Consider the following 144,179-nt stretch of genomic DNA (forward strand, 5'->3'; position numbering starts at 1 on the left):
CATATGTGCTTGTTTCAGGAACCATTCATCTGATTCGATTACTGCTTCACGTTTTCCGTCCATTTGATTAAACTTTTCGTAAACTTGCGGCGATACGTAAAACTTTACTTATATTAAGTAAAAACAATAAATAGCTTTCAATCAGAAAGTAAAAAAAACTAATAATTATTATAATAACAAACTGAATAAATATTCTATGAACACGTCAAGAAAATACGGTCCGGTGAATTCTAATATGCCAATGACAATATTTTAATAGTCGAACTATTGATATTTATTTTAAATAGCAACGGTTACTAATGTAATCAATATTTATTCTGTTTAATTAAGCCGTATAACTATTTAAGTGAATAAACTTTTATGAAATAATAAAAAAGCACCATTTATTTGGAAACATAGAATTAAATTTTATTCTCATTCCAGAATAATATATGGTACAATCAAATTTTAGCAAGTCCGTTGATTTTATTATTCAGTTTTCTTTAAAATAAAAAAAAAATATTTTATTTTATGTTCAACTGACTTAGAAACGATGAAATATAGATCATTATTACGCATAATTATGATGTTGAATTAATGAAAAATAGAGCTTAATTTATCAATCAAATGATTTAATTCAGCGGTTCCCAAACTGTAAACCGCGGTGCCCTAGGAGCACCGCGAGCACTTTCTAAGGGCACCGTGGTCTACGTAAAATTGGTTACAATGAGTATTTTTTTTTGTTCTGTCTTTGGTGTTATTCACAGCAGGGCACCGTGGCTAAATTGGGTCCAAAAAAGGCACCACGGAAAAAAAAGTTTGGGAACTACTGACCTAGAAAAATACCTCTGGTATCATTTTTAATTCTCTATAACTTTTTTAACACAAAATTCAAATATATTAGCTGTGTATACATTTTATATTTATATATTAAATAAATAAATATAAAATTATTATACTATTAATTTGTTACAATAAATACACGTTAAATTATGAAGAAAATATAAAATAACTGTTTTTTTAACAAACATAATAATTATTAAAATACATAAAAAAATATTGTTACAATAGTATAAAAACATTCAAATAATAATGAAGAAAATATGAAAAAACTGCATTTTTAACAAACATAATAATTAATAAAATATATAAACAATTATTGTCACAATAATATAAAAAAAATTCAAATAATAATGAAAAAAATACGAAAATACTGCATTTTCAGCAAAAATAATAATAAATAAAATATATAAGCAATTATTGTAACAATAATATAAACACATTAAAATAATAATGAAGAAAATACGAAAAAACTGAATTTTTAACAAAAATAATAATAAATAAAATATTTAAACAATTGTTACAATATAAACACGTTAAAATAATAACGAAAAAAAAAATGAAAAAACTGGATTTTTAACAAGAATAATAATTAATAAAATATATAAACAATTATTGTCACAATAATATAAAAACATTCAAATAATAATGAAAAAAAATATGAAAAAACTGCATTTTTAACAAAAATAATAAAAAAAAACAATATATGAACAATTGTTACAATATAAACACAAAATATAATAATATGAAAATGAAGAAAATATGAAAAAACTGGATTTTTAACAAGAATAATAATTAATAAAATTTATAAGCAATTGTTCCAAAATAATAAACACGTTAAAATAATAACGAAGGAAAAACGAAGAAAAAACGAAGAAACGGTATTTTTAGCGAACAAGCACAATAATTAAAAAATATATAAACAATGTTTTCAATTGGAGTAACGACAACTGTCAGTTACTCCAATTAAAGTTTCCGTAAAACGCCGTGATTGAGTTTAATTTACCATTAATGATATTTTGTTGAATTTCAACTTTCCCGAAATCTTGTGCCAAACGTAAACACTGAAATATTATAATATAAAGTTTAATGTATATACCTAAGACCATAATCATCATGCGTGTTTTACTTCTGATATGTCGGTGTTTTTTGGAATGTGGAATGCGATATTTGGTGCAACAGTTTTGGCAAGTTTAAAAATATCGAAACCTCCTCCAAAATGACTTTCACACATCGACTTTAAACTATAAATTTTATTGACTGCATATCCGGGGCCTCCCCACGGCGGAGACATAAACAGTACATCTGCTTTGATCGTCCGATAAATCGAAAAAAAGTCGCCGACCATAAACTGGATTTTGTCCTCAACACCGCATATCTTAGCATTATGCCGCGCCAACTTGATCTTCTCCGGGTCGATGTCAATCGCTATAACTAAACACAAGTTATTAAAACATTTATGTTACATAATAATAATAATAATAGTAATACCTCTTTTACACATTTTGGCTAATTGAATGACATTTCCACCTGCACCACAAAAGGGATCTACTACTACATTATTTGTGCAACGTTTTGCAATGTGGTAGCTTAAGATCTCGGGGCAAACCGAATAAAAGCTCTCTGAAAAATAAAATATGATTTAAAAAAAAATTTAACACATTTCCTATTCACTAATTAGTGGCTTGTGAGTGCTAAAATATTAGCGACGAATAAATAGTCAAGGAATATTTCTAAATAATATAAATGTATATGCCCTACCCACTTGTTTCTATATAATTTCAATACAAATATATTATTTAAAAAAAAAATTACATGAAAATATCATATTATGTGCAGTCAACGTGTTACATATACATATAATATAATTTAATTACCTTCATCCAATATAATTCCTTGATCGAAGTTAGAAAACAGCATGTATCTCATTTCCCAATATTTTTGAGGGATTGGCTTTTGATGATAATAATTCGGTTTTTTCGTATAAATTAATGGTTGTGAGTTAGTGTTGTTCTGAGTAATTGTTGACTTTTGATAATGAATCTAAGAGAAAAAAATTAAAAATAAATTATAAAATTATTATTATTAAATTTAAAATATATTTTATACATAATTGTTGTTGTAATAATGTTTTTCCGGGAATTTTTGATAGGGTATTGAATTTTGATTATATGGGTCGGGATTACCTGTTAAATTCTAAAATATAAAAAAAAAACGTTAAAAATTATAATTAAAAATCAAAATCAAAAAAAAAATAATTAACAATTTATTTACAAAAATGTTTTTTCCATAACTAATTTTAATAATATTTTATTATGTTATATTTTTTAAGTCGGTAAAGAATTATATTCAAAATATAAACAACAAAGCAAAATATTCTTAATTTCTTATTTATCTTGTTACTTAACTCAAAAAGTTCTAAGTATTATAAACCTTAAAAAAATTATTGTATAATATGCATTAAATTTCGGATATCATAATATTATTTAGAAAGTTGAAATTATTCTTAAATTTATCCGCAAAATAGTTGTCAATTAATTGAATTATTAAATTTTACCCGAGAGTGCAACCGAGAAAAAGAAATGTTTAAAACTATTATTAAATTAAAAATATATTTTTTATACATAATAGTTGTAAGTTTCTGGAAATTTTTCATAGATTATCGGCTTTTGATATTTTCCGTTTTGATTATATCCATTATAAAATAAAATAAAAAATAACGTTAACAATTATTGTTAAAAAACGGTTTAAATTTAAAAATAAATTATACAGAGATAATAATATTGGTAAGATATATTATTGTATAGTAGTTTAAGATATAAATAAATATTGAACATCAAGTCTCATAAACTACTATAATTTTATAATTTTTAATTTAATACAGCGAATAATATTATAAATAAATATAATATGTATTATAATATCCCTTGTAATGGGCCCCCCTGAGCAAGCTTTATACTGCACTTATAAATGTAGCATAACATATACAATAACTGCATAACTATAAATATTAAATTTGTTCTAAACTGTTAATTTTCCATTCAAATAAAAATTGCTAAAATGTAAAAAGTTATTGAAATGTAACACCTAATCTTAAGACTAACAATATAACTATGTAAAAAGACCAGGGGCGTATTTAGAAATGTCTTAATGGGAGGGGGGCACAAACAAAAAGTTCAAATTTGCGTACATGGGACATAGAATTGTAAAATTTCTCATATAATAAAAATTAGTATAAAATACGGTGAATGGGGGAGGCACGGGCCCCATGTGCCCCTCCCTTAAATACGCCCCTGAAAAAGACTAAATGATTATAGTTATGTGCCTAACACTCACCACTCATAATTTTTCTATCACTAATCTAAGTATTTTATTCACAATTAACTCTAGACTTGTGATTTAATCTAAAATTAGTCGCTTAAATATTTTATTTAACAAGCAAGTATATATATTTACTTCTGGTTTTTTCGAAGTATAAAAATTTGAACCATATCCGGTGTTAAACTGTTTATTGACATTAAAACATTTTATTTTTAATGGATGAAGTGTTCGAGTATACGCATCATTAAAAGTAGACAAAAAACCTAGATCCTCAAGAACCGATTTAATATTTCCTAAGTTATCGTCCAATCCCCTGTAACGAAAAAAAAAATTAATATATATTGATTTATTTAAAAAATGTATTGCTCAAAATTTCAAATTTTTATTTTTTTTTTATTCTGTAATAGTACAATATAAATAATTATATAGTATTCAGCAAATTTATTCAAATTTGATTTGTAGCATACTTATTTATAACAATAATATAGTAAACAATATTCATATTATATATATGTATACTAATGTGACAATTTTTTCAACATAAATAAATTATGTTGAACAGTAAATATTATATAATTTTAAAAAAATCTTTTTTTTTTATTATAGTTTGATCATTTTGGCATATTTTCAATTTTGATATTGCTGGATTAAAAAATCGAATACAATGAATTTTTAACAATATATAATCATTAAATTAGTCCAATGAAATAGTTTAGTTTACCTATATTTAAACAAAAGAAATTAATATTACTTACGTAATATAATTAATTTTTCCATCATCTCCAATAGCTGTAGCACATAATTTGTGTTTGTCCGAATAGAAATTATCACTAGATGAGGTTTTACTTTCAACTGCTGGTTTGTTCCTAATTGGACGTCTATTATGCCTATAAAAACGTATGTAAAATTTAAAAATCAATTTTATATTTCTAGGGAAAAAGGGTAAATGAGGGACTCTCCTCCTAAGTCCAAAGCTATTAACTTTAAATAAATCCCCATTAAAATAATTTCTATCTAGCTAAAAATAATTAGTAAGAATTTAATATTTATACCACCAGAAAAACAAAAATATCCAATATAAACATTTATTTTATATTCAGAACTTGTATCTGAGTTGGAAAAAATTTTCTAATTTGACAGAAAAAGGTATTGGTGGAAAACGGAAAGTTCATTGTCGGCAGAATCAAACGACATTCGTGTTGGATAAAAACCTAAAAATTGTTTTTTTAATTTTTGTTAATAATATTTACTTTTTATTGGCCACAAAGTAGGTGCACGCTAAAGTAGTTGTTTTATCAAAAAATCTGCATTTGTTGCGGCCGTATATAACTTCTACCAATCTTCCAGACCGAGTAGTATAATTAGGTTTTTTCAATAAATTATTGGTTTTGATGGACGTCCCTTTCGGGGTGTCGTTCATCGCTTTCGGATAATTCCGATTCATTGTTAGTATGGATCCGCTTTACAAATAATCTGTGTGTATAGAAGACAAAGATGTGTTCTTTACTGCACAGACTCGTTTGCGATCTCAGTACTAACGAAATGAAAATAAATAAGAAATGAAAATAAACATGAAATGAAAATAAATATGAATTGAAAATAAATATGAAATGACAATGAGAAACAAAAATATAAATTGCGTTAATAATGTTGTTTGTTGTCGTCGTCATGGGCGATATTATAATAATTAGAACCTGACAACCGTTCATTCAGCCAAATATAATTTTAACTATTTATACTATTTATAGTGTTTAGCCAGTATATTATAATATTTATATATGTTTGTTATTAATTATTATGGTAAGAGATTCATGAATAAATTTACTGTTCAAAGTTATTTTTCATTAAAAAAAAAAATTTTTCAATTTCTGTAAGGATAACTTACGAGGAATCTTGTATTCAAATAGTCAAGTATCATTTATTATTTATTTTAATCCTGTAATAATATAATTATTTTACTTATAATCTAGTGGTCTTCTATACTGTCTATACTTAATAGTACCTTATACTGGCTATCGTGCGGTATTTGCGGTATAAAAAATTATCAGCCAATTAGTAGACAAGTTTTGGCGTCGCTTTGTGGCATATCTGTAAGAATGCAGCAAACGCGTACATTACTACTGCGCAAACTATTATATAGCTTTTATTTGTATAAGAAGTATCTAACCTTAAAACATTTTAAACTAAATCGGTTTAGTAAATTTGTTTATTCTATATTCTTTTAGGATTGAAACAAAATATGGAAAGCAGATATTTAAATCTTATGTTCTATTTTTAAAAAAGAGTACCTAGACTCTACTATAGTACTCTATAATTCCCCCCCCAATTTTTTTATCAAACTAAAGTATTTATACGATGCTATAATTTATTTATTGAAATTATATAGAACATGTATAAGCATTAATATTTAACTCTTTGAATAAATTTGGAATATTAAAATAGTGCATATTCTATATTCTGTATTTTTCTATGCTAAGGGTAATATATAATACACGAAAAAAACATGAAAATATAAACAGATACTGTTGATAAACAGTTGATAAGAAGACATAGTCATGTTTAACTTATATCTACAATAATACTATATTAAGAATAAGTCAATACCTGTAAACAATATCTGCAGGTAGATCTACCTCCAGACACACAATAATCATAACATTATTATGTATTATATTGTTTTATTATATTGTGTACTCGCTTATTTATTCTAAGCTTTTAAATTTAAATCGTCCTTGATCAATCGCATCGAATATGAATTTTGTCTCCACCGTCATTACGTATTTTCAATAGTGAGTATGAGTATTGAGTACCTAACTCAATAAATAATAGTGACAGCTTATTAAATAAATAAAACTTTACCTTATTAGTTATTTATAGTGAGTATAATAATTAATAATATATTTACTTAATTATATTTTTATCACAAGTCCACCATTATTGATTACGAAATAATATGATGCACCAAAAACATTGGTTTAAAATCGATCGTAAATAGGTAATTTATTATTGCACATAATATTATGTTTACACAAAATAATACGCCTAAAGATGAGATTATATAACCATAAAAGTGAATCTATAGATATTTATTTATAACTAGCTATGCGTTGTCTGCTTTAACTTAATGACCACTTAATTATTATAATGATTGTGTATTATATGTGTAATTATTTTAAAACTTGAACAAATGTGTAATTAAGTAATATTATAGGCGCATATAAGCGATACAGTTAAGTGTAATTGTTGACTAATTATAAAAATTGTGACAATTACAAAAACAATGTAAAAAAAACCATTTGGGAAACCGTTTTCCCGTGTATGTTTATGCTAGGGATTTTAAATATGTCCACTATAAGACAAAATCATTTTTTATTACAAAGGGGAGTACCTGGGAGTACAATTCAGTCCTTAACTTTGATAGTAGTTGTATATCTCGAGAAGGGATTGAATATAAATCACAATCATATTGATAAAAAACTATGTTAGAATGACAATAATCTTGTTAATATAGAGCCAACAAGATTTTTATATCAATTTAACAATACTATTGTTGCACCTTCTGGAAATGTTGAATCAATTAGGTAATAAACATTGTTTATTGCTAATCTACTAACTACTAACATTTAAAATTTCTCCAAGATTTATAGGAATGGTTGAATAAAATTTTCCATAAGGGAGTTTTTTGTCCAAAGTTGGAAGCGGTGACGTTGTATGAAACAATTTTTTTAATTTTTCCACTTTTTTAAGTTACTAAAAAATAATATTCTAATGCCAAGTGGGTAATTTTTAGCAAATTTAAAGCAAAAGTTCGGATATTGGAAATTAAAAAAAAATTTTTTAGTTAATTATATTATAATATGTACATACATATTTATTATTATTAATATTTTATTAGAATTACATACATTACATTATTTGAAATACATTACATATACATATAGGAACGTATAATGTTTGTTATATTTTTTTGACAAAATTATCGATTTTTATATTTTGACGATGAGCTGCTAAGCGCTTTTCTGCAGTCAAGTCGTGGATACGAGTTTTAATGTTCGGATAACAGAACGTTCGGATACGCTAATTGCAGTTCGTATAACGGAGGTTCGGGTAATCGAGGTTCTACTATAGTTCATCTGAAATAAGTTATGTTAATGTAAACAAACTTGTTTAATAACTGTGATTACAATTACAATATAAATGAATTATAATATTACCAAGTAATGTTTGATATGTACATTCCAAATTCCACTCTTTTAGCAAATTGTGCAAAGGTTTTAAGTCTTCAACTGGATATACATAACCTTGAAAAAATGGCATAACTAATGTTGAAAGCTATAAATTTTAAATTTTAATAAGGGATTAGTTAAAAGCTAGATAACAATTTATTTTAAAATTGCTATTTTCTTAAGACTAAAGTTTGTTAAATTATTTTGTAAGCGTGGATAAATAATACTTGCAACATTTTTTTAAGTAACTTCTAACTTAACGAAAAAACCCAGAATAATTTAAACATATTAACTATTATAAGCAATAAATTCGTTATATCGTCAACAATTATTATTTGATCATAATAATTTGTTAGTATTGTTTCCTGTGACCTTTAATGTAATTAATTTTACACGAAAAAAGAAATCCAATTATTTTTTAACTAACGTAAGTTATTTTTTTTCAAATTAACTTTTACCGAGTTAAATAAATTAATAAAGTAACTTTTAACTTTAAACTTAACTTACATTTTTCTGTATTAACTTAACGAGTTAAAATAATTAGTTAACTTGCCCAGCCTTGGTCTTTAATCTATTTATCGTCATAAACGCACATATATATTTATATGTCTATTTAGTATACGTCTTATACTCTTGTACATGGTATCTGGTATCTAGTATATTTATATTTCACAGGCGTACAGGAAACATTATAAAATCTTATTTATTAATCTTTATTTTTTATATTACCTATTGTCTATTGACTATTAACTGTAGTTGTGAAGTTTTTTTTAAATAGTTTTATTTAAATGTTTTTATTTAACATAATCATTGTCAACATCTAGTCAGTCAGCTTACTGTTTTATACATACAGATAATATAATTTTCATTAAATTCAGTAATTTCATGTAAAAATAATTCTTATTTAAATAAAAATAAAATAATTTAAAAGCTTTTAAGTATTATGATTATATAGATTTAAAAAAATAAAAATGTATCTACCTAATAATTATTAATGATTGTGTAATTTAACAATGAATTTATCAGTTAAAATTTAAAAATAAACATTACATTTTAAAATTCTCTTACGAAAACATTTTAAAAACGTTTATTATAATCAATTATTATGCTAGATAGTAACTTTCTAATATAATACCTACACCACAAATCCACAAATAACACTAAACTGACTAAACTATTTTTACCTATAGATTATAATATCATTGATTATATAAGTTATAAAGCTATTAAATTAAACACATTATAATTATAAATCTCATCAACTAAATCTATTGGTTCATGTTGTCAAAAAAAAATTCAATAATTTTTTTTAATAGAACTTTAATAAGTTTTTTTCACTATATAACAAAATGTTTAAAATTATTTTTCTAAATCTTATCTAATAAGGTAGACAATTTTTTATTATGAAGCCAGAAATAAAATACTATCAACAATTGTTAAAGGATATAAAAACTGAAAAAAGAGGATAATAGGTAACCCCATTGCTTACAGTATGTGTTGAGTGTACTTCCATCATTGAATAAATCAATGTAATGTATTTGTTAAATTTGAATTCAATGCTAAATAATTGCATACAAAATTGATTCTGCAGAGCGAATATTTTTTGTCAAAAAACTTGCTTTTATTATATTATATTAATATTTATACCTACGTGATAAAAATAAAATCAATCTAAATATTTTTAAATATTAAATTCGTCTTGTGTATAAATTATAATAATATACGTAAAATTCACAAATTGTATTTTTGAATTATTACAATAAAATAATTAAAATCTTCCTTTCTTCGTTTAAATATCTATAATTTCGTACAATTTTGAACTTCAAATGTCTACAAAAAAAATAATCACTAATCCGAAAAATAAAATAAATGTCCAGTATGTAGTTGTTAAAAGATTATAAACTTTTCACTTTTCAGCCATGACAAGCCTCAATAATTAGGGATTTATCAGGCTTGTGGCAATATGATTAGTGAGTTAACAACTCGAACCGGATTTTAAATCAATTCAATCAATTTAATTTTCTTCAACCTAATAATCTTAAAAATATATAAGTAGTGAAGATATAGATTTAAACATTTTAACATAAAAAGTCGTATGACAAAATATTAAGATTTTTCAAATTGATTAAAAATAGATGTTAGAAGTTTTATTGACATTTACGACGATAGTAGTGCATATATTATAATATGATTGATTCACACATCACCATGCTCGAAGGATATAAAAATAGACTCATTTTTGCATTCAGTTTTAGTAAAAAAGAAAAGAACGATCGTTTGTATTTTGTTCATACCGATTAGTACCTCAACATTCATTGTTATACAAAAAACTTTAAGAAATTACAATAATGTGTTAAGTTGGAGTGCTGGAGACATTGGACCATGGACATATCTTTGGTATTGCAAGGAATTTAAAAATTAGATATATTATATTTGTACGCATTCGTCATGTTCGTAGTGATATGTATATCATATGTATTCGCCAACGAATAATGTTACTATAAAGACCGATAGGTAATAAGTGTGTGTGATGTAATAAACATATTACTATTCAAAACAGAAAATCGATTGTGATCACATCATTACACTAAATTACTACATTTGTTTCGATCCGCTCGGAATGTGTATTATTAAATTGCCTACCCGAAACGCCGTTTTAAATATTTGTCTTTTCGGCTTGTACTGTTTTTACAATGTATATTATAAGTTTTTATTCATAATCATTATACTTAAATTATTAAGGTAAATAATTTATGATTGACACGACTATGGCTGTTAATTTTTGTTAGTGTTATTAGTTTTTACATATATTAAAAATCAAAAAAATCAATGAAAATCAGAGACAAATCATTAATCAATACTAAAAACAAAATTTTAAAATAAAGATATTATAATTGTATATAAGATTCAAAACTATATTGTGCTGAATTTAATATCGTGTATAAATCACGCATATATTCCTGCGAATAACAATACCAAGCAATTAAAATATACACATATAAGTAATACCACATAATCAGGATAAAAATCACTCCCTGTGTAAGTTAAACTATTGACTTGCTTGTAGATAGACGTACTAAATATCACACTATTCGCCAACTACAATGATTGTTTAATATTAAAACAATACTATTTCATTCGACAACTATAACATAATTCGTGTAGATAGCAAACATTACCAAAATATAAAATGTGAACACACATTTACACTTTTAAATATTTATTCAGGTACAAGCTTAAAGCTATTACATTACTACAAAGAAATAATATTAGGTTAACAAAATGTAAGCTCTACTTAAATATAGTTACTGAATTATTAAATATAATATAATAAAGCATTTCTATTCAAGGTCAGTTACGAATATTATGATTCAAGATTATGAACACGTTAATCAATAGTAACTATACATTTTATATTACAATAATATTTAACTAACAAAATGATTCACAATTACAATATTACGAATTATGACTAATAAAATATAAGTTCAAACTCATGAAAATATAAAGTAAATTCAATAAAATAACTACTCTAAAGTTATATGATGTATTTTTAAATTATTATTATCTTACGTGAAATGTCAGTATGGACGTATGATGATTTAGGACTTATAGTTCGATTCGATGCAAACTATAACTGTTCTAATTATTAACATAAATATATAGGCAACAAATATTACATTTACGTAAATGTATTTCTACGTACATAGTGTGAAATTATAACAACTATGACTAGAGAAACGTTTTCATACAAATTGTTAATGGTACATAAAATAAAATTTCAATTATGCTTTGAACATTTATGAGTTATATATAATATAAAAGTATCAATCACGTACTTATCGTAATTAAAAAAAAAAAATTCATACTTATATTTTAAATGACTCAAGTGTAATTGAAAAATCTAAATTAATTATAATATATTATTATGATTATGAAAAATCAATTCACGTCTAAAATTATTTCCACTGCTGTAACATTTCAACAATTTAAACATCAACTACCAACGCATCAAATAAAATATATGTTTATAATACATATTACCTATGTATTATTAATATTTCAATATTAAACTTGATTGCATAATATAATATAGTCACACTGTCCCCGCGTATCACATTCATAATAATGTTCTCAGCTGTTTGAACACACACTTCTCAATAAACACAGTTCTTATAAATCAGTATCTGGAACATTTGAAAAAATTCATAAAGATTTAAATAAATATGTATTTATTAAAATGTGTGTAATGTGTATGCTATAATTCTTATTTGTACAAAATAAATATCAGATGTTTTTTTTTGCTTAAAACATATCAAATTTATAATACATATTATTATAAAATAAAACCAAATGAAATATTTTATTACAAATTTACTTAAAAAATTAAAAATATTTTGATTTATTTAGTATTATAATTGTATACAATATTATTTTATAATTATTTTTAAAATATACAAAAATAAATGGGATAAAATAAGAACAAATGTGTACTGATAATATGAATTATATTAGCACGTTCAATAGATTATCTGATGTGTAAAAACATTCATTACTATTTACTAAAATATTTGAATTGAAAAACGCAAATTTAGTAAAATAAATTTTTATAATATATTACTCACCACCATCATCAGTCTCAGAAGTCGGTACCGGATCATTCCACCACTGTATGGATGCCGAGGCCAATACCAAATATATCGAGTTTGCTACGATTACTACACCACCACTAATCCAGAACACATTACGCCATTCCAATAGGGTATTCTATAAATAACATTTGTTAGCAACAGTACAAAATAATTAACAAAAAAACAATTCTCATTGTATATTACATTTGGTATTAAATATCCGATGAGAGGGGGAGAAACGATTCCAGCAACAGCTCCAACTCCGTTTACCATGGCCATTGCAGGACCAGCATAATTTGGACTCAAATCCATCACGTTAACTTTCATGCTCGAATAAAAGAAGCCCATGGTGGCCATACCGACGGTAAATAGAACGACTACTTTTATCTTATCGCAACCGGCATATGACGCTGCTAATGTGCCCAACATAGGTCCAATACAAGCTAAGAAATTCCAAATTGTTTGAGGTTGATTATAAATTGATTAGAAGATATTGGAAACTATTTAGATGGATTTTATCAAAGGAATAATGAATAAATTTGAAAATTACAAATAAAGTAAGTAAAAAACTAATGATTTAATATCTTTAACACAAGTTCAACTTAAACGAAGTGTGTAAAAATTATTGACTTGTATTATGTTACGTGTCAAGTCTTGTTTTATGTAAAATTAATAAATAAAAAATTAACTGAAGTATTAAAATACAATACCTACATTTTCCTAAAACAATTTAATAGTTTCAACTATATCCAGTTTGTAAAGTTCAGATTGAAATTTTTATTTTTTAAATATCCATTTATAAAAGACGATTTTCTTGTATTAAATATAATTTTAAATATGTTATAACTACTACATTTATTCAATATGTAACGTTCTATAAATCTAAGCACAATTAAAAACGCATCTGTAATAAATAAAAATATTATATTAGTATAATACCTATGGTCGAGAATAATCTTCTTTGTTGTAATATTCCCAATTTTCCGTTAGATATCAAATAGTCACTTAACCATCCTGTTAATATGGCGAACACCCACATTAAGACATGCGGCATAGAACTCCATACACCGGTCTAAACAAATTAAATATATTACATTTTTTGGTCGCTGTTTTCGTAAAATATAATAAAAAAAAATTATTATGAAATATTATTTTTAAAAATGTATTATAAAATATATATAATAATATCTGGTCTATTCATAAGAAAAGTATCTATATAGAACTAACTATAGAATTTACAGTAATTTAAAAATAATCTTTGCAGCTGTACAAAATAAAAATACAATAAATTTAAAATTATTATCAAAGTGTAATAGAATTATTGTATATTTATTTGAAATGCTCACTTCTGCAATAGAAAATTTCATGACACTCTTCATGTACTTCGGCAAATCAGCATTTATCATGAATAGAGCCCAGTCGTGAGCGATTTGACCTATCATTAAACCCCACATGGGACCTGACGACAACATTGACAGCCATGGTGTAGATTTTAGTTTATTCTGAAAAGAAGTAAATGTAAGTTTAGGACCCGTACGTTCGAATACAGTTGTAATAATGTGTACGAAAAATGAACGTTTACCTTATTTTTATTTACTCCTTTTAGATGACGTTCTAAATATGTAAGTTCGTAGTCGGTTATTGAGGGGTGTTCGCTCGGTGAACTGTATACCAAGAAATTCCAAAAAACATACCAAATCAGAGCTACAACGCCACAAACATAAAACACCAGTGGCCAATTGTCATCGGTTATCTTAAGTAAATACCCAGCGGAACTTTGAGCTACAATCGTTCCAATCATATTTCCTGATAACAACAGTTAAACTTTTAATTTCTAATCGGTCAATAATACTTAGTATATTATATTCAGTTAATATTTACCTGCGAATACAAATGATCCTATGCGTGATCGTTCGTTGATAGGCACCCACTGAGCCAACAAAGCATTCATTGCTGGAATAGTAGGGCCCTGTTAAAAACACATTCATGTATCATATTATATTCATATCTACAAAGTCTCATAAAGAATTATCACGTTTTATTGTTCGTGATGTTAATATAAAATCAATAAATTTATTGAATATTAATCCAAATAGTAATTCCAAACGTGAAATAATTACATAAAATCGAGGAAGTTGAGTTATTTATTTTTCAACGTACATGCATTACGCTAGAAAGAACTGTCCTTTTAAAGGGAACTATGAAAAATGCAATGAGTTCCAATACCAAAGTATATGCCTATAGATACAAAAAACGACTGGTCGCGGAAAATTGAAGTTCAGATAGCAAAGTTGGAGAGAATATCCTTCGCATTATCAATATCGAAAAGATAAAAACCAGACTGTACACGACAACAGTAAAGAGATACATTGACTTATGGATGCAAAGCATAATGGCTACGAGCACAATAAAACGAAGACGTAGCATGTTTGAAAATAAAATTTGGTGGATGATCCGTGGGCCAAAGCTATAGATGTAAATACTGGTAAGTAAAGTAAAAATGTCAACAAGATACTGTTGGAAAAACTGGTATACTCCCAGCTAAGTATTAAGAACTACATTAGGAGTCAAAGGATTTAATGGGTCGGGCATATTATACTGCGTGAAAATGTTAATAACATAATAAATACGTCTTTTATCCGGCAGGAAAGAGGCCAACCTAACTTTAGATGGATAAATACGTAAATCTAATTTTTCATAAAAAAAAAAAAAAAACACTTATCGTATGAAATTATAGTATATTATTGTTATTAACTTATAAATCAAAACCCATATCAAAAAACACCGAAAATAAAATGTTCCTAGAAAAAATAACTTAAAATTAGTACAAGTATTTTGAAAATTTTATTGTGTATAAAAATGTATAATTGAAATAAATAGTTAATACTTAATCATGGAATGTTTTAAGTTTTTAAATTAATTATTTTTTGAACTATGGCGAAATTCCTTTGAAAAGAAATCATTATTATACGTTTAACTATCCGTCCACCTAATGTGATCAATAAATTGTAATTATGTAATCTCGATATATTTTATTTATGGTAAGAAAAATGTATGAGATATTCATAATATATTAATTAATATTTTTTTTAAGCTTAATGACTTGGACAAAAATTATATTAACATAAATCGAAAACTGCAATGTTCTATACTATTTTAATTTTATATAAACAAATAAAATTGAATTTAAACAGTGATACGGTGTCCGGTGTTTAATTCTTGTACCATAAATTAATTTATATAATGTATGATATACGACAATATTCGAATGATAATAAATAATACCATATGTATGATGTAATTGATTAATAAAAAATTATACTCTAGATAACAAAATAGTTATTTTTTGAAAATCACATATTATAGCAAAAAATAATTCATGTATTACAAACACAATAATATATAGATGCCATTTACTGCACAGGTTTATAATTATTTATTTAAAGTTTAAGTATCTTGTCGAATTGCTACATACAATAATATACTTAATTTTCAATACCAAGCTACCTAGTTAATATACTTATACGCATTTTGACCTGGTTATTGTTAGAAGTTTAAAACATTGTTTTAAATTTTTGAAATAAAAAAAACACTTTAATTTTAGGAAACAATTTATTCAAGGTTTCCCGAGTGAGTAATAGAAAAAACTGATTACTAAAACAGTTTAGAAAACAACAAATTCAACAATTTACTGAAATATTCATGATTTAAAAATCATATTTCGAAAATTAAATAAATTGTTATATTTAAATAAAACAATTTAAAAACGCATGTTTGGTTTTTTATACATAATATGGAAAGGAATTAACATTTAAACGAATAAATGAATGTGCTGTAACCTAAATTTGTTCTTATAAAATATTAACTATAAGAAGCCATTACGTATAAAAATCACATAGGTAAAAACATATTTTATAATTCGCGATGTAATTAACCAAGCCAAAATAATAAACTCATTAAAACAATAATTTTTTTCAACTTATCGCGTAGGTATAAGAAACCATGACCTCTTAACTATAAAAACAATTATTTAATGAATCGCACCTATTAAGTAATTTATCTCATACTACATATTATTGAATAATCAATTGCTTATTATTGTTTCGTAAACTCAATTCACTGTTTCCGGATAAAATATATAATAATAATTATTATTGTTATTGTTTTGAATCTTTATAAGAAATAAGGATATGTACAAGTACTTGTTAGTTGTTTTTAGATTAAAAACAAATGAAATCCAAATTCGTGATGAAATTTTATATTTTAGTAAGAAGAAGACTATCATTCTGTCCATAAATAATTTTAAATGTTTTATTTTACTATATTTAGGTTGAATTTCGAATTTATCCATAATTTAGTCAAAAATACTCCTACAGTTCTGTACTCAAATTAATTTTAAGCTTGGATTAATTTTATACTCAAATTCGGTGATTTATATTTTTGAATCATTCAACGTCAAAATACTGACATTTTAATTTTAAACACCTCAACTGTTTAATAATATTTTCTCGGTAAAAATAATTTCCAAGTAATTTCTTCAAAAATTATTATAGATACTAGTTAAATGATTATTAAATAATATTCTGGGACTTTGGACAAATATTGTCTATTTTTTTAACCAAAATTTAAATTTAAAAAAAATTGCATGGTGACTTTCCGTCTGTGTAAAATATTTTAAATATTTACAATTATTTTTATATTAGATCATAATGAGTAATAATAAATTTAATCGAATGACTTTTCGAAATATATTCGATTGCATGATGATTTGCCGCCTGTCAACGCAATATTCACACGTATCATATAAAAAATTATACTATTTTGTATTTATCATCACGGTGAACACCAAAGAAACGTGTTTAATAAGTTATACCTATAAGAAGTGGATTTTAGATTAGTAGGTGAATTTCCATTTATATATTTTTAGAGTGTGATGCAGTTCAATAGGAATAAGTAATGTCGATGATTTGTTTAGCAGAGAATGCTTACAAATTTAAACTTATACGATAAATTAGTAAAATATTAACCAAAGTATTTACAGTGTATAACTTATTATTAAATTATAAAGTGAGCTTGATCATTTTTATTTATAATAGTTATAATATAGATTAATTAGGTTCAAAAATGTTTACATAACACACACACAGACATTATTACAGGTGCTATAATTATCAGTACTTATCGATTAATATTTTAAAACTAAACAAAAACTAAATCTTAAATATAATTAAAATACTTAATATTAGCTTATAAATCATAATTATCATTATAAACATCATTATTCATTGCATTGTTTTAATATTAATATCAAGCAAATTAATTTTAGAGTTTATTCTATTTATTAGTGCAATGTTGCTATTATGACATTTCAAATCGAAGAGGTTATCATCTTTTCTGTATTTACTTAATAATAATGATGATTATATTATACTAATAATAACCCATAGTTTTATTTTTATTTATTAAATAGATTACATTTCCCATGTGCATTTGTATACGATTATTTTATATATAATCACTGCTCGGGACTTTATTGAAAAAAAAATTATAACAAACTAATTCGTTTCAAATATATTAATTTAAAAGATTGAAATTTAAGTATATTGTTTAGGAAATAATCTCATTTTACCATAAATTATACAATAATTTATATATATATATATACATTTATAAAATAATAAAGTATATTTATTTACTGGAAATCATAGTAAATTTCACGCAAAGGAACAGTTTTGTTGTCACATTCGACTGCAGTCTGTCAACTCCGTAACAGATGTCAAGTTACAACGTACTCTCAATTATACTTTCGAATACGAAATCGTAATTAAAACAATTTGTCTTAAATTCTTAACGACACTTACTTCGCCAATACCCTCAAGTACTCTAACACCAATCATGTACGCAGGACCAATCCTGGCGGCAAGTGGTGTCAATAGTGTAAGTACTGCGGTCAGGAAAATACCGACGCCAAACACGTGTTTTCCACCATATTTTTGTGCCAATATACCACCTGGTATCTGTGCAAATACATATCCATAGTAGAAAGCACCAAGTATATGCCCTTGAAGTGTTTCAGACCAATCAAATTCAGCGTTCTATAAAGGAACATGCAAAAATAATATTAGAACAAAATACTTTTAAATTATTTAAACAAATAAAAAGATAACCAATTTAATCGTATTAGACGGCTTGTATGTAAAATTATATTATATCAATTTACATTTTTTTATTACATGAAGTTTATATTATGTTCTCTATTCACATTTGTCTCAAAGTACATTTAACTGCATGAACTTAACTAACGTACATTTCGTTTTACACGTGAATGTTAATTAGTGTTTGAACCCTTTTTACTGGGTTTTTCATAGATTCTATTCTCGGCTGACTAACACTAGTTCATTTGCACGAACATTAATGGTAGCTACCAATGTTTTTCACAGATAACACATTTTATAACTTAATATACGTTAATGTTGTTGAATTAATGACTTTGAATATAGTGTATTCTTTTGATATTAACATTAGACATTTTAATATACTGAATTATTCATACTCATTAGGTGGCTGATCGTTATTATATTATGTTCATTATGTTTTAATTTTGGTATACATTTTTTGATGAGTTTAATAATATTGGAAGTCGGTAAAATATATACATTATTCACAATCAGTTGCTTAATACGAAAATGTTCAAATGATTTAAATGTACACATGACACAACATTGACTTTCGCCGAAGTGAGAAAATCGAAGCCCAATATCATATTATAGATTTGTATCGAGATCAGTTTTTTTACATTTAGTTAGCGACTATTGTTTTATTATAATACGATTATATAACAAATTAACATACTGGGTTCGTCGTATTTGTACTTTTTATCGGTCCTGGACACCCATTAGGGTCTATAGCTGTTTTATGGATGTCTTCTACCATTTCGGTAATAGCTACACTCAATACCGATCGCATAGCATATGCATTAGCAATGCCTATGAATCCCATGATGGCTATTATATATCGCTTTGAACAAGCACCTATTAAATAAAATAGTACGGTTTAATAAAGAATAGTTGTTATTATTATTTTTAATATAATATTTCAATCGAAAACCAATTATATAATATAGTATGTAATTGGTACATTTGTATAAATAATATTTATATAACTAACTGTCTATAATCGATCTCGATTCTGAAGGCCTTCTATTTTTTGAATCCATGGTGGTGATTTTTGTTTCTGAAAAATGTATGTACATTTAATATAAATCTAAAAAAAAGTACAAAAATCGGTCTTACCCACAAGCTTGCTAAAAAATATACGGGATCATACAATTGTGCTTTGTCCAGACAAAACAATAAGTAGATATAACCAATCTAAAAAAAAATATAAAGTAAAATAAAATTATTGCTATCGATAGAAATGTCGTAAGCCTCAAAGCAAGTAAAAGTATGGTTGAACGACGACTAATGAATTAATATGCAGTGTGTATATATTATGCAGATAATGATGTACCTACAGCATCAACATGGTAATAGCAAACATAGTTAAACAGTATAAAAACCCGTCCCCGGTAACTAGAAATCTATTTGTCGACCTTATCGTTTTAAACAATGACAATCGTAGGTCATACATGACAAAATTTGCATTAAGTATTTGTGACAGTAAAATATAAAAAAAAGTGTTTATAATAATGAACATTACTATTACTATCTGAACATAAGGCTAAATCTAAATTTATTCTAAAATTCACATCATGCATAAGTATGATGGTCTTTTCTTTCTCTTTATTTCACATAACACATTTGCATTTTATAATATATTGTAAAAAATATGAAACTAAAAAAAATTTTCGTCAATTTAAATGCCTGTCAAAAATAATATCGTAATACGGCTAGACCACACGTTTTAGGCGAGTATAGTCTAATGATAACTAATTATATTATATTATATATTATAAAATTATAAATGATTAAATTTTATATAAAATATATCTAGATATAACTAGATCGCGAAGAGTGAACATTTTATTCCTTTTAAAATGTTTATTTCATCGAAATTAACATTTTTAATTTCCTATAAATCAAAACTTTCTTTTAGTTATAACTACAATAAAAATACTACTCTAAATGGTAAATTCGTGATTATTAACAGCTATTCGTTTCTGTAATCGGGCAATACTTTATAACTGAATAATTATTTTAGTGTATATTTTAATATGAACAATAAATATATGAGTACGTTCGCAGTTTAACGAATATTTCACAATTTTCTTAAAAAAGCTAACTTATACTTACTGATTTTGCAAATAATTCAGGAAGTGACTTTATTAGACAAAAATATATTCATAGTAGGTAAGTATGTTTATACTAAAATTGTATATACATTGTTTTATAATTTTACTTTTCTTAGTTCTTATAAAAAAACAAAAAAAGTACTGTTTTCACTATAGGTACAACATGAAATAAAAATCTTTATAGATGAGTTGCAGATTTTATATCTAAAAAAATAATACGATAATAAATTTCTATTCACTCCATGGATAAGATAAAGCACAATATTATATAACTGAAATTATAAAATTGAATTCTGCAACCTATGGCTCGGTTAAAACAAATAGATTAACACATTTTTTATGTATATTTTTGATAAAAATATGAAGTGTTAGATTTTAATATTTAATGTCAAACATTTTTACTCAAGATTAATTATATTGTATTTTAATTATTTGTTTTAATATCGAAACTGATAGCTCACAAATTGTTGTAGGTGTAAACGTTAAAAAAAAACTTATATTTGTCATAAACTATGCTATATTTTTATATTTTTCAAAATAATTAATCATTATTTTTACTTTTTAAGTTAGGAATAATACAACATCAAAGAGATTTGCGCTAGCATGAATGTACAAGAACGAACGAGACAAATGTTCAACAATATTTCTCATAAATACAACCATATAGAAATAATATAACCATGAAATGTATATAAATATCTTTTAGCTGATAACACCTCATAAAAATACTTAAGCAAACATTATTGGAGTATACAGAAATGAATACACATAATTATATTTGTACCTATTAAAATGTCAGAATTTTTATAAATAAAAATAATACAAGACATTTTAAAAGCTTAAAATGCTTTCACTGTCGTAAGTCGTAACCACTTAGACAGTAATAACATTTTCGAAAATCATAAAATTCTACGACGTGTATATAAAAATAAAACTAAATAAGTAAACCATCGATATTTAAAATCTCAATTCAGATAAATTTACCTAGATATTTATATAGGTACATTAAGTATTATATACTCGGATTTTGCACTATAGCTTACCTACAACAATGAAATGAATTCAAATTAGAACCTCCCCAAGTATGACTTATTATCGAGTGCTTAAATAATACTTCTGTTATAATTTATTAAAATTATACTTGAATGATAATGTGTTTAAAGTTTATTATTTACTTGGTATTGCAGTGTTTATTTACATAATAATAACCCTTTTGATTTATTTTGTAAAATGACAGTCATTTCAGGGTGAATTGACAAAATTTTTTTTCGCGAATAAGTCAATATTAGTCACAGTGTCACACCTCACATGGTTCGTTCTTCAATTCACAATTTTAAGATTTTTTACGCACGTGATTACACACAACATAGTATTACGGTATCGTGAGAGGTTTAACGATTTACATTGTTTAGAGCTATAAAAGCAAAATTAACTAAAAGATTACATGCTATACTATAATACTAAAATTAACAAGTGTAGTATAACAATCTATGTTAAGTCATAATTTACTCATAATGTTATTATTTGATTATAACAATTGCCTATAATTTTGTTTTTTAATCCTCGTAGTAGTAAATTGTTTTCATTTCATTAAAACAGTCATCACTTTTAAAATGTACAACATCACCATTTTTTAATTAAAGCTATTTCATGTATTATGTTTTGATTAAGAAATCAATGATCCTATTCACCTAAATAACATAGAATATTTACAATTTTTTCGATTCACTTTTTAATTTTTATACAATTTGTCTATTTATTTCTCTGATATGTAATTCAAACTTGTACGTATTGGCATTATGAATATAATATTTATCCGTCCGCATTCAAAGTAACTTGTAGTTTAAACATTTTATGATTTTATGATCCAATTTAAAAAATAATTTCAAACTTAATCATACATTATTCAATAATTTAATGAATACTATTATTATAATAATAAAATATCTGAATATGTTGACCAAATGCTTTTTTTTTTTAAATTAATCCATGACTAAGTTTATAAACGTGTTTGTAATTTTTATTAACTAAATTGTCAATGTAATTTTTAACTTACTTCGTATTATTTATGATCTAGAAGTTGAAAATTGTATATACTTATTCGTACTGCTATGGCCTATAGCTATAAATAGTGGATTAGCATTCTGTTCGTCTTTCATTCATGATAATTTATTTCTATAATTTTGGGGTAGTGCTACCGGCTAAATATCGCCTTGACACGGTTTACCATTACATGTATACTGATGTGGCTGCTTGTATTAGTCAATAACGACTATATTATAGTAGATTAAATGCAATAACTGCTCAATTATCCATTCATAAAGCGACACAAGTAGGTATAATAGCAGTATGGTATAATATAATATGTTACATTTAAAAGGCGTGAGAAGGCGAAGATCAAAATTAATTTAATATCACTCGTTATAAAAAGAGAAAAGAAAAAAATAACAGTGAACCTTATTCATGGCATGATCTCTTATACGATTATGGTATGACCACAGTTGCCATAATTCGTATGTATAATATCTATTGACATTTCTCTTGATCGGTAAATTCAACGATACCTATAAAGGATTTCATATTTTTTTTATGGTAAAAGTATCGTATGTTAAAACTACGAATCACATCAATTGTTATGTAAGTGAAGTGAATTATATATATATATATATATATATATATATATATATATATATATATATATATATATATGAAATATAATAGTTGTCATTAAAATATACCTAGTGGCTATTATTATTAAAAATGCAAATTGTACATTCTGTTTTAAATAATATAAGGTTTATATACGAGTACAGTGCACGCATTATAATACTAATAAATAATAGTATTATATAAAGTAGTTGCAGCCAGTTCTGCATACATCAAAGTATTACTTTATAATAGTTCTTATTAAACAACATCCAACGGGTATTAAAAAATAAATTATGTTTTTCAGGGCGTCATTTGTCCAAGTCAATGATAATAAACATATTTTTGTATCATAATACCTAGATAGGTAGTTTAATATAATATTTCATTTAATCGTTATTCTAATTTTTAATTTTCTTTTTTTTTTACATTAAACTTGAATATATATAAATAATAATTATATATATAATATACCATATAATATAGGTAATTTAATAGTTTGCTTTTGACATATAGAATGAGTTTCTAAGACTATTTTTTATCGTCTTGATTAAATTCTTCAAATTAGATTTGCAATAAATATGCACATTGATGAAAAAACAATAAGAAATTCTAACAGAAATTAATGTTGTTATTTAAAAACTAAATATAGGTACATCTATCTATAAATTTATTAGAAAATTAATATTTAAATCATAATTGAATACCAACATAATAATTATTATTATTACTACCTAAGCACAACGCTGTATTTATAAGTTTCGTCTGTTACGGTATTAATTAAAATATATAATATATTAATATTTAACATTATATAATAGATTCTTCCTAGTTCTAATAATGTCACTTGTTTATGTTATTTTTTATATAACACGAATAGTCATCGATAACAGCCGGAGATGAGAGATCACGACGATAATCAAGAAAATATTACAATGACAAATTGCTAATTTTAAGTCTTTCGTTATCGTGGCTCGAATATTTTTTTGACTCAAGGACATTAGAGTGATCCTGTCCTCCTTAATAAAAATTCACTTACCGCATCTATTCATAAAAACTTAAGATTATATTTTATTAGTTATTACATTGATAGATGTCCAACAAAATAATTATGATTAACCTCAACCCAATTTGAATATTAAAATATTTAATAATGTTTATAAATATGTAGGTAAAAGATATTATATACATATATTTACGTTTCAGATTTTGTTATATTTAGTATAACCAGTAGCTGTAAATAATAAGTTATTTAATTAAAAATACTTTTATACTATAAGATCTATAACACTATATAGGTAAGTACTCATTTATTATTGTGTATTTGTGTATAATATGAATATAATAAAAGGTACATTAAAACCTGGTTTTTTAATACTATCTTTTATAAATTATGCCGAATTTACTGCAAGTTAGTTCAATACGTCTGAGACGTTTCCTACAATTTTATATTTTGTATTCAAATTTATTAATATTCTTATGTATATATAAGTGTATATTTATATGAATTTAAATTTGAATTTCATCAATACATGTCTGTATTCGTGATACGCGGTTATAGCAAATATCAGAAAGAAAAAACTACAAGTTTAAAATATTTTTTAAATGCCTACAAACCTAGTATTTACTTACGAAGTTACAAAATTTCAATCAACATATTATTAAGAAAATTAAATTGCAAATTACAGAGAATCGCATTTAATATAACTAAATAAAATAATACAAAAGTATATTTTTTGAGTAACAAAGATGAATTAATATTTTTAAAATACGTTTTCAAGTTATATATCTTTAGCCCCTTCAGCACACAAAAAATAGCTGATAACCGTCTAAATAAAAAGTTTAAAAATTAAAATACGTTAGGTTGACGAACTTGCCAAAAAATACTACGGTAAATTTCATTCTAAACTAGATAAGACAGAATCTAAATCCTCTTAACTTTCTTTTAACTTCGTGCACTCTTCCCAATAACCTTCCCATCTTCTCAAACTGAACTAGAGTCAAAATTCCTTAAATTAGAATTTTTATTACAAATTCTCTCCTAAAGAATTGTATCTATAACGAATGGTTTTCATCGTCATGTATATTTCATGTTTATTTATTATTGTTGTATAATATATAATGTTATAATTCAAATAATCTGTAGTCATATTTACTTATTGTATTAAAAAATACAGATATTAAATTTTTCTAACTAAACAAATACCTATGTATTTATAAATAATTCATGTTTTTTAAATATGGTGCTTAATTAAAACATCTTGGTCTTGGGGTACATAAATTAAAAGTAAAATTTAAATTTCTTGATCATTGGCGATTTAAAAAAGTTATTAAAAACCGCTACTATAAAAATTAGAATAATATTAACTATTTTTAAAGAACCTACACCTAAAATAATCTTTTTTGGATAAAATAAAAATATATAAATAAACAAAAACAATATATTATTCTTTATTATATTTTAATAGAATAACGAGTTTGTGTAAACTTATATTTAATTTCAATAAACTGATATAAAAATATAACTTTTTTTATCAATACCATTTAATTGAATCTAATTTTTAAACTAATTCATATAACTATCAGCTATTAAATATTATCAAAATAAATACAATTATACTATTGGTTAGTATAATTATAGAAAAATGATCAAATATTAATATGATCACATGAATACATGATAATTATCTAACAAACGTTTAAATATTAAATTTTTAATTTAGTCATAAAAAAGTCACTAATGCAAACAATTTATTACGAACAATTGTATGTTGTTAACTTTAACTATAAATATACCCTTTCATTCTATATTTTATAAGATACAATATTTTTGAATCCAAAAAAATAACATTTTGACATTTAAATTAATTAGGTAATTTTAAATAAAGTTTTATGTCGTGTTAGCATAAAGCATGTTATATTACATGATTATTAAATAAACATTCTATTCATATTAAAAGTGAATTAAATAGGTATTAATTAATAAAATAAAATAATTATAATCTTGGAAAAAATAGTAATTAATTACCCGTTATCATTTTTGTATACATTTCTAATTTTTAAATGATTGATAATAATAAACTTACCCAGCATTCAAGCAAAGCGTTCAGTCTGAGCAATGGGCACGTGACGACTGTAACAAAACCACTAAATAGAACTCTGAACTTGGTTTGCTAGTTACTACACAGACATGATGGCATCGGAATATGTAAAGAAATCGTTTCCACCACTTTTTCGTTGATTACTTTTCGATTAAAAACATATTAATTAAACAACAATAATGATAACAGTTGAATTTTACTGAATAAAGTTGCACGTTATGATTATGTACGTATAATAATATTATATTATTTTATACGTTTAACATATTTCATATAATAATTATATTTATGTACTATTACAGTAAAAGTACAAATAATATATCAATAAAATATACGATAACGCACCTATTTAAATTAGGTACATATATTTAACACTGGTGCATTCGGATGCATTATAGGAAATTATTCTGTGGGGACCTCTACTATAGTATTTTTAATCTTTTGGGATATTTTCAAGAATTTAAATGATTGGTTAATATTGTTGTTATCGTTTTTTTTTTTTTTAGACTCAATATATTATGATTTATAAATAGGTAATTTTATACTATCAGATGCATATTTTATGAACGAAATTAAAAGGTTTCAGAATAATTATAAATATAAAATATATTAATACCGTATTCGAATTGCACATAAATAAATTATATTACGATATAAATAATAATATTGGGACTTTAACTATACCATAAACCATTATCAATGGCATACAGTAGGTATGATGATACAGATACTCGTAGATGGTGCCATAGGGTCATGACCCACCACACTGTGTCCTGTTTAATAATAAACATTTTTAATATAATAAGACTAATCAATTATTTAACTAATTATTTTTTACTTTTATTAATATTTATAATTTGATTATTTGTTTTAAATAATTATATTTTAAGGTTCTGTTTATTATAGTTTGTTTATTTGATTTAAATAATTTTTTTAATGTATTTGTTTTTTTTTTTTTTTTGTAGCTTGTGTATAACCGTTTAAGTCGTATCATTAATTATTAAAATAATTATTTATAGTTAATGATAATATTAATGATATTAAGCAATTTAAATTGCGGTATACAATATATCACATTTTGTAGTTTTGCGCAATATATAATATAAATGACACAGCTACATAAATGATTGTTATATAGGATGGACATTTTTCTTAACAAAAAAATAAAAAATAAAAAATTTCAGTAACAGCAATTGATTTTGTAAATCTAGTACAAAACACCAATATCGCTATGATAAAAATTAATATTTCTTATATCAAGAGAAATAATTTAATTTATGAAATATTTATTGAAATAACAGTTGATATGTAGCAGAGGTCGAAACTTATCCAAGTATTTCATTGTTAAATACAAAATGTTATATTTATAAATACTGAGATAGGTATTAGAAATATAGGCAGGTACGCTATGTAGTATATTATATAGATATAATAGAGGAATGCCAGTGTAAAGAAGGAAATCAACAGTGGACCGTAAATTCATTATCTATAACAATTAATAGAGAAGTTTTATGAACATGACAAGGACTTGTTCGTAATCTTATTCGTAGACTTTAAGCAATCTTATGATAGTATTAACTAAGATCTTTAATTATGAACCACATTGAGGAAATTTTAAATCCCAGAAAACTGATCATAATTATTGAAATATGTAACGTAAACTGTTCAAGTTGAACACCGCCTAATGTAAAGTCTGGTTCTGATGGTATAATAATTAATAGATTCCACCCACCATAAATTGTCTTATATTATATTTTAACTCTATTAGATTTTTAATCAGATCGTTTTTAATTCAAATTCTTGATTTGAAGTTTAAACGAGGTAACAAATAATACAGATAAACTAATAGTCTGGCCTCAGAATAAGTCTCGTTATCAACAAACATAAAACCAAGTTCCTACCTATTAATGACTAGGCATGTTATGAACACATTAAAACTTAGTGTAGGCAACTAACAACTATTATGATCTTTCGAATAAGTGGATAATTTAAATACCTAGGTGTCAACATTAACATTAAAAAGTAGGTAACTGTACTGCTGTACAGTAGGTGTCGAGTGTACCTCATCATTGAGTATAGGTCACTATAAATAATGGACTTGTTAAATTTTAATTCAATGATAAATCATTGCATACAGAAAGCGACTATGGGTGGAGACGGTCTGTCAGCCAACATTACTAAGTATATTTTATCATGTATTTTTATTGATATTATAATGATTTATATTTTACTAATAGTAAATAGTAATACTGTGTAAATTGTATTTTAATTTTTCCAAAATGATTGCATTTATTGTAATGTTAATTATTATAAATTTATAATATAACAGTAGATACATTATATATATATGTACTTATATCATAATAATACGAGTATATTATTGTTATTTACTCTTGAGTAACTCAAAATTGAGTCAATATTGACTTACCATAGAATAAGTGTGAATAAGTTCGTGATATAAATATATATATTTTTATAGGTATTAGTTTGAAATCATTCAAAGTATTTTTTTTAATTCAGTGTATAGATAAAGCAAAATGTATAATAATATACGCTAAAATTATCCTCAAATAATATTTTTAAATTACAACGAAATAACTAAAATTGTTATTCTTCGTTTGAATATTTAGTATCATCAACATTATAAGTTCAGATTTTTATCTAAACAACTATGATAATATTTTTTCTTATGATTTTAAATTGTATTACTTATACGCTATACCTATTGGGAAACTTGTAAGTTTTATAGCATTTAAAAGCATCAACTAAAAAAAAATAAAATGACTCTTTAAATCTTCAAATGAAAACTTAACATGAAGATATTGAAATATTTCTACTTCTTATTATAACATAATAATTATATTAAAATATATTTAATCTTTATATTAATTAAACTAAATATTATATTAGATTATTTAAAAAACATAAAAATTAAATTGATCAAATTTATTAATTTAATCAAGAACAACATTATAAAATAAGAATTGCATGTGATGACAAAATAATGACCCATTTGATAATGATAAATTCATAGTAATGCAAAACCATTGATTGTATAATGATTATAAAATCTATGGCAAAACTATCAGAATTTGTGATTGTTGAATCGGTTTATGCACTAATTAAACCAGTTCAAAAATTGTAGTCTCCATTCATGCAGCTAAAAGATCAAACAATTTAGATGCTAAGTTTTAGAGGACCTTGCACTTGCTAAAGAGTTAATAACAAATGATAATAATAATGATTAATGAATAACTAAAGAATAATGAATAATTAGTAAGTTCATTAATTTCGGATAATAAAATCATAATATATAATATATATATATATATATGTGTGTTTATGTGTTATAACACAAATACTTTTTTTAGAAAACCTACACACTATTGAAAGTGGAAAAATTGTCATTAAATACAGCATTAATAGGAGCAATCGATATTTACTTTATATCTAATGTTTTAAAATATTTTAGTTATTGAGGAAAGAACTAAAAAAAATAATTATTGATTTAAGTCTTTGCGTCTACACTATTATTTACTGTGAATGTTGAATGAAATATATTCAAATAAGTATGTATTTTTAATAAGATTTTCTAAATTTTTTTTGTCCGTAAGGTTTTATTTTTAATTTATATATACAGCTTTAATGGCATGTGTTTCAAAAAACATTTAAAATAAATAAAATCCCATTAACTTATCTTTGTTTTATTATCCGGTTTCATTTTAAACTCAAATGATGAAAATACTTTTTACAAAGTAGCAATAATTATATTTGTCATTTCTTACTAAAACAAATGAATTATAATTTTGTGGTTTTGTTTTGTAAGAAGCGTTTTTGTAATTACATTTATTTTATTTATATTACTATTGTGTCAATCAAAATTTTACTGAAGTACCTGAGTATAGAAAGAAAGACCTATACAATTATTTATTTATTTTTAATTCTTATTTTTATTGCTTTACGAGAAGCAATTTTTAAATTTCTTTAAATGAGTACCTACCAATAATATTGTATAACATTATATTTAATATTTATATATTATTCTAATAGTTGAATGAAAATCATCATTTTTAGTATAATCAATTTTTTATTTTTTATTTTGCTACTAATTGAATAATATTAATTTTGTATTATATAGTAATATTAAAGTAAGGAAAAAAAACTTTTACGTGCATAACGTTTTTTTTTTTAAATTATTTTTATCAATGTACTATTTCACATGGTATAACCATCATAATAGCAGTTACAAATTTAACTGAAACGCCGGTTCACCGGTTGTGAACCTAACTGTGGCACTATTATAGTACTGCAGAGTATGAAATATAACCTTGGCACGGTTTCTGAACTAACCACTGCATAGATAAAACACGGTAAATAAGAGCAACTATGCATGGTATATTATACGACCTGCAGAGAATTTGTACTGCACGGTGTCATCCATGTTAAAATTCGGTATACGCTCAAAATGTATATCTACTGCATTTTGTCTGAACTTGAATTTTTACTTGGTGCATTACTTAAGAATGTACTTTGGTTTAAAACTTGTGTATACAAATTTCGCACTGAATATTGCCGGATTACGTGTGATTCAACTTTCTTAGCATTTTTATGAACATGCGAAATACTCCTTTTACAAACACAAGGGAAAATGCAATCACCTTTGAACTCGTAACAAATTCTGTTTATGTATTCTAAAATTTAGAATCTAAATCAAGTTTCTTCAAAACTTAAAGTACCTACATTATATACTCCTCGTTAAAATTATGATAAACACATCGGGTCATTCTTTTTACTTGTGTAGAATATAATTATTTATACAAAAAATTAAAATAAATTACTTTATTAGCTAGGTATATTAAAAAAACATATCATGAATTGATGAATTAATGTATTTAATGATATAGAACAGTGGTCGGCAACCTTTTTGGACTCCCGGGCCGCATTCATAAATTAATAAGAGTTCGCGGGCCAAACAAAAATATAAATGTTATATTCCAAATTTATTTATCAAAAAAAAAAAAAAATTTAAAGCGGGCCGCCGGTTGCCGACCACTGATATAAAACATAGATTATAGATTAACAGACCGTCTCCGCTCAGAATCGTTTTACTTATATAATTATGATGTATATGGTATATATGGTATATATATATATGGTATTGAATTCAAATTTAACACACCTATAACAGTGATTCACTTGACATATAATATGTACAACAGAGATGGTACCCACTTGTCAAACTATTTTTGTCTTAAGTTTAATAAGTAAATTTAAAAGTACTAGGATAGTAGGATGATTTTTACCTCTCTAAAGTATACAAATTATAGATCCAATTGTGTCCAATCTCAAAGTTAAATATAAAATTATTTTTTTAACTTCTAATCACGTACACACACAAAAAAAATCTAAAATTAAAAATATTAAATTTCTTTAAAGTATAAATACATTAAAATGTGTATAAAATATAAATACTTAAAAATTGCATAAAATATAAAGGAAATTCAAATAACTGTGGAATGTTTCAAGTTTTTACAGAAATTATTTTTTTGAATGATAACTAAATAACAAAAATGTAATAAGAAATAATGCACATATTACTAATTATATTAACAAAATGCTTAGAGTAGTAAGTAACTGTCCAAAACCACAAAAGAGAAACTTTACACTTGCTATTTGTCGTCACTGGTGACTAGTAGGAATGTATGACTGTGTGACATAGTTACTACAGGAGTAAAGGAATTGAGGAAAAATTATTAACCTTCAAAAGAAAAATTTTTCAGAAAATAAATAGACCTGCGCAAGTTGAAAACGGAGAATATGAGGCTAAATGCATAAAAGACGATAAAATTCTGAAGTTTCTAGTTCAGCATTTTACTCAACCTTACTAGGCTGTACCTACCTACAACAAATAAAATATTAGAATGTTCCTATTTTCTGTAGTCAAAATTATTGGTTGGAAACTACCAATTGGAAGCCAACAAATGAACAGACAAAAGGAAAAATTCACAAGAGAGTTGAATAAAGTAATGAAAATTAAATTATCTCGTGTCTCAATAGGAATGGAAACTACAACAAACACTTAGTGTCAAAAGCATGTATAATACATATACTATAATATAATTTAATATAATATAATATATTATAATATAATTGGCCTGTCAAGCGAAAATTATCAAAAATCAATTTTACTGTAGATAGTGTATTATACTGTTTAGTTAGGTATTTAATTTCTTTATACAATTCAAATATATTCTTTGTATATTTGTTTATTTTCATTCAATAATTATCTATTTTGTAATATAATTACCTATATTTAATGTAGAAATAAAAACTTTTAAAAATATCCATGCTAAAAGTATATTTTTTAAATTAGGTTGGAAGAACTCAGGAATTGATTTACTCTATTGTTCACTTCAAATAATTAAAAACAAAAAAAGAACCTTGAAATAATTTAAATCTGACTCAGTTGATTTTGGACACGCTTAGGTGATCTGCAATAAATACATCAAATGAATGCCGATAACCGAATGGTTTGAATAAATAATGGATTTACTGGATCATTATAATTATTTTTTCTACAATATAAAATAATAAATATTATATTGACATAGTTATATTGAATTATATAAAAACAAGGAAATGTAACTATGAACGAGATTAACGTGCGGTGCACTCCTTTCTGTAAAATAAAATATACCTACCTACCTAATCACCAAATGTAACGGCTAGTTAATGGTTTGATGTACCAGAAGGCCAGAACTATAAAAATAAAAGCTAAAAATCAAATCTCCGACTACATATAGGTACTCGAAAAGTCGAAACCCGTTAACCAGAACTATATTAATAAGGAATATGTTTCATTACTCCAGGAATTAGGATTTTAATAATTTAATTTATAAGTTTAGGTACCTAATAAATGTAATTCCCAATGTCCATGCTACCAAATATTCTTTTTTCTTAAAAAAAATAATAAACCTGCATGTATTGTTAGATCTTAAAACTGTTGGGATACTCAAGTAATGTTAAGCTGAGACAAAATTCGGTATATTTCGTCTATTTTATACTTATGTTAGTACCTATATTTAATATCCACAGCCGTAGCTAGGGCTAGCAAGTGGCAAGATTCATGCAGGCAAAGGAGCAGCAAATATGGCTTTTGAAAAAGCAAAATCCAAAATAAAATATGCTTATATTACTGTAATTGTTTATTATTTATATTTTATTAGAATACGCGCAAGTTAGTTATACTACTTATACTATATAGCAAGGATGGCAAATCCATGACACGCGTGCCCGAGATGACACGCGAAAAATTTTTTCATGGCACGCCCTATAAAAAAAAAGGTAATTTTGGGCACGCATTGTTCTGTCGTTTTCAAAAGGTTTTCCATCCCTGCTATATAGTATATAGTATATATTAATATAAATCATAAATATATGCCAAATTTAGGCTATTTAAATTAAATTACCATTCAATAATACACAAAATATATAGGTATATATTTAATAAACAATTATGTACCTATTACAAAATGCTTACAATTAAAAATATAGTATATTATTATAATATTTTACCGACTATTTATAACAATCTTAAAAATGTATTTGCAGTATTATTATTATTAAATATATGATATATTATGTTAAAGCGAAAAATATAATTCAAAATTCAATTCCCGTCAACATATAAATATGAATTTATTGGTAGCCAGTAGGTCTATATACCTATTCATATTCTCATATTTCAATATTTAATCATTTATATTATTATAAGTTCACGAAAGGAAGTTTTAGAAGAAATTTGACTGTGAGTTGTTTATTATTGTCAGTATACAAAATATAATGAATTTACTTATATTAATGTAAGTTGTAATCTAGATTTTAATAAAATTATTATATGTAAGAATGAAAATATTTTATAGGTATTGGTATTTAAAAAGCCGCTATTATACCATTTGTTGGTTTTTATTTGTTATCGATTAAATTTGAATTCAAATAATTTAAAAACATTAGTTTGTTGATATGTTTGAAAAAACAATAGGTATTAAAAAAAAAATTTGAATTAACATAAATAAACATATATAATATCTCGTTTGTAAAAAAGTTATGTGTGGGGGGATGTACAATGGCAGAAATATATTAAATTGCCAGGAGCACTGATAGACCTCGCTACGACTCGACCAATACTTAATATGTATAATCTATACTGACTGACTACACTTATCCAAGTACTTACTTAATAGTCTTGTAGTTTTTGTACCATATGTAGGTTAGTAAGTTTTTTTTATCAATACAGTCGCGCTGGAGTAATATCATCAATCAACTTTTATATAATCCAGTATTAAATAATTTAGTGCTACTGCTACATGAGACATGGGTATTAAAACTTGTTTGTAGAAGTAATTTTAAATTAACTATTGCGCCACTGACTTATCGTGGACAGGTATTATATTCGTTGGTTGTTGGCACGGATAAAATTGATAAGGTCTTGTTGATAACACAGAACATAACAATATTGTTGATAAGCGTTAATAAGGACATCTGGACATTTAAATTTTTTAAATTGTAAAACATTTCTAATCGGCGACTGTTACTTATTCAACGATTTTATCAATCAAAATGAATAATTAAAATGTTTTTTTATGATGTTATTATTAATTTTAAAAATGTTTTGAATTCAAGTATATTGTAGTCGTTATGAATTCAGATTTACCGCCATATTGTCAACCTGGACCATCCACATCAAAAGATGAAAACCATTCACGAACAAGCACTGATGAAGAACTCCAGTTCCCTCCTTACCACTTTCAACTGGATTCAGCACAACCGTCCACATCTGCTGCACAGCTTACTTATCCAGTGCCTCTATCACCCTGGCCAAACAGTCAAAGTTTTCCTTCATATATGCCAATAGCGGTAAATCCTACACAGCCATTTTACCCATCAACCTCTAGCTTAAGACTGCCACCTGCTGAACAAGTACCACCAAATTGTTTAGATTGGACCATTAATCCTATTAAACCTCCACCGCAACAGTTTAAAACTACGTCGGAGCCATTGTTCGCACTTGGATATAATTCAACCATATCAGAAAATTGGATGGAAGGAGATAAAGGTCTACAATACAGTATCAAAAATTTCACATTTTGTACTAAAAGAATTAACAGTTCAAAAGCAACTACTAGCTCCAATCAAGTAAATCAATATGACTCTTTGCTCGTCTCCATCCCACAGGTATTTAAATACTTTGATTTTTGTACAAACAATATCTGACAAAACCTATTATTATTTTATCTTAACAACTCAATTAATTTCATTAGTTTAATATAAATTAAATTTATATTATTATAGGCTCTAGAAGGAGATTATCATTACTATGTATGGCCTGCGTCACCTGTACTTGCATGGATTATATGGGAACATAGACTTGAATTGCCTGGTAAAAGAATATTAGAAGTTGGTTCTGGAACTTCTTTACCTGGTATAGTAGCTGCTAAATGTGGGGCTATTGTTACGTTAACTGATGATCCCACAATACCTGGAACTATTAAACATGTTCAGAAGTGTTGCTATATGAATGGCTTATATCCCGAACAAGTAAATGTTTTTTATATTATTTGTATAAATTATTATTTCATAATACTGATTATTTGTAGATAAGAGTACTTGGATTACAATGGGGCTACTTTTTCCGTGAAACTTTAAACATTGGACCATTTGATTTGATTATTGGATCAGATTGTTTTTACGAACCAAACATGTTTGAGGATCTAATTGCAACTATATCATTTTTATTAGAACGTAATCCATTGGCCAAGTTTATGACAACATATCATGAAAGAGATCCAGAATACGGAATTGATGAACTTGCTGCAAAATGGAAACTTAATTGTACACACAAACCACTTGAAGACTTGGGTCAAAACAATGAGCTAGATATTTATGAACTTATGAAAGGAAATGATATACATTTAATAGAAATTACCAAAAAAGTATTAAAAAAAAGTGAAACCTGATATTATTTTATGTTATTCATAGTGATTTATTTTATTCCGTCCAGAATTCAAAATATTTAATTAGAAGAAATCAAACTAACAATTATCTTTTAATATTAAGAAATTATAATTTTTAAATTCAGAACATGTTACCTATTTAAGTAAATATTTTTTTTTTTTTTTAATATTTTGTACTGATATTGTTAATATTGATTTTAATTGTATAAACAATTTTATATTTGTATATGTAGACTATTTAAAAAATTCTCATCATTTTTTGGTCAGGTAAGTTACATAGCCACATAGGCAAATTAGGTCTTCACACTCTCTCCATACCACCAAGTTGAGCCAAAAGATAAAATAATTTATACTACCTACCATGACTATATAATCATTATACAATGCATTTTGTTTAGGATTATTGTGTAGGATTGACTATGAATTAAATTACTGGTTTTACTAGGCAAAATATTAATAAACTAAAATAAAGTAAATAATAATGTATAAACTAAAGTTTTATTAAAGACAAAAATAACTGAACTCTATTAAGTATTGCATGTTAAGTTATGGAGATATCAGTATTCATTAAAATTATTATGAGCAGTTAATTTGGCATGTTCCTGTGCTTGACTTTGGCCAATCATAATACAACCACATTCAAGGCACTTAAGTGTAAATCGATTTACATCTGTATACTGTCTACTAGACTTTGCTTCATTAGCTAACATCTGAGCAGCATCTAACATGCGATCATCATTTGTTGGGAATAATGTTTGAATCTCTTCAGGCTGCAATTATTACAAACAAATATAATTAAATAAGATTAAATATTGTAAAATGTTTATATAAATAAAATACTCACATTAGCTGGTGATTCCAAATACAATGGATCATAATGTATACCATCATAAATAAGGAATACTCGATGAGGATAGTCCTTATCCTCGCCAAATTTACTAATAGAACCACTTTGAGTATCAATCACGGCAATTTCCATGCCATAGAAGTTTGACAGTATAGATACTTCAATAGCACCACCCCATGAATTTGGATTCCGTATCCATTCACAATAGTCTTTGTTTGGTTTTCCAAGTACTGCTTCACTAAATTCTATTTGATTATCTTTTACTGCATTAGCTATTATTTCGCGCATAAAGTTGCCACTACTCAAATCAATTTTACCTAAAAAAATATTAGTCATTATGTTTAATATTTTAAAAACAAAAAACATTACACCAAACTTAAAATTATCTACAACTTTGTGATTATTTTTCTCCGTGGTAAAATAAAACAAAATTTGACTAAAAAATTAATCAAATATGAAGTAGTAAAATGTTAAGTACAAAGAATCTTCAGTATTATTATTATTTTTTATCTTTTATCAGTAACAACAGTAACAAGCTTAATTAGGAATTTAGAGTTTTAAGACTATTTCCAGTACCTATCTAAGTAAATATATTATCAACAAATATTATTTAATAAGGACACAAAACATTGATGACAACTGACAAATATGAAGCAATTAAATAGGAAAAGGTACCTATTATTTTTATACATTGTCTCAAATAACATTAAACTACATAGGTAATCCCAATAAAATAGAAATATTTAATAAAAAAAATTAAATTAATATTACCTCCCAATACAAATCCCAAACTGGTGAACAAACAAGAATTATCAGCAGGTACAACTTTACGCAAAATCAACGGTACTTCATTTCCAACCTCTTGTTCTGTGATATGCTTTAGAATATTACTCTCTGTTTTTACTTTGAGTTGTTGCACACCAATACTAGTTGAGTCTACTTCAGCTATGATTGTATCACCTGACTTAAGACCAACATCTTCAATAGTACCTTCTAATTTTTGTATGGACTTAGGTGGAAAACCAAACAATAGTTTAATGCTATCCACTGGTATTTCACTCAGTACAGACACCTGCTCTTTCAAAATAGATATTGAACAATTCAAAGGAATTGTCATGGGAAATGTTCCCGAACGGCATTTCAGCCGTAACACTACGTCCGACATTGGTCAACTACGTTTGTTGTAAGACATAATTTCATAAAAATGTCTATAAACAATTGTACTTATAAATGTAATATTATAAAAAGTCACTGTAAATAATACGTGTTATGATAAAAACTAAAAATATTGAAGAAAATTTTGATCAAAAATATAGTAACAAGAGAACTTTACTACAGACTCGGTAGAGAGGGAAATTATAAAATAAAAAACTGGATTGTGAGATAGGTATTATTTTCTTTGTCTATAAACCCGATCATGGTCGGAATGATAGTAGGCACCCAACCATATTGCTATAAAATGCGCGGCGATTTATATTTGAAATTGTATGATTTGTAATTTAAGCAGATGAAGACGTGACCTGTAATCTATCTTTTACAATTGTATTTTATATTTAGTATTTACTACTATAAAAATGTTGAAAATTAGTGAAACATTTAACTCATATGCTGCAAATCTTTTAATTAAGTTAAAGCATAATAAAAAATCAATGTTTTATGATTTTTCAACAAACGATTGTTGTACATTAAATTATGTAATTAAATAAAACATATAAATTATAAACATAAGATTATCACGTATAAAATAGTGACTTTAGATCACAATTAAAGATATATCTTAAACCACGCTTTAGATTTATCTTATTTTGAATCTTATTTAACACTATATAAAATATATATATATATCTTATTTTACTAGTGTTCTATGCCAAAATGGTACTCAGTTTGACAGTTTCCCTGTCAATTTGAAAACCTGAAATATATTTATAAATATTTAACATTACACAATATGCAATGCGTACACCCTAGCATTGATGCTATTAAAACAAGGTCACATACGAGTATTGTCAGTGGCGTAACTGGGAAAAAATCTAGGGGGGGCAATGTATAATGAATTTAATATATTTATTATTATCAAAACCCTGACACCCCTCCCCCACCGGTTAAAATATATACCTTAAGCTTTCAAAAAATTGTCAGGGGGGCAAGTGCCCCCACTTGCCCCCCCACAATTACGCCACTAAGTATTGTCATACATAAACTGATATTATATTAGTTTATTTATTCTACATTACAGTTTACTGCAATTTATTCCATTTGGTGATTTTATAACATAAAAAAAGGGTGGGCAAGTGGGTATCGCTCTGCTGTATGGTATAGGTAGAGAAATATGAAAGATGAAAAGTCCATGTTTTGGAAATGATTTTAAGCAAATAATTGTTTCTTGAACTCAAAGAAACATTTATCAAATCCACACGTAGTGGTAATTTGTGCTAAATATTTCCTTATAGTCCTGACACAAGGTAATGGTACCTACCTAACAATAGTATATTTTTTAAAAATGCATAAACTTATATGTAATAACATACACAGCTGATCCAATCTTCGATGTAGCGATTTCATTTTCTATTTGAATTATTAGATGATGCAAACATTTCTTGAATTTTTATAATTTAGTTTTGTGCAATTTTGGACACTGCATTCTTTAATAAAACAGAACAATCTACATTTACAAATTCTTTTTAATAATTTTAATTTTTGAAGCTTTTTTTTTTTTTGTCTAATATTATTTATATTTTTCCTTAAAAAATTGAACTGTGTTTATTAGGTGTTGTTATAACTTATAATACATACCTATTCGTTTACACTTTCTTGTATTTGTTTCCCCCCCCCTTTTTTTTAACCTAATATAGAAAAACAAAAATTACATTTTGTTTGTTTATGTAGGATTATTTAAAGAATTATCATGAGAACTTGAAGGAAAACTAATTAGTAAGTATTTTGAATGATGAAACTTTTCATCATTATAAATACGTCAGACTGTATTAGGTTCTGTTGGAATAAAAGTACTAGTAGGTACAAATAGTAGCTTTAGAAAATTTAAAAACTATATTTTCTGCTTCATAAAAATCTAGTTAGGTATATTTGATATTAGTTCGAGTTTCTCAATGTTAAAAATTTGGATATTGTTGAATAAAATCAGTTTAACTATAGTCTGCTCATCAATAGTAAGTAATAACCGCCTTTTCAAAGTATGGTGTTAATCTGGACTCGACTTACATGGAGGAAGGTATATATCTACATAATACTAAATACATATACTTTAAAGCATAAGGATTAGGGATCCATTTTACAAATTCAATTTTTAATATGTAGCAGGTATATAGGCACTTGAAAAAACAGCTCTCAAATAGTTTTTCTTAATACATAAATTTAGCATCTCTAACATTTAATCTTTAATGTTGAAAGTGTGCAAAAATTTTGAATACCTATAATGAAATCATAAAATCATGAAAATAATTTTAGTACAGTAAATTTTTTTTTAGAACCACACAGTAAAGATAATATATTTTAAGTTCTAAGAATATGAATTTCACATAATGTCATTAATCATTATCATAGGTAAAACTAGGCATTTTCATTAGAACAGGTTAAATAAGATTCGAGTAAGGTGGGTAAATATCTGAAAGAAAATGTATTGATACCAATGTCTTAATCTAGATTTTTATTTTTTCATTTATAACATAATCATTACCATGTAATATAGTTTAAAATAAACAAATTAAAGTACTTACTGTTAATCATTGAATGATTTTAAAATTTATTTATTTAACTTAAAAACAATTTTCTTAAGATAACCTCTAATTCTTTCTCATTTCAAACTAAAACCATAATACCTAACTAAGTCTTATTCGCCAGTCGTAGAGACAGTTTAAAAGAAATTGGTACTGTTATATATTTATTCATTATTTATTATGATGATCTAGGAGACATGTTGTATTACTGTTTTAAATTTTAATAATATTTCTAATTTTTAGAAAACGTACATTCCTTTAGTTACAATTAAATATGTAGCCAGTGTTTCAATGTTGGAATATTCTGCATATATTGATGATTGATCATATTTATTTTATAGCTAACTTCTTAAGTTCTATCTAACTAGCCAAGTTCCAGATATTTAAATACAAGAAAAATAATATGTAACAATAGTAATATAAATATTTTTAATCCTACCTTCCTACCAAATTACCAAATTTAATAGACAATACATTTTAAAATTAATAAATTTCCCTATTATTTTTCAATTTTTATTTTTGTTTATTCATTTAAAAAAGCCTGGCAGCCAAAGCCATTAGCTGTCACAAAAGTTTCTTTTCAAACTTTTAAGTAGTTATTTGATGATGTCTACTTAAATTGCTAGTAGATACTTGGAATAACAAAAAATATTCGATTTTATAAAATCATAATCCTGAATAAAAGTTTTTAAATAATATTATTTAAGTGTATATACAAATTATAATATTCAAAATATATATTTGATGAATAATTAATTATCTGGTTTTAAACTGCAATTTCCATTAAGTATGTGTTGTTCAGGTTCATTATGGTTGCTTTGTGTAAAATAAGCATTTAAACTTTTTTCAATACGATCCATTATAGCTTTCAAATCATTACGTGTACCTAAAATAAATAAGTAAGTCATTAAATTTCAATACAATAAAATGAAGACAATTTTTTAAAATTAAGAAATTATTATATTTCTATCTAATTGCTAAGCATATTTTTATTGATATTTAAATAATAAATAAATAATGGCTAAAGTAAAATTGAAAAATGTCAATATTTAATGTTATTATAAGGCATTCAATATGCCTTGTTTTAAACTTTAAATATCTATATTATTGGATCCAACAAAAAAGGAATTGGTTTTGATTTATATGAATTATTTAGTTATTTAATATTCATAATAGATTGAAAAAGTATATGCTGTATAATTTATTTTAACGGTAACAGTATAATACTTACAAATAATACGACTACGTATTAATCTTATTTGATATACATCAATGTCATTCCTAGGAAAGTCTTGGTCATCCACTAAAGGTTCATCCATACCAACTCTATGCTAAAATTTAAAATGTAATAAATATTTGATCCTATTACCTCATAAAAATTAATTACATCTGTCTTTTTGTCTTTCAATGAACATCATTTGAAATTTTTATTTTAAACTTAAATACATTACCATTTAGTGCTTTAAAGTTTAAATTAACCATTGTTAGTAAGACTTAATTAAATAAATTAAATAATAATGACAAAAAAAAAAAAAAATGTTCTCTCTATGATTCTCTGTCTTGTGCTTTGTCTTTAAGTTGTTTGTACGAATCGACTCTTAAATCTTTGATTACTTGATTTATATAACATGTTCTTGACCTATCTCTTCCGCGTTTCCCTTCTATCATACCTTCCAGTATGAGGCTATGGAGTTCTTTATTATGTCTTAACGTATGACCGATCATATGGCATCACCTTGATCTTAAATTATTTAGCAATGTTCTTTTCTCTTTGACTAAATCTAATACTTCTTCGTTCGTTTTCAATTCCGTCCATTTTATTTTCTCCATTTTACGCCAACACCATGTTTCAAAAGCTTCTAGAGTGGTTTCATCTTTTTTTTTCAACGTCCATAGTTATACTATATGTTATATATATTATATGTTATACTAAGATAGATAGGTAGATAATAAAGTGGTGTGGACATAATTCTTTTAAATTTTTAATAACATTGTTACAGATAATAAAAACATTGCTATGTAAAATTAATCAATTTAATAGGCTGATCATGTTTAAGATACTATTAATACTTGATATAATATTATTAGCTTATTAAATGTTTGGTGATTGTTTATGAAACCTGGGAAATAATATTAGTTAAAATATTTTAAAATTTAAATTAGTATGTTTAACTGTGAACTTAAATTTATAAATATATTAAATTAATTTAGGTTAAACTAGTAACTAAGACAAAACTCAATTTCTGTTTACCGACTGTAAAACTTCTCCAAAAGTTTTCAATTGTTGTTCAAGTTTTTCCTTTTCATTCATCATGTCAAGAATTTCTCTTCTAGTTATATTTTTGGTTTCTATTGCAGAAGGCATGATTAAATGATTATTATCAATTAATATTACTAAATATTAAAAATTTGTTATTAATTATAGATAATATAATTATATAAAAAAGATTATAATAAAAATACTATGTATCTGAAAAAATGATTTTTATTTAAATGCTTTATCACTATCAGTAATCGGTAAAATCGAATTTATTATTTTTATTCAAAAGCAAAATAATAAAATATAGTTATTTTGTTTAATAAATAATAACAATTACTATCAACTTAAAATCTAAAAAGTCAGTCGCAATCACGAATCTTATAGTTACAATCAGAAATTTAGCACATGTTTGATGATATACTATCAAAAAATCATATTTATCACAGTTCTATGCATGTCGACATTGTCAAGCATGGGCCATGGGGTAATCAGTTAAAGCCGTTTGAGGTTATGCCACTTATTCTTTAGATTACTTTGTAAACAACACGACAAAGCTACAACACGTTTTTTATCGAATTTTCTAATATTTCTGTTATTTTTTTCTATTTCACGCTAAAATGCCCATGCAAAAGAAAAAGGTATGTACAATTTTTTATAAGGACGTCAAAATGCATTATTATACATGTATATTTTTTAGTTTCAATCCGGCGAGGGAGCCAGATATGTCACAAGGCGAGCAGCTTTAAATAAACTTCAGCTATCGTTGAAAGATTTTCGTACACTATGCATAATCAAAGGAATCTATCCAAGAGAACCGGCTCACCGTCGGCGAGCTCAGAGAGGAAAGAGTGGTATACATATTCTGTATCTAAAAAAAGATATACTGTTTCTGTTGCACGAACCCATGATATGGAAATTACGAGATCTTCAAGTAACTTTGGTCTACAAAATATATATTTTACACTTTTTTAATAATAATCATTTGTAGGTGCACTTAAATCGATTACGTCGAGCCAAAGGAATGCATCAAAAAGATATGATAAAACGATATGCTAATACTATCCCACGTGTTGCCATTGATCACGTAGTGAAAGAGCGATATCCAACATTTATTGATGCATTACGTGATATGGACGATGCTTTAACCCTTTGCTGTTTGTTTGCCACTTTTCCAAAGTTAAAAAGCATTCCTCCAAATTTAATTGCATTATGCCGTCGCCTAACTGTTGAGTTTATGCATGTATGCATTGCTGCACGTGCTTTACGCAAGGTATTCATTTCTATCAAAGGGATTTATTTTCAAGTTGAATTAAAAGGCCAAGCTATTACATGGGTTATCCCTCATAATTATCCACATGAGGTAAGATTTGGATATTTTTTCAACTACAATTTATGTAATAATAACAATGAACTTTCTTTTAGCCACAAAAAAAGCAAGAGGTTGATTTTTATACTATGGCCACTTTTGCAGATTTTTACTCAACTGCATTAGGTTTTGTAAACTTCCGTCTTTATCACAGTTTAAACCTGCACTATCCTCCACGACTTGGTTCATACAATGGTGATTATTCAAGTTTCTTTTGTGTTAAATGTTATTAAAATATAATTTTGTTTTAGCTGAAAGACTCGAAGAAGAAATTTTAGAAGAAAATGAAACAAGTGATCGCGTAGCTGCATTAAATTTACCGTTATTAAAAACTGCAGAAGATGTTGAAGACCCTGCTGATGCAGAGTTAGATTTAGATACTTTTGCAATGGTATAATATGGATTAAAATGTACTTATTATTGAATATTAAATAACTATTAATTTTATTTTAGGATGGTGATGAATCAAAAGCTGAAGAAGCACGTAAAGAATACGAAAAAGTAAGAAAATTAAAAAAATTGTTTGAAGGACTTAAAGTATTCTTAAACAGAGAAGTTCCCAGAGAGCCTTTGGTATTTGCACTTAGATGTTTTGGAGCTCAAGTATCTTGGGATGAAACCACATTCCCAGAAGGTGCTACTTTTTCAGAAACTGATGAAACTATTACTCATCAAATAGTGGACAGACCTGATGTTGAGAAACAATATATTTCAAGGTAATTTGAATTATTTATATTTATGCAATTGTTAGTTTTAGTTCAAAATTAAATTTCAAAAAATTAACCTTACCACAACCCTCTTGTTCTATATAGATCAAATAATTTCTTTATCTGTTCATAATATTACTGAATGAACTAGGTTTTTTTTCATTCCTGTAATACGATAATAAGCGATATATTATCAGCATCATTTTTATTTATTGCTATTCATTTTTAATAGTAATGAGTACCTATAATTACTTATTTTATAACATTATAATATTTCCTTAATTATTTTACAGATATTATATTCAGCCACAGTGGGTGTTTGATTGCATAAATGCACGTGAACTTTTCCCAGTTGATAAATATTTTATTGGTACATCATTACCTCCTCATTTGTCACCATTTACTGTTGAATATCGTACACAACGTTATGTTCCACCTGAAGAAAAAGCCTTAACTGATCCATCTGTAATAGTTAATAAAGGTAATATATATATAATATTATTTTATTGTTATAAAAAAACAAATACCAATAAATTTTTATTTTCTATAGATCAAGAATTATTGGATGAAATTTCTGATAATGATATCGAAGACATTGAAGATGATAAAAAAGAATCTGAGGATGAAACCATGGAAGCTGATGATGAGGATCTAGATGAATACGATGGTGAAATGACAGAAGAACAATTAGCTGAAATTAAAGTAAATAAAAGTTGTATATTATTTTTTTATAATAATATTAATTTTTTTTCTTTCAATTATTTAGCGTAAAAAAATGAAGGTAGAGTCAGGTACACCAGAAGTAATAAATAAAGGAAAACTTAGACGTGAAATGCATCAAATGAAACTCCTTAAAGAAAAAATGATTCAAAAGAAATATAGAAACCTCTATAAAAGTATGAAGTCAGGTAGAATGAAGAGAGAAAAAGAAATTAAGTTACTTAAATACAAAAGACGTATTCATGAGAGGACTAGTGTTGAAAATAAACGTGCAGAGATTAGAGCACGAAGAGCACAAGCTGCTACATTGATGTAAAATGTATAATTGATTATTATGAATAATTTTATATTTATAAAAAATAAATCTTTTAACAGTTGAAAGATTGTGTTATTTATTTAATGTGAATTTATAATTATAATTATTTTTAGTATTGCTATCAATAAAATATATTAAAGTTAAAATTTATGATACAATTAATATAAAACTTATTAAGTCTTAAATAAATAACATAAAATTATAAAATTTTAATTAAATAACGAATAATTAAGTGTTTTTATATTATACTATAAAATTATGTATGCATAACTATAAACCTTTCAATTTAAAGTAATAATGACTTCCATTAGTCATTTTTTAGATTCTGAGCCTCACAATGAATTTAATATTTATTTGTTTTAAAATGTGTTATTTTTTTGTGCGTTTGTACGTTTTATAGTAGAAATAAAATAAAAATTGCATTGATCTTCAACTCTAAGGGTAGTTTCTAATAGCAAATTGGATCTAGTTGGGTTTTTTTAAGGCCAACTAAACTATGATTTTTTTCACACCATTCTACTACAGTTAGTCTGTATGGACTTGCATATAAGTTAATAAAAATTAGTAATATTACCATTGGTTGTAAATACATAAATAATTAAATTAAATAAATAGCTAATACCAACACATAAAATATCAGAAATAAGACTATCTCCCAGCAAAGGCATACCTAAGGAAAAGGGGTTTTCAGGTCTGGAATCCTTCCTTTGATTTACAGAAATGCTTAAGGTACAAACCACTGATTGTATAATACTTTTTAAAATTTGGACCCACTCTTTGAAAAATTCTTGGATACACCCCTGTCTTCTTGTAGCTTGCTGGACAATTGTCAGATCTAAGGCAAACTACTATTAAACAACCAATACATATATCCATATCTTTTTTTCACTTAATAGTATAACTATTATCATAAACTATCATTTTAAATCCATTGTCTAATATCTGCCCACTTATTTCGGTATTGAAGCAATTGCCTCAAAAAAAGCCTTCTTTAGCATGCCACTGCTAGCTCCATGCATTATCATTTTAAATTGTAAGCAAAAATATAATTATTGACATCAAATAATCAAATATTTACTGTTATCTACTCAGTGATAAACAATAACTACCATATAGCAGTGCAAATTCCACGATTTTTATTTTATTATATAAATTAAAATTGTATATTTTGAAGTATTTTGCATAAGAGCATATTATTTTGTAATATTAACTTTTAAGATTATATTATAAGATACATATTTCATGGTTTTTTGAGGCGTAAATATATATTATTATAACTTTTCTGGTGTATACAAATCTATATTTTATTAATTTTTTATAAAAATACTATTTTATTTTTTATATTTGAGACTATAATTACCTAGAATTTATTAAAAAATTATGTTTAAAATAGTTTTAATTATAATTAATATTACAATTATTTTCTTCAACTTAAAAATGTACATATTTTAAGTTTTACTTTACCGATACTTACGAAAAAGTATAAGTATTGTATGCCGTATAAATTTGAACAACTTAAAATTATTTATTTGAATATTTAAACATTTACCAGTAGTTTTTAAATGTTAGCACAAGATTATAATTTTCAAAAATATATGATGTTTTATATTTATATTTCATTCACATATAAACAAACAATTATTAAGAAATTGAAATAACCGTTTCAAAATTAATCAATAATAAATAAAAACTAGCAATAACTTTAATAAATAATAATTCAAAAAAAATTATAATATCTAGTATTTATATGGTAATGAAAATAAATGTTCTATCAACTTGGTGGTAGTGGTGTATTTTCATCAGAATAATCATCATCTTCTTCTTCATCATCTTCTAACTCAGGCATGGGAAATCTAAGTATAGCCGCAACACCAGTAATTTGAGATAATTCTAGAGAAATCAAAATATTTTTAATGTGAAAATGATTAAACATAATATCAACTTACGTTCTCCGGTAACATGCATACTTGAAAAAATTTTGACATCACCCCCAGATTCTTTGACACTATCTACTAGTTTAACATAACGTTTACGCTCAGCAATATTTTGACTCCTAAATAATGACATATTAATGTCAACTTATAACTAATAATAGTTGGATAAAATATAGTGCACTGACCTGAATAAACTATCAGTGATAAGTAAAGTTTCAATTCCTAATACTTCATTAGCTTTTTCCACATGATTAATACCATAAAAAGCTCTGGTTGATTCGGATTGCAATGTTTTATAAAAGTTCTCCAACACTTTCAATTCACCTAATGCTTTTGTATCTTCGAGTTTGGCAGCTATTGATGGATTTGATAGAACTTCTGAAAAAAAATATAATATCAGTAGTCATTGAGCAATTTCCAAATAAACAAATTTATTTTCAATTTTTAAAAACATTAAATGATAAATGTTAAATAATTTAAATGTATATGAATATAAAATATAATAAATTAAAGATTATCTATTTTATGATTTTAATAAATACTTATAAGTATACACATATTCATTACCAATTACCAATTATTTATAAACATAATTTAATTTATTATAAATTAATAAAAGTGATGTAACGTATATTATTATTTCTATATTAAGTAATATAAAGAAATAATAATAAAAAAAAATTATTATGACCTCAAAATGAAGAAACAAATTATTAATAAAATAATATCAATATTTTACCTTTTAAAGAATGTTTGAATCCACTTGATGCATGTGCAGTTATAAATTTAGATTTATTTTCCAAAATTGTTTTGTTATCTGTTTTTACAGCTTCTTGCATCACGTATTCAAAAAATTGATCTCTTACAAAACCAGGACTTGCAATTATTGTACACTTAACAATATCAAATCTGATATGGCGCAATATTGCTTGCATCACCAAGTCGAAAAATCTTAAAATTCCCTACATTTTTTTTTTTTTTTTGATAATTAATCAAGTGTTCTAGAAGATATCATTATTTAAATACTTTTTCATGTTGCTTTACATCTCCTTTTCGTTTTCGTGGTATATTTTGATCAATTTTGGCCCGTACTATTGTTCGACTACCAGAAATTAAACATACATGTGCTAAACCTTCTTGCATTATGACTGCCGCTACATCTGCTGTCTAAAATAATGTTAAAAATTTACAATTATTTAAATATACTAAATAGGAATAATAATATTCTTATATACTAATTAATAAAACCTGTGCTGGATCAGTGGCCATTTCAATTCTTCCTAAATCAATTGAATCCCATTCTTCTTTCATTAAAGTAAATTTTCTGTTTAATTCTAAATCAATGGTATGATAGGCACCCATCTAAAAAATACAATTATACTATTTATGTTTGAAAGAACATACCAAGGAAGTTGCATTGCTGTGTAGTAAATGTCGTGTGTACCTAATCATTGAATAGGTTGCTATGGTGGGTATGTAAAATTTGAATTCAATGATAAACTATTCTTAAAAAAAACTAACAGGATCTGCAAATCTATATTCCTAACCTATTATTCTTTTAGTAAAACGTTAGGTTGATGAAAATGTTGTCAAAAATAAAACATATATATTACAGTATTACTATTTTTATATTTATTAGTCAAAACTGAAGGTTCTGAAAAGTACTGGACAATTTTGATTCTTTAAAGTACCAACTAGATCCAATTTTTTATCAGAAACCTCCCTTAAAAATTAAAGCATATTTACTGTTTTTAAAAAAGACAGTGTAAAAGAAAAAACAACACACTATACAATCAATGCATAAATTGTTATTCACAGACCTAAAATAATCACTTACTTTGACATACTCATTTTCTTCAATATTTCTTCCTTTTAATCGCAATAGGCAAGCTTGAGTGTCAAAATCTACAGTCTCAACACTAATAGTTAATGTTGTTCGTACACGATGACTAGTGGACGATCCAGTAGCTGATTCATTTTGTACTTTTCTGTAAAATTATAAAAAAAACATAAGCATATACTTTACATACCACTAGTAATAAACTTAAAAAGTGAAGTATATATATACAATTTACAGTAGTTATTTAATATAGATTACCATTTCAAAATTAAAATATATTTTATACATCTAATATAAAGATCAAAAAATCATTTTTTCTGGGATTTTAACTTTGCCTAAAATAAATTTGAATCATCAGCAAAAATGATTAATTTTATATATATTATTTCTAATTATATGGTTAAATTTAAACTTTATTAAGCATCTAAAAATTGAATTATTATACCATAAAATACAACTTCTTTTGACAATAAGTTTAAAACAATAATGTAATTCAATAGCATTTAAAAACTGCATAACAATTTTAAGCTAATGACCTTTATTGTAGTTGAAGTTTCAGATTAATATAAAAAAAACAACTAATTTTAAGACAGACTTCTAAAAAAAAATTAGTAAAATATTTGTAATGACTTATAGTTTTCTATCTATACCTTATAGTTGATGCACGGATTTGATCACCTTGTCTTATAATATTGTATGCTTGCCACATGTCTTCAGCTTCTTCAGGTATAAGTACAATGACTCTAAAATATTTTATAGAGATATTTTAACCATTGATTTTATGATATTTTATATGTATCGTCATAAATGTATAAATGCAATCAATACAAACCCTTTGCCATCTTTTTCGATGTCTTTATGAACGAGCTTCATTTTGTTATTGCTAAAAGTCGTCAGACATTCCAAGATGATCAATACAATTTAAATTACAGTGTCTGCTTACGTTTAAATTTTAAAAAGATTCATATAAATTGTTGGTAGAAACACGATTGGTTTCATCATTGACTTGGAAGATGTTTCAATGAAACTTAGATAACAATTAGTAGTTATACATTAATGTAAATACATCAATATAAAAAATTTTAAACTAAATTTAATAATATTGATATTTGATACTTAGATAGACGTTGCACAGTAAACGTGGACTACGTTCAATGATACCAAGTTATCAAATATCAATATAGCACTATTTGGTATTTGCATATTATATAGCACAAAAACGAAATGTTTTGAGTAAGTGATTTGAGAATGTTTTATGACGCGCGGAACTTGATAACAGATAAGAAATAAGAATTAAGAAACAAGTGAGCGTATATATAAATATAATAATATTTATTTCGATAATGTTGTTAGAAAAAAAATAATTTAAAATTTAAATATCGCTAAGAACATGATATCATACCATCATATAATTTTCGATCGTTTAATGTTTTAAATACGATTTTTACGGTATTGTTTGTATTCTATTTACTCTTTAAAATTTAAAAATATTAACTTAGAATCAACAATTGTTTTGGACGCACTGTTTGTTTTTTTACTGGGCGCTTGTTTTTCAGTCTTTTATTTTTACCGCAAATTTGCAAAAGAAAATTACTGTTGTTACTTGTTAATTTGTTTTAACTCTCATTTTTATTTTTCATCAAATCGCAACACTCTATTATAGTAACTTAAATAAAATCTAACGTAACTTAGTTTCCATATATTTTTATAAATTGATACCTATTTTTTATCCGAGCAATGTGAATAATTCCTACTGTTTGATCCCAATAAGTTTCACTATGGATGAGCGCTGGCAAATATTTTTTGACAAATTTCCAGAGACAGTAACTAGTGAACAGTTACCTGTTAAATTACCTAGATTTGACTTGGATTTATGTGAATTAGCTGGAGCAGCAGCCGACTGGTGTCATCAGTATTTGAAGGACAGGTAAGATGTCTTATACGCAGAAAAAAACTGATTTAGTGGATAAATAATAAGTAGATATGTAAATACTTTATTAAGACAGTTTCTAGTTTGTCTTTGTTTTTTATTAACAGATTATGCTTTATATTGGACACTTGTGTTTCTTATATCCTTGATATGTCAATTTTATGATTATTAATTTATTTTTACAGAAAATGTCCTAGTGATCTCATTGTATTTTTAACTCAAAAAATTATAAACAATCTCAGAGTCCAGTGGGCAGCCGAACCAAAGTTATTTGGATACCGACCTGAAAAGGAGGGTTTGTATTTTTTTCTGAATATAATAAATCATAACAATTTTCTTTATATTTAATCTACTACTTGTGGGTAATTATTAAATTTTAATGCTAACAAACTTGATCTTAATGATTCTTTACATTGTACATTACATTTCAATGAGAATCGAAATGTATAATTTCTCACACATTTTTTCAATATAGTCCGCCAAAAATTTAATTTGCTTCGATTCCTTAAAATCTCTTAACATTTTTTGTTATTTCCCATCTATCATTAATACTAATTTCAAACCTGTCATAAAAGTTGTAATCTCACTTATTTTGATGACTGATTTTGTTCAGATTTTGTATTGGTTTTCAGTAATTTAGTTTTTGTTTTATTTTATGTAATTATAATTTCTGAATAAGTACTGAAAGTTAATAATAAAAAAATAAAAATACTTTCAGTTTTTAATAGAAATAATCTTTACAATTTATAATCTATTTTTTTTTCATAATAATATAAATATTATAAATATTATTAAAAACTTTTTATCATACAAAATCCATTACACGATACCCTACCCACCCATTATACATATTTTTTTTATATTTACATTAGATTATCAAGCATTATGGTTAATGCAGCGAGTTATTGGAGAATTGAATGAAGTTTGTTTAAATCATGCTACTGTTATTCCATATCATAAACCTATATCAACTCCAGTGTGGTGGTCATCATTTGTGTTAAAAAATACCAGAAGACAAATGGAAGATTATATATCAGTTGTTCCTTATTTGCATACATTGTTTGATGTTAAGGTATGCGTCATGGTTCAAAATACTAAATTATTAACTGTATAATAGTTATAATATAAATTAGTGCTTAAGTATCATAAAAAAAATATGTGTTTTTAAATAATAAATCAATATTATAAAGGTTTATATCAACAAAATGTCTTAAGTTATGTTCCCATTATACATATGTTCAAAAAATTTTCAAGACTATATTAATAATGTTAAAATTGTGTGTCAGGCTTTTGGTGAAGCTTCTTTTTATGCGGTATATGATGGACATAATGGTTTAGATGCTGCTGTTTATAGTTCAATGTATTTACATCAATTTTTAGTACAGTCAGTGCACTATCCAACTGATCCAGAACACGCACTATATGAAGCATTTTTTGCTACAGATAAAGGCTTTACACAAAAAACAGAAAAATATGTAAGTTTAATTTTATTTTGTCTTAGAACACATTTAAAATTGATATTCATTTTCTTTCAGAATTTAGTAAGTGGCACAACTGCTGTTTGTGCATTATATAGGCAACAAGAGAAAAAACTTTATGTAGCATGGGTTGGTGATTCAATTGCTACATTGTGGAAAAATGGAACTCCTTTAAGTTTGGTAAACAAACATGTTCCAGAAAGATATGTATGTTATTATTTTCTAAAAATTATAATCATAGTATTTTTTTTTTTTTTTTGTATTTCCTAATACCATTTCTGAAATTTTGGATAGTATAACAATGCCATTCGATATATCAAAAAATGTATGGTATTTTGAAACTTAATTTTTTTTTAAATTATTTATTCTTTTAATTTCAAAATGTCAACATAAATACTTACTTATTAACTGATGATAGTGTCGTGCTAGAGTAAAAAATATTTTCTGTGAAAATACAATAAAATTAAACTATTTTACCATGTTCTCAAGAATTTATAGCATATTTAATAGATTGGTTTTAGTGTTAACTAGTCAGAACACATAGTATTGATAATATAAGTGATTGAAACAACCATCAGGAACAGTGATTGTACTACAAATAAGAATAGTTAATTTATCTATAGTATTTGTATACATAATAAAAAAAATTATTCTATAGAAAGAATTTCTTAATGTGTTTTGCTATCTTAATGTATTAATTTTGATGTATCGTTAATCCAAAAGCTTACTGAAATCATTTATGTACTTTGTTATTAATTAACCTTTTCTACTCAGTCTCCATGTGTCCTTTGAAATCATTCCTAATTTTTAATGTATAATTCCAACAAATCAATTATTTTAGTACACACCAAGTGCATCTATATGACATAGATTAAATGCTACCAAATAGTGCTATCGTTGTAATATATTTATTGACATTATCAAACTTTGTAGTAATGTAGTATGTAGGACATAAGTATAATATTTTATAATTTGTAATGTTTCATTCTATTATTAAACTACAAAAGCTGCTAGTGTATATTTAAAAGCTTAATTTATAACCATACACTAAATAATAATAATACAAATTATGTTTTGATGATTGATTGCATTCGGTTCCATTTACACTTTAAATCAAGAAATAAATATTTATCAAAACATTTCATTACAACATATTAAAAAAATATTGAAATCAATAAAAAAAAAATGTCATTAGGTACATTGTTTATAAAAATGTTTGAATATGCTATATTCTTATTTAAAGTACAACATTAATTTGGTAAACATACATATGTTTGGTGTGTACTTTATTATAAAATTAATAATTGTCTATTACTATCATAGTCATGTTAATACATAAAGAAAAAAAATTTTTGACTTCTTGTGTTATCCTTTATTTTAGGATGAAGCTCAAAGAATAGAGAATGAAGGTGGAATCATATCAAAATGTCAAGGTATTTGGCGTGTAGATGGTCAGTTGGCAGTATCTAGAGCTATAGGTAAATCACATATTTTTAAATTAATTTATTATAATATATATATAATAATGTTACTATATTATATAAGTAGGTACAATAAAATACAGTAAAAATCTGTTAATATTAAATTCAAGGCTAATGAAAAACTCACATTCTAAATTAAATTATTACAAAAAAGAATTTTTTAACCATAGTATTGTTATACTAAATCTTATACTGTATATTCTGTAAATTATTTTTTATTATTACTAACATTGACAATGACTGTTTTGTCCTACAACACCATTTTCAGTGTATTCACCAAATCCAATTTTTTCAATGAGTAACATTTAACTTCATAACAGGTGTATGATAGGGAATTCTTCCAATCACTATCTTTAAAATAGCATCAATCCTCTACAAATGTTATTGACATTGCATAATTAATCATTAAGCCCCCTTATTAAAAATTTAACACAAAAAATATGTCAGAGGTTTAGTAATAGTGGAGCAATTACCTTGTAATCTTAGTAACAAAACAATTATTAATTATTTTGAGTAATTATGTATAGTTTTAAAAAATGACACTGATGAGTGATTTTTTTTGTATTGTTTTCTTTAGTCAAACTATAACAATAATTAATGTCTGTGTTTATTGTAAAAAATTATATACTATATACTCTTACAATAGACGCAGACATTAATTATTGTTATATAGAATATACAACTAAAAGTTACATTACTATCATTATTTTAACCGAATCAACAAATTTAAAATAACTTCAAATTTTTTCTTATGGAATTTTACTTTGGTATTGTTTTTATTGTACCTATCCTTAATTAAATATGGTGAGTTATTTTAATAAAAATCTATAGTGTATTAGTGTTGATTAGTTTAAAAAAATATAATATATATTATAAAAGTATGTACAATTTGATGAATTATTGAGGTAGTCAATTATTTTCTTTAAATTCCAATACATTAATATATTTTTTAAGTTCTAAATCGTTTTCAAATAGTTCTACTATAGAAATTTTCCTTGGGATGTTGAATTTAAATATTTCAATGAAATTATGAAAAATAAATGTGTATATATTATATATATATATATATGTATTCTGTCATTCTGATATAGATAATTTACATGAGTAAGTGATTAGACATAATAAACATTAATAATTGATTTATCAACATTGATAGTTGTAGTTCAAGAATTACTTTGTTAATAATCATAAACTTGTAGCAACTATCACATCAATTGGAACAACTCTAATAATTGTTAAGTTTTTCAAAGCCAAGTAATAATGTTGATGTTTGTTATATGCAGTGGCGTAACTAGGAAAAAATCTAGGGGGGGCAATGTATAATGAATGTAATATATTTATTATTATCAAAACCCTGACACCCCTCCCCCCGATTAAAATATATACCTTTAGCTTTCAAAAAATTGTCAGGGGGGGCAAGTGCCCCCTCTTGCCCCCCCACAATTACACCGCTGGTTATATGTATAAATGCATTGCAGTGTTAAGAATTTGCAAGTTTTCTTTTTATATTATTAACTACTCATAATAATACTGATAAAGTGATAAACACTACACAGTAACTAATAATACTGCTATACATTTATAAATAATATAATATAATTAGAAATAATTGTCTTATTACAATATTACCTATTTAAACAAATATTACCCATTTGGTATACACTTGAAATAATTATTACAACAAAATCTCCATTAAATTAAAAAGAAAAAACTGGAAACTTATTCTTGTGTATAGTAGGTTACGAGTATATTTTTTCATGTAATATAATATAAAAATTGTGTTTAATATCAATTTTGTTAACATTTAAATTATTTAAATTATTCTATTTTACACTTCTATACATACATATTATACATTAAATAATTCAGAAATTATAAAATACTTAAAATGACATCTAAATAATAATAATAATAATAATAATATTATATTATAATATTTATATGTATTGCTTAATGTTTTAGGTGATGTTAAATACAAACCACATATTACATGTCAACCAGAGATGAGATCATTAGTTTTAGATGGAAATGAAGAATTTCTAGTACTGAGTAGTGACGGTTTTTGGGAGTATGTAACATCTGAAGATGTAGCAGAAACTATTTACAACGAATTGCTTGAAACCGACGGTAAGTAAAATAAATATATTATATAACATGTATTATAGGGGTGATTTTGTTTGGTTTACCGTTCTTAAACTTCAATATTATGCCAGTACATAAAAACACCCCAGTCAAATGTCAATGCTTTTATATTAAAAATAAATAGCTATTTTTAACTTGCACTCCATACAAAATTGCATTTTGGTAATAAAAGCCAGTATCAATTATTGGGAAGGAAGGGTCCATCACTTGTATACTGTTAAAATCAATCCATAAACATATATACATATTATAGTGAATTTATTTAACATTCTTAAATATTGACTTTTGTTGTATTTATTTTTTATTAGTTCGATTTTTTAACCAAATCACAAGATAAAATATTGTGATTTTTTTAAAAAGGCTCTTACACAGAATTTTCACTAGATAACCTTGTTATAATGTTATGTCCTTGCTTGGTTATATCGGACCGCGGAGGACGGGGGCATTCAAACTATACAATAAGTACCTATATAGTTTTGTACACCAGTCATGTTGATCGTTTTCCTTCCACATAGATATACAGAAAGTATATAAGATTTTTATTGTTGTCCCCTACCTAAGCGCAAATAATTTATTACTGATTTTTCACAGAAATCTTTGTCAATCGTCAAAATGACATTGATCAAATGCTATCAAATAGTGTTTTAATTTTTACATTTGTTTTAGTTATAATTAGTCTGTGTTATATTAGTGATTCTTCGTTTAATCATTGGATTTGACACATAATTGGATTAGTAATTTTTTTTAAACGTTTAGGTGACATTTAAATTTTTATTTTTAACAAGAATTTCGATTTAATCTCAAAAATTCAACGGTAGTTAAATCATTCCAGTATCTTTACTCTTGAGGACTCAGGTATACATATTAAAATTAATTATTATTAAAGTTTATATTAAACTTATATGATAAAATTGTCTTTATTTGGCTAATGTACAAATTGAATAATTTTTTCCCGCCTATTTATCATTATCATGTATTCATGTAGATATCATGCTAAAGCTCTTAATAATTTAAAATAAATACGAATCGTTATAATGGTTTTTTAGGTTTTAATAGAATTTAGAAGTGTCTACAACTTTCTGTAATTCGACCAAATTTCTAAAGAAAAACATACTTATAACATATTTTTATCGATCCATCATAAAGTCGTCCACTCTTAAATGATTTTTAAGGTATCATGAGAAAACTATGTATGTTCAAGGTCTATTCATCAGATCTCTATTATAATTGGTCACGCATCATTTGTGATGTAGTTTTTCTATTATATTTTTTGAACAACCTTCTTGTTATATAAATTATAATATACACCTTCAAAACACACTTTGATTTAATTCTTCATCTTATTCGCTTGCTACTATATTTCAAAGATGTAAAGTAAGAAAATGATTTTCATGATTTTTTATCAACATTTATATTTATACTTCAGTAGTAGTATAGGTACGTAAAAATCATTGGTTTATTTAAATCATGCATCCATCATTATTAAGGTAATAATTTTAATAGGTAAATTAACTAAAAAACAGGTTAAGATAATTTAATCTGTACTTATTAGAAAACAAATTGTATTCATCATGAAGCATAAGTGTTCAAATTATATTTTATACAATTTAATATATAAGTATGAAATGATTCTTACGTAGTTAAAATACCCCCTCCGTGTATGTGCGTCACCGATTTTATTTATGATTTACGAAATAACGCATGGAATCAAATATAACACATAGGTATACCATATACGTGTTTAAATTGTTTACTAAAATTTAATTATTATTATTATTACTACCAAATGATCAATAAATACTGTTTTTATGAGTTTAAGAGGTATAGTAATAAGGGCCTAATTGACAGGATGTCCTCCAAACGCGATTGATACTATCTGTGTTTTTACCACAGGAAGTGCGCACTGTGACTACCTGTGTACAATATACACTATACAATCATATTACAGACAGATGGGCTATAGACTATAGTGGCTAGTGGTTATTGGTTTTTTAAAAAAAAATTTTTTATATAATTTTCACAAGTTCAAGTTTTTTTTTCAGATTTTTGTTTAAAAAACTATTTTATTATTAATACAAATACGCTATGGTAGTGTTACTGGCTAGGTATCTAGCGGCTAGCTGTAATATTATTTTATTGGGGTTTATTAAGATGAAAAGTAAAACAATAAGTACCATTGTATCAGCATGTAGGCGTTCTAAAATGCTACGTATTCAAATATTTATTTTTCTTTTCTTAATTTGACATTCATCAGAGCCCAAAGGTGTTCGCTGAACTATCCAAGTTCTGAAATATTTATTGAACGAAAACACAGTGACACTCTCATATATAATATAATATATATATATTTAAAGGCGTTAAACCGTTATAACTTTATGTAGTTTAAAATAAAAACCATAAGACATTACTTCATAAACATAAAACATTGTTGATTAAATTTAAACTAGTACCTATACAAAAAGTACAGTAGTACTACATGATTACTCTCATTGTGTATTATTTTGTTATTTATGGTCTACAATTCTAAATGTATTATAGTGAAATTTAAAATTATTATATATTTATAGGTAATCTAACTTATATACCTCTTCTCTAAGTAAATAGATAGTAGCTAGGTAACTTAATATTGTATTTCTTCCGTGCACCAATTTACTAGTTTACTCCGTTCGCCAAGAAAATGTGCGTATTTCTCGCATAGCGATGATCATTCGGGTAGTTGCGGCGCAACCATATTATCTCGGTGAACAGAAAATAGTTTATACTATTCGACCGCCAATTTTAAACAATAGTAGAGCAATGAACGTGTGTAGGTGTTGAGTGTTGTATAACTTGTATAGTATAGTATAGTATATAGTATAAATATAAGTATGTCGTTTGTGGTTACTTAGTATACAGTGTGATTCTTTTAGCAGTTAACACTTAAATAGTCGAAAAATGTTAACGTTTTAAACCTTTTTTTAAGTATATATATATCCTATATAATTTAAAAAAATTAAAAATTAATTATATAATTTTATTGTTTTTAATCGTTTTAATTTTTAATTTACACTTTTAACTTTTTTTAATAATACAGCATACATTTTTAGTTTCATAACAATATTCTTATGCAGACCATTTTTTCGTTTAGACCATAACATTTTATATAGGTAATTGAAAATATATATCTAATTAACTAATAGATTGAAATTTAATTTTTATGCATAGAAATAATTTAAAAAAATAATATGATGAAATATAAAATGTAGAAATTATTATATATATTTTTAAATGTTAGTACTTTTCGAGATTATGAATGTTTATTTAGTTTATTATTATTTATTATAAAAGAATTATCCTGTATGTATATTTATATGGATATCTTTTTTTTTATTTCGTCTAGCGACGAACATTTTTACTAGACGCCACATTCCCTTGATTAACCCGGATATCACGTACTTAAAACTGTATATATTGTTTATTTCGGTAAATGACCTCATCAAAACGCCTAAGCACGTTTTGTTGGATGCAATTTTTTTTATCACATCCCTATTCTATCACTTTATTATTTAAGTACTATATAACAGTCATGTGGATGTGTGATTAGAACAACAGTATTATATGCTTACAATATATAAGGATATAGATCTTAAGCTCTTAATAAAAATTATCTTTTTGTAATTTTTTTAGGCAGACTATAGCATTTTTATTTAAGATTCATACTTTAATAAAATAGTAATAAAATTGATAGTGAAATTTAAAATTGTGTAACTATAATGTTTTATAATTTAATGAACATGTTATACCTTTATCTTTTTTGTTTATATCGACAACGCTGGGAGAACTAGTTGCTATATTGCTTCTCTTACATAAATATGATTCTCCTAATAAATCATCTCGGAGATTTACTTTCCAAAAAATAACCCTATAATAAAAGTTATGTTTACCTAACTAACACAAATACTCACGAGATTTCAATATCAGTCTATGTTTGATTTTAAAACAGTCAATTTTTTTAGTCATAATAAATATGTATTACAATGTCAGTACCTATAATATACATAAAACAAAATTATATATAATACTAATAATATTTTATAATCGTTTTCTTAAATTGAAGTACCTATATGTTTTAAAAAAAAACCATAATAAAAATTAAAAATTATGTGTATACCTACCTAACACATATTGACGAGATTTTAATGTCAGCCTATGCATATAATTTAAAAACAGTCGATTTTTTTAGTCACGTGGTTATTTTTTCGCGATACCTAAATATATAGTACATTTATTAGTTGTTACTATAATAGTATTACGAGAGTTTACTTCTATAAACTATAATACCTAGCACAACACAATTTCAACAAAGATTACAGAGATATATTTATATTTTAAAAATGTCTGTATAGTTAATAAATTATAATAGTCTAATTATTTTTATTATTATTATTTGAAGGTTTTTTTATTTACATTTAAACAAAATTAAACGAATAATTTTCAATATTATTATAATATTATTATTTTGATAGTATTAAAATAAATTAATCAATATTTTTGTTTCATTTGTTAAAAGTACATAATAATTCTCATCCTATATATTTTCGTATTTATGAGTTTTAAATGATGGCAAAAATTATTAATTAGACAAAAACTCTATTTTTACAAATTTAATTACGTAATGTATTTTTTTTTCAATATCCAATAATCAATCTCACCGCTATACTGAAGTATAATTTTTTTGTTATATAAATATTTTATGATATTTGTAGTTAGTGGTGTATAGTCTATATTGCGTGTTGGTTCTTGTGGTTTTCATCAATAAAAATATTTAAATATATAAACAGAATTGCATAGTCTCTTTTTGGTTCATTGTTTTTCTATCATGTTTATTTCTATTATCTTTCTCTTTTGTTTAAACTTTTTCTATTGTGCAATAAACGATTATTATTTATCGTTAATGCTGTTGCGCATTGTTATGACACTTACATTTTCGCATACTTGACGCTACAAGATTTTTAATAACGTTTACAATGTTTTTACAGTTTAACCAACACCTCCACAACAGCAATAATTTAAGGCATTGACTTAGTACAATTCGCACCATGTGGTTATACATTTTTATTTTTAGGATTATTCTCTGGTTGTTTAATGTGTCATTGCAAAAAAACGATAGTATCTATATCTACATAAAAATCATGCTCTGTTTGCACGCAATATAAACAAACACCTTCATGATCCATGTTAATAGTATCCACAATTCGTGACTCATGCATTCGAAGTACGAACACCCTCTTTCTCTTTAACAATGACGTCACTTTTCCGTTCATATGGCCCCTGGGTAATTTGTTGTTACCGAGTGTCCCCACTGAATAAATAGATCGTTTGATCAATGAAAATACGTTGAAATAAAACTATTGAATCTAGGGTTATTTTGCTTGAATATTTTAATCCCGACATTATTATAATGTCACACGTAAGACGTATCGTATATGAGGGATATATGTTGTATCTAGTATGTGGATGTTAAATTTTTAATTTTAAAGTAATGCCACCTAAAATTGGTCAACATTTATTCATTCTGTATACTGTATACATACAGAGAAAAAAGAAAGAGAGTTAAAACTAAACTAATTAGTATATCATAGTTTGCAATTTTGTTTGTTCTGTATTATAAAATGAAATAAATTGAATTTAGAATGCAAATAAGTAATTATTATGAGTCCTCAGTCGTATAGTGAGATCATCATCAAAATAAATTATCCTTGTATAGGTACAGCTAAATGAGAAAGTATTTCATCAATGATAAAGTGTGAGTTTTTAAAATATAAGATACATTGCAGATAATTATGATAACTTATTAATTATACTCTTAAGCAGGTATTTAATTTTTTTTTTTTAATCCAAGTAAATATTTACTCTCTTTGTGACTTATTTTACATATTATTTTGTATTTATGTTATGTGTTTATGGCACTTTATCAAATATCTCATCTTGGTTTATGCAATGATGCTATCTTTATGGTCGTTTTTTTCTCCTCGAAAACTATAGTAGAATGGAATTTCTCCCTCAATCGACCAAGTCTATATTTACCTCGTCACTTTTATACCATATGTTGTAATGTGGTCGGTAGTTATACAGTTATACAACACGCTAAGTTCTAACGTGCATGCGTACATATTTTAAAGTAAAAATGAAACAGTAGAAGAGTCAAAAGACTCCAGCTCGATTGTTCTATTTTAGTCCTGTCTACGTCTACCCAGTGACATTTTAAATTTTAAATGTTTTATTTTCTCCAAGGGATTCAATTAATTTTATATTACTACTTTATAGTTTTTGTAGAGATTTAAAAAAAGATTATTTGTAATCAATTAAGTTTATTTTGTTAATACATATAACGACTTAATTAGTTAAAAATGATTATAAATTCTAATATAAAACGAAAATTAAATACATACATAAAATAATGTATACATGCTAGTAAACGTGTGAAATATTTTGATAGTCGACGCTTGTTACAGTATATTAGTAATCTACAATTGAAAAGAGCTTTAGTGGGGCCCAATATAATATTATTACATTTAAATTTTATAATATAGCCAATAAGTTTATCCACTTTAATATTAAAAATAATAGAATAAAATGGATTATTCTTACGTACAATTTGGTACGTAATCTATATATGGGTAAGACGGAGATAGTATAATGTACATTGCGGGTATACGAAATTTTTCGAATTATTTGTGATACTTTTTGTTTGTTAACCAAAAATCTTAAAAATTGAATATAACGTTCATCATAAGGTTGTTTTTAAAAAAAATATTAATTCTATAAAGACTTGACATTTTGCAACATTACGAAAATTATTAATTTCTGTATGTACAATGAAATTTTTCAAAATATGTAATTTAATTTTAAGCTATGTATGTGTATAAGAAACTTTTTACACCATTCTACTTTCTGTGCGTTATTAATCGTCGTCATTGAAGTAGTATAGTAATTATATAATATGCCATATTTTCGGCCAAAATATTCAACCTACTGTACTACTAAATGATAAAAAAATAAATTATTAGTAGTAATATTATAAATTATAAAATATCCTTAAAGATAGTTGCTGATAATATTCCGGTCAGAATCGCTTTTTGTACACAATGGTTTATTATTGAATTCAAATTTAAAACATACTTTACTGTAATCTACTCGATTACGAGATACACCCGAAACTTACTTTAAAATTGCAGAGAGCGAATTTTCTGGTTTTATCACTTTGGCTACTAGTCATTATTTTAAAATAATCAAATTAATAAATATATTCCTTGTTCGTCCAGAATCTATAATAAACGAAATATTTAAATATTTGCAATAATTGTATATTTGTATATCTTATATTATTAATAACAATATATATAATATATTAGCTATTACATGTACGAGTATACAATAGTATCTGTTTTAAGTACTCCTAAATATCAATATAATACTTTTTTAATTACCTAACTATATAATTGTTTATTTTTTATGTTTTCAAATTAAAAAGTAATTGAATGCAATAATTAAATTTTATAATTAGTGAAAGTGGCTTATTTATAAATATAGTTCTGTTGTACGATATTATATTAACATATTTTTAATTATTTTATTAAAATTTCTTGTTGTAAATGTTTATTTTACATTTACATATTATTTAGATTACATTGTATTATAATATTATGAACATCAATTTTAAATTTTAATATTTCAAACTATTTTCTCGAAGTTTCTTTTATATAGGTATACGCACGTATAATAAATATACCTATATATATATATATATATATATATATATTATGTATTATGTATATATATATATTTTAAAATAATTGCCAATAGGAAACAACTTATTTTTAAATTATATTCGTGATTTATAATAATATAAAAAAGTATTTCAAATTCTGAGCGAAGCGATACAGTTGGTTTTATTATACTCGTAATATGTTTTTTTTGATGATCGCCTTTTAAAACAGTAAAATATTTTCAATCTTCAGCGTTGAGAATAGTTTCTTTTGGTAGAAAATTGGATCTAATTGGTACTTAAAGGGGTCAAAAATATTTTAAATATACCTAATATGTTTTTAATGATAATCGGGAAAATAAACTTAGATATGGTTAAACCGGAATATTTACGCAGTTTTTTTTTTTATAATAAATTTAAAAATTTAATTTAAGATCATAAAAAAAATTACTGGAATAAAAATATCAATAGTAAAATATTACTGTAAAGCCATATAAGTTGTTTATGTGTGATTGAAGTTCAAATTTTGACAACATATAGATGCAAACATTGCAAACGTATAATAACGATTTTATATTATAATATATATTGTATATTCAAATTACAACAATAGGAGTCTTCTTCTTCTTCTTCTTTTCGTGTCAGTATACCGTAACCTAACCTCGGTAATACGAGTATTAATAAATAGATATAAATATATAATTATTAATTAAATGATTAATTTGAATATGTTTTTACTTTTTAACTGACTTTAACTTATGAGTTACGGGAAGTAATGCTCTACAAATTTGTAGACTACAAAAAAAAGAATTTTTAGTTAAAAATTTAGGTAAGCCAGTTGGTTTAACTTAGATACAAGATACTTGAATCGCCTGGGTATTATGTTACTATGATAGTCACTCAAATAAGATTGGATTATTTATATATTGTTATACTCTTATGTATACCGTTATTATTGCGGCCAATACTCTATAGTTGACGTAACGGATTCTATCGCGGTTTTTTTACGTGTAGGTATTTGAATTACATAAAAGTTTACTAGTTTAATTCTATATAGCAGTCGTAACAATAAAATATTTATCATAATAACAACTGACGTGATATACCAACGAGATCATGTCAACTGATCTACTCATTTCCACGCGTTGAACACTAGTTGCCATATGTCGCCATTAGCCTGTATTGTGGATGTAGTGGATATTGTTGTCTGTAGGGCCACGAAATCTAATACGGACCAGAACACGATAGAGAAACCTTATATATGTGATTTTACGGAAGGTATTTGTGGTTAAAATTTAATATAAGTCAGGAAAAGAACCTCATTGTTAAATTATCAGATCATCACCCCCTATAACATCAAACAATTATAATAGCTTATATCAAAGTATGGGGTTTTACAAACAAAAGTTGGGTATAATAACGTTACTATACTTAATAATTAATACATACTTACATAAACCATCTATGTTTTCTTATTAATAATAATTTTCTGTTTTAAAAAAAAATGTCCGATATTATTCAAACGACGATCTATATAGGCTTGTTAATTGAAATTCTTTATTTTACTTATTTTTTTTTTTCAGTAAATTGGATAATTTTTTATATGATTTCTTTTTTTTTATTTCTTTTATAAGTTATAAAAATAACTATATAACTTATTGGTATGACTTATGAGTCGTGATATTTTTACCTATATAAAATACAAATTATCTAAAAAAAATGTTAAAATCATGATTCAAGTATAAATATTATGAAATAAATCGTAAAGAAAGTAAGTATAATTATTTGTTGTACTAAAATATTGTTTTCAACGTCTTTTCTTTACTTTAAATTATTAGTTTAATTCTTATCTTTATAAATATAAAAACTGTGTAATACAACACTTTTGTTTTAAAAAATATTTATTTTTCGTTGGTTTTCTTCTTCTCTTTCTTATTTTCATGATTGTTGTGTCCTTATTTTTCAATTAAAATATCTTATAGAGAAACAATATTATTACTTAATCAAGGGAAGATATATTATAAAGATAAATACATAAATATCCTTTTGAATATATTTTATATAAGTAATATTACGGTAATACGATTAATTATAAATTTTGTGTTTTTTTTTTTATTAAGTTCCATAAATCAAATTTATTTTAATTCTCATAAGTGCAAATTAGGAATGAATAAAAGTATTTTTTTAATTATCTTTATAGTAGCATTCGTGGGTTGTATGTCAAAATGACAATTATAATCATATTACTGGTTCACCATAATTTGTGATTAATAAAATTATAGCATATTACTTACTATATAGTATATTTAAGTTAATAAAATTACGGATTTCTATTTCAATATCAATAGACATTAACTATATAATAATGCTCATATTTAAAAAAAAAACAATTTCTATACATGCTTCACATAATAATTAATTTTCCTAACATAACTGTATATTGTATGCATTAATTTAGTTATATAATACATAATTATATAGTTCATAAACACATAAAAAACGTACCATAAAATATTCTAAAAAGTGTTGTTGGGCAAAACTGCTTTATGGCAGTATCTTCAGTCTACTGCAAAAATGTTTTCTAAGTGCACTTTGTAGTAGCTTAATAATTTAAATAAGTTAAATATTAACTGTAGGAATTCATTATTTCTGTCTCTAAAAAATTTGCTTTCAAATTGTTATCATTATCTTTTTAGTATTGAGTTGTATTGTTGAAAATTTGAAGAATGAAATTGAACATTGGTATGATGTTCTGAATAATAACTCTTATTTTATTTTCTGTGTCATAACGATTTTGATTATAATTTTAAAGAGATAATTATTAATTTCAGAGATTATTAGTCATCGCAATGTTTAAATTTAGTTTAAAAAAGTTTTATGTTTAATTTAATTATAAATATAAAAGGATATATGATAAATAAGTTTTTAAAATAAATTGCTATAGCTAAGTAAATTAATACAATAAAAATATATTTATGTAGTACCTAATCAATATTGTTTTGATTATATGGCACAAATTTGTTTTAGTAAAAATCTATTTTAGTCATATGACATAACACTGTTACTATTTCATTTTTATACATGGTTTGAACAAAAGGTTAGCAAAGTTGTTAAAGAATATTTTATTTATTTTAAATTTACACTTGTCCAATAATAGTTATATCCCCCTGAAAACTAGCCATGTCCATTATTTATGAACCATTTTATAAATGTATTGATCCCTATTCTCTGCGTATAAAGGGATACCGACACGTGTCTTTTGTATATATTCCCTTCGGTCTACAACATTTTTGTAATATACTTTTATGTTTTATATTATATTACTATTAATTCGATTAAAATAAAAGTTAAACCTATTTCTTAACATCTTAAATTCTTGTTTAAAGGGTGGAGTTTCCAAATAACGTAATTTATATAATGTAGAATTGTAATAAGTAAAAAGTTCTTTTAAATTATGAAAAATAGTGTTAGTGTTGACATTTTTATGCATTTTTGGCATGTTTATTTTTCAATTTGCGTGTTAAATAGTTCGTCTACAAGACAAAAATTAAACTTATTAATTATAAACTATAATTATTACAATATTTATAAAAATCTAAATAGTATGTCCGTGGTTGGGTTTCCGTGACTTAATATAGTCGTATTTAGTAGTTAAATTGTAATTAACGTGTATGCTCTATTGGATATTAATATATGTGTGTCTTATTGATCCCATCATTGATTCGATGACGTTATATTTTATTTTATTTTTAGGGTAATATTTATATTGTATATTTCATGGGCGTGTGCCATTTTATAATAAATAAATATATTTGGAAATATTAGAGGTAGAGAATTAAATTTCCCATAATAGTCTTTAGAGTTTAGAGTTTAGACCGTTAACTTTCGATAAGTATATCATCTAACCTTAGTATTCAACATTCATAATAATAAAACTAAAAAGTACCTAGGACTGTTTCAATTTTTAAACCAATATCACTTCTCTACTGGTTGAAAATAAATGTTGTTATTGTCAACACTGTTCAACACTTGAATGTTTAAAATCAACGAAAATATTAAGGTATAGTTTTATTTCTATAAATTAAGAACAAGATTTAATTTGTAAAAAAAAATTAAACAATAAAAATAAATTTTGGCAATATTCTTCAGACAATATTATACTGCATAATTATAATTTTCGAAAAAGTATTAAATTCAGAGCGTATGACGAAGCAGTAAAAGCAAAAGCTCTGTAACATTTATCTGTATTTTCATTTTCAAATTTGCAATTAAATTAAGAAATGACAGTGTAATACAAATAGTTTAGTTATATTCGTATTCGCATAGAAATATTTTTTTAAAGATTGTTGGTATTTTAATAGATAGCAAAAAATAATAACACTAGCTGAATAACCCGGCTTCGCTGATGTGTTAAATATTCAATTCGTATATATAAATTGGTTTTTTTATTATAATTTAACTTAATTTATGATATTTATAACTGCAATCACAAATAAAATAAAATTGAAAATATAATAAGAGTGATATACTCGTAGACTCATTTGGTACAACCTTCTGAAAAAAAAAATCGTTAAATTATTTAAATAACACGCTAAAAAACCGTAACCTTTAAATACAATCCCCCCTCTTCCTCCCCTCAGACAAAAAAATTTAATAATAATTTTATAGAGTTACCTATTGAGTTTTGTCTGTAGTTTACATAAAAGTGATTTCAATGATTATGGAAATTCAATAATTTTAAAATAATATATTTGTTATGTATTTACTATTTACCAAATAATCACCATATATTCGGAGACAATCTCAACACCGTCCTATTCACATTTTTTTTGTACTCGGTTCCTACTACAAATGACTTGACGTTTTCTAAATTAAATTTTATTTTGTAAATTTATGTAGTATAGTTAGTTACACTTTCATTAGCGATCGCAAATTTGCATTTTCGAATATTGAGAGTTGGAGGTGGTCTCTAACTGTGTACGAGAATGGCTGATAAAAGGTATCCGTATAAAGTAGATTGAATATTTAAAAACGTGAAACTTTTTTACAGTTTTCTTTTTTCAATCAATTTACATATGTATTGGTTATTGATCGCTACCTGATACCTACTGTAAAAAGTTATATGTTTTCCTAGGTGTAACTACTATAACTACATGCATTAGTCTGGGGAGGGCACGTTATTCGTGGTGAACACGCGCGGCGTTTCCGGTTTAAAAAAAAATCTAACAACTGACCAACCAATGCCTTATCGCCTGGCAGTTGGCCGGTTGGCGTATTGATTTTCGTAATATTATGCTGCGTGTATTACGTATCTGGAAAAATACGCGGGGGACGCTTCTCGCAACCAAACCATCCACCGTTTAAAAAATAACGATCGACACGAAAACACGACGAATGCCACGAATCCGAACCACACCTCCACCCGCCTTCGAGTCCACAGTGTCACGATCGTCACACGCGTCATTATAAACAATGTAATATGATATATTGTTATTATCATTTATGGTCGGATACTCGGATATATTGATGTATGTAAATAGCACGTCTGAGCGGGGGCGCCGCTTCGTTCGACACTCGACAGACGCAATACGTCGCCTGGTGATGAGATATCTGTAGTGGGGTAGCGGATTGACGAAGCGAACCGATAAAAATTGTTTACAATAATAATTATTATTATTATAGTCATCGTCCAAGAAAGACAGCGCCGTCTGGTAATATAGGATGACTCACGGGCGGGTCTCGTATACAAGTCGAGCGGAGACGGTTTTTTATTCGCCACAAAATACCATCGACTATCGACAGTGGCGTTCAAGGTTGCCGTGGAGTGCGTGATATAATGACTACACGAAAAAAATAAAAAAAACTATTATTATACAGATAGAAGCAAATCGAAAAAGCGAAACGATAAGTCACAGTTCTGCGAAACAGACGTGTCTTGCACGGGGTTACCGTTGCCGGCACCGCGATGACACGATATGATGATTGTCGAATGATAAATATTATTGTAATAAAATCACGGTGTATATTTTAGAAACAACGTTTTAAATCGTAATTATTGCTGTCTACTGCGGCGGTGGTTGACGTAAATTTTCAATTCGCCGTAATCCGTATCCTCAATGTTCTCTGCATTTGCAGCAAGCAACCAGACAGCCAGCACTCTGAGCACTCGGCAGTCAGGCGTCAGCTGTTAGCCCCTCGACCCTCGCAAATGCTCCTCGTTGGCCGTTTATGAGCGGGCGGGCGATAGGGTGACGACGATGGTGATATTACCGTGCCGCGGGCAGCACTGGCCCGGCGGCGGCGGCGAAGTGCCGGCAACGGTCTGGCCGTCACGACCGCGACGTCGGCCGCTCTCCGCAGCTGCATACTGCAGTTGGTCACCAAACGCTATTCGCGCTCGTCGGCAAAAAGCGTGCACGTATTTTAATTGTTTTTTTGTAATTTTTTTTTGTTTTTACACACTCGACGTACAGTAAAAATCCTTCGTACATAGATTGCGATCGGTGTTTGGATTTTTTAGTGCGTGTTTAACGTCCGGGAGTGTGTTATTTGGTCTTACGTTAGAATAGTGTTAATTCGCGTTTATTCGTACTTCAATCATAGATTGGCATCAAGGTGGCATCTTATAAATTTTCCATAATATAATAACGTAATGTTATAATTATTTATTATTATTATTATAGTATTATCACTTATGTCATAATTACATTAATCCCATTTAATATTCATGAATCCACAATAGTGTATCTGTAATCGTCAAAATACCCAAATTCTAAAAATAAATTATACATAATATTAATTAATCATATGCAATCAAGTAGATTACGTATTTGTTATGTTTTATTTTGGTTTTCTTAACGATATCTATAATGTTATTCGGTGGCTTGTAGTCAAGTATTTTGCGTACTTTTAAATATTTTCACGGAAATGGGTTATATTTGTATTCGGACTACGGCATTACGAGATCTTTGAACGTTCACGAAATCGTTAAAGAATTACAGGTGCTATATATTAGAATAATCTAATTTTTATTAACAAAAAAAGAAACACATAAATAGGTATGTATACAATATATTTATATATAGTATGAAAGAACAACCAATGACACAACTCAGAATAAACCTAATGTGTCAGTAGCGTTTTTTTTCTCCATCTGCAGAACAATGGTTCGTTCCCGGTGTGTAACGACTTCTAATAATGGTGAAAGGATTACGAAGTCTTAATATCCACCATCCGTGTACATAATATTATATAAAAGTAGTCGAATACTATCTAGTTCGTCTTACAATGCATCTTAATTTTATGGGTTTTTGACTTCCGTGCGCTTATGTATTGACATTAATAATAGTAAGAAATTATGTACGTAATTACTAATTAGTAATTCAATAGCATGCTGTTATTTTGTCCATTCGATTATTTATACGGTTATTTATAGTCATAATTCATGATATTCGGATACCACAATAAATAATAATAGCCCATATTATATAAACGTGTTCAATAATCATTTCAACGTTTTGTACTATAAATAACAGTTATCAACTTTATCTAAATAATTAAACTGTTCTACTTTTGACTTATGTATGTATAAGCAGAAATATAAATTTACTTACAGTGTAAAAGTAGCTAAAAAAAATTTAACTATGCATGGACGAATCCTATTAAAACAATATACCATATACCAAATAAATTAATACTTTTAGTGGCGTGTTGAAACTTAATTACAAAATTGGTCGCTTCCTTTTTTATAGAAACACATTTCAGTTTCAAAATACATTCATTACTTTCTTCAATTTTATTTTTTCTGTATTCTATGATATCCAGTATATAATTTATGATATTTTAGAGTTAAATTTATATAAAATATATTTTATTGTAGGTATTAACTTATTAAATACTGTATTTAAATTAAATTATTATTAATTATACTTATAAAATATTGACAGTGCATTAAGCGTAATGTCTTATAAGTTTTTTTAAGTTTTACCACGCCCATATATTATTATGTTTAAAGTTGCAATTCTACTATCTGTTTGATTTACTGTAAGTTGTGACTATGTAAATGTCCACATTTTTTATTATGTAGGAGCGATCTACATATTTTTAAGTATAATTTTTGTTAGTTGTCAAATTTGTTCGTAAGTAATATTGAATAAATAAGTTTCTCATTAATGATAATAGATTTTCAAAATAAAGTATGATCACAATCATTATAATTTAAAATTTCTTTTACATAATTACGAAAATTTTAACACAATTTATTTTTATTAAACATTTTCTTTTTTAGTATTTCATTAAATAAGTATAACAACAAATATATCTATAGGTAGTTAGTTTTAATTTGACGTAATCATTGAACAAGTCTGTTTTTTAAATGTTAATACACGGTGTACCTATTATATTTTAGAACATAACATTAAATATTAATTATGATAGTAACATTCCTATGTTTCTACACAAATGAGTATACAACATGAACATAGATCGTAGTGTATAAGGTACAACTACCTATTATTATTTATTATTTTTTTAATTAAGAGCTCTGCTTAATTATTATTCGTGTATATGGTTTTAAGTCTTGAGTCACTTAAAATGAATATCTGCTTCATATTCTTCGGGTTGTTTAACAATAATTATTATATTATTATTATAATCGTTTATTTTATGCAATGAACATATTAATGATAATTAGTTGGGACAAAATGTAGGGCTCTCAAATCCTTTAGTAGGGTTTTTCTTTTCTTCATAATTTGCAGTTTTTAGAAGTTAAAATTTAATTTAAATTCTCTGCCCTCTACTTATATTATATTTTAAATAAAATTTACTCTTTAAAATCCGAAAATTAAACGAAGAACAAAATGTATATGGAGACGTGTCTTACAGATTCAGTTTCTATTTTAATATTGCGCTGGTTCAACTTGTTGCCTTTTTAGATTAAACAAATTTGAAAATACCCCCAAAATTCCTCAATTTGTAATATAGTTACCTACAACATTTTTACATTTACAATTGAATTATAACTCACAAAATAATAATCTTATGTGTATGTTATACGTACCTATATAGTATGTATATTTTATAAAAAAAAACAATGTAATTATATTGGACTTTACTGCTGAAGTTCTAAATTAGATCAATAAAATATATATATTTATATATAATCTTATTGATTTAAGTTATTTCGTTGTTTAACCAAAAAATGTATTAAATGTTCATTATTACATTCAATGTATAAATTAAAAAAATATAATCTTATTTAAGAAATATAATTACAAGTAATATTATATTATGTTTTGGTGATTTTATATTTTAAAAAAATGTGTTGAAAATCTAGAAACTTTGCTATGAAATATTCGCTTATTTAAAGAATCTAATGTAAATTACTTTCAACTATAATTAATTAAAATATCTTATTTTGTCATATACCTTATTTCATTCACCTTATTGGTTTTAATTATATTTATTTCCTTGAATATTAATAACTTGCCTAACATTGGATATTAACAGAATTTGATCATATGAAACTTTCGTTTAAACTTTTCATTTTCAACGTGTCATTATTTTTCGTCGATCCAGACAGACGTCTACAGGGCGTAGCCCGCCACGAGTATAACGACGACTAGTACGACTACAGGATCAATATTCCCGAGCAAACGCCCTGTGACTGTCTGCTACCAAATCGCAACAAGCTGGAACACTGCTTGCCGGTATTCCAGTCTCATGTGTTATTTTAAATTACCACTAAACATAACTATATATGCTACTAAATAATAATAATATAATCATTTATTTATTTATTGAAAATATAACATAAAGTTACTCATAAGTTTTGTTATTAAAATTTAAAAGTATTGACAATAGGTACACAATAATAATATGTACTTACAGTTAATTTTTTTTATAAGCATTTGAAGTTAAAATTTTGACAAAATCGTAAAAATGTACTAATTATTATTCTCGTTATTATTTAGTATTTATGCATACATTTTTAGTTGTAATAGCTAAGTATTCCTCATGAGTATTTCTCTCAAAAATTTAAAAATATCGTAAAATAAACAACACCATAATATGATACATCCGTCGTTATTGACTTCTAAGCTATACGCAAGATTATAGGTTAATCACAATATTTTTCGAATATTAATTCAAGTTAAACCAACCGTATTACCAATAGAAAAATAAGATGGGAAATAAATTACTTATAGTAATACACCTATAAATATATGATAAAATGTCCTTAAAAATATAGAGGCTGATAAACCGTATTTCGCTTAAAATATTTTTTCGTATTTAATTATATATATATTTTTGAATAATTCGAGTTTAACATGTCAAACATATTTATTACTATACATCAGCAGAGTGATATCGTTTTTTTCAACTAATTTAAGATGTTCGTAAAATAATTTTCCGATAAAGACAGATAAGTTGAAAAATTACCAATACCTATTTATTATTTTATTTCAAAAGGAAAGTTGTTATTACTATTAAAACAAAAATAAAAATATCTCATGTAACGCGGGATCATATTAAAAAAAATGAATTATAATTTTATTTATACGCTTCTCACTGCTTGGCTGTATGAAAAACCCAATTTTAACTGAATGTTTATGCATAATATTATTTAGTATTGCGTTTTGGCTTTTACTGAAGTTAACTATAACCATTAAACACTAAAATACAGATATATAGAATTATAATATAATATTAAATAATATATAATATATAATGCTGTTCGTATATTGTGTCTACTTGTAAATTGTAATTAAGTTAAAAGGTTATAAAATATTTGCCTTCATCACGCATTGACTAATAACAACATATGAATACGAAACTTTTAATTTAAAACATTTAATTAGGTATTAAACATTTTAACGTTTGTCGAAATAATTTAAATAATACTATAATCTCTAATCAGACCCCAGCAGTGTTGTATAAATTTGTATGTAAAAGTACATTATCCATCATAATTAAAAATATAGATATTCAAGCGTGCGTATTATTAAAAATGTATTATAGAGCTGTAAATTACAAGCTTATAAAAATTATAAACTTATATGAAAGAAAAAACGTATGTGTTAATTAGTAGTTTTATAAATTTATATTGATGGCTGATGTAGTTCTGCACTTAAGTTGATGTTTTAATATTTAATTGAATAGTAGAAGGAAGCTTGAGAAATTTCCCTAGAGAAACTGAATGGTATACTTATACAGTTTTATTCAACAGTAAACAGGAGCCCATAAAATATCTGCACCCTCTTTTAAAATACCGTATATTGGAAACTCGCCTATCGTTGACCAACAAAAATAAGATAAAATATTAATAACACTATACACGGAAGTTTGTTTAGCACACCCTTTTGACTTTTATGTGTTTATATTATTTTGATACTATGCGTTGTGTGATCTTAAATGTATTTTAAAATAATATAATTATATATAGTATAATATTTATACATGTATTAGCTTATATTTTACTTGACATTTTAAATATTATTAAATTATATTAAATACTTTTAAATTTTAATTTCACTATTGACGGTTGTGATATTTATCTACTACCTACTGTTTTTATCGTCATCTTATCTTTAGGATATATATGTTAATATATACGTAATACATTTATATATTTAATTTATATGATATGGGTGACTCATCAGGGCAATATAAAATATTAGAATTTCATTTATTTTAAAATGTAACTACGAGAGCTCTATTTCTTTTAATTTTAAAAATCATGTCATTTATTATTTAGTATTTTTTTTTATTTTTAACATAAAAAATGTAAGTATTCTTTAATAATTTTAAATTATTAATTAATCATTTTTTATTGAATTTGATTAAAACACTAATTAATTTATGAATACTTAACATAATTTCTAAAACTATTTTACCGACATTATTGAGGTTTACTCTTCTGCAAACATCGTTCTAAATGTCTTGTGTATTTAAGTGCAACTAATTTGAAAATAAACGTAGTCTAAATGTAAGCTTAAATGAAAATTATAATAAGTATTAATTATCAGAAAAATAAGAACGTATAATTTCTTGACATTAATTTCGATAAATTATGTTTTTAATGATGTAAATGTTCATTAAAGTGTTAAGCATAATAAAACACGACTAATTATATATATTTTTTTTAAATACACCATGGATGTAGACTAATTAATGTATTGTCAAAATTGCTTTTGGTTTACTTATCCATTGGAATATTATTTACCTATTTAAAAGTTATTTTACTATAGTTAACATAAATTATTTTTGTTTTTCAATAAATTTACTTAATTTTTTTAACAATATTATTATAATTCCTAAATACCTAACGAATACCTAACAAAATATTCATAATTTTTATTTTAATAACTGTTAACTATATACTTTTAAAATAATTATAAGTAGTTAATTATTGTTGCTTAATACCTCTTTGTCAAAGCTTGCCTTTTAAGAAAAAAATAAAAATCTCAATTTTATTCTGACCAAAATTTAACGAGGACGCTAAATTATTATTAGAAAATCATATGTATCCTTTATTTTATTTTATTTGTTTCATACCCAGATATTATTAAAAAAAAAAAAATTAAAAACTTTAGTACTTAATCTATATTGAGACTATATAGGACGTAATATGAGGTTTAATAATCATTTAAAATTCCTTATACCTAGCGGTTTGTAGTTTTCTAGAAAGCTTTCTAGAAAAATAATGAATATTTTGACGATGTTTAAATGTCAAAATTTCATCTGCCATTCCTATTTATATTATTTATCCGTTCATATTTTGTGTTTTAGAATTATTGAAATTTCATAAATAATAATTAATCAATTCTTTCTTATTACAGGTAACGTATCCGAAGTTTGCAATAAGCTTGTTTTCAAATCTAAGGCGCAAGGATCTAAGGATAATATATCAGTGATAACGGTATTTCTACAGGATCCCAAGCAGCTAGTAGCCAAAAGAAGGGCTATTATAATGGAAACAGCAATGGAACCGAGAAACGCAACTGAAACGCTCACGTCATACGGTCAAGATACCGGTGATTTTGGTCCTGAAACTGATGTGGACACACCCGACGAGCCAATCGGTTTGATCAAACCTAAAGGTATGTTGATAAAACCTACATTTTTTAATTATTTGTTAAAATGCCGACTGCAAACTAAAAAAATTGCCAGAGATAAATTTTCTGTTAGCAAAATACTAATCACTGTCCACTTATTAAAATTGTGTAGTGCTATCTCAAAGTGATAACAAATTATATTATTAGAAATATAGTTGCCGTATTCAAGTTTATTATACGCGAGAAAAAAAATGTTATTGAATGCATTAAAAAAAATATAAAACATTATTGCCATCTAACTATACCTTATTATAGACTTAAAGTTATAAATAATAGTTGTTTAAATTTTCTCATTTTAAAAATATTGTTATTATCATTATTATTTATTACTAATATAAGATTTTAAATTTTCGAATTAGGTCAATTTCATAATATAATCCGATAATCAGCTGTAAATAATTAATAACTGTAATAATTTATATATATTAGGTATACTATTTATTAGTTTGTGTGTTTCGATAAGTAATGATATTATTATATTTAACTATAATTTCTTTTTACTAAAATAAGCTATTAAAGTATTTTTTATTTCTGTTATTTATCCTTTAGTATATATTTTACTAAAAATTAGTTTTTTATCGAGTTTCCTTGATTTTAGTACATTATTTAGCTATGAGTTATAGACAAAATAAGTATATATTTAGTTGATTTTAAAAATATAATATTATCTACTTTATCTTCCAAGCTATTAATATATCATATTAAATATTATATAACGCTTTTACTTCACCTTTTGTTACACTTTTATGTGAATTTGCATTTGTATCTGGTACAAATAAATCTAACGGTACAATAAAAAAAAAATAGACTAATAAGTTATAACCATGAATAAAACAAAAGTTATTTATTTAATTTGTCCTTCAAATATAAAGAACGTGACAAAACGTTTTAAGTACTAATGGACGTCATGACTCGTGAATCTTTATTCTTCACAATATGCCAATGCCCAATATACATAATAGTTGTATTTTCTATTTTTCTCATAATCATCAAATTGTTTAATTTATGTTATTACCTCTACTACGACAATGACACTAGTACTTTTGAAAAACACAATTTCTGTTTAAAGCGACAATTGTTAATATAGGTATTTATGTAATTAAGTATAATATATGTTATTCATCTATCCGATTTTTGTGCAAGTACTTAGTTATTGAGATTCTCAATTTATGAAAAATATTTAATATTTTAAACAAAAACTTATTTATACACATTACATAATTACTAATTTGATTTAATTTGAATTTAAAAACTTTGCTCGAGACAAAGACAGAGTTAACCACTGTTTCATCTAGGCATGTATAGTACGTGCAGGTTATCTATTTTGTAATATTTGGCTGTATAGTTATTCAAAACTCTGGAGGAAACTATTAAAATCATTATTGGAAAATCAAAAATCGTATTTTTTAAATCAATACACGTTTCTCACTTCTAACATTTTTTTGGATTACATTAAAAGTGTAATGTGTATAGGTATGTATATAATATGTTACGATGAAGTACGAATTTCGATAACCCTGAGTTTTGATTCTCCCAATAAATTTTGGGATTCCACAATTTTTTGACGATTGATTTTGGTTAATTCTAGGCTGTAACAAATAATTTTGTTAAACTCCGAATGATAATTTTAATTCAGACTTATATTGACGAGAAATGATAAAATCTTAGTATGCACTGTCTATTATAGTTAGGATTTGGAATATAACAAGTATGCCAAAAAACAAAATATCCTAATGGATCGTGAAGAAAATGACATTTTAATAATTTAAAATTAATCTTATTTTATTAATATATTTATTATATAAATTAATTTACAAAAACAAAATAATATTAATAAATATTAATAGGTTCTGTTGACGATAAAATTATCGATTTAACAAGTTTAAATAAAATATGTATATAGAACAATTAACAAATTTTAACTTCACTATTATTGTATTTGATTTTATATTTTCGATTAGTTTTTATATGTAAGACTAATCATAGTCTATAATTTATGACCATTTCTCGTTTGTAAAATTCCAAACTATAATAGTCTTTAATAGTTAAACTGAATTATATTAGAATTCAACAAGATTTATCGGTAAAAACATAGATTTATGATAGGATAGTTTTGCATCTAGTATAATAATTATGTTAACTGTTTTAAAACCACTACGTTTAGAAATAGAACTTTAAAATTATTTAGTTATGGTAAATAACTGTCATGTTGAGTATATGTAAGTAAGAATTTTCACTAAATTCCTCTGCATCATAGAACACATTTTTCTTAAGTTAATGATGACGACCAGTAGTCCCCATTGTAGTAAACAGTAGTTGCTGTATGCGTTGATGCCAGACTTTAATAATATTCTCTCCTCGATGGTCAGTGTTTTCCGAACTCCGCTCCGGTTGAAATTCGTTTCGGTCTCATTGTTATCCTTAATGCTATCCCCCCTTAGATTGCCCCCCATTTCCCCTGTCCGGGTCGTTGAACCACCTACTCTAGTCGCGTTCATAATGATTTCACGGTCTGCACAAATACTGATTCAATCGTATACATATATATAATAGTACTTATATTTTGTGTTGCATATAAGGATATAATTTTTTTTTCGCTTATGTACTTTATTAATGTGTAATACGTATTTAAAATCAACCCTCATCTCTTTGCCTTATTCAACATATACTCCCCCTAACAAAAGAATCCCGGCGCCGGCGAGGCGATGTTATCGTTGGTGTAATGAGTGAAAAATTGCATTTCCCCTTTCTGTCCGCGTGGCGATTAAGGGCCGACCAGTTAACGGTTGACATCTATAGTAGTGGTATATAATATCTTTTTTTGTTCTCCCTCTTTAACATCATATATTGTACTTTAAAAATATTTTGTTTTTCAAAGGAAAACAGTATGTAAATAACTATAGTTGACTGTATAATGCTACTAGTTTTTTTTTTAAAGTAGTGGATATTAAATAAGTAAATATAAAACTAATAAGTAATAACTAAATAATATATTTGATACATATTGAATCATAGTTCTACTATTTTTAATTAGTAATGCCATTTAAATGAAATCTATAGGTTGACATTTGCCCCTGTCTGATTTTAAAAGGAGCCCTAGGTTAGGTTAGGTCTTTAATAATGAATAACATGACTATTTATAATTTTGTATGTATAAGTATACTTATAATACTTTATACATCTATAAATGTATAGATATATATTTATATCATGTTGGTATCTATTAGAAAATTATTTTCATAATAATAATATTAAATATTTATGGTGTTTAAGTTTGAATATAATAATTATATAGACTACGCGTATATTTACGTAGATATGTTAGTATTTTTTTTTCGGTTACATGTGTTCATCAAAACCTTTGCTTTTGCCTCCTCTATATTGAAAACAGAAACGACACCACTCTTTTGACTGAGATAATAAAATAATCAATAATAATGGATTATATCTATACAAATAAAAAAAATTACAGTATTATTATTTCTTGAAATAAAAATGCCATACTATATAATATAATAAATTAACAATGTAGTCTTGTTATCAGTTTATCACTATCTGTATTAGATGTTTATTTAGACGTAAGCTATATGATTTTTGGTAGTATGTTTTGTAATTAAAAATAATTTTTTTAGTTTCATAATACTGAAGTGTTCTTTTTAAATAAACGCCATCGAATTATCGAAATTGTCAATTTATTACTAAAACATCGTTTTATTTTTCTATTTATTTATTTATATTTTATGATGTTGATAATTATTAGATGTCATGATAACGCGTGGGTGGGGGAATTACTCTTGTGTAGGTAAAAAAAATTGAAATATTATTGTATAAATATATTATTTTATGAAAAACTAAACTAGTGTTTAATCTAAGATTTATGAATCAACGGCAATACGGCATATAATATTATTTATTGCTTTTGAAGTTTAAAAAAAAATACTTTTCTGTAATAATTGTTTCGTACAAGAGAATGAGAGATTTATAAAGTGGACTATGTGGGTTATATCACAGAATAAATTATGGTTATACCAATATATTGATACATATATTATGTATAATATATATATATATAATTTATACTATAACCTAACCTAACATGCAGGTACTAGGTATATTTTGGTAATTTGTATTTTATTTACTAATTAAATTTTCTTTTTTTAAATATTAAGCGTTACCAACAATGAATATTAATTTTACTTAAAACCTGTAATTTGTAAACCATGTTTTAAATTTGAAATATTTTTATACTTTGGTAATCTTCATGTAACTAAACTATATCATGTTGTGTGGGCTTAAACTGTAGGTGGCATAATAACAATGATCTAGTTAATAAACATTAACTTTATGAATCGAACATTTTTTCAGTGGTTTGTAATTTTCATTTTATAAAATAAAATATGTTAACGGTATACTTCAATAATGGTAACCACTGACACATAAAATGTGAGGGAAAACGATCTCTAATTTTATTTCTGGCCCATTCGTAGTCGAGTGTGTGGTGACTGCGTTGTTGCCCTTTACACTTACACCTTATAGTATCTGTTACTCGTTGAAAATATTTCTAGTTTTATCTTTTTATTTTGATGTTTCGATTAGTCTATCCATAAATAATATAAATCGGTTTTTTATTGGTAATCAGCGTCTGTGTGTATGAAAAGAATTAAACAATTCATAATACTATTTACTCGAATATATTTTATATATTATATAAGTACATTCATTTATTAGCAGATAGTCAGGTATATTATTACTACGTATTTATTAATTTATTTTTGTCCTTAATTAATTTTTAAGTAAATTTGATTATACCAAAAAATATTATTAAAGTAATATATGAATTAAATATATCACCTTAGCTTTTAATGAAATGACAAATATGTTAATACACATTATTAACGAATAGTGCATTCGCAGATAGTTAATTTATTAATTATTATTATTACAAATTAGTCATTCAACAAATATTTGCCTTTTTCTTTATCTATATATTAATCAATAATCATTATTGCCTTTAATATTTGCTTTCATTATGCTTTGAAAATATTATATTTTATCAATAATAAATTGAATTCTTTAAAACTAATATTGTACGTACCTATTCATTTCTTAAATGTAGCACAATTGAAACATTCTCATTGGTAGTGATTATTGTTGTGTGATAAAGCTATCGCTATATGAGCTAACACATAATACAACAATCCAAATATGACAAAATAGAGTCAACAATTTTATTGTTTAGAACATAGGTACAACCATTAATTATTATTTATGGTCTACTGACTTTGTTACTATAATATTGTACTGAAAAACTAATTTGTTGTAATATTATATTTTTTCTACCAGCCAATTTGTTGACTCTATTTTTCATTTACAAAGTAAGGAAAGTAATTGATATCTGCAGATTTTAAGTTAAAATCTAAATAAGTATAACTTAATGATTTTTTTAAGAAAATAAAATATTTTAATTTTTAATAAAAAAAAACCGGGTATTTTCCTTAGTTTATTCTAAATAGTACGTATTTTGTTCACGAACTGTCGCAAATAACAAAAATTGTGCTTTAAAAATACACCGATTGTAAAAAATCAAATTATTCGTGTGCTAGTACCTATCACCAAAAGAAAATACGGATACCTAATAACTACCTAATTTTAATCTTACCCTAATATATTTATTTGTATTTCTTGTTTTGTGAGTAGAATAACTATATATCATTTTTTCTATTGTGTATTCTTTTCTGAAGATCAATTAAATTTTATTTTGATTTTATGCTATATTACAACTTAGTATACATATTAATCACTTTTATGCCATACACTAACCAATTTTAAATTAAAATCGTATCACTATTTTAATAGTTAATGATACGTAGATGATATGTAAGATAATATGCAATTTTTATCAATTTCTATGTATAATACATTTTTTTAGATTCGTGTAGACATCTTATATAGTTTATCATTTGTAGATCATATTACACATAATGAGTTTTGTATGTTTTAATGTTCAAATATATATATAATTTATACTGATTATCAATGTAATTGCAATGTCCACGGAAAAAAAAGATTAAAAACTGATATTCAGTATATCCTGTATTTATAATAAACAGTGTCTATATATCTATATATCGCATAGTAATTAATTATTACTCTACGATATTGATAAATGCGTATGATTACGTATGCCTATGCATTATATTTTTATTGAGCGTATAAATTAATTTAATGATAAAATATTTGACAAGGAATGAAAAAAACCATTGAAACTCTTCATAAATAAAAAAATGTTAATGACTGTATTAAACATTTTATGAACATCTATCTATATCCATGCTAAATATAACTCAAATTAGAGTGATTAGTATCTATCTAAATTTAATTTGTATTAATTTATTTTATAAATATCGATATTATGATTACATATAATTTATGTTTTTATTAAATTTTAAACATGAAAAAGTAATTGCAATTTTATTTTCCAACCAAGAACATATAATTAGATAACCGATATTTTGTTGTTAAATTTATTCTCAGCTATATCGATATTATTTTTAGTCTTAAAAGTAAAGCTAGTGGTATTTTTAAGATAAAGTTACTAGTTTTTTCGGATAATAATATGGGGTAGTTAAAAAATGCTTATAATAAAGATTAGAAATCAAGTACGTCGTATTACGAATATATCGATTGTTTTCGAGAAAATCACAATCATCAATAAAATAACAGTGAAGATCCTTGGACTAATGGCTTTAACAAGAGTATTAATTAAATCTTTTACTTAATAATCACTACTGGTTGATTCAAAACACGACATCTATAAAAATATTTATAAATACTAAATAGGTATTTGGTTATAGCTAACGATATAAATATATATATAATGGTTTATATTTGTTAATATCGTTTAGGATAATAATAATTGACAATAATATTTTAATATGTTTTTAATAATATATATGACGCCGGAATGATCATTAATGTTATTAGGTATATATTGTTTTGTGGTCTTCAAGACAACTAAAATACATTATTAATATTTATAAAAGAGTTCTTGACTATATGTATATGTTACAACTTCTGTATTACCACAATGCTAGCACTAGCACTGTTTAATATAGTTTAGAAATTGGTAACATGTTGGAATAAGTTAGGTCGACGAAACTAATTATTTGACATAATAGAGATTTAGGTAATTTAGACATAATATTTTTAATTGGATTACCTTATTATATTTTTTTACGAGTGTGTAGTATTGCATTTAAAATACCAGTGTGTGCGACTAGTAGTTTGTTGACAAAGTTTTTTAGACGTATAAATAAAATAATAGGTTGGCAAAGTTATATTATGATTAATTAATCATTGCGACATTGCATCATTCTATTTAATGTTTACAGAAGAAGGAGAAGCCAACGTAATTGACGAAAGTGGAGAAGAATCCGAAGAAGACGGTGGTGGATGGAACTACTACAAAAAACCAACTGAAGACGCGGGAATAAAGACGTACCAAGAGGACGTCAACAGCACGAGCAATAATTCTGACGTAAAGAAATGTTATTTATTAAATGAGTCATACAATAGCTACATAACTATTGTATAGTTGATTACCTACCAATATGTATAATAAATCATAATGATAATTTATCGTTGTTATCTTTATTCACATTAATTAACCTATTAACAGACAAATATAATTGAATATGTCTTTTTGGCAAAATTACTTATCGTACATGTATTTCAGGCCGAGGACATGGATTACAAACTGAATCCAGATGCCCCAGAGTTTGTGCCAGTATCTTCACCACCAGCGTCTACGATGAACCATGCTCAACGTCTCCTTAACATGGATAATGATGATTTTATTTCATCATCACCACAAAAGTTTAAAGATTTAGACAATGTAGTTGTGCCTGATGAGAATGACTTCACCAATGAAATTAAAGTTCACGCAGCAGACTTGTCTAAGCTCAACAATCCTTATGGTAATAGTTATTTTATTTAAATTAAATTAATTTAATATTTTAATTGATTTAAAATTTATATTTATATATTGTTTATAAACAATTATAAAGCTTAATATTAGATTAGTATTAAGTATACACTATATATAATGGAATATAATTTATAATGACAAATGTAGGTTATAGTTTACAGCATTTCATTATATAAATCCTATTTTAATACATTTATCAAATGATTAGAATGTAATATAAATGTTGTTTTAGTACTATTTCTTAACCGGAAATTTATTTTTAATATATTGATTACTTTTAAGTTTTAACTATTGATACAATTCATAAAATTTGATATAATTTTTTTGAAGCCGGTAGTAAAACATCAACATTTTGAATTGGAACCCAACAATTTATTTAATATTTCTTTTATCATTGTATTTAAGATATTTTAGTGGTTAAATATCTAAGAAACTTGGGATTTAAAAATAATACTGCTCAATGCATTTTATTATAAAAATAAACATACCTAATGAAGTACTAAAAAATATAAATGTTATATATGGTTATAAAATCCATATTAATCAAATTTAAATTCCATCTACTTAACAAATGAGTGATGACATTTATGTATCCTAATTTATATTTATTTATAAAATTATTTTAAGTTTAGACTTCTATCACAAATAACAAGATACTTCTTGGTGAAAATAGTATGTCAAGAGAATGCTAGACCCATGTGCTGTCCCCATTTTTAAAAATGTATAACATATATCAAATTGTCATTCAGTTGAACCAATTTTGTATGTTAAGTTTAAATATTAGAGATTAGAGTGAAATAACCTATTATCAAACTTAAAAGTAAGAACATTATCTGTGTTCTCTCATCGGGTTTTTAAGGCACTTTAAATTTTAAGTGAATGTGAAAATTTTTAAATATTTATGTTTTTCATACTCATAGTTAGGTAAGTCATAATTTGCAAAAAAAAAACTGTAAAAACCGATGAGAGGACACAGATAATGTTCTTATCTGTAAACTTTGATAATAGGTCATTTCACTCTAATATTCTACAAAACAAAAATTTGCCATGTTACATGTTTGTAATATGAGGACAACATATGTGAGTATGATGTCCTCTTAATTAATATATTATGTATTACACCTATTAAATGTGTGGTTTTAAAAATAATACTGTTATTTTTAATTTAATGGTTATAAAACTATTAGTTCAATATAATATGTGTACAATGTTTTATTAAACAACTAAAGATGTAATGATTTAAATTTCAGAGCCCAATGATGATTCTACCATGCTGAACGGCATTAAACCTTTAAATGATGAAGAAGTGACTAGTCATGGTGCAACTATTGATAATTTCATTTTTCAAAATGAACTTATTACCAATGGTAATTCAGATGAATATAAAAATCCATTCGTTTCGGATGATAAAGATGATTTAAACAAAGTTCAAGATTTGTCTGAATACCAGAATGATGATGCTCAAATTCATAATACAGATCCATTTGTATCAGTAATGGAATCGTCCAAAAATAATGAATTTAATTTGACAAGTGGTGTTAATGAATCACAAAATGAATCTGATCTTAAATTAAATAATGATTTCTCAATGGTGAAACATGAAGAGGATATGAATTCACAAAATATTGATGACACAATCAATACTACAAATGCAACAGTTGGTTCAACTTTACAATTTGATGATGAATCTTTTAAACATAGTGATAATTTTAAAAATGACTTTTTGGATAATAGTCAAATTGATAAATATGCCCAGTACGAAGATCGCAAATTCAATGACAGTGAAAGCACAACTGATGCTGTTTTGGGTTCAGAACCTCATACTCCAATGCTTATGGATAATCAATCAACTTTTGAGTCTGAAAATGATGATGATCAATTTTGTGAAACATTCAAACGACAAACACAGTTAAATCATTTTGATGAAAATAATGACAAGGAAAATCATGATCCTTTCTGTTTTGATCAAACTGAAGATCCCGCTGGAATAATACCTAATGTTACTCATGAAGTTGATGAAATGCATCATAATAGTGACAGTGTTATTATGCCTAATGAAAGCATAAATGAACATCAGGTATCCGAATCATTAAAACATGAACCTGTAGATGAACCTTTATGTATAAGGGAGGAAGCTAAACCTTTCCATTCTGTGTATGAACAACAATATTTGCCGGAATCCGATTTCTCAGCTAGCATTCATGAAGCTTTATTAAACGCAACTGAAAATGAATCAAGAAATCAAGAGGTTGATGATAATATTGATCATCTTGAATCACACAATATTGTTGATAGTCATGTAGAAGTAAGACATGAGTACATAGAACATCAAAAACTTAATGAAGATTTAGAAAAACAAAATCCAGAATTTAATGTTCCAATTCATACAGATGATAGAAAGTATGATGTAGAAGATCTTGAACAAGAATTTCAACCTGGAAATACATTCAATTTTGAATATGAAAATAACAGTGTAAATTCAGTACAAACTGAAAATTTAGAGCCAAAACATAATTATGTAGATGATGAGCCCGAGCTTGTTAAAGATGTCAAACATGAAGATCATGGCATTAATATTATCCAAAACCACCACGATGATTTTGAAATTATAAATAATACTGAAAATGTTGAACATAATGATGTTGCTAAAATAATACAAGAAAATATAGAAGTTCCAAAAGAAGATCAATATGATGTTTCAACTATTCAAGATTCTGCAGAAAGTTTTGAACAAAACTATGATAATAATGTTACTGATATAATTACTAATAATACAGAACACTCTAAACAAGAAGAGGAATTCATTGTTGAAACTATTAAAAACTGTGAAGAAGTTATCGACAAAACTGGACAGATTCAATCAGAAGATATTGAGCAAAAATATTTTAATAATGTTTCTGAAATGCAACTTAATCAAGTTGACAATTTAAAACAAGACCTACATAATGAAGAAGTTGAAAATAATCATATTGAAGATTTTAAACAAGCGTTACATAATGAAGAATTTAAAAATAATCATATTGAAGGTTTTAAACAAGACTTACATAATGAAGAATTCGAAAATAATCATATTGAAGGTTTTAAACAAGACTTACATAATGTAGAAGTTGAAAATAATCATATTGAAGATTTTAAACAATACCAAGGTGTTTCAGAAGTTGAAAATAATCATGTTGAAGATTTCAAACAAGAACAAGAAATTGCTGATGAATTTGTAAAGAAGCACAGTGAAGATTTACAACAAGAAAATGAATCCATTCAAAATCATACAACAGATAGTGATGAAGAAATGCAATCATCGATGATAATTCATTCTGATGTGGAAAACAATATGCCACAACCATACTGTTCGGCATCTGATACGTTAATAAATGAATCCAATATGATGTGTACTAGCATGACATTTGAAGAGAATTTCCAGAACAGAAACATGAGTGATTCATTGTACGTAATGGAAACAAGTGCAGATTATTTTGATGAGGATGTTCAACCAACCACACAACTTGACAAACCTATTGATAAGCCTGAAGTTGAAGAACTGTCAGATATTAATAACAAACTTGAAGATCAAGTACAAAATAAAAATGATATTGTTACTGAATCAAACCACGAAATAGTAAATGAACCTAAGATAGAAATCAATCCAGAATCAACTGAAAAGATTCCAACTTCCCAGGATTGTGTAGAAAAAAATGATATCCAAGATGAAAGTAACAAGGTATGCTTAATTCGTTTAAAATTATTTATTTTATTTTATTTTATCAACTAATAATAATTTATTAAATTTTAGGTTGCCGAAATTGCAGTTGCGGCAGCTGTTGGTACTGCTGCTATTGCAGCTGTCACTGGTGCCAGCTTAGCTTCTAAGAAATCTGCCCCTAAAAAGATAGAGACAACTTTATCTAAAACTAAAACAACAACCGCAAAAACTGCTCCAACTAAACCATTAGCCTCAAAACCATTAGCCTCTACTCTTAAAAAAACTACTTCATCTACAACAACATCAAAACCATTATCAAGACCAACCACTGCTACTTCTTCTAAGCCAACAACTAATGTTCGACCAACCACTGCTCCAAAATCTACGTCTTTAAAAGCAACAACTGTCACTAAAGCTTCTCCAAAACCAGCTCCCAAAACCACAATTCCTGCCTCCCGGCCAATATCAGCCAAAACAACACCCACTACACCACGAACAACTTTGACTAAAACAACACCAATATCATCACCCAGAACACCTACAACTCCAAAAACAACTACAGCTGCTACAAAGTCAACAGCTACAACGCCAAAAACAAATGCCACACCACGGACGTCTTTGGCTAACAAACAACCACTTACTAATGGTTCACCTAAACCTTTAAGTCGTCCAACGTCTGCTCCAATAAAGAAACCGTTAACTAGCGTGACAACAAATGGTACCACAAAATTAACTAATGGCGACATATCAAAAACATCTACTACAACAAAGCCACCAGTCACTTTAGCATCAAGAATGAGTTTAGCGCCTCCAAAGTTGCCTCCAAAAGTAAAGGTTGCACCTAAAACTGTAGCACCACCAGCGATGCCAGGGCCAATCAGAAGACCCAAAGCTCCCATCACAAAAAAGACTGAGACGGCCACTTCCTAAATTTGATGTATTATCATGTTTAAAAAAAAAAGAAGAAAAAAAATTACATAACTTATAGTTATTTTATAAAATTTGATTTATTATTATTATTATTATTATTTTTTATCGTGTTTAATTTTTGTGATTTTTAAAACATTGCTCTGCTAAATATTTGTAAAAAAAATTAATTTATATTAGCGGTTTAAAAATTGAAGTTATTCGCTTTTTAGCAACACTATTGAAATACAAAAAAAATGTATGTTTTATGATTTTTATGTTTAAGTGATACATTATTTATACTTATTTATCAAGAAACCTACAAACATTTTATACGTAAGTTTTTAGTTAAAAAGTATTATTTTTTATTGATAAAAATTATTTTTACCTATAGTACTGAAAAACATCTGTTAACTAGGTTAAATTGAGCTTTAAATGTAATCTTTATCTAGGTGCTATAATTTTAATTCAAACCTAATTTAACAATTGAACATCATAATTTTTTTTTTATGTTTACCTATTTATTTTTGTGTATGTTTTTAAAAGTCTCACCTTTATTTTTTTAAATATTTTTCTATGTATGTAAAATTTCCAATTTCACATATTATTTATTCATATTTATACTTATTTGGCCTAGATTATTATTTTCATTATAATATCCTATTCTCCCCACGCTTAGCTATTATTACCTAATTTTAAAATGTATGAATGTTATGTTAGCAAAACATATTATTTAGGCTAAATTAATAATATTAACAATATTATTATCCATACATGGCATGTTTTTATTTACCGTATTTTTTATTGAAATTGACAAAAATTATGTTTTATATCATAAATAAAAAAATAAAAAGGTATAGTATGTCTTTTAAGTTTGTATGATTTTGGCAATTTGTGGGGTGTGAACAAAAACATATATAAATGAACTGTCACTCTTTATAAAGATTTTATGAGTGAACATAAAAATATCAAGTACACAGGAAAATGTTTCAATTTTTATTTTTAGTATTTTCTACCTAGAAACTAACAAAAATTAAAAGATATTAAAAAATAAAAGAATTTATAATTCTTATTGTAAAATTGATCATTTGTTGACATCACATAATAGAAGTCTAAATTTATATTACAGTATATTATTTTAGAAGAATTATTTCTTAGAAGCACTTCTTTTTTTTATGGCTACTAAATATTATATAAAAAATAACCTCCTCTGATTCTTGTTTGCACTAATTTGACATTTGTTTCCTATTCAAAGAAAATTTTCTTATCGTGAATTATTAAATGCTTCAACAACTCGGTCTAATGACTGACATTGGGTTATATTGACTGATTAATTATTATGATTGTTTGCTTAACTAAGTATACATGGGTATTTACAATGTTGGATTTACAGTCATGCATTTTTTTTTTTAATTTAAATTATTTACATGGTATATAATTTTATTTATACATTTTGGTATCAACATTGATAGACTTGTAATTCCATCCGCTAAAAAACATTTAGTTATTTATATTTTATGTAACCACTAACCATCATTCTAAAAATATCTAAAAAGAACTTATTTTCCAATAAAAACATTTGAAGAGAATTTTCATTTCATCAATCATAATTTAATATGACTTAGCAAGATTGATGTGTTATGTATATGAACTTGCAAACCCTACTCCTATAGGTTATAATAACTAGTAATTATGACTATGACTGTGGCTCTACTCATAAGTAAATTCTTCTGTTTTATAAAAAAAAAAGAGATTGTTTGCTAGCTAAACTTAATTAAGATTTTACACTGCTAGGAAGACTTTAATTGAAAAATCAATAATCAGGCCCTGACGAAAACTTGAAAAACCTTACCTGTCAAGGGTTAAATAAACTAACATAGTAACATCTAACTTTTAGGTAAAACAGTAATTGTATTACTCCCTCAAAAAAATGGCATACATTAAAATAAAAGAGTATACAATTACAAGAAATAAATTCAGTACCAACATTTCATTTTGAGATGTCAAAATTGAAGGACAATCAATAAATATAAAAATAGAGGGAGTACATTAATAATAAATCTTATATCCTACACGCATTTCTCATAAATGGAAATCAAGCAATTAATAGTCATATATTGTTCAAATTGAATATATTTTCATTTTTATTGCATGCATAAATTTAAAAAATTAAAACACTGATACACTATTTTAATCCAGTCTTCAGTACTTACATTACATTTAAAAATAAATTTACACCTTTTTATCGATTAAATGTTTACCTAAATTTTAATACCTTATTCTTTCATAGTTCAACTTTAATAATATTATAGATCATATTAGATCATATTAATGCTAATACAATAGTTACTTTTATGATTGTATTTTTTAATTAAATTTTGTATTCTTAGTGGTTAAGTAAAAATTTCTTAATTACTTTAAAAAAAAATGAGAAATTTTGTTACACATGTTATTGCAATTATACATTTATAAATTTAAATATACACACATATTGCATAAATATAACTTATAAAATATACAATTTATTTTCCTCTAAACTTATTTGGTCCACCTCTCTGTTGCTGTGGTCCGGTACCGCGGTTGTTACCACCGCCTCCTCTTCCTCCAAAACCTAAAACAGAAAATACAATTTTACCAACATTTAATATATAAATCAATACTACACTAAATTGTATAAATAGAATTTTAATTTTAGTAATTACGAGATATTTTAAGCGTATCAAATTATAATGTAATGTAATAGGTAATAACACTACAGTCAACAATTAAAATAATAAAATGTTTTCTAAAAAATATATTAATTATACCTTGTCTAGCTCCTCTAGGAGCACGATTTTTCTGGTTATCTGTTCGACCACGAGCTTTGTTTACAACTATATCTTCTTTTACCATATCAAATATTTCATCTGGTATTCTTAAGTATTTAATCATACTACCTCTGATATAACATTCCGGAAGTCTCCAAAATCTATCTCCGTCCTAAAATAAAATTTAATAATATTTTAATATTGTGACACCTTAACAATTAGAGTAGAATAGAAACAAATAGTCCTATAAGATGAGAGGTCTATCAAATTTTAAAATATTTTAAATTGAGTAAATTTATTATAATTCTGATATAGGTAATGTCTCATGACCAATAAACATCTATAAATTAATAAGCAATAAACCAATTAATATCAAATAATAATAAAAATAAAACTCAAAGAAAATTATGAACTATAATAAAAAAAATTAAAATACATGCTATATGCCTATAAAAAATATATATCTAAAAATAGTATCTCCTTTTATTGTACTTCAAGTTATTGGCTATAAGAATAATTTATTTGAGATCATTAACGCTATTTCAGTTTTAAATATTTAAATTAAATAGACCTATAGGGCTTTATACTTCACATCCATTGTTCAGGATAACTATAATACTTTATTTAATTGGTTCCAAACAACTTTTAAAAATGTAAAATAATTAGATGTAAAACAAAATCCATGTATTAAGTAATTAATGGAAGATTTTATAGTTAAACAATAATATACATTTTTGGAGGTTAAGGCCAACATTTTAGCTATGGTTTAAATTGATAGCTATTTTTAATGGTAGAGTAATATACTAATAAATTAAAAACTAACATATTACTATCTTACAAATTTATAAACATTTTTTCGTTATTTTGTATAATTTAAAATACTATGAATATATTCCAAATGCAAGATTTATTTCTTATAGACACAAATCCTTCTTATTGGCTACATTTCCAAATTATAACCAGTACCTATCAAGATGCAAGGATATCTTGCCTTGCCACATCTAACAGTACACTTCTTTGATAACAATATGGGATGTCCGGATAAACTAACTAAACATAATACTAGTGTTATTTTTCAAAATAATACATACTTTTGATGTGCAAATAACTTCTCGTAAATTGATATTCATCCAACTATCGCAAGTAACTAAATGTCCATTGTACGTTTCACCATTTTTTAATTCAACCAGCTACAAACAAATTTTTTATTTAAAACATATAACTATAAGCTAATATTCAAAAAGATATACCAATCACCCCAACAGTCTTATTGTTAAAATATTATCATATTATTTTTAGAAAAAAAGTTATATTTTATTACCTCAATAAGTTAATTTTAAGGTTTTAAATATTTTATTACCAACAATTAAAATCAGAACATTAAATTACCCTTATTTGTTTATATTATACAATATGCATGAGCTTACCATCGGGTGATTCTGAGCAGTTTTGAGTAATGAAAGAGGTAACTGAAACAAAAAAAAAATTATAAATTTCCGTCAAAGATATACATGAATAACCCGTAAATAATGATACAATAAAAAGAAGACATTAGTATTATTACCATTTTATGTATGTACTGTGTTTACTAAAATGCACGAAAATCAAAAACAGTAATGAACTTACAGAAATAATTTTAAAATATTAAAAATTAGGAATAAGTTCTGTTTAATTGTTTACGCGGATATCAAGCATAAATATTCAACATTCAATAATAACGTTTCTAAACGTGCATTGAGACAAATTATCGAACGCCGATCGTCGATGTCGAATACTCGAATACGAATACGAAAGGCTAAAAACAAATACCGGATAATTTGATAAATTCGATGTTTAAATTGATAAGAGTTATCAACAGATAAATTTAAATTTCCAGTGTTCCGTCGTAAACGATATTAAATTATTGAAACATACATGAGTCCATACGGTAATAATAGGCAGGCATAATGACTATTTACTTATGTCCGTTTGAACAACATTTTGGAGAACTATTAAATATATTATAAAAGAAATTTGTATGGAAAATTGGAAACAGGAGTGTTTGAATCTTTGAATAAGAAAATTGTGATATGGATTATAAAACAAAGTGACAAACTGAACTTTTATTCCACAAATCTTATTTCTCATAGGTAACATGTTTTACCAAAAGTGCATACTTAAGTCCACGTATGGGCTATTACATTATCCATGACAAATTAAATATATTTTGTCATGATAATATTAGTTTCAAAAAATGTGAATCCATACATACGGATATACCATACGGCATAATATACCCTGATGTGTGTGTGGCGCACAAGCACAGAACCCACGAATGTTTAGAACTATTTTTACTCTAGCGTCTCTCAATATCGTAGTGATTTATGGATACAATTTATATTTGGTAGTCAACTACCAATATATCATGATTTATTTTTTTTTAAATGCTGTTTTAATTTTTATTAATCTCTAGTTAAAAAGTGCCCTAAAGCGAACAGAGCACATGAGTACATGACCTCTATTTCTTTAAATCAGGTCAGAAAATCTAAATGTTGTTACATTTAGAAAACCTTACCAAATTGCAAATCTAATTTATTAAAAATATTGCTAACATATTTGTAATATTAAGTACAATAGTTAGTTTGTAACTGATTCAGGAACTTAAATGATAAAATGGTTGAGAACCGTTAATATATTACCTCCTGTATTGGTAAGACCATTAATGTATTATAAAATCATAATAGTAATACATTTTTATTATAGTACTTAACATTAACATTGTACAGATAATTAAGTTTCCAGTTGCCAGTTACAATTATAGGACCTTATAAGTTTTTAGGTTTATTATATAGGTAATAACAATTAAGCAGTATATTAAATATAATATATAATATTTAATACCAACATTGGTAAAAACAATAAAAAAAAAAAAAAAGACAGTTATAAACAAATAATATTACCAACAACCACATTAAAATATCAAATTTAAAAAAATTGTTTATAATACTATCAAATCAAAATGTATTTATATAAATACCACAATTAAATTTTTAATTGAGTTTAATACTAATAAGTAATAAGTAATAATTAGAAAATCATAGTAAAATCTTAAGTTAAATAGTCATACACATAGTAGGTATCAAAGCATTTTTTTTTCTTTAAATAATATTTCAATATAAAAACATTTATAAATTTAATTTTAAAATAAAACTATCAATATGACAATATTATGCCTCAGAGTCAACTTTCTTAAGATCCATTTCTAGTTCATCAGCAGTTCTTAAATCAATGGCAAAGCGAGATTTAGATGTTCCAGTACTACGTACTTTCCTGCTATACGCCTAAAAAAAATTTAAAAAAAATTTTATAATCCATTTATTGCTTAGACTATTTTTTGATTTTAGTTTAAATAGATTAAACATTTAATTTAATATAATAAATATATTTAAAATAAATAAATAATATAGTATATATCATCTATTAATAGGCAGAATAAAAAACATTTTTTAATTTTTTTTGGAGGATAAAATGTTATGTAGGTACATGTGATTTTAATGATCACATTATTGTATCTATACATTTTTATTTGATCAATAATAAATAAATAAACCATAAAAATGTAACGTTTTTAAGACTATAATATTATTTAAAATATTATTATATATTAAATTATGACAATACTATTTGGACAGGTACAAATAATTTAAAAACGATTAATATTAAGATATTTGGATACTATTTTATTAGCCATAATATTAGTACCTACAGCTACTGATGTATTGATAAACATATTACATTAATAGCTATTCGCTAGATACCTGTATGTTTTTATTTTAACTATTTACCATCACTCAGGACCACATAATTTAACACATGTTATCATGTACTTTTATTAATTTATAATATATATTTAATTTAAATAAATTACTTGAAATGCTGTAGCTAAAGTATAAGTCAAATTTCTTGCAGCTTGACGACTTTCGCAGACAAACGCCACACAATCAAATGGTTTTCTGTCCGTACTTATTTGTTCTTTAACAACTATCATGCAGAAAACTCTTGTATAAACCAAATCCTATGGACGTGACATTTATTTATTTTCACTTTTAACAAAAACAAATAAATATTGTTTTCATAAAGCTATATAATAACACAAGCACAATAGGTATATTATTATGATTAATAATCAGCGTAAGGTAATACTAACTTGAACTCCGTAAGAAACCGTGTGAATGGGGAAAACTTTTCTAAATTTGTCACCAATAATTTCACATCCGTCTTCGGTGATTCGTAGTTCGACTTGTGGCTGTAAGGGCGTTGACGAGCTTTTAGCTTTTGCTACCATCAAATCAACTGGTTTCCGCGTGTGTTTGATTCCCCATAAGCCTCTGGCCTCGGAAGACCCGAGTTCTCTGACAGAGAATGATTGGGGAAGGCGTTGGTATCGTATGTCTTCGTCCATCACGAACGGTTTAAGCAGAAATAATAAAAATAATAATAATAATAGGTATCTATTATGTATTTATTAATTGATTTTGAAAGTAGGAAATATTTATAACTACAATTTTACAAGACACTTAAAACGTCGTTGTACGTGGTATGAAATATTGAGTATTTGCATCGAAACTAGAAAAACACATACGGCAAATAAAATCGAAAACGAATATTATAGTTTAATATTACACATCCAACCACTCAAGAGTCAACGCACGAATGAATTCACCTGTCACCTGTAACTACAGCCTACAGGTAACACAATAGGTAGTAATTTACTGCCCAACTGCCATCTGCTATCGGATTTCCTGTTTCCTGTTTGGTAGTTTGGTACCCACCAATAGCATTTAATGTTTATATATGTAGATATGTGACACAACCGTATTTAGTACAGAATAATAATTTTTAATACAAAATATAATACTAATGTATTAAAACATTTGTTTTTATATTAATTGTTTTTATTAACCAATGTCCAGAATTACCTACAGCCAAGGCCGTAATTGAAAAAAAATTTCAGGGGGTCCAACTTTTTTTTTTAATATTTTTACTAAAAATGTCAATATATTATGCTCACCACTAAAATGTTTCTATTTTTAAAAAGTTTTGAGGGAGGGGGTCCAGACCCCTGGACTTCTCCACCAGTTACGGCCTTGCCTAAACAGCGATTCGATAGTAAAATATACTAATTTTACTCATGTAATTATATACTGAACCTATTTTATTTTTATTTATTGTACACTTAATACTTATTATTACTTTTTTATGTCATTTTCGTAATTTCTATATTTAGAAATAATAATTTTTGTTGTTATGTTCAATAACATATTAAAATTTTGAAAGGTTACTAAATTACGTATTTAAATAATACAAAAATATTATAGCCAATGCCCAATAGTGTATGTTTATATTAATTACCTACCTATATAATGTTAAGATTAATTATTTCTTAACTCATATAGTTAAATTACTTAAATTTTTTAATTAAAAATATAGTTGAGAGGGAGATTGTAAACTTTCCCAATTTTAACAACCTATGGACACTAAACGATGGTAAACTTTTCTGGTTCTAGACTTCTAGTGGTTTCACTTCAGTACTACGGTAGTAATACTTCTATACCTCAACTGCCTCAAGTCCTCCAGGGTTTCTAATTCTAAATGTGTTAACTCTCCCGAATCTGTAATAACTGCGTTTATACGTTCATAGATCCCGACTCCACACAGGCAATCACCCTCGTTTTAAAGGGGTATCGCTCCCGTACTTGATTATAACGTGGGTAAAACATAAAAAAGTATTTCGCCATTTCGCTTTTCAGCTTTTATGACTTTGTGTATGAAAATTGTTTTATTTTTAGCTAACGAGTTGTTCATTAAAATTTAAAACAACATGATATTAATAGCTATAAAATACCGTGAATCATGTTTATCGGATTATGTAATAATATGTAGGTTATAAAAATATAATATATATAATATTATACAGTATTGAGTACACGTGACACGTCCCATGATATTATTATATCATGACACGTCCTATAGTCGGATAGTCCGTTCACCGAAAGAATAATATATTAATATGGCCGTTTCACGCGTACGCCACATACGACATACGAGTATAACTGCGGTCTACGGATTGCTCTCTAATCTTTTACCTACTCCACTCTAGTTGTACATTGACGTGTGTAAGTGTAACGACCTAAGTAAAAACCAAAAAGAACTTTTCTTATAAATTGTATTGATTAAAAATAAATCATATTTCGTAATTTATCTTATAGAGCATGCAAATGCATGCAATTGATATCAACAGAAAACATTACCAGTCACCTATGCACTTTTATAAACATTTAAAGTGTATAGAAATACTTACTGTAAATTAGATATTTTGCGTGAAAAGTGAAAACACATAAGTCCAATTCGTTTTTCGTTTTTTTTTAACATAAAATCAATATTGTTATAAAAATATTCTGCTGTATGTAAAAAAATTATAATTAAGATATTATTTAGTAAAAAAGTTGAAGCAACTACATAATATGTATACTGGTAAAAAAATGTATATATAATAAAAATAACATTATTTAAAATTTTAAATTGTATAGTTATTTTTATTTTTAAAGTCTACTCAACAAAATGTTAGTAAAAAATTTAATAACAATAATCTTTTAATGATTATTTATTTTTAAATATATTTTTTTAATTTATAATAACTAAAGAATAAGTTATATTTAAAAATAAAATTAAATATTTATATATTGAGAACACAATGAGATTATTTTTAAAAAAGTTAGAACTTTATAGGATTATTTAAGATTAAGAATAAAGTCAATCTAATGAAATAAATTTCAAAATTTATATAAAAAATATTAAAACTTTTGCAGAGCCATACACCCGTACCAAGCCATATTTTATCCTGAGACAGAACTCTAGTAATGCGCCAGGAAATATCATTATATTTACGAGTCGTTAAAAAATTTTTTATTGTTAATAATATATTTTTTTAAGTTTATCATTTAATATTTTTATGCCCTCAGCATCAGGTGCCCAAGGCAAGTGTCTCACTCGCCTCACCCTAGTTACGGTTCTGAACTTTTGTATTATTAATGGTCTAAGCCTTTAAGTTCAACTCTTATTTTTGAATAGTTAAGGCACAAAAAAAAAAACAAAAAAAAGCATATAGGTAACAATAGTCAATAATTATTATTAAGTTTTATAAATGTGTGAACTTTTTTTCAGTATACATTTTAGTATTGCACAAACAAAGAAAACAGCTATTTATTTTTGATTAAAATAAGTGGTATGGGCAATATGATAAATAATTGATTTATTTATGAATAAAGAATGTATCCAGTACCAACAACTTCCTTTAAAACTGTTAGGTGAAATGGTAAATTACACTTCTAGGAAACTAGTAAAGTACATACTAATTACTAGAGATAATTTTCCTAAGTATAAAATTACAGTCATTGTCAGATAGATTGACATGACGGCGGCGGCACTTTTCAGTAGGTGTTTACCAAACTAGTCACGGTGGCCTGGTGTGTATATAGATGTCATAATTATTTTATTATTATTAATTAATACAATTTCTACTTTTTGTTTTAAAATGAAAGAATATTACCAAAATATTTGATTTTAAATAAATAACATAAAACCAGATTTAAAATGTAATAATTGCCTCACTTGCTGTGCTACTTTTATATTTTATAATTAATTATATTATTTCAATTAATAATTGAATATTTAAAACAATAGCTATGTTTGATAAGACAATCATCTATATTTTTATTTTGTTAGGTTACTGCCTAAAATTTAAAAACAACATTTATTTTGTTTTAAAATACTTAAAATAAATATTTCTATTATTGATTAGTGATTACAGTATAAAACCTATTGTTAAAAATTTAACCAATAAATTTTGATTTTTCAAAAAAATAAAGACAAATCATATTGAAGCTTTTTAATATATATATACTTAAAATTAGTAAAATAATTTAATGTAACAATTTTAAACTCGAGTGGAATTAAATTTAGAATAATATTATTTTGTAGGCTGTAACACAGTTTCAATAACTAACATTTTTATATATTTTATATTTGTGTACATTTTATTTTAAGAATATTATTATGCACAAAGTCAAACAACTTATGTAATACATATTGTTTTATAATGAAGAAAAACTAAACGTATATATTTACTAAGTTGATTATTAGCATTAACGGTATAGATGGTCAGCATGTATATTAGCAGCAATTTCTGATTCCCATTTATCACCATTATTTAATAACTTTTCTTTGTTATACAAAAGTTCTTCATGTGTTTCAGTAGAGTATTCAAAATTTGGACCCTAAAAAATATTAACAGATATTAAGCTATAGTTTAATAAAACCATAACTGCATTTAATTTTACTTCAACAATAGCATCTACGGGACATGCTTCTTGGCAAAAACCACAGTATATACATTTAGTCATATCAATGTCATAACGTGTGGTACGGCGACTTCCATCAGCTCTTTCTTCTGCTTCAATAGTAATAGCCTATACAAATCATATATACATATATATATTTATTAATACAAAAAACACGTCAGTATATAATAATCATAACAGTAATTTTACTTGAGCTGGACAAATAGCTTCACACAATTTGCAGGCAATACATCTCTCTTCACCAGACGGGTAACGTCTAAGAGCATGTTCTCCTCGGAAACGTGGCGACAAAGGTCCTTTCTCAAATGGATAGTTGATAGTGGCTGGTTCCTTGAAGAAATGAGCCAATGATACAGCAGCACCTAAAAATAGTTTATTTTAAGATAACAATCAATAGGGGTTTTTAGTAAGTATTAAAAACATGTTTGCTTAAATTAAAAAATAAAAACACTACTACAGTATGTCAGTATCTTTTAATTAAGAATAAACCGCTTAGTATATCGCTTGTAATCTAATTATCCTTACTAAGCAGTAAAAGCTATGGACGATTACATAGGATTGTGCACCACCTAATAAAAACCGATTGGGCGGCTGGTATAATGTTATTTGAAATGGATTATATTATTATAGCAATAAGTTTACTATAAAATGTATAATGTAATTAAAAATATACAATTTATCAAAATTTGTATTACTACAAGAATTCTATACTTGTTCTGTTTTCTATGTCTGACATATGCACAAGAAAATAAATAATTATTTCACACATTTACTCCATGTTGCATGTGTCTAATATACAGAAAACAAAATGTATAGGTTGTATTCTATTAAGAGGACATTGTTAACCTGTAATTTGAGAATAAAATTGTAACGTATGCCACTCAGCAAATATTTATATATTAAAACAAATTTTTTTAAATACAAATTTTTCACTAAATATGTGCTTATAGTTTGTGTAATTTGATTAATTACCTCTACATAGTTCAGAAACAAATGCATAAGAAATAGCTTGATCTGACATAGCGCTCCAACTTAAATTTTCAAATTCATCATCTCTGTTCACATTGATATAATTAATTTGCGATGCTGATCTAAATGGTACCCGAATAGTTGATCGCAAAACTGTATTACCTGTAAAAATAATGAACATAATGAAATACATTAACATAATTGACTATTATAATTAAAACTATAAAAATGTAAGACATTTATTGTAGAGTAATATTTATATATTTATACTATATAATATATGTGTGTAAATATTATACTAAATTTCATTGTTTTAAAAAAATTATCAGCTGTAGCCTGTAAGTCAACTGGTAAATAATACAAAACAATAACTTTATTTTAACTTTAATTATTCTTCTTCTACTGACATATTAATTACACTGACTATTCTCTAAGAATTTTATTTTACATCAGTATTACACCACCCTCTATCTCTATCTTGCATTACTTTTCTCCTTTTCTCTAGTTTTTAATTCATCAGGTTTTTAGATCTTCTACCACATTAATTCAAATTTTTCCGAGTATTTAACTGAGTTCTTTTCTAAATCGTTCTCCTTGTGATTTTGATTCCAATTGTTTTGTTCTCTCCTCTTCTCATTTTGTGACTCAACTATAATATCCTTTGACCTAGTGGCAACTTTAGGGGAGGGAGTATATCCCCCTGCCTCACAAATTCCAAAAAATTAAAGAACAGGTACTTACAGAATGCCTACTATACAATTGAATTTAATATACACTTTTATTATTATGGTATATAACAAGGGTCACCACCAAAGGTGGATCAAATTTCAATGGTACAAGAAAAAAGTAAAATTATTAAAAATTATGCTAATTATAAAGTTTTGATTATAACTGTATAAGAAATTCAAAGAAACAAATAATATACATTTTAAAAATTATAATTACAAAAAATAGATGTGTCTACTTAATAAAATAATAATATATAATAAATATGAAACTTTATTTTTATCCTAGGAAAATATAATTTCTTTTGGGCACATGAAAAATTTTCAAAACTTTGACTGGGAAAATTTAGCACTTGACCCCAAAAAAGTTCACCACCCCTGGTATATAATATAATATTATATAAGAATAATCAATACGATATCATTTAATTGTAAATTCTTGTTACCTAGTTGTTAGTATCTTATATTATTGTGTAGTAATAGTACGTCAGTACACCATATATAACAACGGCTTAAAACCTGATTACGTACACGAATGGTTCAAGACAAACTCAATACTCTTGCTCACATGCAGATATAGATAACATAATGGATCAATTCACACAAAATAGGAATACAAAATTATATTTTGCATTGTAATTTGTGTACTTATTAGTTTGTTACTTTTATAACTAAAACACTTGAGAATTTAATAAAAAATAAAGTTTAGTTTTTTAATGCCCAATAAATTATAATTTTTTATATAGCTATGCATATATTTTTACAATTATTGTTACTATGAAGTAATTAATAAATAATAAAATTAAGCTAATGAAGTTATTTATAGTGCTGATTTTGAAGTATTTGATATATTTATATTTTGATATAACAAGTATATAATACTTATCATGAAATATTGAAATATCAACAAAATAAAAACAATTGTTCATGGCCTCCTTCAAAATCAATCTCTAGAGCTGTCACCATAGAAAAAAGATTAAAGCAGTCAATGCTTTGACCATTAATAAGGATTGTTACTGGTATTATTTTTATAGTTTCTCATAATATTGCATAATTCTTTGTAATATCTTCTTCCCCTGTTTCCTAGGATTTTCTTCCATTTCCTGTTTTTAAAGGTTCTCAAACTTTTCTGTCTTTTTAGTGGTCTTCCAAGCTTTACAACCATAAATGAGGGTTTATCTTATACCTAATAGCAAAGTACAATCTAACTTTTGATTTTCTAGACATTAGGATATTCATCCTTAAGAATTTCATCAGTACGCTAAACGCTTATTGGGCTTTATTTATTTCCTCTGACCATTGGTATCTTTCTTGGTACATAAATTTTCTCTCAAACACCTATATTATAATTACTAACTTTTTGAAACTCTTTAAGATCCTCTCCACTTTCTAAAAGATCCATGGTCTATGTTTTTTTAGTATTAATTTCTAGTAAACTCTATTTTTTTTTATGTTTATTGAATAATTTAAATTATATTTATTCTTAAAAAATAGTTTTGGTAGGTAGTTTTGAGTTTGATTATATTAATACACTTAATACTTATTACATTTTTATACATAAAAAAATAAGTTCTTACCAGCCCTTGTTAATGCTGCTAAATTCATACTGAAAATTTTAAACGTATTCTACAAAGAAAAAAATAATAATAATAAGTAAACGTCTAAATACTTGTGATCTTTAAGTAAAAAAATAAATAATAACTTTTGAAGGAGTTTTATAAAATTAAAAAATTGTCCTCAAGGCAAATCTATGATTGATATGTTATCAGTATTATCGTTTCTAGCTTCAAGTTCATACCAACGTTTCAGCAGTTAGTAACAGCTGATGCGTGATTATCAAAGAACCACAGATATTGATAATAATCCGGACTAAGGTTATTAATTAATAATTTTATTTATTTATGTCATTGAAGCCAAAAGGTACGACAAAGAATGAAAAAAAACTAAAAGTAGCGTCAAGCCACAACTACGAACTACCTGTAAGGTAATAAGATATAGAACAAAATAGATTCATAAAGTATAGAAAAAAAATTATGTAACGTAGTTAGAATCCGCCCATAGAAAACAAAAAATTCCACTGAATTTGATATGGAATGATAGTCAAAAACAAACACCTAAGAAAAGATTGTAAAAAATTCAAGCATCAAAAATCGTAATACCAAATAATAGTCTTTATCTCAATAAAATTTTATTTATTTTTAGTAAAAAGTAATTACCATTAGAACAAAGTAAGATATACCTACTGTTCCTTAATTCTTATTAAATTATACAGATTGTCATATTTTAAATTTATATATTTTACAATTTACATCACAAATTGGAACTCAGTGGTATCTGAAAAGTTAAACATAAAATAATGTTCAACATGTTGATATTAACAATATTTTACAAGACATGTATTTGATATATTTTTAATTGTTCATAGTTGTAAAAAAAAGTATATAAATCAGTCATAGTTCAAGTTGACTAATTAATTGTTTTATTATATCTTAAAAATTAACATCTAATATAGGAAGTTAATTTAATTATCAGTATCTGTATTGAATATATCTTTGTTCGGTGATGTACAAGCTTCTTGAATTTGTTTTAAATAATTTGTTGCCCTCATGGTAATATTTAATGCAGGATTAATAGGGTTTAGATTTTCTTCGCCAATCAAACTTAATCCGCACAAGCTTAAGCAGGTGTGCATTGGATCTGGTATAGATTCCATGTTTTTACTAAATCCACCAGTTATCAAGTTAGCATTAAGTAGAACAAAAGCCCTATTTCTCTCTGGGTTTATTTTATTTAGTGATCCCATAATACTGAGTGTAGCACCCAACCAGAAGGAATAACAAGTGTCTGCTTCTTTATTAGGTCTTCCTTGAAAACCTCCTTTAGTTTGTCTATTTACTGCCCAGCGCTCTAATATTCTTGATTTATTATCATCTAAAACAAGATTAATTTTATTTAAAAGAGACAACGACGCAACTGCACAATAAGTAGAACCACCGTGCGATTCAGTTCCTGGGTTTTGTCCAAACGCTCCATCATAGTTCAGACATTTTGAAATAAATTTAATGGCATTATTTACATTAATACCCGAAGAATCATTCAAAATGTTGCATATTGCAAGTGAACAGTATACAAATCTCAAATCACTCTCACCATGTTCGTAGTTGCTTTTGAAACTGCCATCTGGTTTTTGCAGAGATGCTACACCTTGAAGTACAGCCGATTTATTAACACGACTCAAATTGTCACCCATTGTAATCAGAATACACAATGCCATGTATGTCATAGCAACGTTGCTTTCGCAATACTTTTCAGAGCCTGGATGATTCTTTAAATGGATGACGGTAGTGGACCCCATGAAACCACATTTGTGCACGGAACAATTTTCGTTGGGTACCAATTGCAGCCTGTACACCCACTCGACAATTTCTTTCTTACGATCATCAGAGAGCGAATCTAAGCCGTCCAATATGTCCAAACCAATGAGCGCAAAATACAGTATGGTGAGCCGTGAATAATCGAATACGGCACTCTCGCTGGGCAACAGGTCCAACGAGCGACGAAAATATTTCTTGTGTAGCTCGAATTTCAAATCTGGCTTGTTCATCTTGAAGGAGACTCGTAGACCCTGTGGAGGTAAACCGGTATATCAGCTAGCGCCTAGCAGCCGGGGAGGATATAATTTAACGGCGGCATCGCCTTAACGGAGAAGCAAATTCGTATAAATTCCGAGCAACCCGATCGTTTCGGATGCGAACGATATTATCGGAGAGTTAAAGAAAACAAAATATCAAAAAACTCGTTCTACTGTTTTGTGCAAGACTTGTACAACTGTTGAAAGAAGGTTGAACTGTCAATTTCGGTAGTCCGGCCCAATTCGTCAATCCTCAACCGTCACTCATCACTTGTTCTCATTGTACGCCGTGCGATAGTGCGATACTGCCACTGCGGTCTCTACTCTCGTCAATGTGTCATCGTTATCGCTTTTGGTACCAGCAAAACAACCAAAATACCGGCAGAGCGCGACACTATCACATCGAAAACATAATATATCTTGATTTATAAATACTAGATAGAACCACATTTGTTACAAATTACAATATATTTAAAATTTTAAATACGTGTTGTAAACTTGTAAAGTTGTAACTACAAAACGTCCACGAAACTTAATCTTGGGAATTGGGAAAACCATGAATTTGTGTTTCATTAAAATAGTAAATATCGTTGTATAGGCCATAGGGAAAAGTTTATTCTTCTACACTAATTAACTCTTTTAATTTTCTTTTTTAAAGTATTTACCTACGCGGCTACGCTTATGAATACTCAGAATTGATGGTTTTTTAAATGCAAACAATTTCTTTCAAAACATTTCTTTATAGTTTAGATTATTAAGACCTAAATGAAAATACTAAATAGTGTTGAACGGATTTGCAAGTTTCCATTTTATAAGAACTAAAAAACCAAAATGTAACAACAATAATAAATATTTATTGTACATAATTATTATAAAAAAGTTAATATTAAAATATTTGTACAATACGAGAATTTTTTTTCATGAAAAGTTGGAAAATAAGACATTATCAAATGCTAAAAAAAAATGTTATAACAATGTATTTGGTCCATCAATCGAGAAGTTATTTGGTGTAAAAGAGATCTTATTTTTAATCTCGAAGCCTTCCTAATGCTTTCGTACAACTTGCCAAGATGGCAAGATCTATAAAGAATTCATACATGTTCTTCTTTATAGATCTAGACTAGATGGCTGTCGAATACCAAGTACCAATTGTCGATTGTTGAATAATTAGCATTTGCATTCGTTTAAATGCATACATCATATTATTGCATCATGTCGTATTTTATCACTGTATCGTTCTATCAAAACTAAATAAGTACCTACTACCTATTAACAATTAATAAATAATAATAACTGCATTATTATTTTTCTATACAAATAACACACTGCCTTTTATCGGATTTTTATCTTACCACTATTCATAATTATTATGTTTCTTACTTTTAATCGTATCGAATTTTTACGAATCAGAATCACAGATAAATCTGGTATGAACTATAGTCCATTGTAGTCAGTAGACATAAAAATATGTTGTATTATATGTTTATATAGTGAACACTCTTTAATTGTGGGTCGGGTATGAATAATGTATAATAAATAATTAAAAAAAAAACACGGTTCAAAATATAATATTTATTTTATGTTTATATGTATGGTAAAAAAATGGTTATCTAAAACGTATATCTAAATAAATAGAGCGAGCCTCGGCCAGTTCTCCCCTACGAGTAATATTAATATTATGTAATATTATCCAATATCCAGGAAGAAAACATGAAATTCCAAGTAAAAATAAACATTCTTGTTAATTGTGTTCTTGCGCAATTGCAATGAAAAAACTAGGCGCTGAAGCTCTATATTTTTCAGCAACTGTATGACATTATAATATTATCTATATTATTAATCTTGATTCTTGATACGTGACTGTAGACTAGTCGGTTCCTCAGAAGAAATTAAATTTAATCTTTCCAGTGGTGATTCTCACTACAACTGCGAGCAAGCTGCTGATGTCCAAGGAGCTTGCTCGAGCCAACCACTAACGACCGTTACCGTGTAATACCAGGGTCGACGTCGGAGTGTCGGACCACAAATTCTCAACTGCCCAGTGGTCACTGTTCAGTGTTCACACCATTCGATTTGCGCATAAATAATTTATTATCCACGGGGATCCGCGACCCTCTCAAGGACGTCGCCGACGACGACGAACAGTCGATAATTCGATCCATAGCCGTTTACACTAATACTCGCCGCCGCCACCAGTCGCTGCGCCGTTCCGCCCGCGTCCTCGTCGCGTTTATCAATCAATACTCGCGAGTCCCGACTCCCGGATTCCGGACGCGTTCACGTATTACAGTATTACGTATTTACGCTGTGCGCTGTACGTAAACACTAAACACTATAGCACTGTTGTAGACGCTCACCGCTCAGCGTTCGTTCCCACGGCACACGACCGTCCCGAGTTTACGTCACTCGGCTCATTCCACCGTCTGTCAGCGACCATCGCGCGTCGCCTCGCGTTTTAATCTTTTCTCGTCGTTAAATATCAAAATAAATGTCATTGTCGCCGTCCACTTATTGGAAAACAACATAAAATTATTATCCGCATCTGCACTGCTACTGTTACTACCCCGTCGACGCAGTAAGTTTACTTGATATTTTCCTTTCGAGTCAAAAGTCTACACAATACCGCAGCATAGCTATTGCCACGGTGTTCTGGGTGTTCCCAGTGCCCAGAACACCGAACGAACCAAACTTTTAGTTATTAGGATCGCCAGTCAGATGTTTTCAATCTGTGTACTTGCCACTTCACAAGTAGAATTTCCCGCTTTCTCATCGTATCTCTACTGTGTAGACAAAGGTTTACGACGACCGATCGGTCCAATCGCAATCCACTGTCGACCATTGTTTTTCGATCTTTTCCTTTTCGACCGTATTTTGGTATTAGGCATTAGTTAATTAATAATTATTGTTAACACCTTGTATAGTTCTATGTACTATGCAAATTTGCTCGTGCGTCGTAAATTTTACGAGTGTATGAAACCCGTTGGGTATAATTATATATTGTGCGTCAACATAACCAGCACCAGTTGTCGATTGCTTATTAACAATACGGTGACTATATTATAATAGGGCTTATGTTGTATTGCTGTGTTCAGCGATACAATGTACAACAAAATTGCGGTGACTGTTTTAGTTTATCTGTGTAGGTACCTACCACAGAGTAATAATACCTACCTTAAACTTTCTATTTTATTTTTTTATTTTTATTTAACTCGTACTACAGTCACACATTTTTTTGAACATTAATTTATTTATTTAGACATTAACGATCTTCCATCACACTCCTCTGTGCCCTAAGTATACTTCCCTACTCTATCATTACAACAACAACAAAAATTGCCTAAAATTCTATAATAATATCCTATTTTTACCAAATTGCAATTTGGTTAGATGCTTTATATTTATTTAAGTATTTATTTATAAACTAGAAATTATTCTTATTAAATACAAAACATTTAACAAATTTGATTTAAAAATTAATTAATGTACCTAAAATATTTGTTTTCTCATTGTCATATTCCTTAACTTTTTTCTAGGAAAAAAACCTTCATTCTAAAAGTAGGCACCATTTATTTTAAAGCAATCATTATCATATCAACTATAAATCGACTAGACCAATGCCTTCTTTATACCCAATATATATGTGTACATTGTTTACTTGTGTATTTTTTACTAACACACATATACATTTCTCAAACTTATACTGTACACTTCCAATTTTGAGCTGTATACTGTGTCAAAATGTACAAAAATTGAATACTTGAAACCATTTTTTGAAGTAGGTACCACTTTTGGGTAGATAGGTTTTTTTGTAGTACTTTAATATTACCATTCTTGCAGTCACTGTTGGACTTAAAAATATTTATAAGAGTTAATAAGTTATGACCCCTTTTCTTTTAATTTTGACTGCAAAAAATGTAAATGCTATTCCAGTACAAAATTAAATTACTTGACAATTAAATATACAAGTCTGAAGTCTAAAATCATAATTTTTATACAATATAATTTTACATTGTATAATGTGTTTGAAATCTTTTAAAGTAGTTAGTAAAATAGTTATTGTATAAATTATTGTTTTAGTTTAATATGTGTTATCGTGGTTAAAATGTATATTTAGCCATTTAAGTGACCATTATTTGTAGGCGGGTCAAAGTGATTGTACAGTTCAAGAACGATTATTTTATATATTTTATTTTATTATGCTTTGTGCAAATGTCTCATAGTAAAATAATCTTACCTTATCTTAATTTTAGTAGGAGTAGGTAAAATTAAAGTTATCTTTTACTTTAGATTATCTTTTTACTATTATTGTTCCATATTGTGACAACTTTTAATGTCTAATAATTATATTATTAAACATTTTTCTTTAGGTCTTCATTTATTTTATAAAAATTTAAAAAGTACCTAATGTCTAGTACAATTTTTAACTGTCTTTTATTTTTAAGTATCTCAATAGTAATCAATTTTATTATATTCTATACTCATCAAATTTAATTATTTCAAAAATAACTTTACATTCAATAAATTTGCCCATTATACTTTCAATAATACCAACATATAAATAAAATAGGTAAATCATTATTAACCAAACATTATTCAATGTTTTTTTATATTCAAGTACATTATTTAAATCCTTATGTAAATTGTGTCTAATATACCAATAATTAGGATAACATTTTGGTAAAATAAAGTGTTAGGTATAATAGATTATTGTATTGGACAACAATAGATGTAGGCAAAATTATAATTTAAAAAAGAATCATACGAAATCAAAATAAACAAATGATAACAATAATTAATAGAATAAAATAAAATAATATTAGTAGTTATTAATAACTGATGATGAGTTTAGGTATAATTCAAAATAATTTGTTACCAATTTATTTTAAATAATACTACATCAAATAATTTAACACTTTCTAGAATCATCTCTTCTTATGGCTCATACTAGACATAAGACATTTTATATATCTTCTAAACCTTCCCAACAAATGTCCTATTCTTTTATTTCTAGTTAATATTTAATTCTCCATTATTCTCACATTTACCTTATTTCTCATGTGTCTGAAAACACTCAAATATAATCCTTATCTCCAAACCCCTTGAACTCTAATCTTTCTATTGACCAATAATTCTTCTGCTCACTTTTTGAAGAATATTTAAAAAAATTATTTCTAGAAGACTTATAAATTTCAGACATATCAAATACAATTTCATATCATCAATTTAGATTTAAGTCTTTAAAGTACTATTAAAGAACTTTAGCATACTACCAACCACAATACTATCTACTTAATCTCTACAAGCATGAAAACAAATCAATACTATATAACAGTACTTCTTAATGTAGTTCTTACATAAAGGGATTCTCTTTAATTTAAACATAAAAATACTGTTCCTTAAAAACGTCTAGTCAAATCTTACCTCAAAAACCTTATTTTTTCAGATTGAATAAACTATAGCTACTTAAAAAATTTCTCAATACTAGCTTGAGCTCCCATGGAAGTGACAATACTCCTTTTCTTTATTCAGTTTTTACCTATGTTATTTTAAAATCTCTTTCTTCATTATTTGGTACCAGTGATCAGTGGCCAATCCCCAGGGCTTGGTGATTTAGCAAATGAGAACAGAAATCTTGATTTAATTTTATAATTTAACTATATTTATACATATAAATATATAATGTAATAAACTTTTCACCCCCCCCCCTCCCCCCCAAACAAGTTGTGAATACGCCTAAATATTAATGATGAAAATAATTGAATGATTAGTAATCAATAAAAAAAATGAATTGCATAATCTTTTGATTAGCTGTCGAAATAAAATTAATCGAAAAATTAGTTAAAATATAAATAATCAAATGATGGAATGATTCATTCGAATTAATTATGATTTATAATTATCGAACTTGTTTCATAAATAATCTAATGATTATCTAGTTGTGTAAAATGTCTATCTGTAGTTATGTATTTACTTTTTTCAATAATTAATTTTTAAGCTAAAAATGAGCATTATTAACTTGTAGCTAAATATTGTAACTCACAAGACAACGTTTTACATTATGTTTATGTTAAGATAAATTATTTGTTTTTTCTTATTATTTATTTATATTTTATACTTTAAAATAAAGATTATAAAGTATAAACAATTTATAAAAACACTAGATACATTATAAAATTATTTATTTATTTTCAATTATTGTTTTATACTTGAACAATTTTTAAATAATTAAATGATTTGATTATTCCTATCACTAGTCAACTCTTGATTTTACCAACTCCTCCCTCTTCTCTGATTCATTAGCTACTCAGACCTTCTAGTAAATTTGCTTTTGTCAAATTGTTTCTCTTCATCGGTTTGTCAAGAAAAATGATTCCAACTAATTCCAATGCTAACTCAATATAACTCAATATGCTAACTAAATCCTACTACCTTTAATATCATTAAAAATTAACCCATCATCAATACCGCTAATTTATCTATCTTTCCACACAATTCCTAATGACCCCAATAAACAGACTTGGCCTTGAGATTCTCTAATTTAATTTACAAATGGATCTGAGTGCTCTTCCAATGCACTGCTTCACTCCTCTCGGATATGCAATAATGATCTTTAAATCTTCTAAAATAATTATATTTATAGAATGCAATTTATTATTATAAATATTATAATTATAATATAATTTATAAGATAAAAATCTTCTAGTATCTAATCTAAATCTAAATTACAAAAATAACCCAATAATATTATTTTATAAATTATGACTATAGGATTATCATCATCATATTTATTTTTATAGTTAAAGCATCTTTTTCGTGAACTTTTGCATACATACAATTATTTGGGTAGGTTAGGTGTTTCTGAGCCATAAAATGAGTTTCATGACTAATGTAAAAACAAAAATTCAGGTTATAGTTTCTATTTCTGTGAATAAATTATTTTTGCTCCCCCCTCATTTTTTCATCTAGTTATACTACTCCCTATATCTATAATTATTTATAATTATTACTTTTAGTGTGAAAAAATGTTGATTTCAATTTAATAAATGATATAATATTATCTCATATTATCTTTAATGTAGGTACAATTTTTATTGTACTTAATATAATATATAATTTAATTTAAGGTACTTTGGTTTTTACATCTGAAAATAACAAATTATTCCTATTTATAGATGTCCTGGTTGAATTTGAGATATTATTTTAATTAAATTATTTTGGACTTAATTTATTGTCATCCGTACACTAATCATAAAGAATAAGTTCATTAAAAATATATTTTATTATTTTCCAATATTTATTGTAATATACATGCATAAGTACACTAGGTAAAGGTTGATATTTTTTTACAACTGTTTTAATACTTAAATAATTATAAAATTGAATTTTATATTAATTAATTTAATACTTTCAATAACATTATGCATTTTTGTTAGGTAATCATAATTTACAAAATAATATTAGGTATCATATAAATGTGAATGACACTATAGTAGGTACTACAGTACTAATTAAAAATTTCTAATTATGTATTCAAATTATATAATTGTTCAAATGTTTTCAGATGCAAACTCAACAACCTATTAACTCAACATTCAAATTTATTGAGCGTCGTAAAAATGAGTGGCGTTGCCTACTCTGTTGTCATGTCAGAACAGGAACAATTTTTCTTGGATTATGGCATTTGGTAAAAGAAAAAATGAAATTTTTATAATTACTTTATTATAAAAATCAATATTTATTTATTTATTTTGTAGATGTTACAATTACTGGCAATAAGTACACTTGGAGTGTTTTTACGACACCCAGAGTTATTAAAACCTGTTCATATAACAAGAACTTCAATAGAACAGAATGACTTACCTACTGCTTTAGCTGAACGTAATTTTCCAACTTTTAATAATTATGTTTCTACTGATGGCTCTTCTCCATTATCAAACTATGAACAAGATGATATGGTTGAACCTACAATTGGAGGTATAAAGGGTGAAAGGTATTCATTTGGAATGTTCATGGGTCGTCCAATAAATATGGGTAAGCTACAATTAAAATTATTTCCAGTTACAATTTAAGAATTCCATTCGTCCAATATTAAATATTAATATGTCAATTTCGAATTTCGACTGTAATGTCTCGGTATCTTGACAAAAGGTCAAAAATAACTCTTGTTATTTTGAATAATCTGTCCTATATGTGTCTTAACTTAAATTTCTTCTTTTCATTTTAAAATTTAAATGATGATTGATAAATGCTAATATCTAAATCAAATAATAATTATTCGATTATAATAACAATTACTATTTATTAGTTACCAAAATATGTAAATATTAAAAAAATTAAAAATAAATTTTCTTACTTGTTTGTATTTTTATTTAATTTTTTTTGTTATAAATTTATCATATGAAAGTCACCTTTATTATGAGTACATGTATTTAAAGTTTCAAATATTGTGTTTATATTTTAGTATATTTTTTAAATTTACAATATTTTACATTATTTTGTAAAGTTCTACTGAATAATATTTTAATCTTTCTTATTCTGAATATTGTATTCAATATTGATACAGTTTATTGTACTTATAAGACATAAATGATTTAAATGTATGATACCTGTTGGGGACATTTATTCTGTAGTGGGATTTTGTATAAATTGTATACTTTAAATTTATAGTAAATGATAAATGTTAAAACATCATAGACTAAGAATTATAAATTAAAATTAGTAATATTTCACTTTACATTTTTTTTCAGATGATTTAAATTATGGAGTGTTTTTAATATTTTTCACATTAATTATTACTATTTCCATGATTTATGGTGCCATCAAAGGAAAACCTAAGATGTTAATTCCATTCTTTTGTATGCAACTGTTTGATTTATTTGTGACTATGTAAGTGAAACAAAATATGCTTTTATAAATGTATATTGTTATTTAACTTCTTATTAAATATATATTGTATTATATAATATTAAATGTCTGTAAGTGATGTGCTTAAAATAAGCCAAAATGTTTAATAATTTTTTTTAGATTATCAGCTTTTGGATATCTTTGTTATTTGCCAGACTTTCAGCGTCTTATGATCCGCACCGAATCTCAATATGTGTCTAGTAGTATTACATCAGTTAACCCACGATTTATATCATTCATAGTCATTTTTTCCTTGTGTGTTACAATAATATCTAAGGTTTGTAGTTATATATAAAAATCAACTTATAAATTGATTCTGTTTCATTTAAAAAAAATAACACATTTAAGAATAATAGTTTTTTTCTTTTAATCTCTATAAGTGTAATTATTAGAGAAATAATAATTAACATTTTATTTTTAAATTTGTTGAGTTTTTTTGTATATTTAAACAATGTTTTTTTTTATTCTAGGGATACTTTGTTGGTGTAGTTTGGAGTTGTTATAAGTATCTGACATTAAAAAGAAGTTCAGCTCAACCAACTATACATTATATAGAATCAAACTTTGTTGTTCAGAATCTTTTACGCCCAGACTACGATTTTAACATGAAAAAGTTTCCTCCTCCACCACCATCTTACGCTGTTGCTGTTGGAGAAGATAATGCTACCCATCCTGATGAACCCCCGCCATCGTACAATACTACTCAATAGAACATAATTCAAGAAAGATGATATTATTTATAGTTTTTTAACATGTCTTTAATTTACCTAACATTTGAGTATAAAAAAATACATATATAAAATATTACTTATCAGTATAAAATTACTATAAACTAGTCCCTTTGGAAAGACTGGAAGTAATTTGTTATGGAAACCAATAGGTAAGAACACTAAATCAAATGTTAAACTCATTTTATTCTTATATACAAATACAATCTATTGTTACTTTTATTCCTGTTGTATAAATTTATTTAAAATTTTATGTAATTTTTTTATATTATGGTGCAAGTGTTAGTTAATCTTCTTAAGTGTATTTATCTTATTATTTTTTAATGATCATAATTTTAATAAAATTGATTTAATAATATCTCCTATTCATAAATAGCACAATACAACTGGTATTTGTTAAATTATTATATTATTAATTGAAATTATTTGATTTAAAGTTCCTTGTTACTTGGATTTATTAAAAAAACCTTTTATAACTGTTTGGAGAAACCTTTTTTTAAAGAAGGTATAACTTATAAATGTATAGTAATTATGATTTCATAAAATAAAAAACAGCATTTAAATTCAGTTTTAATTTAGAAATAACTGTCAAATAATATCCTGGTAAATATATTTTTTGTATAATATTTTTCCAAAAAAAATTAGTAAGTGTGATGTAATACATTATTAAATAAAAAAAAAACATTTTGTCAACTTTTGTATAGTTTTTATTAGTTACACTTTAGTATAATAATATATATTAAAAATGTCCATTAAGCACTAAGTAAATATATTATAATCTCGCATGATAATAAAAATGTAAACTTATTATACTTATGACTTATGAGTATTTGATTAAATAAGTATTGTTTAACCAATGGTTACATTTAATTATATTACATTAATATATTATATTATATCTAAATCCAACCCAAATATGAACTAGCCACTAGATATTATTAATGACACTCAACTATAGCTTTTTGACAAATCTTAAAATAAAGTTATACTTTTATTGTTAATTTATTTTCCTGTTAGTCTTAAAGTACTTTGAATACTGAAGTAAAAGTAATTTTTTCCAAAACTAAATTACATATATTATATAATAATTATTATAATTTTACTAGCTGTTATTAATTTTTAAGTACATACCATTGTGGATATCATAGGTTAGTATGATAGCGTAAATAGGTTCATGGTATAAAATGTAGTGGAAAATCCCTAATAATAGTATTTTTTGAATTATGACTAAATAACTGTATTTTCTTATTTTTTGCTAACATTTTCACAATACAGTAGCTGTCTTAAATTACATATATTGAAAAAAAATTTTCCAGAATAACCCTTTAACATGAAATATTATATTTTACATGTGAACAATGTTAATTAGGTATTAGTTGTTAAAAGTTTTTATTAGAATCCATTATTTGAATTTAATTTTAATAATAATTAATTATTTAATAATAGGTATCAGTAATTATATTTTATAAAAATATGAAAAATTATTTTTGGAATATTTTAAGAATTTATATATAGTAAAATAAATTTGTCATTAACCATGGAATGTTGGATGGGAGTACCTTTATGGTACTTGGTGAATAAAATAATGTGGGTGATATAAAACTGACACTTTCTTGTCTCACTGATAAAAAGTTCGCTCCCAACTGGATTTGACATTTTGGTAATATTTTATGAGCAGTAAGTACTATATTATTATACTTGTATCGCTTTATTATTTTAAATTTAGGTCATAATATTTGGTAATAAAAAGGTCGATCAGTTATGATATTTTTTTCCGATAAAATGACGGAGGTAATATAATATATTATAATGTAATAAAAACGAACACAACTAGATTTAATCCGTAAAAATTCAAAAGTTGCCGAGAAACGTGTCTGAGAATTAAAAATAGTGAAGTATAAATTAATATTGCCTTCACGTAAAATATAACTCGTATATATAGCTATAGACCTATAGTATTTCTATAAAATAAAAAACAAATTGTGTACCTACCTAGCTACCTATAGAAATTTGAAACCCAACTAACTGACAATTTTAAATTTTCACAATTTATTTTTTAAATTATAAAATCTAAAAATAATTGAGAATAATTCGTACTTATACGTATTGTAGTTAAGTCCGTAGGATAATGTAAAAACTTATTTTTATTTTTCAAATCAATTATTGGAACATGAAAAAAAAATGGTTTTAAGGTGTGAAGGATAAGTACGCCACTAGTCTATCTTTTATGATATGAAGCTCACGAATTGTATACCAAGTAAGGTAAATATTATGTATCTTTTTGAATGCGTTACTTTCACACCTACAATGAATATTCATTATTTATAAGTAATTCCTAAATAGTAACATTACCAAATAAAACTTACACCTAATTTATTTACAATTTAATGTACAAAAAATTTTAAATTATAATGAAATAATTATTTTATAAATCATACACACAAAAGGTAATAAATAATAATGTTGCTTTATTATAATATTATATTAACTGTGACTAGTGACTATAATAATTAAATCTATTATCTAATATCTAACGTCTGTTTTAAACTATAGGTACCTACCTACTGACGAACGTTTCTCAATTCAAATTATTCATACCCGAGGTTTTCGTTATTGTAAATAATAAATATATCCATTGGCTATTATGATGACACTAAATAGGTAAGTATTTTATCTTAAAAATTTAAATATATTTATAAAGTTTGAAATCAATTTGAAAAATACATTATATATTTAATAATTCAATTTGGGACGCACCGTTCGTGTTACTTTTATTTAAAGACGAGAGTGAGCACCGCTTTTATAAATTTAACTTCTGTGCGCCTTATATTTTAATGGACCCATTTCAAAAAGATTTTTTAAGTGATATAAAAAACAATTTTTTCCAAAATAAATTAATAATGAAGTTCATCATTAAATTACGATTGCAAAAATACGCTCTATTATGTACTTATACATAGGTAGGTACATTGTACCTATGTAACTATGTATAACCGGTAGCTGAAAATGTAAGGCATCTTATTAACACATTTTTTGAACTACTTCACGTGGTTATTGATTATTTTGATTTATTTTGATTAATGGAAAGAACTGATTCGAGATTGAATTGCGTGACCATAAAACGAACGGACTACGTTTATGTGTCGTTTTATACCTGTTCACTAGTTTGACAGCAATGCCATATTTGATCTACCCACACAAAAGTGACGTCATTATTCTTATACTCGTATACGATAATTTGTAATAATATTAAATATATTTAGTAAGCCAAGTACTGTACAGAAAAAAATTGTCGAGCTTCATGCCTTTATTATAATATAACCAATCAAAATTGCGTTATAATATTAGTTACCCTACTTTTACGTGTCAACTGAGATTGTACACCGATGGTATTATTGTCTGCGTATTATTATTATTATTATTATTATTATATGTGTGCTCAACCACATTCGTATAAGGCGCTCTCGTGAAACCTAATCTGAAAATGATTATTAAGTATTAACATAATATTATACACCAAAAATAATATACATTCATTGTTGTTTGTATACTCATTTTATCGCAGACGTAGTAGACGTACACTATAATGCAATGAAAAGATGCTATTCATTATGACTTTTATCGTCTTATTCGACTGAATCGTAATTTCTATACAGCTGTAGAGCCGTTTTAAAGGTATGCAACATTGCTCGTCTTTAATCACATGTCTCGTAGTTCTTATTTTCTTTAGCATCGCTCAAACCATTATTGTTTTATTTGAAATAACGGGGGTTTTTTTATACTTAATTATTATTTAAAGTTCTAATTTTTCACAATTTTTCTAAAAACTTTTGAAACGATTTAAAATTGATTTACAAAGATACAAGATATATAGGTACCTAGTACCTACTATGATAACCAACTACTTGTATAGAGACTAGAGAGTATTTATTTTTCTATTTCAATAGATAATTCTTTTGGGTATAATAAATTACGCCAATAAAAACAATACATTATTATACAATTATTTTATTCTTCTATTTTTATAGTATGGCATAGTCTTGAATACCATTACATTACAATATATTTATATGTAGGTAGATAGGTACGCAATACGCGTACCTATATTTAGTATTCATCTATACATTTAAAATGTATGCAATAAAATAAACATTTTTATTATATTGCATTATACTGATTTTATGATAAACATATTATCTTCCGTCCAAATTTATATTATAAAAATAAATTAGAAAATTAGATATTTTAAGAATATCACTTTCTGGTCTCTACTATATTATTAGATATGTAGGTAGTAAGTAAGTACTAAGTACACATAACCATATACCATTTACAATTTTGTCGTTTTATGTAATGTGTATTTAAATATTTTAGTAGATATGTAAGTATTTATCAATTAAAATTTAACTAATAATAAACATACATTTGAGAAAAAATTGTACTTAATAGCTATAATCTATATATACTTAACCTAAATATAGGCTATATTTATAATAATAAGTATAACAGCAATCTTAAATCTTAAGGTTATAGATAGGTACATCGTACATATAAATGAATATTCAAATCGTAATATATTAATAATTTTAATTTTAATGTATTTTAAATATTTAAAATTTTAAAATTTGTTAAAAGATTTACCTATTTATACATGGTATATATAGTATTAAATTTTCAAACTTTTTCACAAAGCTTAAAAATATTATTTAACACTTTTTTGAAAAGAATTAAAAAATTTAAAATGTATGTATAACATTCATATCTATATATACAATGCTAATATTTGGTATCTAAACATTTAGTGAAAATTGCAAGTATTTACGTCAGTCATATTTTTGAGGCGCACCAACAAAATTTGTCATAAATTATATTCAATCAGAAACTATTTTCTTTTCTTTAACGATTAAACGATCGTCATGATATACATAAATAAATTATAGTTATTTTCCTTGAGTCGGCTATATAAAGTATTCATATGTTGAAAAGTAAAAAATAAGTAATAAAAACGTATATATATGTATATAGGTAAGTATACAAGACACTTACAGATCTTGCTAAATATAATGATGAAAATTTTATGAAAATCGGTCGAAAAATGGATTTTCATAACTATCACGAAGATCAATCTCAATCGTCTTGGCATTTCATTTTATATACATTTAGTGGACATATTTATAGATGATCCTTCACATTGGATCCTCTACAGCCCTACAGGCATTGCCCGTGATAAATTAAATAAAGCCAATGACTTAATCAAGTCTTAAATTTGTTAAATGTAAAATAGATGTATTTTTAATGCAATCATTTGGATGGTATTGACTTGAGTTTGAAATTGTATACAATATTATTATAACTGTTTCATTCTATATTTGTATGTGATCAATTGCAGCCCTATACACAAACGTTGAAAATTAAACAGATATTTTGGCGGAAACGAATAAGACTCTATTTCAATACGACGAAAGATTAAAATAATAATATTATCTATTTTAATTTTGTATTGTCAATACAAAATATAAAACATGTCCAGACGCTCATCTTATGTAAATAAGTGTTAATATGTTTTTATAATTGAGTTCACATCTATATACAATATGCTATACGATGGCGCGCGACGTTGTACAAAAACAAAATGTTAAAAACAACACTATGTTTGTATGCTAATATATATAAATACTTAAGCTTATGACTTAGAGATTCAAACTTGACCTAGTACAAACTAAAATAAAAAAAATAAAATCAACTACTTAGCAGAACGCCATACTTCAAGGTCTAATTTTGTTTTTTTTTTTTTTTTAGACGAGTGTCTGACAGTTAAAGAAAATACTGAATTTTTAATCAGTAATTATAGGTATTTACGTTTTATTTCTTGAATTCAGTATTTTTATAAAAAAAAAAAAGTCCTTCAGTTAAAGAAAAAAAAGGCACTTGTATGAAAACAAATAAGATTATATTTTTTATTTTTTTTCGCACCAATAGTTTTATTTACCAATAGGTAATTTATTAATCAATTTGTTTGATTATCAGTATATGATCGATCGCCGGAAAATTTTGACTAAATAATAAACATATATACGTATAATTATAACCGCATAATTAATAACGTTGATATTTATTGAAATAAAAATCGATTTCAATCGGCGCAGTACCTACCTATAGGTATATATACATAGTATACAATAGTATATAATAATTAATAGTATACATGGACATTGCGATTTGCGACGCTTTTACAGGTAGAAATACTCGTGGACGGGCAAATGTTGTCCAACGTACGTCATAATATTGCACATTGTCCCGTGTAGTTACACGCAACTACACATACAAGACTTAATGTTATCATAACGGAGCTTGTCGTAAGCGCGTGTACGCCAGCAGATGACTATAACGTGAATAGTAGATAACCTTCGGTTGTCTCCATATTTAGTATCAAAACCCCTTGTACGCGTTAGCAATAGTAACGTAGGAACCTATATATTATATTCGTTTTTACTTTCAAAACTACCTCCATATCGAGACAACTTGCGTGACCACAGGGCTCTAAAGATGACAAACGTGCGGCGCGTTGTTATATTGTGTTTTTTCTCTCTAAATAGAAGTACGAAATAATCATACATTATGCATAGTGTTGTGTGCGTGATAGTGTTTTGATCGAATGCAAAGTAAAGTAAAAAAAAAACACCCCAATTATATTGACAAAATATACTTTTTTTCATTGATTTTGTGCGTGAAATGATAATAAATAGAACATTCTCACCTTGTAGTGTAACGATGTATATTTAACGAATATTATTATTATTTTTATTATCAAAGTGAATTGACCTATTACCAAATTTAGTGGTAATAAGAATAATATATTATCATTGAAGCCTTGTGTAGTTTTTAATTTTTAAAACTAGTTTTGAGCGTTTTCAAATGGTTAATTTAAATTTTTATATTTTTTGCTACACTTTTATGGTATATAAAGAACATTCATTAACATATTTTCAAATTATGAAGGGGGGAACTCCTTTAGGGTTTACGTCCTTAAAAGTGTTTATCTACGATGTGGGTGAACGATAAACACGCTTACATGCTTAAGGATCGATGCTTTCCCTTGAGTCAAATTCATACATAAATGTATTATCTTATTAATAATTGTAGTTATGCAACAATAAGTTCTTATATTTATTATAAGGTTAAAATAGTTTAGTTAATACAAATCCGTCCTTTCCTTTTAAAATAGTAAATACGCCACTAGGACTTAAAATATTTTATAAACAATTAAGATGATTTGTGGTTTGTAATTTGTTATTCGTTGAACTCAAAAAGTTGCGTGCATGTTTAAATAGGAAAAAAATTATATCTACCATAGATCATAGGTAGTGCTTCTGGGTGAGATCATTTTTTAAAATTTCTAATCAGTTTTTGTTCGCCGTTATGAAAATTTATGTAGAAAATAACGAAGAGCGATATAAAAAAAAAATCACTGATTTTATCATATTTTGACCATTTTTGAGCGATTCAATAAGGTTCCAGGAATCGTTTTTCTATATAATTGGATAGATTATTGCGTGGGTATAATATATTATATTTTAGCGGTAGAATGTATAGGTACGACAAATAAAAAATAAAAATTGAACGATCTATACAGTCGAAGCTGATGGGCGGTTTTTGGTTACAGAACTATTATAAGCCGTCATGAGTTTTGTATTTCGTAGTAAAATGGGCATCAATTATATTGTCTATTATTGTTGTTGTTATTATAATGACTTGTATATATGTATAGGTAAGCGTGAAGACGGGTAATTTAAATGCGCGACAAATCAGAACTTTATAATAACTCGTCTAGAATTAATTAAATCGTCAAACAACTTAAAATATAGTCAATGTATAGGGAGTTATATTTTTCGTGATGCATTCGCGCATACGAAAAAAATTACCGTTTGTTTTTTACAACAATAAAAAATATGATTATGGGTTATTATGCACGTAGGAAGGTAACATTAAGTGTACCTATAGTATATTATTTTCTTATAACATCATGTTTTTGTTGAAATGCATTAGCTTATTTTCTGTGTCGTTTAACCTATCATAATAGTATGTTATTTGAAAGTTGAATTTCAAATACTGCAATTTTGTTCAATATATGCAGCCAGCTCTGTAGAAGACCGATAGAAAATCCAAAATACTATGCATATATATATATATTATAATACACATTATACTATTATATTGTATACATATTTGTAAACTGTGCGGTCTGCGACGTTGATTTATGCCGTAGGAAAATGTAGGAAGTATGTTATATTACTTTCTCCGACTTGACGTATCGAATAAAATTATAATAACGACCTGTAACAATTAACATTAAAAAAAATATAGTATTACCATTGGTCGATACAATTGCAAAATCGTATGTCAATATATATGTTTATATTTTATAGTAATAAGTTGCAGGTGTAATTAAAATCTGTAACATAACTAGTCGCGTGCAGTTACCTAGTTGGCTATGTGATTGTTAATCAAGAGTGGATCGTAATATGTGTTTGACAAAAAAAGAAAAAAAAACGCAGTCAAATTAAGACACCTTGAACGTTTAAAAGTCGAACAATACTTGGAATCTGTCTGTTTCATTCGAGGACATGAAACGCCGAGACAATTTCGTTGAATTATTATTGTGTTACGTTGACATAGGTCAAAATAGACGCCAAACAGGATAGTATACCTTCTTGAGAAACGCAGAAAATTACGTAGCCGTCGGCGCAGCAGTTAAAAAAAAAAAAATATTGATAAAAGTGCTGAGCCAGTAAACTCTGTTATAAATAATACATGTCACGATGCGTGGATTTTTATCTCGCTAATATACATCGACCTGGCCTAAAAGAGGTGGTTACCTTGCTTTGCTCAATCTAACAAATTAGCCATCTAATGAAATTTGCTTTAATCTTTACTCGAGTGTACAAAAAATATATTCTGTTAGTTGTCAGCTATATGAAGGAGACTAAACATCGACTTACGAACGTTTTTACCATTTTTACACATTGTTACGTTCTTCTATTTCTGCCAAACGTAATATTTTTAAAATAATTTCTGTGCTTGTTTGATAAAATTTAATCCATATTTTAATCAAATGCATATACCAGCGTACATACAAACAGCTTAATAATAATAACGGCATTGTACGATATCATGGTATGTAAGTTGTCCACAGCATTAGCAAATATGATGATTTAATTTAGTGGCAATTAAACATAATCATAATATTGTGGAATGTGGAGGTGATCAATGGTGATCATAAACTTGTATAGATATATAGTCTCAATGGTCAAAATTAAAAAAATAAATAAAAGTATAAAATATAAATGAAAATGTGTATTAATTCTATGAATAATTACATACTTTAACTTAACCTCAGGATTATTAATTGATGTTAAAAATTATATAGTAAATTGTGTCACGGAAGATTTCCCAGTGAGGTAATAATAAAATGGTAAACACAAATATCAAAACTATATAGCAAACATCAATGGTTTTATAATTTCATCTTTTTTTAAAGTATTCGATTATTAATCTAATTAATGAGTACCAAAGTATAATAAGTGTATAACACAAAAGATAAATATAGATGTTAATTATTTTGTTATAATTTAAAAACAATATTCTTTGAAACTTAAAATGTTTATGTATATTTTATTATTATATGAATTTTACTATACGCAATAACATTTTTTGTTTCTTTTAAGATATTATTTTTGAATATTTATGCTATAAATCTATTTTCACTGTTTCGCGGTACCTATTTAAAGAAAGATGTTATTAAATTTTGAGTTGTGTAAGATGATATAATAATATGGTATAATGTATAAATATATATTATTATAATAATAAATGCAATATTTCTGGGAAAATGTTTTATCAACCTTCTGTAATACTAAAATAAAAATAAATTACTTTAATAGTTATACAAAAAATCCTATCACGAAATACACTTATTAGTCATTAGTGTTATAGTCTGACATAAGCTGACAAACCGTCTCCGCTCAGAATTGTTTTTAACATTATCATAATAGTGACACTCTCTATAATGTATAGTAGAGTGATATCCGCTCACCTATTGATTTATCATATTAATCATTTAAAAATTATTATTGTATTGACTAATCTGTATATACCAATACATAATATTATAGTGAATACACGTCATATAATATAGCCAATATATTGGTACATATTATTATGTTCAATATTTTATTTAAAAAAAAAAAAATTGGAAATAGTCTATTATTGTTCTTTTTGATTTTACTTTTAATTTTCTAACTTGGAAGTAGTATATTTTTCAGTGTGGGTATGGATCAAGTAATTTTTGAAAAGTCAAGGATCTGTAATATTAATTAATTAAAATATAATATTGTTTTCTATTTTGTATTTCTAGTTGTAGAAGTTGTCTTTGTGCTGTATTCTTTATACTACCTAGCTATATACTTGATATCAATTTCATTGATATATTCGTTTATATCAATAGGTGATGTAATAACTATAATAGTAATAACTAACCTAACCCGGGGCTCAATACATTCTATTGTATATTATATTATATTCTACAGTTCTGCGTCTATATATTGTGTATAATATATGTTATTTAAAGAGTATATGAGTAATAACCAGGGGCGTCACTGGTCCAATTTTTTTCTGCGGGGTTGGGGTGTGGGTGGAGGTTAACTTAATATAATGAGCGTACATACATTACAATATGTATGTGGAAAATTATCAATGGAATAACATGCATTATTACACGAATAATGAGTAATGTTTAGTCCGTATAATTCGGAAAATTCACTAAACATATTACATTATTTTTATGTAGATTATTAAAGGTTCATAAATAATAATTATCACGCGTAAATGTTAGCGTATACGCGAACAGCTATCGCATGAGGGACACGGGCAAAGAAGACACAACCTAATGCGTGTCATCCTGTCAATTCCAACTGTAACCATCAACCAGTAAGCACCAACACCTCTCGTTGAATGCCGACAAACAGGTATTGTTAAGAGCAAAAAATGTCCACGAGTTCCACGTTTCTCGGCAGTCACAACATACAGAATAATATAGGTAAGTATGAGACAACAAACAAAAATCTTCTAAAATCCACAAAGAAAATTAATACGCATAACCTGTTGTAATATCATAAATCATAATATATTAATAAAATGTGTAACGCCTAGTGATACCTACTCAGATCTAATTCTATACTATTACTATAATATACGAGTACTGTATCGGATTATCATTATTACGTTTTATGCATTACTATTATTATTGCATAAAAAAAGGTTAATATATAACGTAGTAAGATAGGTAGGTACCTATATAAATAAACGTGAATCTAGTAGGTAGTCATTTTGTTTAGCGATTTTTCCATTTGTCTTCCCCCTTGGTATCGATTTAACTATTTTTTTTTTTATTGTAGGTTGCAACTAGATTTTGCTTATGAAATATAATTTATTTCAAAAATAATTATCATATAAATTATCATTGTCTCCAATGTAATTATTTATTGTTACACTGCAGTGTACCGTGGTTTCTTTGAAATTATTAATTAACCAGGTCCCGGTGCGTATTGTGACTACGTATACCTTAAGTTAATTCTATACCTTTATGATTTTTGATATGTTAACAATTTTATTATCAATAAACATTCTAATTTTTATTTAAGTTACATATACATCTCAAAACTCAATATAATAGGTATGTAAGTTTTAAAACGGTAACAAGCAAATTTGATTCATTTTTTTTGTTAAAAAAAAATCAAAAATAGTTTTAAAATTATTAATTATTATGATGAAATTTTTGTATACAGTAATATAAAACAAAATAAATGCAAAAAATTGAAAAGCAATTTATTTGAAATCGTGTTATTTTTTAAACATATTTTACAAGTAATTAAATATTTAACTGTATTTCTTATAAATATTAATCAATGAAATTTAATTAATTTTCACCAACGCAATACATTGCAATAGAAACTGCCAATCGCCAGAGAATATATTACCTATACTTATACTTATACATAAATAATATACTCGGATGATTATTAATTACAATTAAATTAATAATAATACAATTATGCACATAGGTACAGTTGACTAGACATAAACAAACCCTACGTACCAGAAAAACTAAAAATTAACCATATTAAATAGTAATTTTTCCATAAAAACCCTATTATACCTATGATACGATAAACTAATTTACATCAATATTTCAAACAAATATTCGATTTTGGTGTTTTTTAGATGAAAGCAAATAGAGAATTTCTAATTAAAAAAAAAAATGTCATAAAATATTTTGGTAAGAAAATATTGGAAAACGTGTTTCTTAATAACTTCACATTTTATATGTAAATTTAAAAAAACCCGAATCTATAAAAATTGTTTGAAAAAATAAATTAATGGCCTTATTAGTTTTTAATATTTTAATAAATCGTCAATTCTAATTATTTATAATTATATGTACTTAATTATTATTATCATAAAAATAATATATTAAAATATGTAATCAACTCTCGAAAGACACTTAGATTAAACACAATTAGAATTTTTTTTAAATCATATCATGTATTGTACATGTCAGATTGAGGGTGAATTACATTCAACTGTATATTATTACCATCAAATTACAAATACTATTGATTTAAAAAAAAATGTTATACATAAAAACATAAAGTACACAATTAAACAATTTATTTCCTTAAATAATGTTATGACCTAACAACATTAAACCTAATAGAAAAAAAATATTATTGAAAATTAATATAGATATGTATTATAATAAACATAAGTAGGTACCTATACTATGATTTATTTAGAAAAAAAAATTGTTTTTTAATTTATGCAGTATAATCCTATAAATAATTGTGCGCACTAAAGATAATAATATGTCATAATATATTAATTTATAGCTAGATACACATATTCTCTGTAAAGCATGTTTATTATAAAATAGAATATATAGTAGTATACCTGCTCAACTACTCGTACTCAATCGCACTTTACATAAATACATTATTTTATAAAATACATTTTTATGTAGTTGTTAATAAAATCGAAAAATAGAGTCCAATGATAATATAAATACATAATTGTAATAAACATGATAATATTTTTATTAACATTCAAAAATTCAAAATTGTACTGTTGTAACTTGTAGGTGTTCGTAACGTTTGGGTGTAGCAAAATAAAGACATCTGACATTATAAATGATCCCGTGATTATTGACTTCATGTATTGACGTATTTTATACAATCGAAATGTACGCGTAGGAAATATAAAAAACAAGGTATAAAACATATCAATTATCAAAATTTAAACAACATACATTTTAATCCTAAAATATTGAGTTATAAGATAAACTTTAAGCAATAAAGATTATAATCATATTTATCATAAGAAAACACAAATTCCATTTTACATTAATTATAATATATTACTTTTATACAATTTATAATGAAAATAGTAAATACTAAACAGCAATAGTATATATAGTAGGTTAATTCTCGAGACAAATTATTTTGTACAAATTCTTCATTAATTTAAACGTCATTCGTCACATTTACAAACATGTAATTAATCGTGTATTTTCATTTCCGGAATTACTTAAATAAACATAATTTTTTTGAAAATTAACTGCGTTCAAGGGTACATTACCAAGAAATAAAATGCTTGATTTAAATTAAAATACCTTATAGATAAACTTTAAGTATTTGAGATTTTGAAGTTTATAGCATATCTATAATAATATGATCAATATGGGGTACATATCTAAATTTTAAATTTTAAAACTAATAATAAATGAATTGATGCATCAAGATAATATATAATAGCATATTGTTTTACACAAGGTCAACATTTTGTAAATATATGGTTTCTATTGTGCGGAAGTCTTTTTATGTTTTTCGCAATTTCCTCAAATGCTTTACAAAAAATTAAAAATATTAAATTTGAGTTTAATTTTTAATATGTACATTAGAATTCCTAGATATTATATACTATACAGTTGAGCAGATTCAAATGCTGCACGAAACTTAAGATATTACTGCTTCTATTAGTGTTAAAAATTATACAATATAATATAATAACCCAGTTATAAGTCTTTTGCTTCGTTTAAAATTTAAGATAGATCTGTATAGTTATGTATACATGTCACAAAACAGTGTAGATAAAAAACATTAACATCAACGTTTGAAAAATTGTTAAAAAGTAAATGTCAATAGATATAATAATTTTTTTTTTTAAATGTATTGAATATATAAATTTGCAAATATAAACAAGTTTATAATATTAATAAACTATTATAATACCATTGATACAACATAATAAGTAAGTTTAAAAAACTTCATAGAACGTAATTACAATTATGTGATCTTATTATGAAAATAAGTAAAGTTTTAAGTTTTAATCAATATTTCATCATAATTTTTCTGGAATTCAATGTATCAATATTCTTTATAAATATAATGTATAACTACGCAGTTTAAGATCGACTTTAGATAAATGAGATATGTCTCTTGAGTTCATTTATGAAACACAATTTTCTGTCTTGACATTTATGGCGACTTAAAATATTATAGTAGCCGGGGACTATTATTCCAATAGGTTGCATCATCATCATTATATTATTGTTTACCTGTGTAAATAATGACAAATATTATAATGACGATGTCCGTAAAATGAATTATTGTCGCTGGTTTTACTAGCTCTGTTTTGTTCACCGTTTTACCTTATGATGGATTTAAGTGTTTGACGGGAAGGGGTTACCGCTGCATCATATTTCATAGGTAGTAAACATCAGGTAGGTACCTATAATAATAAACAGCCTAAACAAGCGTTTTGTCTTATAATGGCTAATGGATCGTTTCAGGTGTAGGACACCACTACAATGTAAAATTTAGATTTGTACACAACATTTTTTTGGTAATTAAATGGAGCCTATCAAAAGCTATATGTATATAATATTTGGTATATATAAATATCGAATAACCTAACGATAAGACTGTATGCACAAACGATGCTCTCAGCATTTACAAAGTTTAAAAATGGTTTTTCTCGTTTTTAAAAACTCGCTGTCTCACCACTACAATAGTTTGATAACCTTTCGACAAATTCTACTTTCCGCTTAACTTTTTAGATCATCACAGACCCGACGAAATAGATCCGAGTGGGCGACGCCACCGAGAGGCAAAGACAATGTCGGACGGACAACCGGACCCGAAAAGTCTTATATATATAATATATATGCAACAGCACACATTAATGAGCCAGCACATAACTCGTCCTCCTACTCCGATTGTTCTCGTCCAACCTCCGAATGTGTGAATCGATCCTACACGTATTTCGATTAATCGCATGTGGTGCCGTAGTGCGTGGAGGAACCACGCTGATTTTATTTTATCTGTATCCCCCGTAAATGTCCCGGAAACCGAGTAATATTATACGAAAACCAGTACGTTTTAACCGAACACCGACTTATTGGCTATAATATTATAATATTATATATGCTTATCGGCTTATCTTCCACGGATATCGTTGTAAATGTGTACTATTTTATTTCAACAGTCATCGATCAATTGATCTGGTAATAATACTGAATAATGATATGTACCTATAGGTACAAGTGAAAAAATCGCCAACATATTTTTATTTCCGCGAGCTTGAAAAACAAAAAAAAACAGTTATGAACAAATGAACAATTATGCTAATTAATATTTATTTTATTTTTGTTTACATACTTGATTTTTCTGCTTAGGATTTAAAAATTATTATCTATTGACATAATATTATTAAACATAACTATATAAGGCTAAAATATGGTCATTATATTGTCCGTCAGTTGAAGTGTACAATTGCACAAATTATTTAATAGCAAAATACGACAATATTTGAACTACTTATATACATATTATAATAATATGATTGTTTATTCTGTTTTTACTGTTCATCGCTGGCTTATGTCATGTCCACGTGTAATACTGTAATCGTGAATCATACATCAATAATAAAGTGATAATTGTGTTTTATACTTTTGTCCTATTTTATGCAGTTAGAAATCTAAGAACATCTCTAAAATAAATGCATAATTATTAATATTGAGTTAACGGAAATATCTATTAGATGTGCGAATTAAATAATAGGTAACTCGTATATCTACTTATTATATAATATTAGAATATAATATAACTAGTTTTGTAGACTACCGTGCAATTCATACAAAAGTATCGCGAATTAAAATTGAAAATAATATATATCGTTAAATGTTTAAATGATTTTTTGGTAATGATAATCTTAGTTTTTGTGGTAATATCACCTTAAAAAGACGCTACACGCTACACCCACATGTGTTGCGTTTGTGTCTTACAACGGGCGTAATATAGAAAATCTATGTACCGGATTCTTACTATACAGTTTATTTATAGTTAATATTAGAGCAAATTTACATATTATCGAATTTATAGAATAGAATATAAGCTGTGTCCGCGTTAAGAGTTTATTTTTTTTACATATTTACCTATTCTAAAACGACTTATATGAATTTTAAATGATTAAAAATTATCCGAGTAGATACCTATTTGTTATAACAACTGATTTTAAATTAAAACATGAATAAAAGTTCTTCGTGCTCGGACACAGCTTATATTATTCTCTAAAAATTCAATGATATGTAAATTTTCTTTAACATTAACTATAAATATACACTGTAAATAAACTAGTATAAACTAGTCCTACGTAAATTTGCCATGCAGATTGTGTGTGTGTGTGTAATTAGAACGTGTCATAAGACAGACAACACATGCGGGTGTAGCGTTTTCTTAATGTATTAAATGTAGTCACAATGTAGACTAAACACCTCTCAATTATGTATAAATTAATTATTTTTTCTTAAATCGTACTCTATAAGCTATATAACCACTACTTCAGATGGTCGCTTGCAATAATAATTTAAAAAAAAATAATCATATTGTTTACAAATGCCAAACTGTAGTTATTTGATTTTGTTTCATTAAAAATACCACCAAAGCAACTGTCAACTGACGTATTATTATGTACGTGCAAGTTAAAGGTAGGTTGGGTTTCCTCCGGACTATAATTTATCTATCATTCATCATTGTCATATCTCACAAATTACTGACGGGAAACTCTTTAAATAAAGCTATTTGTAAAATTTGTCAAAGTAATATTGAGTGGAAATGACAATATGACCCACTCAAACTATAACTAGTAAATTCGTAGCCATGAATTTTAATGACTTAGCTTCTCTTCCACTCAATGCATGTGTAGAAATATTCTTAAGAATGTTCTATTCCGTGTGGTTCGTATACGAAATACGCTGTATAATACCAATAATTAATAATAACCAAATTTTATTTTTTAGATAAAATGCATAATAATATTTATTATTATTCACTATTTTAACTATCAAGACACTAATATTTTTTAGGTAATTAGTAATTCATAAAACGAATCGTGGCAAAAATCTCTCTAATAAATAAATATGTACTTCTATACAGATTTTTGTGATTACCTACTGTTAATATCAATATTTAATCAGATTTTCGATTAGATACCTAATTCTTAGTTTTTAATATTATACTATAAATGTATAAAGCATACATTATAATCATTAATCATATACCTATATTATAACTCATCAAATGCGTTGATTTTTATAGGTACTATTCAATATCCAACCTAAGTATGTAGATTTGATTTATCTTAATATAAGTAACTAACATAGTTTATACATATAAACCTAAATTTTGTTTTGTTAAATTGCTGTTGTAAACTTAAAACAAGAAATGTGCTTAAAATAAAATATTAACGCTGAAAAATGTTTAAATGGTCTCAAATTGAAAAATGTTCACGAGTGCAAATGCCAAATACTTATGTCATATGATCTTCGATAGAAAAAACGGAATTGTTTTTTTAGTTAAAACTTTAAAGTAATAACGATAATCGCTTTGACGTAGTTCCAACAATGAATTATAGGTAATAAGTAATTATATTGTGATAATTTTACATTGCTCGCGTTTATTACAAAACAGCTGTAATAATACGTTTTTTTTAAATTAATTATTAATTTAAAATAGTATTATCCAACATTTTAGAGATAATTTGATTTATCGTATTATATTTTAATAATATTTTCAATGTGATGATGTGAATTATGAGACAGTGATGCGTGGTAGATAACATTATAGTGATTTTAACGCATTGATATTTGCATAAATGCATAATAATCATGACTATCAGAACTCTAGTAAAGCTTTTCTTCTTCTACTGTTAAGCTAGATATATTTTTTTTATTTACCTGTAATATAATATAACACCTTTACGTTTTATTTCAAAGTATTTTTTAATCGTACGACGTACGTTAATCATGATGGCGTGTAAAAAAACGAATAATTTGGTGTATAATATTAATGTACATATATATATATATAATTAAAATAAACATAACTTTCAATTCAGAAATAGTTCTTGTTTTTCGTTCATTATATTAAATCAAAAAATTATTTTCTACATATAGTTCGATATTTTAATTACAAAGGGTTTATAGTCAATTGTTCGAATTTTATTTTTATAATCACTGTATTAGTATATAGTGTACGTATATACCACGATTAAATTGAAATATCATGTCTTAAGATTTTGTATATAAGTGAATTTATTACCATCGTATTGCGGAATGCAGTGATCCCTGTTGTTGCGTGTCGAATCGTTAAATAAATATAAATAAATCGATAATTCGTGAAACTCCTGCAGCTGCAGTGTTTAATACATATAAGTATACACAAAGTTAGTTTGAATGCATGCGTAGATCAGGAATAACGGGTGTCGCCCACTTTTATGTCGCAGCAGTATTCCGCGGTGAGACGCAGTATGTAATTTTTTACTGCGCGTGTTGCCGATAATATAATAATTATGCTCCTCTTAAAAAGGAAATGGCGCAATCTTCGGGGAGAATCGACATTGTCAAAAAAAAAGTCGAGTAGTGTGAAAATATATTGCGATTATAAAATGCGTATATATATTATTTCTGTGTCCACGCATATTGTAATAATTACACTTCCGACGTATTTCCACGACATATAGTAAATAATATATATTTTATTTCACCGAATTATAAATGTAATCTTATTACTACGATACAAAGAAAAGAACCTTACGATAAATATACGTATTGCGTGGTTCTTGACAGTTGTCTTGAATTTCATTTCTTCCACCACTCCCCGTTGTCAAAAATAAAAAAAAAAAACAAAAAAATCATTGTGCTCATCACTTTTGTATTATTATTATTATTAGATGTTATACACAAAACTTAAAAAGACTGCATTATAATTAATATAGTAAGTAAATAACAGTTATACATTCGTTCTTTAGTCGTATATTTCCATATATAATATAATATGTACATTGTTCATATTATATATGAGATACTTGTGGCTGTCTAGAATTCTATACAACACTGCTATAATAATTATCGAATTTCATCTCTTTAAAAATAATTATAAATTGTCCTACTCTATAATTATTATTGTTTAGATTGGTCCTATAATAAATACATATACATATAGATAATAATTAAATATTGGAACGATACTAATCTCTGGAATCTGTTGGTTAGAAAAATGATTCTGTGGCGTTATACGGAAGACACCATTTATCTGTGAAACATCATCCAAATAAGTTACACGCACTGTGTAGTACATTCAAATAGATATAATATATGAATACAGGGTGATTCGCCAAAATATCATGAGATGTATTATGTTCCTATAGTGTTTGGGCTCGTTTCCCCAGTTGTTTATGAGTTTATCGTTATTGCGATGAAATGAAAGGTAATCGCTGCCGTCGGCGATTCTGTAACAGACGTAGGTATGCCGATAAAAAAAATACATTCTCGCCGGTACTACTATATTGTTTTGTATAGCAGTCAAACGCGGCGCCGCATCTGCCAGTAGATGAATGTACAAGGAAGACCTATTAGTATCCAGTAAATAGGTATATTACTCGTCCATATTGGCTCGCGTCGACACGCTGACAAAATGCTTTTTTTTATTCCGAGATATAGAAAATACTATACAATATAAATACAGAAAAAATGATATTTTTCTGCATTATTTATTTTCAATTCGTACTAAACTAACGATGTTATTGTCATTGTATTTTCGGAAAATGAAATATTGCCCTTATTCCGCGGATTACGGTTTAAGACTATACAACAGTCATACAAATATATTTAATAAGATAAACACTCTTATATTTAGGTGGTGTCGGTGGTGATGATGATATTTTTCATATTCGCATCTCACTTTATTTTTTAACTAATTCTTGCACGAGACGTAATTTTCTGTGCTGAACAATTTATACCAACTATACCTATATATGAAGTAATTTTTATTTATAATAAATCTTTTATGTTTTGATGACTATGATGACTATACGAATTTAAAGTTACTACGTATTTAAAAATGTACACGGGCAATGGAAGGGGTGACCCACCCATTCTCTACCATAAAACCACAATTTATTGTGATAGAGATATTAATTCCGACCATTCCGTTTATCAAACTGTTACAACCTGTGATAGATTATATATAAATTATAAACCTATTAACCTGCAGTAAGTAGTAATAAAGGAGTGGGATTCAATCTGTTTTTAACCAAAACTATGTAATAACTAATGAAGATCAAAAATCTATTCTGCCTGGTGCTCGGACTATAAAAATGGTCAATATTTTGTTAAAAAAAACAAATTTATTCACCAACCGCTTCATATACAGTTAGAAATTTATTGTTAGAGAAAGATTTCAAAAAATCGCCTCTCTAAACTGAGGACATAATAATTTACGTGTACAATTGTGAATTGTGCACTTACACGGAGTTTATATATGTAAAAATCTATAGCACTCGTTTTACCCAAAAAGATATCGCACATTTTTTTTTTATTAATTAAAAATAATTTACAATGCATCACAATGTCTTATTGTGTAATTTACGCAAACTATAAATAATTTACAACAGATAATTTTAAAATTTGCAATATTGCCTTTAGTTATGGCTATTCCCTTAGAGACCAAAAATCTTATGTTATCATTACGTCTTATTAAACCAAATTTTTGGCCTTAAAATTACATCCTTTTAAATAGAATGATGAAGAGGGAGGGTTAAACGATATCACACCACTAATTTCACATACCAAACGTAAAACTATGAGATTCGTATCAGCTAACCGACGATTTTACTAAGAATAGTAACAACAATAATAATAATAACTTGTTGCTTTTATGCCATGCCAACATCACGAATGTAATTTCACTAGTATAGCGTGTCAATGTTTCGAATTACAAGCGTCATAAAATTTAACGTGAACATATATAATATTATAATACAACGTATGCAATATTTTATACTACCTATGTAAGGAAAAATAAGTAAAACAACTAAGGTACGTTTATACATATTTTTTAAATGTATTTTCACTTATTTACAATCACGTCGATTGCAATGTGCCGATGGTCAACAAATTTAAATAATATAATTTATGTTTAAATTTCTCCAGAAATCTTCACTTACCTATGCTATTATGGGTTTCACTGTTTTATCATTTTTATACACCGTCGCCCAAAGTCGTGTGACAAGATAATAAATTCGGATTTAGGTAATATGTGACGACACGATACTATACTAATATTATGTATTAGTTGAATCGATGTAAAATTATATCATAATTACCCGGAAGACAGACTACGTCTTTTGGATGCAATAAACTGATGTTATATTATATTTATTTGATATTAAAATTTAAAAATAATCATTCCACGATAAATGATGCACATTCTATGCTATTATGTATTTAACGCCTAAATAAACACCTATAATAGGACTGTGGGATTTGCAGTGACAAATAAAACAATGTCGCTTGTATTAGTATTTTTAATTTAATAGTTATTATTACACGTCGATTAAGTTATTTTAAATGCATTTATTGATATATCATAATAATTAATGATGATTTCGAACAAAAGCATAATAATACTATTTATTTGGCGTAGTATAATAAAATATTGTCTATATTATTTTTATGATTATTCTGTTTGCACTTTTTTTTAATAGTTGTCCACTTTTACTATTCAATACTTAGGTTTTGCTTAAAATTAAAATTGTTTTTAATGTTTATTGTATACATACTTATTTATACTTGAATATGTTTTATAGGCACACATATACGTGGTTCAGTATTTACTACTACGTTTATAATTTTATTCAGGTTTTAGGTTGTTTGAATTCTATGAAGGACATTTTGACGTATAGACAATATAAATAATAGCTATAAAAACAATGTATTTATTTGACTTTTTATAATCAAAATAAATTAACCACTTTTAAAATTATATAATTATTTAATTACATTATTACATATAACTTTATAATTAATACATTATTATTAAAACAATGTTTATACTTTTATTGTGTATATATAAAATTATTTAGATTCTTGGGAATTATTTTTGTTTTTTGTAGATATTCTTTTCTTACTTAAAATTTTTAATATGTTTATGTATAGCCGTATAGGACATAGGTATACACAATATATAATTAATAAATTGTGTTATTTTTATTATAAAGTGATACATTATTTCCAATGTAAAGAACGAAAGAATGTAAGTACCTACATAATTCAAATAACATTGTTTTGTTTTTCTACACGTCGAGTTTAAAAACACTGCTGACTAACAAATGGCTTATACGCTGTTACGTGTCTTATTATATAGTTCTTAGTATACCTACCTCCTTGCGGCTTGCTACTGCCATTTAGTAATGTGTATTGAAAAGTCAACGAAAAAATATTAATATTTTTTTTTAATAAATTATATAAATACGTGTTGTATGAGTAGCAATATTTATTTTATGAAAATTGTCTACGTACAACAACGACAGTATGTGTATAAAAGTTCAAAGATTATCTTAAAAACAAAATTAATAAATTAATATTGTATTATATTATTATTTATTATATAAGTATCATGGGTATTAAATATTAATTATAAATAAATCAAAAAAGGGGAAAAGTAGGTAACCGCTCTACTGTTCAGTTAGAGTCAAGTGTATCTTGTCATTGAGTAGGTCACTGCTATGGATGTGTTAAATTTGAATCAAATTATAAATCATTGGATACGAAAAAAGATGATCTGCCAATTTCGTGGGCACATATATAGGGGGGGGGTGAGGTTCATGAGGTCTTAAGTCAACTTATAAGCCCTCTCTAAGATTTTATTAACTTACTACTACCTAAAGTCCTAAAAACAATAATAAATTAAATAACCCAATATTTGATATAATTTAATACACAATTAAAGATTAAACATAAAAATTAAAAAATAAATTTATGTTACATTGACATATCAGATATATTATATAATATTATAATAATATTAATTATATAATAAATGCCTTATTTTCGGTAAAAAAATTGTCATACTACTAATTAAAAATAAACTACTATATAGCATATTATAATAGTGTATTTATTTATAAACAAAGTTAGTCAGTAAGAAAATATTATTAAAAAATAATATATAAGGTACTAGTTTTGAAAAAACATTTTAATACTAATTTTGGTGTTAATTATAAAAACTATTTTCGACTACCTACGGCGGGTGGTGCAAATCACAAATTTCTACAGTAGAACGGTGTGAATACTGAATAGATCCATAGTACAAACAGGAAATACTATAAAAATAATTTAATTATTTTTTAAATGTCATTGTATATAATAAAAAATATAATAATATATCCACGAAAGTTTCAAGACCCCAAGAATATTATACAATCAAATACCTAACTAAAATGGTTATTCTTCGTTTAAATATTGAATTTCATCCAAATTTGAGTTTCAAATGCCTATGCCGAAAATTGTGTTTATATAATTGTTGGGTGTCAATATAAACATATTATATAAATGTCCAAGCCTTAACTACACAAATTAAATACTTAATACATTTTTATCCACAAAATAATTTGCAAATTTTAATTACAAATTCTTATAAAAAACTTAAAATTATTCTAAAAATTTTAAAAGTTTTTTCGTTTACAGAAAACGGTGGTTTGAATAACAGTGAAAATTGAAATGTTTTGAGTTTAGTAAGATACAACAGAAAAACAAAAATTGTTTGATAAAAATCGTTCATTTACGCGTGTACATTAAATTTCGTCAAAATATAAATTTCAGAAACTTATAAAGTTCTACATTATCTATAAAATATGTTTTATTTTCTAAATAAAATGCCAGTGATTAAGTTTTAAGTTGTTTTTTTTTCTATAAATAATTATACTCATCCAAGAAAAATACGTTTAAGATTAACAAACCAATATAAGTGAAAACCAAACATTTGTATGTTGTATTTTTTCTACACAAAATACTTTCATTTAATTTAATATAATATTAATGAAAATAATTTTACTAAGACCAACTGGTGTAACATTCACAATAAATCAATAAAATATAAATTATAATATATTTATAATATGTTATATATTTTTATATCTACATGAACTATATTTTTATCTAAATTAATGTTAAAGATAATAATAATAGGTATATAAACAATTTTTTGTTACAAAGAAATAAGAATACATATAGTTAATTAATAAGTGAATGTACTCGTATGTTCAATGTTCACGAACTAAATAATAAATATATAGGTATTTGTTTTTTTTTAGAATTTTTTCTTTTTTTTGGTCTGGTTAAATGATACTGTAATCGGTCAACAATATTCTATATTTACAATAATTCCATGTTGTTTTTGTATAAATTTATTTTTATTTTATTGGTTCTTGTCTAATGTCATTATAAAAAGATAAATGTAGGTACCTATGTGCGTTATACCGTATAACTTATACGCATGCATTTGTTTGTGATAACTATACTTGAAACACAGAATCTAAAAAAAAAAAAAACTAAATATTTCCATTTGTACTTGGATTGATATAAAACCTGTATTTTTAGTCTACCTTTTAGTAACTGAACAAATACACTAATTGTATTTTTTTATTAAACAATAAAATAATTGTATATATATACAATTTTTACATATAAATAAAGTCTATATTAGTACTATATTAATATAAAAATATTGAGTAGAGTCCACTTAATGATTTTAAAATATATTGATTATTGTAATCAGTTTTCATATTATAGGTACACTAATCGTGGGAAAATACGAATAAATATGTTTGTCTCTACGCTTTTTATCATTTATAATGTTAAACACATTTGTTAATTGCTATAGAAAATGTTTTTTATTTAATGAAACTGCCATTTTTTAGGGCATAAGTCAAAAATATAATTAGATTACATCATAATATTATAATGACTCAAATTTCACTTAAGAATATTATTACTATCTAGTTAAATGACAAATAACAATGTTCGAAGTTTTTTTCTGAAATTATATATTTGAAAATAAAACAATAGATAGGTGGTACTTGGTAAAAATATGGCAATGTTTTTGAGAACCAGCAATTATTTTTTTTTTTTTTTGCAATCAATACATGTATAAATTTATTGTTGTTAAATTATAAATATTATTATGTATACGTTTTGGATAATAATACAACTAATACAAGACAATAGAATTTTTTAATCTTTTTTTTGAAAATATCCCTACTATATAATATTATTTATTCAATATTCATACATTAAAAATATATAGTTTTGTTTTAATTCGTAGATAAATAGTTTAAGATTAAGAGACAATTGTTTTTGCTTTTCTACATATCATAGGCAACCAGGCAGGTACTCCACTTGAAAAACGCTCGTGACCTTCCAACAAGATTAGCAGCCGTAGAAGTTATGATTTAGACTTAAACGAAGACTATTATTATTGCGTCGTGTTGGCTAGTCACAACAAAGGTGTTCAAATTCAAAATGTTATCCATTACACTAATTATTATGTATTTAAATAACTTATAACCTTTCTTTGTCTTTATTCTGTAATTGATTTAGATTGAAACCAGGCCCAATAACAACAATAAATTCCTCATAGGAAAACTAATTAATATCTATCCTCTTTGTTGCTTATAAAAAAAAATCGCAATTATTTTATGATACATTCTCATAATTTATTATTATAATGAAAATTTATTTTTATTTATAGGAAATTTTAAAATGTATTATTCATGTGATTAATATTCTAATAGTTGTTCCAATAATCAAAAACTATTCTGAGTGGTGACGCCCTATTTTTTTTTGATTTAATTATAATATTAAAATGTTAACAAATGTTCGTATAAATATTTTGAATTTTTCCGATTATTTTAAAAATATCTATCCATTAAAGTACAAACTATGATCCACTGAGCTATCAGAAACCTATCACAACAATTGAAACATTTATTATACTAAAAAATGTCTTCAGACCAAAAAAAAATTTAATACATCATTGTAAAATTAAATCGATGTAATATTTTAAATATACTTTGTGTATAAATTGTAAACTAAAAAAAGTTGAAGAAGAATTATTCTACTCATTTTGCTCACTCCGCGAAAAAATCCTACGCACCCTTTGCCAATAATATCTGTTGTCATCAAATAGTGATTGAACTCGACATCTATCTTTTATTTTTTTTTTAATATAGCTATAGAGGTATATTATACATGTTTATAAAAATATCTACTGTTATTATTGAATATAATAATATATGCTTACCTATATTTT

At 25.8% G+C, this 144,179-nt stretch overlaps 13 protein-coding genes across 13 annotated transcripts; 4 read left to right on the forward strand and 9 right to left on the reverse strand.

Annotated features, from left to right (window-relative positions):
• Window positions 1-1,648: 1,648 nt before the first annotated feature.
• On the reverse strand, window positions 1,649-2,414 carry LOC132918898 (trimethylguanosine synthase-like). Its single transcript, XM_060980249.1, has 3 exons — window positions 2,311-2,414; window positions 1,949-2,253; window positions 1,649-1,883 (listed from the first exon to the last, which is right to left on the reverse strand). Exons 1-3 carry the CDS (start codon window positions 2,321-2,323, stop codon window positions 1,773-1,775), a joined length of 429 nt encoding a protein of 142 aa, XP_060836232.1. The 5' UTR covers window positions 2,324-2,414; the 3' UTR covers window positions 1,649-1,772.
• A 9,155-nt stretch (window positions 2,415-11,569) lies between these two features.
• On the reverse strand, window positions 11,570-27,126 carry LOC132921869 (sialin-like). The gene is made up of 12 exons (XM_060985107.1): window positions 27,020-27,126; window positions 20,290-20,367; window positions 20,165-20,230; window positions 19,850-20,028; window positions 18,859-19,092; window positions 14,879-14,966; window positions 14,580-14,803; window positions 14,344-14,499; window positions 13,937-14,069; window positions 13,202-13,440; window positions 12,992-13,133; window positions 11,570-12,553 (listed from the first exon to the last, which is right to left on the reverse strand). The coding sequence occupies exons 3-12, from the start codon at window positions 20,211-20,213 to the stop codon at window positions 12,540-12,542; spliced, it is 1,458 nt and encodes a 485-aa protein (XP_060841090.1). The 5' UTR covers window positions 20,214-20,230; window positions 20,290-20,367; window positions 27,020-27,126; the 3' UTR covers window positions 11,570-12,539.
• An 8,424-nt stretch (window positions 27,127-35,550) lies between these two features.
• On the forward strand, window positions 35,551-37,273 carry LOC132920934 (uncharacterized). The gene is made up of 3 exons (XM_060983677.1): window positions 35,551-36,268; window positions 36,386-36,631; window positions 36,691-37,273. The coding sequence occupies exons 1-3, from the start codon at window positions 35,732-35,734 to the stop codon at window positions 37,048-37,050; spliced, it is 1,143 nt and encodes a 380-aa protein (XP_060839660.1). The 5' UTR covers window positions 35,551-35,731; the 3' UTR covers window positions 37,051-37,273.
• Window positions 37,274-37,523: 250 nt separating this feature from the next.
• On the reverse strand, window positions 37,524-39,251 carry LOC132920935 (ubiquitin thioesterase OTU1). Its single transcript, XM_060983678.1, has 3 exons — window positions 38,666-39,251; window positions 37,892-38,211; window positions 37,524-37,817 (listed from the first exon to the last, which is right to left on the reverse strand). The coding sequence occupies exons 1-3, from the start codon at window positions 39,057-39,059 to the stop codon at window positions 37,605-37,607; spliced, it is 927 nt and encodes a 308-aa protein (XP_060839661.1). The 5' UTR covers window positions 39,060-39,251; the 3' UTR covers window positions 37,524-37,604.
• Window positions 39,252-42,307: 3,056 nt separating this feature from the next.
• On the reverse strand, window positions 42,308-44,214 carry LOC132920285 (26S proteasome non-ATPase regulatory subunit 9). The gene is made up of 3 exons (XM_060982537.1): window positions 43,880-44,214; window positions 42,860-42,959; window positions 42,308-42,514 (listed from the first exon to the last, which is right to left on the reverse strand). Exons 1-3 carry the CDS (start codon window positions 43,991-43,993, stop codon window positions 42,381-42,383), a joined length of 348 nt encoding a protein of 115 aa, XP_060838520.1. The 5' UTR covers window positions 43,994-44,214; the 3' UTR covers window positions 42,308-42,380.
• Window positions 44,215-44,366: 152 nt separating this feature from the next.
• Window positions 44,367-47,062, forward strand: LOC132920282 (pescadillo homolog). Its single transcript, XM_060982534.1, has 9 exons — window positions 44,367-44,526; window positions 44,586-44,819; window positions 44,877-45,248; window positions 45,311-45,449; window positions 45,506-45,645; window positions 45,708-45,970; window positions 46,255-46,442; window positions 46,512-46,663; window positions 46,728-47,062. The coding sequence occupies exons 1-9, from the start codon at window positions 44,506-44,508 to the stop codon at window positions 46,995-46,997; spliced, it is 1,779 nt and encodes a 592-aa protein (XP_060838517.1). The 5' UTR covers window positions 44,367-44,505; the 3' UTR covers window positions 46,998-47,062.
• A 1,517-nt stretch (window positions 47,063-48,579) lies between these two features.
• LOC132920283 (protein pelota) lies at window positions 48,580-51,993 on the reverse strand. Its single transcript, XM_060982535.1, has 9 exons — window positions 51,604-51,993; window positions 51,422-51,514; window positions 50,769-50,919; window positions 50,180-50,293; window positions 49,958-50,098; window positions 49,671-49,893; window positions 49,117-49,309; window positions 48,944-49,050; window positions 48,580-48,887 (listed from the first exon to the last, which is right to left on the reverse strand). The coding sequence occupies exons 1-9, from the start codon at window positions 51,642-51,644 to the stop codon at window positions 48,769-48,771; spliced, it is 1,182 nt and encodes a 393-aa protein (XP_060838518.1). The 5' UTR covers window positions 51,645-51,993; the 3' UTR covers window positions 48,580-48,768.
• A 282-nt stretch (window positions 51,994-52,275) lies between these two features.
• On the forward strand, window positions 52,276-92,114 carry LOC132920281 (protein piccolo-like). Its single transcript, XM_060982533.1, has 12 exons — window positions 52,276-52,698; window positions 52,887-52,996; window positions 53,574-53,773; window positions 53,988-54,176; window positions 54,237-54,386; window positions 55,561-55,657; window positions 57,623-57,787; window positions 78,389-78,649; window positions 86,056-86,201; window positions 86,400-86,640; window positions 87,902-90,369; window positions 90,442-92,114. Exons 1-12 carry the CDS (start codon window positions 52,550-52,552, stop codon window positions 91,279-91,281), a joined length of 5,016 nt encoding a protein of 1,671 aa, XP_060838516.1. The 5' UTR covers window positions 52,276-52,549; the 3' UTR covers window positions 91,282-92,114.
• Window positions 92,115-93,372: 1,258 nt separating this feature from the next.
• On the reverse strand, window positions 93,373-95,878 carry LOC132920284 (U6 snRNA-associated Sm-like protein LSm4). Its single transcript, XM_060982536.1, has 5 exons — window positions 95,629-95,878; window positions 95,492-95,533; window positions 95,156-95,254; window positions 94,065-94,236; window positions 93,373-93,868 (listed from the first exon to the last, which is right to left on the reverse strand). Exons 1-5 carry the CDS (start codon window positions 95,629-95,631, stop codon window positions 93,780-93,782), a joined length of 405 nt encoding a protein of 134 aa, XP_060838519.1. The 5' UTR covers window positions 95,632-95,878; the 3' UTR covers window positions 93,373-93,779.
• Window positions 95,879-96,621: 743 nt separating this feature from the next.
• On the reverse strand, window positions 96,622-99,262 carry LOC132922891 (uncharacterized). Its single transcript, XM_060986626.1, has 3 exons — window positions 98,251-99,262; window positions 97,972-98,118; window positions 96,622-97,384 (listed from the first exon to the last, which is right to left on the reverse strand). The coding sequence occupies exons 1-3, from the start codon at window positions 98,503-98,505 to the stop codon at window positions 97,271-97,273; spliced, it is 516 nt and encodes a 171-aa protein (XP_060842609.1). The 5' UTR covers window positions 98,506-99,262; the 3' UTR covers window positions 96,622-97,270.
• A 2,714-nt stretch (window positions 99,263-101,976) lies between these two features.
• LOC132920794 (NADH-ubiquinone oxidoreductase subunit 8) lies at window positions 101,977-105,904 on the reverse strand. The gene is made up of 5 exons (XM_060983468.1): window positions 105,735-105,904; window positions 103,436-103,594; window positions 102,653-102,825; window positions 102,443-102,571; window positions 101,977-102,379 (listed from the first exon to the last, which is right to left on the reverse strand). Exons 1-5 carry the CDS (start codon window positions 105,760-105,762, stop codon window positions 102,248-102,250), a joined length of 621 nt encoding a protein of 206 aa, XP_060839451.1. The 5' UTR covers window positions 105,763-105,904; the 3' UTR covers window positions 101,977-102,247.
• A 419-nt stretch (window positions 105,905-106,323) lies between these two features.
• On the reverse strand, window positions 106,324-108,118 carry LOC132920793 (geranylgeranyl transferase type-1 subunit beta). The gene has a single exon (XM_060983466.1). The coding sequence runs from the start codon at window positions 107,759-107,761 to the stop codon at window positions 106,679-106,681; it is 1,083 nt and encodes a 360-aa protein (XP_060839449.1). The 5' UTR covers window positions 107,762-108,118; the 3' UTR covers window positions 106,324-106,678.
• A 1,752-nt stretch (window positions 108,119-109,870) lies between these two features.
• On the forward strand, window positions 109,871-117,642 carry LOC132921346 (lysosomal-associated transmembrane protein 4A). Its single transcript, XM_060984327.1, has 6 exons — window positions 109,871-110,363; window positions 115,350-115,472; window positions 115,543-115,819; window positions 116,536-116,674; window positions 116,813-116,969; window positions 117,163-117,642. Exons 2-6 carry the CDS (start codon window positions 115,350-115,352, stop codon window positions 117,400-117,402), a joined length of 936 nt encoding a protein of 311 aa, XP_060840310.1. The 5' UTR covers window positions 109,871-110,363; the 3' UTR covers window positions 117,403-117,642.
• The last annotated feature ends 26,537 nt before the right edge of the window (window positions 117,643-144,179 follow it).

The sequence above is a fragment of the Rhopalosiphum padi genome, chromosome 2 (assembly GCF_020882245.1).
Source record: "Rhopalosiphum padi isolate XX-2018 chromosome 2, ASM2088224v1, whole genome shotgun sequence".
NCBI lineage: Eukaryota > Metazoa > Arthropoda > Insecta > Hemiptera > Aphididae > Rhopalosiphum > Rhopalosiphum padi.

Coding starts and splice junctions, on each gene's coding strand:
- LOC132918898 (XM_060980249.1), bottom strand. Junction 1,884..1,948: donor AAAACACCGACATATCAGAA/GTAAAACACGCA, acceptor ATAATATTTCAG/TGTTTACGTTTGGCACAAGA.
- LOC132921869 (XM_060985107.1), bottom strand. CDS start 20,213: ATGGATTCAAAAAATAGAAGGCCTTCAGAATCGAGATCGATTATAGAC. Junction 14,804..14,878: donor AGGATCATTTGTATTCGCAG/GTAAATATTAAC, acceptor TGTTGTTATCAG/GAAATATGATTGGAACGATT. Junction 13,134..13,201: donor TCGGATATTTAATACCAAAT/GTAATATACAAT, acceptor TGTTATTTATAG/AATACCCTATTGGAATGGCG.
- LOC132920934 (XM_060983677.1), top strand. CDS start 35,732: ATGAATTCAGATTTACCGCCATATTGTCAACCTGGACCATCCACATCA. Junction 36,269..36,385: donor TGCTCGTCTCCATCCCACAG/GTATTTAAATAC, acceptor ATATTATTATAG/GCTCTAGAAGGAGATTATCA. Junction 36,632..36,690: donor ATGGCTTATATCCCGAACAA/GTAAATGTTTTT, acceptor GATTATTTGTAG/ATAAGAGTACTTGGATTACA.
- LOC132920935 (XM_060983678.1), bottom strand. CDS start 39,059: ATGTCGGACGTAGTGTTACGGCTGAAATGCCGTTCGGGAACATTTCCC. Junction 38,212..38,665: donor TTTGGGATTTGTATTGGGAG/GTAATATTAATT, acceptor ATATTTTTTTAG/GTAAAATTGATTTGAGTAGT. Junction 37,818..37,891: donor ATTTGGAATCACCAGCTAAT/GTGAGTATTTTA, acceptor TAATAATTGCAG/CCTGAAGAGATTCAAACATT.
- LOC132920285 (XM_060982537.1), bottom strand. CDS start 43,993: ATGCCTTCTGCAATAGAAACCAAAAATATAACTAGAAGAGAAATTCTT. Junction 42,960..43,879: donor TTGGAGAAGTTTTACAGTCG/GTAAACAGAAAT, acceptor TTTAAATTTTAG/CATAGAGTTGGTATGGATGA. Junction 42,515..42,859: donor AATACGTAGTCGTATTATTT/GTAAGTATTATA, acceptor TATTTATTTTAG/GTACACGTAATGATTTGAAA.
- LOC132920282 (XM_060982534.1), top strand. CDS start 44,506: ATGCCCATGCAAAAGAAAAAG. Junction 45,646..45,707: donor ATTTAGATACTTTTGCAATG/GTATAATATGGA, acceptor ATTTTATTTTAG/GATGGTGATGAATCAAAAGC. Junction 46,664..46,727: donor AACAATTAGCTGAAATTAAA/GTAAATAAAAGT, acceptor TCAATTATTTAG/CGTAAAAAAATGAAGGTAGA.
- LOC132920283 (XM_060982535.1), bottom strand. CDS start 51,644: ATGAAGCTCGTTCATAAAGACATCGAAAAAGATGGCAAAGG. Junction 49,894..49,957: donor ATGTAAAGCAACATGAAAAA/GTATTTAAATAA, acceptor AAAAAAATGTAG/GGAATTTTAAGATTTTTCGA. Junction 49,310..49,670: donor ATTCAAACATTCTTTAAAAG/GTAAAATATTGA, acceptor ATTTTTTTTCAG/AAGTTCTATCAAATCCATCA.
- LOC132920281 (XM_060982533.1), top strand. CDS start 52,550: ATGGATGAGCGCTGGCAAATATTTTTTGACAAATTTCCAGAGACAGTA. Junction 54,387..55,560: donor AACATGTTCCAGAAAGATAT/GTATGTTATTAT, acceptor CCTTTATTTTAG/GATGAAGCTCAAAGAATAGA. Junction 78,650..86,055: donor CGGTTTGATCAAACCTAAAG/GTATGTTGATAA, acceptor TAATGTTTACAG/AAGAAGGAGAAGCCAACGTA.
- LOC132920284 (XM_060982536.1), bottom strand. Junction 95,255..95,491: donor CTGCTCAGAATCACCCGATG/GTAAGCTCATGC, acceptor ATTTGTTTGTAG/CTGGTTGAATTAAAAAATGG. Junction 93,869..94,064: donor TCCTAGAGGAGCTAGACAAG/GTATAATTAATA, acceptor TTTCTGTTTTAG/GTTTTGGAGGAAGAGGAGGC.
- LOC132922891 (XM_060986626.1), bottom strand. CDS start 98,505: ATGGACGAAGACATACGATACCAACGCCTTCCCCAATCATTCTCTGTC. Junction 98,119..98,250: donor CGGTTTCTTACGGAGTTCAA/GTTAGTATTACC, acceptor TCACGTCCATAG/GATTTGGTTTATACAAGAGT. Junction 97,385..97,971: donor CTTTAGCTACAGCATTTCAA/GTAATTTATTTA, acceptor AATTTTTTTTAG/GCGTATAGCAGGAAAGTACG.
- LOC132920794 (XM_060983468.1), bottom strand. CDS start 105,762: ATGAATTTAGCAGCATTAACAAGGGCTG. Junction 102,572..102,652: donor AAGCTATTTGTCCAGCTCAA/GTAAAATTACTG, acceptor TGATTTGTATAG/GCTATTACTATTGAAGCAGA. Junction 102,380..102,442: donor CCGTAGATGCTATTGTTGAA/GTAAAATTAAAT, acceptor AATATTTTTTAG/GGTCCAAATTTTGAATACTC.
- LOC132920793 (XM_060983466.1), bottom strand. CDS start 107,761: ATGAACAAGCCAGATTTGAAATTCGAGCTACACAAGAAATATTTTCGT.
- LOC132921346 (XM_060984327.1), top strand. CDS start 115,350: ATGCAAACTCAACAACCTATTAACTCAACATTCAAATTTATTGAGCGT. Junction 115,820..116,535: donor GGGTCGTCCAATAAATATGG/GTAAGCTACAAT, acceptor ATTTTTTTTCAG/ATGATTTAAATTATGGAGTG. Junction 116,970..117,162: donor GTGTTACAATAATATCTAAG/GTTTGTAGTTAT, acceptor TTTTTATTCTAG/GGATACTTTGTTGGTGTAGT.